The sequence below is a fragment of the Haemorhous mexicanus genome, chromosome 2 (genome assembly GCF_027477595.1).
Source record: "Haemorhous mexicanus isolate bHaeMex1 chromosome 2, bHaeMex1.pri, whole genome shotgun sequence".
Classification (NCBI taxonomy): domain Eukaryota; kingdom Metazoa; phylum Chordata; class Aves; order Passeriformes; family Fringillidae; genus Haemorhous; species Haemorhous mexicanus.
The window spans coordinates 42491179-42634506 of record NC_082342.1 but is presented as its reverse complement, the minus strand read 5'-3'; the positions used below and the strand labels follow the sequence as shown (position 1 = coordinate 42634506).

Genomic DNA, 143328 nt, shown 5'->3' with positions numbered 1-143328 from the left:
TTTAAACAGCATTCATGCACTCCTTTGCTCTGCTTACAAGTTCTAGTAGTGATAAGCTTGCAGCAGCCTGGAAACTGCTGCTGGAAACTACTGCTGGAAACTGCTGCTTTCTAATGGACCTGGGCATTAATCTTCTTCAGTAAACTGGCTCAAACATCCCAGGGTAATTGCCCATGGTGAGGGCCCTGCTCGCTGGCTTGGTACCTCCTGTACTCCCAAAACAAATGCTTTGGCAACCCCAGCATTTCGCTGAGGAATCTTGTGATTTGGTGTGTTGTTTAAAGGTTTGTTCCTGGAACCAAATGATTAACTGAGACTCTTGGCTTTTACTTAAAAGCAATCCATTTCTAGCCTGAGAGAGAAAATGGAAGCGAGTGCAGCCACATGTGTGAAAGGCTCCGAAGTGAGTAGATCACCACTGCTATGTGGCAGCTCTTGTTGTTGCTAATCTGATGGACTCTCTGCCAGTCTGGTGGTATTTGGAGTCGCATCTCCTCGGTTTGAAACCTGTGGGAATGGCAGCACTAGTCCATTCAAATCCCAAGTCCCCAGCACTAGTCCATTCAAATCCCAAGTCCCTGCTGAGTGAGCCCCAGGAGGACAGCAGCCTTTCAGGCGAGCCTGGGAGGGAGGGCTGTGCTGGGAGCTTCCAGCAAAGCTACCAGAGGGAGCGATTAGGAAACTCTTGCATAAGGGAGTAACAGTAGGGAAACTGTTCCCTTTTTCTGGGAATAGCTTTGCTCAGATCAGGGAAGAAGAGCAAAAAGCTAAATAAAATCACACAGGCTGGAGAAACTTGGTTGTATTTGGAGTATTTTATTTCTCTATACTTTTCCCCACAGTGCCATGCCATGGCAAGAAACCCCCAAGAAAGGAGCAGGTGAATTGGGTAGGGAAGCTGTTTCTCCGAATTGCTGTAGCCTGGGGTGCCCAGCTGCTGTACACAGTACTTCTGGGGAAGGCATTTCTTCCCATCTGGAAGAAATAAGAATGGAAAATACTTGCGTTAAAAATAAAAGCACAAAAATAGCAAAACAAAGAAAGAGGAAGCTTTGTCTTTTGGCAACAAGTACAACCCCTTCCCAAACACTTGTGTTCTTTCAAAAGTGTAGCATTTGCAGGAGCAGTGTGGTGGTAGCCCTGAGGTCTGCTCAACAGCTGGCAGGGTCACCCCAGGAGGGGCTTCGTCCCAGTGGCAATGAAGCGACTCTACAAACTTGTAGCTCAGCTGGAGGGAGAGAACCATCTAGAGAACCATCTCTTGAAATGACACTGAATTCTGTACCATTCCTCCTCTTTAATATGGGCTCACAAGAGCAAAAATCAGGGACCCATCCCTATCATCCCTGCAAAAGAAAAATCACAGAATCACAAAAAGGTTTGGGGTGGAAGGGACTTTAAAGATCATCTAGCTCCAAACCTTCTGCCATGGGCAGGGACACCTGTCACTAGACCAGGTTAGTCAGAGCCCCATCCAACCTGGCCTTGCATGCTTTCAGGGTTGGGACATTCACAACTCTTTCACTAGTCCAGTGTTTCACCACCCCTGAGTAAATTTCTTCCTTATGTCTAATCTAAACCTATCCTGTCTCAATTTAAAATCATTCCCCCTTGTCCTGTCACTGCATATCCTTGTAAAAAGTCCCCTTTCCCTCTTGTAGCCACCTTCAGGTACTGGAAAGTACTAGATCACCTCAGAGCCTTCTCTTCTCCCACTTTAACAACCCCAACTCTCTCAGCCTGTCTTCATAGGAGATGTTACAGTAGTTCCAAAAATGCACAACCCACCAGCAAAGCCAAAGATGGGGCTAATCATGTGGTTGCCAGCTGAGCACTGATTGTGGGAATATGATTGTGCCTGTTGGGCTAAAACCAGGTGGATTCCTCATACCATATCCTGCCCCAGGGGCTGCCCAGCTCAGGGACTGAATTTAGGTGCTTAAGTTAGGACAACACAATTCTTAGGATAATTAGATCCTCTACAGTCCCACTTGGAGGCTGTTTGTGGAACAGGCTGCCTTCCAGGCTAGGGGGAGCTTCTTAATTTAGGTATCTATGTTTATATTGATTTGAAACAAGCCCCCTGGTTGTGGAGTCACACTCAGCGTTAGTAATGATTTGGGAAGAGTTATTTTTTAAGTCCTTAAGGAAAAAAATGGATCCTTTACATCCATTACTAAATGGAAATAGCGTATGTATAAAAATAATGCAGAAAAAGCAGAAATATACAATTTTTTCTTTGGTTCCAGACTGTGGGAGCTGAACATCATTATGGTGAAATTTCAACAGGAACAGTATATTAAATAGCTGTTGCTAAACATAGACTTTTTAAATATGTATGCCCATGATTTGTCTAAAAGAGTTTTAAAAGAGCTGGCTGAATTTGGTTCTCCAAATTCTTAGTGTCACCTTTTATTTAGTCTTGAAACACCAAGGGAGACTGCTAATGCCATGATAAAAATTAAATTACTAAGTAGGTGCTTGCAGCCCTAGTAGCCTAATGCAGAGCTCAGCAAAACTACTAAGGGGCAGATACAGCCCAAATACTAAAGAATTTAGGAAGGGGAAGATGTAGTTAATTTCAAGCAACATGGGCTGATGTTAGAGGAATCTTTCCAAGCTTGCATGGTATCTCTTTCAATGAAACCACAACTTAAAGGCAATAGTTGTTCAGGTTATGTCCCTTAAAGCATCTGACTTCTTACTGCCTGTTTTGGTTAAGAAACGTGAGTGGCACAAAATTAACATAGCTCAAAGGAAATGGCTGACAGGTCTCCAGATACCACTGTGAGCAGGCCGTGTGGTTGAAACTGGATAGGCAAACATTGTCCGAGATGATGATGAACTGGAAAAATAGAGCTTACTTTACATCCACATTGGAGATGTGCAAAAGTTATTGCTGTGACCAGCTATGATGCACAGCTCCGAAATCAACATCAAAAACTGTCAAGTTCTGAAAGGACCTCCAAAGGACCAAAGGACTGGAAAACATGCCCCACACTGAGACTGAAGTATTTGGAGAATGCTGCAAGCATGACACAGTCTTGAAGCGCTGTGTAGTAGGAAGGAATTTATGATGGACCAACTAATAAAATTAGTCACACAGACCAATATATAATAAGATTTGGTGATGAAGCTGAAGTTAGTCAAATCCCATCTGGTTTTGCCATATGTACGAAGGATCAAACCAAGGCAATGTCTCATGCCCAAAAATTGCTATTAGTTGCACCTGATGAAATAGCAAATCTCCTTGTTCCTCCTCTGGGAAAGGCTCAGAGAATTCCTGAAATGCAGTGGTACCTTGGTAGCAAGCTCATCTGACAGCTTTTCTCACACTTTGGGGGCCATCCAAAGAGGTGTGAGAATTTATCTTGTACTGTGCCATGTGGCACAGATTTCCTCAGCTGACCCACACATTGTGTGAAGAAACATCTCCTTTCATTTGCCTTGAACCTGATTTCTTTGAGCTGTGCTTTTTGTAGGGTTTGTACTGGAAGCAACAGTAGCAAAGGGAATTACAACGTGGAGCAGCTGATTGTGCACAGAAAGGGTTCTCCACAGTGCCATCTACACTGGCTGAGTTTAAAAAGTGGTTGGTCTTTTTCAACCAGTCTCTCAGGGATTAATTCAATCTTGCACTGGATAAGCACTCAGCCTCCATGGTATAAATGACCTGCTGTGGCCTCAAACTATGGCAATGTAGCCAAAGAAGTGAGCTTGTGCCAAGCTTTGGTGACTGAAGGCAAAAAAATCCTCTCTTCTTGTCAGCCATTGGCAGGTATTAAGTACAGGAAAATCCCCCATTGGGCAGAATCAGCCAGGAGTGATAAATTCCTGCCAACTCCTAACTTGTAGTTTTCTGATGCACAAAAGGGGATGTTCAGGTGCAGCAAGCACTGGCACATCATGTGTGGCTCCCTCACTGGCAAGTCTGTTTCTGCAGGGGCAAATAGCCATAGCCCAGCTGGGAAGAGAGTTTAGAAAGGGCATGTGTGGGGCTCTCCAGGCACAGCACCGGGTCATGTCCCCATGCCTGCTCTGCCACCACGTGGGAGGACAGGCACGTCACAGACTGGACTGAGTTCCTGTGCCAGCATATGGCTGCAAATGTGTGAGATGAAGTCTTGGCTCCTGCTGTCATCTGGGACAGACATTCCCCAACAAAGGATGAATACTGCTGCTGTGGGTGTCTAAGAAAGGTGGAAAAGAAGCCTGATGAAAGTGCCTCTGGCTCCCCATTGTCTCTAGAGGGAGCCAGGATAACCATGCCCTTTAAGGAAAAGTTCTTGATCTCTGATCGCTTGGAGAGGCCTTGTCCTTTCTGACGTGTCTAGTGCTTCTGTAAAGGAAGGCAGGAACGTCTTCTCTGCTGCCCAGCGGTTCTGTCTGTCCTTCCCTGCTCCAATATTTCTCTTACATTAAGCATCAGTTTTGGCTCATGTGCTCTCCTCTGAAGGGGTGAAAAAACCACAGGTGGCTTAGTATAGACCAAACAACCCTTTGTATGATAGGCATCTTCAAGGCCTTGAGCAAGTTCATCTAAGTCCTCTTAAGAGCAAAGTGTCTTCTTCAAGAAACTCTGCTCATAGGAAACTGGATTTTTGAGCTGTCGGTATTTGAATGACACCACATATTGATGCACCCACGCTTGTTGTAACACTTCTGTTTTCTTCTTTCCAGGTGGTTCACCAGCTGTGAGCATGAGCTCCAACAACATGTCCTTATCCAACCCAATTTCAACTCACAGCATCATGCCCCAGAGCTCCAGCCTCATGTCCACCCCTGCTGGAACCCGAATGCCTTCTGTTCCTGCTGCTCGGAGTTTGGGCTGCTACGGGAACCTTCCTTGCAACCAACCAAGCACATACAATGTGACTTCAGGAATGAACCAAATGCAGCCACACAGAAACCAAAATCAAGTTCTGCCCGGTCAGAATAACCCCATGGTGTCCCGACAGCAAACCATGACACAGGGGAACAACGGGGCAGCTTTTGGGACGGGGTCAGTGGTCAGCTCTCAGCAAATAAGGCCAGGCTTGACCCATGGAGCGACAGGTATCCCTGCTCAACGGCCGGCCAATGTGATGATCACGGCTACTGCCAATGCCCAGAACTGGGCCCCACAAGAGGCTGCAGTGAAGCAGCAGGATGCACTGAAACCTGCAGGAGTCCGTTTCCCCACCGGCACTCCATATCCCAACCAGTCTTTGCAGCGCAACGTAGGCAACCAGCATTTTCCTCAGCGTGCATTGGCACCTCCTAACCAGTTAACGGCGGGAGTCCAGATGAGGCCCCCTCTAAACCAAATGCACCAGACTCTGAATGGACAATCTGCTGGCTCACTGCGAGGGCTCAGCATAAGACCCAATCAGCTGAGAGGACAGACTGTGCCTGCCTTGAATCAGCCAGGAACAAGTATGACACCGCCGTCATCTCTGCCATCAACCGGTTTCACAACTACCAACCAAACCTCCCGGGCTTACCAAGGAAGTGACCATGGTAGTGACCTAGCGTTTGACTTTCTGAACCAGCAAGGGGACAGTATAGGACCTGCGCTCAACAGTGACTCGGATTTTATAGATTCTTTACTGAAAACAGAACCTGGCAATGATGACTGGATGAAAGACATCAACCTCGATGAAATTTTAGGGAACCACTCGTAAGTGACCGTACCAAGAGGGAACCAGATGAAGAGGCAGCAAGGACATTAGCTTTCTCTTTAGATGCCAACTTTAGATGCTTCATTAATTTACACTCCAGTGACTGGGCTGTCCTTTAAAATACAACATAGAGCAACTGCCCTGTTTGAAGAGTAGCTCTAGGAACAAAACTGAAGTGAAAGTGTAAGTGATATTCCTGCCTGCCACAAAGGAGTGAAAACGTGAAGGGTCTGTTCCCCAGACCTGTGCCCAGCCCATTGCAAACTCATTGGTTCTTCTCAGAGGGGCTCCAGGAAAAAAACGCATTCAGCTTCCCACACATGGAAGCACCAGACAGTGGTATGGGCTGTGGAACATCATTTCTCTGAGGCAAGTAGACCCCAAGTGGTCCACAGCTCTTCAGTCATCTTGTTCACAGCCCTTTACTTCTTTGGGACTGCTTGGCCCAGGCAGCATCAAGCCCTGTGTAAATCTCATGGCATTACAAAAACTGTTTACTTCTGCACAGTACAAACTTTCGTTTGCTTTCCCAATGATTTTGTTATAAACCTGTACCTTTTGTAGCACACAGCAGGGTAAGTGGTCTCATCCAAGGGAAGAAGGAAACAGATCATCCAGCATGTTATTCGGTGTGCTCTAGCATTTGTGTTCTCCCTTTCATCAGTGTTTGCAGTGAGTATTAGAGGATGCTGCTGTTCTGCCAGCAGCACAGTCATTCTGGGCATTGAGGGAAACATGAGATGAACTACTTCCAAAGCTCAGGATCCTCACTCTGCCACCTTGCCCTTCCCCAGGGACTACAGTGACTTAATAGAAACTTGAGTGAGAAGGGTGCTCATGATTTGTCCCTGACTATTCTCCCAGTCCAGTCCAGCTTAGAGGAGGGCAAATACCTAAAGTGGCTCAGCTAAGCCACTGTCCTTGTTTTCATCTCAAATCATGGCGAGTATCAATCAGGTGGTTCAGCCTGATCTTCTTCTCTCAAACAGGTTTAGCCCAGACAAAATGCCATCATCTACCAGCCTGGGAGGAAGCTGCCATTTCGGTTGCACAGCATTTTGGTTCCATCCTGTTTTCTCCTTTGCCATATGGGGGGAGTTGAAAGAGTTCTGGTGTTGGCCCAGGTCTCCACAGCCTCTGTCTGGAGTACAAGAGGCTCTGCCCCTGAAACTAGCATGCACATCAATTATAACTCACAGCAGGAGGCTCCATCAGCCACATCTGTGCTTGTACATGAAACAGTTCTGGGGATTATTTCTGGGCACTGGATTCAATCATGTGTTCTGAGTTTGGGGATGGACCAGCTAATTTTGTCCTGAGCAGTTTCTGTGCATAGAAAGTAGATATACTGGGGGGCAAGGGCCATTCCCATGAGCAGTTTGCAGCCACCTTGCCTGGAAGGCTAACAGAGCAGAGCAGTAAGGATACAGGCTGTCCCACACCTGCCAGGGAATAGTCTTGACTTTACTAAATTCTTTGCTATAGACTTGGTCAGTAATGGCATCAGAAGGATATGCTATGTCACTACAAAGCCGCTGCACAGGGATTCAGACAGGATTCAGGGATGGGAACAGATCTTGCAATTCAAATGAAAGTGCTGTTCTTTCGAATGCTGCGGTGCAATGTGTTTCACAGCCTCCTCTGAATTAGCTAAAACTAGATGTGGCAAAGGAATACAATGCCTACGTTCCCATGCCTTGGTGCCAAGAGGCATTGCTCAGCCCATGCAAGTGCTTTATTCATCCTTGTTAGTGGCAGTGGGATGAGTAGACTATTTGACAATAGCCTCTGCACTTATCTGACCTACTTCTCCTGAGAGGTTTTAATAAGGCTTTTCCAGTTATTTCACCCTGTCATTTCAAATGGCACAATTTTTCAGGATGTTTCAAGAAGCATCATCCCACAAATGAGCACCTGCACCTCCACAAAAGGTGCAACATTGGCATTTAGTTAGATATGCCAGTTGAGGCTGTTCATTCCCAGAGAAATAAGAGGGACAAGAAAGCTGAAGAGTCCTTCTGCCAGCCCAGCGAGTGATCATTGCACACCTCTGCCTTGTGTAACGTGGTGACTCAGCTGCCCAGAGAGCTCCCTCTTCTCCCCAGTTTGGTCGGGGTGCATGGGTCCCTCTGATATGTCAGTACAAGTTTTTCCAAGTCTTTGAAGAGCTTTTCAGCTCAGGCCACTGGGATCCCACCTAACCTTGGAGAGATACAGATGCAAGATAACAAGTGTGTCCCATATAAATCGTGCAAAACTAGACTGAAGTAGCAGCTGCACGAGTTTGAAGTGAAAGAAAGATTGGCTTCTCTGCCTCACACACTGCCTGTCCACGAGCAGGTCAGCAGTGACTGCCAGCACACTGCTAGGGACAGACAGCTGCCATGGATGCCACTGAGGCCAGGCTGAGTTAGTATCACCATGGGCAATGGGCACTGTACTCTGGTAACTTCAACTACCCTCACATGCCATTGAAAAAGCCACCACTGGTTTCTTTATTAGGGCCAGACTGATTTCAAGGTCCTCAAATGATGTAAAAAAAAAATTGTTCCGCTGAGGAGCTGGTCCCAAGGAGTCAGGAGTTGGGCCCAATGATTCTCATGGGTCCCTTCCAACTCAGGATATTCTATGATTCCCTGGTTCTATGATGTCATGCAGTGGTGGACTCAATGCTGAGTGTTGTCCTCTTGGCCTCAGCCTGGAGTGAAAAAGACACTGGGCTGTGAGTGCCATCCCTGGGAGCAAAATTACATCCTGTCTTAAGTAAATTCAAAAAAGGTAGAGGCCATTTCCAGTCCTGTATATATATGCCTGATGCATTTGAAATGGGAGCTTGTGAAAGACTCTTGCAACCAAAACTTGAATCCAGTATAATTTCTTCAGAACACTTGCATCAGAATGGAGCTAGTGTCTTTTTTTTCCTTTCTTTGCAATGGCTAAGTGCACTACCCTTAAAATCTATTTTTCATCATTGCCTGGGCACTCTTCACAGTATTGGGTTGTAAATATAAAGAATTATTTGTTTTGTAAACTTTTGTAAAAACAACAACAAAAAGTAATAATATTTTGGTAGGAATAATAAAAATCATATTATTTGGGTTATATTTATACATATGTGAAATAAATATACTATCAAAAAGTTGTATTTTATACAAAAAGTCAACTGTTACCTTTTGTATTCTATATACAAAGTTTTGTATGATATGATTGTTTATTTTTATCTGCAGATTTCAACTTTGGGTTTTGGGGGAGGGCAGAACGGGATCATGGTTAAATAGCTGGGTCTGACCCCAAGCTCACTGAAACCAGTGGAGTTTTTCCATTGCCTTCACAGGGCTTTGAATCAAGCCTTTAAATCACCTTCAGATATGTTTCACATCTGAAGCTCTCTGGAAACCTCAACATGAAAACATTCCAGGTTTCAAAATTTTTCCCCGAAAAAGGCTTTTATTATTATAATTATTGTTATTATTGTTATTTCAGCTGTTGGGAGGCAGGTGGGACCTATGTAACTGTCATGTCCTTGTTGCATGTGTGTCTGCTTTATATTTTCCCCATATTATAAACCAGTGTTTCTCTATACAGACTGAAAAGAAACGTTGCTGTACAGAAATGTTTGTGTTTATGCATTTTTACATGTGGCTGTATATACCTCCTAGTACTATGCAGTGACACTTATTTGACTCCATTTATTTTTCACCTAAACATGAATAGTATGTTTTTCAGTAGCTATCAAAACTCTGCCAAGTAAATCAATCAAAATTATCCCAAGTGTCTCTTTTCTTACTATGAATTTTATATTGAATGTCTGTTTAGTCAACTGCTCATTCATCTGAGAAAATTAAAATTTTGATATTTTAGGAGGGGGATGAGAAAAATGAACATCTGGCAGCTTCCAGGAGCTCAGTGTGCCTCTTTGCCAGAGAGCTGTGATGTTTTCCTACTGACTAAACACATGGTTTCACTACCAGAAAGGGTTAACAAATAATGGTTAACAAAAATGCTATTTTAGCTTCTGGTGAATGGGTTGATAGAATCTTGCAGCAGAGCAATTTGCCCTGGGATTCTGCAAAAATTGAAGCTCAGAACTGTGTACCCCCAAGAGTCAGTTACCCCAGGAGGGCTGGCTAGGTCCCCAAGCCCGTGCCCTGCCCTGGATCATTCTCTGGAGATATTTGCCCCACTCCCCTCACTATCAGAGACCACTAATGCTAGAAGCCAGAAATCAGACAACTGGCTTCTCCTTTCCTCTTTGCCTCCTTCACATTACACCTCGTTCTAGCCTAAAGAGATTCCAGCCTACAGAGATTCCAGCATGTACAACATCACATTGGGTTGCAGGCTGTTTCACACAAGCATTCATCCCTACCAGGCTATTTTTAGAAGGTCAGCCCTGAGGAAGTGTCCCGTTCCTCGAGAGGCTTTCCGGGCTCCATCTCCAAGTGGGCGTCTCTTCCTGCCCCATGAACTGAGCAGAAGGGGTGGTGGAGGGGATGTTTCCAAGGGACAAATGTCAGCACATCACTGCCTGTGCTCAAAGGCTGCCTTGTGCTATTTTGAGATGTAGGGAGAAAAAAAAAAGGGCTCCCCACATCTTAACTGCTTCACTGCTGGTGGTTCATGATGAGGGACTGCCATGCAGCACATCCACCCTTTTAGTCCCTGTCTGCTCACCTTCCTACACCTACAGGATAAGTGGGAAGGCACCTCTCTTGGCTGCCCCTCACAACACCAGCTCTACTGGCTGCTGCCCTCTCAGGTTTTTTGCTTATGTTTCTCAGTCCCTTGATTGTATCTGACTCCTACCCACAAATGGCTCCTTTGTCCTGCCCTGAAACCTGGTGCTTTCACAGAAGGGATGGGGGAGGATGCTGGCAGATGCCCAGTGTCCCACTGCAGAGGCTGTGCCCATACTCCTGATCCTGAGTGGACATGCTGAAGTGAGGACATGCCCAGGAGGTGTGTGGCTCTCTCCTCACTTCAGCATTTCCAGTACGGGTGATAGAAAGTGCTTCCCTTGCATTCAAGTGGGAAAATAAGGCACAGACCCACTCACCCAAAGGTAAATCCAAAATAAATCAAGAAACTCATGTCCTAAAAGTGTGTCTTTTCTATCTCAGCTGTAAAGGTAAAAGGCAAGGCAGGCAGGAGGTGGGAGCATCAGGCAGGGCTGCTGCCCACCAGCAGAAGGTGCATCTTTGTCAGTGAGCTAAAAACAGCCTGGGACCCCTGCCTGCCCCTGGAGTGTGGTTGTCTGTGCCACCAGGCTCTGAGGCCCTGGTAGTGCCTGGGGGCCACGACCACCCTCCTACAGGTCTCACAATCAAAAGCCATTCCCACTGTGGGTGTGGGACAAGAGGGATAAGACAGTATAAAATACAAGTCACTCTGCGCCACACGGTTTCCGTGCCAGAAAATGTCCCTAGACCTGTCTCCTGTGACCAGGGAGATGTAGCCAGTGAGGCCACATGGAGGGGGTGTGAGACATGAGTGGCAGTGAATATTTTCCCTGCCTGGCCAGATGCAGCACAGCAGGAATTGCACCAGGCCCAGGCAAGGGCTGACCTTTCCCACTGCATCCAAATCACTTGGTGGGAACCACTACCAGCTCGGGCAGCGCAGCCAAGAGCGCTGCTCCCTCCCACGGCAGCATGGAGGTCTGGCAGCTGCAGGGACAGGGATGACATGGACAGGATTCCTCCCGCCACAATGAAAGTTTCAACCATGGTAAAAGTTTACTTCATTCTAATTTTTAAATTAGGCATTCTGGGTGCAGAAAAGGTCAGGCAAGCTGAAAAAAGCAGGTTGATTAGGACTTAGAAATTTTGTCTTTAAAAATCAAAAGCAAAGCCAAACAAGATGGAACAAAAACAAACAAACAAAACAAACACAAAAACCTACCAAAACAAAAGAAAGCAAAGCAAAACAAAACAAGTCAAAACCAAAAACAAAACGCAACATGAAGTAACATTTGGCGAGCTGGCATTTTCCTTACAAGAAGCTCCTTTAAAAGAGCTGGAGCTTAGATGATTGTTTTTCCTGTAATGACCCAGCCTCCTGTGTGCTGAGGAGGGAGCACCCAGCAAGCAATGGCCCTTTTGGGTGGACACACGTGTTGCTGGTGTGCCTGGGTACCTAGGCTGCATGAGCTGCTCCAGCAGCCTCAGGACAAGCTGTGGCAGAGGCAGCCTGAGCCTCCCAGAGCAGCTGGGATAATAAAGCCCCACTTGGCTGCGCTGCCGTGTGCCGGGGGAGCAGCTCGCTCTCCCCAGACTTGTCCTGCATTCCTCTATGTGCCTTCAGACGCTCTATCTACGGTTATTCTGGACAGCTGCCTGACATGTTTTCACTCTGGTTGACTGGTCTGCCTTGTTTGACTGGACATAGGAGCTTTGTTTTATCCTTCTTGTCCAGGAACATGGGGAAAACCCTGTGGTGCTGTTCAGTGTTTGGGTGAAATGCTGAGTATAGTTGCATCCATACACTCCTCTTGAAGTTAGCAGATCTGATGGCAAAACCTATCCATCAATATCAATCTGAGATGAAAGGTAAAGTTCCTGGTTGTTGTGAAGTTCTATGAACATCAGGTAAGGGCAGGGTTTGTCCTTGATACCATTATATTGGAGTGTCATGGTGAAAATAAAACCAGGGAATGTATTCAAATTGCCTTTTGTGCTTACCTGGCCTCTAAGTACAACAGGTAAGTTCCAGTCTAGAGGCCTAAATTTTTTTTTTTTAAATTAAATTAGTTTCTGAGGAGGTCCTAGAGTACCAAGTATTTCTGCTGAGAAATATTTATTAGAAATTATTGTGGTATTGTTTAAGGATCTGATATGGAAAGCTCCTCCTCGTAGATGTGGCCTATGGGGTTAGTTCCATAAGCTGATTTCATTAACAGGTGGGCACACATAACAGTCAGGTTAATATATAATTTGTATACCAATGAAATTTCCATCACTGAAAGACATCTAACTTTTTCAAGGAAAAATGTATGGGGAACTCCTCAGTTTGGCTGCATCTCTTCAAACTTATTTGAGAAGGAAGCTGATGAGTTTTCCCACAGTGCAGTTTTTAAAAAGAGAAATGTGTCAGAACCCACATAACATATTATTTGATTCCCCAAATTTAGCATTGTCTTTTAGGTAAATACTGAAGAGTGTCTAAAAATACATGCATTGGGCAATATAGCCCTTTGTGAATCTACACAACGGCTTTGCCAATGAATGTTTATTCTGTTTTTGAGTTTCTTCTTCTCTTAAGGATTGTGGGTTTCTTCCATGTTACTTGTCCTTCAGCAAGACTTCTAGCTAGCATACTGTTATTCATAGTACCTCTATGAATAACCTAACTCAAAGGCAAATTAAAATTGGTGTAAAGAAACCCGTTGTACTCTCGCTGATTTCCTTAGTGTGAACGTGTTAGCCTTGGCCTGTTGGATACCCAGGCTCAGAGGATGTGTACAGCAGAGGCAGGAACCCCATGTGTGTTTCCAAAAGGCTGATCAATGCTGCAGGGCTATGTGGTGTCCCCACTCACATGTGAGCCACCAGTTAACTGCGTTAGTACAGCTAAAATCAGGATTTTATGCATAACACATCCTGAAAGCCAACTTTTCCCTTCATTTAAGCAGAAAATCCACTAACCAAAGATTTTGCCCAAAGTTACATGGCATCTTTATGTTATTATAGCCACACTGGTCTTGATTAATTGTGTGGATCTTACTAGAGTAAAGCCATCACACGATAATCTTATTCATTAACTTTCCCTCCAATGCCAAAGACTTAATCTAGTGTGTTTTACCATATAAACTGCTAGCTTCTGACATACAAATACCAACAGACCATCTGTTTATACTGGGGAGTTTAAAATCTTCTCACATAAAATATATGGAGTGCTTTAGAAGGTTGCAAAGAGAAGCTTTCAACAGATAACAAGATAGTGCTGTTTAAAGAAGTAAACCATTAAAAAAATGTAATTAAAAAAGCCCTTCCTGAAGAACATTTCATTAGTTTCTCAACATTGAATATAGTCTTTTTATAAGTGACTCAAGAGCACAAATCAGCACAAAATCTCAGAAATACTCTTTTGTTGCATCTGTCTTTTTAACCCTCAGCAGTGGCCTAGTTTGGCTTCCCCTTTTGGTTTTCTTTTACAAAAAAATTTAGAATTGAGTCTTTTTTATACACTTTACTGTGCCTCCAAAGCCTCCTGCTATTAGATCGGTTTTAGCTTTCAGCAAGTGAGAGTGTGCAATAAAGAAAAATTTCCCAATGGCCACCAACACCGCGGCACAGCGTTGCTGTGCACTTGGATGACAGATTAGCTCCAGAAATGCTACTTTTTATTAAATTATCTGAGCTTTCATCAGAGAATGCTTTCACCAGGCTTTTACAGCCTTTGATAAAAGGGAAGATTTTCGATAAGAAGCCCAAAGCCCAGCTCCCATGCCTACATTGATCTAAATGATGATGTCTGGCCCTCAGGTTTTAGCTTGTAGAATAGTGCCACCCTGGGAATATGATGTAGTCCAGGCAGAAATAAGCAATGCAAATGAACAGAAATCTAGAAAATATATAGAGTAGAATGAAGGTTCTGTAGCCTGAAGAAGAGGAGATTTGAGTGGGAATAGGAAAGAGTCTTTGAATGGATAGATCGATAGATCATTGCTGCCAGGGTAAAAGATTGGGTATTTTCCATAATGATCTCTACAGGCCAAGAAACCATGGCTTCAGGTTAGATGCCAGGTGGAATTTTTGTGACAGGAAGGACAGCATGAGGATGGACTGTCTGAGGAGGGTATGGGGTCTGAAGCTCCTCAGGACCTGCTTTAGGCAACTGTCAGAAATTATATTGGTGTGGTTATCTGTCTTCAGCCAGTAGAACAGACTAAATGCCTTTGTGGGTCCTCACAGAAAGGCAGCAAAAATATTGAAAACAAGTGAAAAGTTTTCATGTTGAGGAAGGAAAGAGGGAAAAAAATGTTATTTGGGGCTTAAGTCAATGAATACTTACCAATTCATATGAACAGCAATGCATCGCAGCCCACTTCCCATCCTGTAAGGCAACTATTCAAATCCCACTCTGCTTCCACACCATAAAAAACCAGCAGGAGTCTTGAGAGAGATGGGTTTGTCCCAGCTGTCATGTCTGCTCCTTCAGATGTTTTCCTGGGGAGTGAAGTTAAAGAAATTTCTTATTTCAGCTCCCTTTCCTGAAGAAAAAGATTTTGATCCTGTGCTTGCACTTTTGTATAAAAGTTACCAGGTGAGGCTGGCTAATCACAGGAATGATCAGAAGCTCTCAGAGGTACCCGAATCCAGCCCGGAGCATGTCTAAGTTGATGTCTTTGTTCACTTCACAAAACTAAACAGGAGTACCTTGTGAGAGGATTAGGTATCTGCAATTCAATCCAGATGATTGCTTTATTATGGAAAACCATCCCTCTGCATACCACCCAGAAGGACAGCCACCACAGGATGCCGGGGTGCCACGGGCTCCTGTTCCACCCCAGCTGAAGCTGCAGGCTTTAGAGGCAGAGTTAAAAGAAGATGTACCGCTGCTGCAGGAGAGGGGCTTAACAGCGTGTGAACGCCCTGTGCTTGTAGAGGTATTTAAAGGATTAGGGGAGAATTAAATGTTTGTCTGTCTTTGTTGCTCAGCTCAGCTCCAAAGCTGGAAGACGATAGATATTAAGGAAGATATTTCCCCGTCTTTAAACACCGGAAGGAGACTCCTAAAACAATAGCAGGGAAATGCAGGCATGACCTAACAGATTTATACACAAAGATGCTGCACGATTCTTACCGGATGGGTGAAGAGCATGCTATCCTGCAGTATAAAACCGTGATATGAAGTTCAAAATTTTGAACAATGCAGAGTCTTTCTCAGAAAGGCTATGACATTAAATCAGATTTTTATTGAACTGAGAAATTTGCAGCTCCACAAATAGGGCTAAAGGGGTCTTAAGACACCTTGGCATGCTCCTGATACCGAGCTATTCTGCACAGCTTAACCAGCTTTGGGGACACGGGCTAAACTGTGGCTCACAGCCTGCAGTACTGCCCTCGGGCACCAGAGCTCTGCCCGGAGCAGCCACTCTGCTCTGCACTGTGGCTGTGGCTGCACTCTGCCTCCAGGCCCTTCTGTCTCCAGCATCATCCTCTCAAAATACCAGGCCCAGTGCTTCTGAAAGCATCTTTAGGAGGCAGACCGATGGCTGTTTTCTGCATGAGGGAACATCTCTTCCAACTGCACTTGGGAGTTTTATGGATTATTCTTCTTCACTACTCATTCTTATTTGATTCATTACAGAAAGGGCAGAGCAAAGGCGAAAACCTCACTCATTATATATTTCTCTTCTCCCATTCCAGCCTATTTCTCTGAAAGATGTCATCACTGAAACAGTTAATTAGGACTAGTAGCAATTTATATCATCCTTAGAGAATAAAGGAAAATTCTTTGTAACAGCAAACCTCATTCTGAGCAAACACAGCTCTGACCTCCTAGGCTGCCCATCACCTAAAACAGCTGCATTATTTGTGACTTCAGAAGCCCCACAGTGAAGAAAATAACTTTATTCATCTTCACTGTCATCATAGTATAAATTTGAAATGTATTTGGGTTTGTGTTATGTTTAATGAGAGTGGGAATGTGCTCCCTAGAATATTGTACTTTTACAATGTGCACTGTGTTAACAGATATTCAGGTTGTTGAGCAACATGTTCATACAGCCAAAGGCTTTATATCTTGTCCATGAAGAATGCTGGAGCAGAACAAGGACATTTCTCTCCTTTCCTTCTTTTCCTTTTTCAAAGTGAATTAATATCTCGTTACTGGGGACACTGGTCTATCCCACATAGAGTTACTTAACCCTTGCCTTTGCAATGGATCCTTGTGATCCTTTTCTGTGAAGGAATCAGACCTCCATTCTTTTGGAAGCACATATTCATACTCTGCACCCTGTCTTTGGGGTAAAAAAGTATCTTTGACTTGGAAATTCCTCTCTGCTTTGGTTGAGACATTGAATGTTAAACCTCTGTTATTTCACTTCTCGGTTTCTTTAGGTTGGAAAGCATGTTGGCAACACTCCAGCATGACTGAAGCATTGAGGGAGCTATGAGGCACATGCTGATGGTTCAAGTCAGGGCTCATTCTGAATTCCTGCTGACATCAGGCACTGCCAACTCCAAAAAGCACCTCTGGTCTCTGCAGTTGCTTTTGTAGCAGAGTTGGCCAAAGCAAACATGTCCCAGCCAAAGCATCAGCCTCCAAACTGTCTCTGCTCCTGAACCACCTGAGCTTGTCTGTCAGCATGCTGAGGATGGGCTGAACCTGTTGGCAGAGCTGCAGCAGATATTACACAGAGACACAGCTGAGCTGCCAGAGTGGTTGCACCTGGGAGATGGTGGAGGACTGTGCATCATGTCACCATCCTGTCACACCATCCTGGAGGCCCCATGAAAGACTGAGGGATGCCACTCCTGAGCAGGATGGCATCCCTCAAAAGGAAAATAAAGAACAGTTGCCTTAGGCTTCTTTGTTCTCCCTGCACAGCAGCACCAACATATCCAGCACTAAAACTCACTTCTCATCCTTCTCCTTCCTTGTTAGGGTCAGAAATTCCCCAGCTAAGAAATGAGAGCTAGCATCTCTCTTCATACACTCACCACCAGCAGTGTATGTCCCTCTTAATCTCCCAAACTGCAGGGACCTGAGGCCCCTGTCCTTCAAGGGCAGGAAAGAGGATACAGGATTGTGCTCCTTCTCCTTACCTTTTGAGCCAAACACATGAGACAGCAATCCTTTTCAAACATCCCAGACCCAAATCATACAGATGTGCACAAGCAGAATGAGGGTATTAAGATTATCAGAGTCTCTGAGTTATGGCATTGAAGGTTCAGAGGTGACTCACTGTAGATAACATCAAGGTGACTTACTACATTCGTGTAAGATAATTTATGCTTAATTTTGGCCTTCAAAAACCGCAGAAGCTTGTGTTTCAGCACAGGGTAAAAGCAGTTGATATCCAAATGCTGAACTATGACCAGAAGTGGCATATTTGGAGTTGCTTGTGAAGCTTGCACTTATGTGCTGGTATAAAACTTCTAATTGCACAGATCCTTTATGCTTTTTGTCCTGAACTTTCCCTGCATCCAGCGCTGAGATGGAATGTCTCAGTGAGATCCCTTTAGGTTATACTGGAAATTTGAGAACCAGGCATTTCCTAACTTTTGGTACATGTGGCATTGCATCCTAAATATTTCTTTCATACATTACTTTGGTGAATACAACACAGACTGATGTATCCATCAATCAAACAAGTGGCAGAATGGATAAAAGCTGTCTGCTCCTTTCATGAGCTAAAGCCAGCTTCAAGAGGAGGGCAGTGTGCTGTTCATGCCTAGGAGAACAGGAACAGCAACTAGTGCTTCCAGTTCATGTTAAAATTAGAGTCTGAGACCACTTGTAGGACACTGCAGGCTCCTGCAGTTGGGTACTTCCCTGACTAGTCACTCGCTACAACCTTCCTGGGAGAAGCACACACTCCTTTCCAGCTGTCTGGTGCTCTGAGAAACATTGCCCAGCATCCTCATACTGGGTGTGTGATGGTCCTGGAGTCAATGAGAAACAATTCTAAGGGTAGGTCCACATTGCTAAAATAAAAAGTGGTGAGGGAGATACTGGCCATGGAGCCAGGTGGAGCAAATTGGCTTCTACTCACACTAGAACCAGTTCCTTCTGGAGCAGTCTTGCCTCATCCCTGCAATACTCAGCCTGGTTCTCCTCCAGCCCCATTAAAGCCCTGTAATCTGCCTTTTCCAAACTTTAGTTCCATTGGAAATGGCAATAAGCTTCTTCCCTAATTGTATCCATGGGCTAAATGTGTCTTCAGTAGCTTCCTGAAAATTTTCTACAGCTCATACACTGCAGACAGGTAACTTACACAGAGCAGACAATCAAACACTCTCAAAAACTTCATTTTTATTGCACTCACTGTTAAGCTTGCAACTCCCCAGCCCTTTCATCACTAGAGCATAACACCCTGTTGCTTTTAAAAGAAAGTATGAGTCTTTCACATGGAAATTTGAGCCATCAAGGTAAATAAAACAGAAACCAAAAGGAATTAATTTCTACTGTGTTTTATTTTCCAGAAGTGTTCTTCTCATTTTAATATAATCTCCAGATCTTACCATCAAAATTTTATTGTGTTTCATTAAAGCACTACCACAAATGTGCATCCTCCTTAACAGAAAAGGAAGTATAAATGCAATAAAATCAAGTATTCTTAACCATTTCCCTAATTGTAGATATTAAACATAGCAGCTGCAGATTAAAATCTCACTTTGAGTCTGTGTGCATATAAGCAATATAGACAGTACTATTTCAGACAATGTAGATATAAAATTACTAAATTTTAAATGAATGTTTGCTTGAAAATTGGTGTATAAATCAGGACTGTAAAACACAAATTTGAAATCTAAGAGGTACAGAGACTTTTCTCCTCCATATGAACACCTTTTCCCATCTCAGAGACTGCAAGTGCTGAGACTTTAGACACCTTCCTAATGTCTCACAGTACCAAACCAATTCTTACCCCCACATAATTCCTTCCTGCCTGATCACCCTACAGCTGCTGGAGATGCATTTATTTCCACCAGTAGTGGTTTAACAAGCGTCAGAATTTTCAAATTTAACTCCTGTGAGTAATTCTTTGTTTCTTCATGTTTGCCAGATTGAAGACCATTACACAGATGCCAAGGAGCTGCTGGAGTGCAACAGCCCAAACAGCCAGACAGCTGCTGGGATGTATTTAGTCCTTCAGGAGAAAAGATGTTTTATTTGAATTGACACACAAAATTGATCTGTGTGTTCTGCAGCATGCAGTGGAAATCCTGCCCCTAGAGCCCGAGGCCTGAAGCTCTCCAGGTGCCCACAGCCCTCAGGCTCCCTGTCTGCTCAGCACTACAGTCCATGCCTTGGACTGTGCCGGTGCCATCACGCAGCTCTAAGCAAACACAGGCTACAGAGCACTGCAATAATGCACAGGCAATGGAGAATTAAAAGCATCAGGCAATTAAAAGCCAGGTGAATTGCATGGTGACTCCAGTGGACAATGACACTGAGCACACACGGATGGAACCTGATGTACTCATTAGCCTGTGGCATATTTCATGCCTGAATGTTCTGTGGGCAGCCATGAGTTGGTGCTGGGAGTGAGGACAAGAAAGCAGTACACAGACAGAGCAGCAGGAAGAACAAAACAGTGTCCCCATCAAAAGTGCTTCAAAAACAGGTAACAAGCTATAGTGTACAGGATTAGGTCCAGGTTGAGTCCAGAGCCCCACGTTTGTAGCACCTTGCATTAATACGTGCATGACTGCATAAAAAAACCAAAACAAGCAAAAAAAAACAAGTGACCAAAAAAAGATGTCAAAGGGTGATTGATCATTAGCTTCTATTTCTGTCAAACACAGAGGGGGTGCAAGGCAAAAACACTGTCAGGGTGCCATCATAGCCAGTCCAGAAGCACACTGTGGGTGAGCTGAGGTGACCACTCTGATCAGGTTAACCAGAAGTATAGTTAACTTTGGAGGCACAGTGACAATTTCAGTGTAGCTGTTAGTCCTAAGTCCCTCTCTTTGTTTTGACTAGTTTCCAACTTCAACAACACAAGCATTATGCATCAGCAGGACCAAATCTGTGCATGTACCCTATGACCATCTTGTAACAGATGTTCTTGCAACCACAAGCAGCTCCAGCTCCAAATCACAGCCACAGTGAGTTGTTCTTCATCAACCTCTCTGCCTGTGCCAAAGCTCTTGCTGTTTCTGACCTCATACTTTATCAGCTGATGAGGCTTGACAAAAGGAACACATGCCACCTCCAGTGTGATTTGATGATCATACATCACAGTGGGATCTCACCAGTGACAATCTGCCCTTCCCAAGGCACTGAGAATCTTTTATCGCCTGCCCACTGCCCTGAAGCTGTAGATCAAGAAGACAAGAAAATGTAATAAATCTCAGAACCATTTTAGTGAATCAAAGGAGAGACATGGGTGTCTCTGGCTGTGTGGTTTTCAGAACAATTATGGGACTGAGTCATGCTGCAAATATTTTGGACTCATTGATGGGGACTAGACTAGAGAAGGCACAGTGTGTGAAGCTGACTTTGCAATGAACCATTTGACTGCTGTCTAAGAGGGCACAGGAACATATGAGTACAGTGGCAAAAATATGGGAGATCCATAGAGCTGCAGGAAAGAGAGCTAGCTTTAGGATGATAAGATTTTATTGTTGGGATTGGAGCAAAAGGGAAAGGTGATCATTTTCAGGAGGGATTAGGACTCTGACTCCGTTATTGTTCATAAGTCTTTCAACCATGGGATGAGCTGTGTGATGGGAAGAGGGGGAGGGAGGGGAATGATGAGCTGAACCATGCAAGGACAGGTTATGACAAAGACTGCAGCAGGGGACCAAGTTTTCTCAGAGTGGACCATTTGAGTACACGATCCTGCTTCATGGTCTACCCTTTGACCACTGTAGCAACACGATTCCCCCTCTGTTCCAGGGACATTTAGTCAAGCAGCCACAGACCGTGGCCAAACTTCCTCACGAGACCCCTGAAAGAGGTTGTGCCAGGATGTCCGGGCTGTGTGACTGTCCCTAGCTTTGGTGAGCCCCGTGCTCAAAGTGTGAGACACAACAGACCTGTGTTTGGCTGTGCAGCAGCAAAGCTGAGGAGCTAATGCAGGAATGAGAACATCTGGATTCACATCATCTGGCAACATTGATATAGCAGATGTATGGACCACACATACCTACAGAGCTAGAAAGCCCTTAATTCAACAGACACATAGTTTAAATACAATGGATACAAAACAGAATCTCACTTTCACCCAGGATGAAGCAGAAGTCTTACTTCCCCTCACTTAATCATGTTTTACATGTACATAGTATTATTCTCTTTGTGCTGTGTTCACCACAGCTTTGACAGCCTCTAAACACCTAGGAAAGCCTGGGGCTATGTATTTTTCACTTTGTATATGCTACAACCACATATAATTTCAGGAAGTATTGGGGCATGCCTGTTTGTCTTTTACTTGGAATTAATCTTTTACACCTTTGATTCAAGGAAGCTCCTTGTCATTCTCTCTTTCAGATATCACTCAGCTGTGTCAGCCACATGGCATTAAAGATGAACACAGATAATTCTATTACTTATCCATGATGTTAATTTTATTTTACTGTTTCCTGTGTCGAAATCACAAAATGACAGAACAGCCCCTCATTAAAAAAAAAAAAAACAAAAAACAAAACAAACAAAAAAAACCCCCACCCAAATCCAAATGATAATACTTGTAAGATAATGGTAGGGGATGTGGCAAGCAAAAGTAGGTTAACAGACTGAAGGACACTTATTTTGCATCAGTTATACAACAGTCTTGTGAATTGTCCTTAATTGGTTTTGGTTATGTCAGGCCTTTATTTAATTCTCCATCACTTTTAAGCGCCCTGAGGAAACACACTTCACAGAGAGAATATTCTGACTGACTTTGAAAATGTGGTATTGTTGAGCAGAAAGACTCACTGAGCAGACAGCTAGTTTCTTTCAGCAGCAGGAGAGATGCAGGAGGTGATTAGCTTTGTTCTCATTTACAAAGCACCAGTGGGAATTTCTAAAGGGTTTCACAGGCCCTGGGGATAAGGCCAAGAACAAAACAGGGCAGTGAAAAGCAAATAGAGCACTTCATCAATAAACTACTTAGAGATGCCACATCAATAGCAAATTAGGAAGAAAGGAAGGCATTCTAATACTTCCACATAGCAATGGAGGCTTATATATTGTTTTTATTCCTACTTGACTTTTTTAAACAACTGCACCTTTATCAGACTAAGCTTAGCAGAGGGACAGAAGTAGTACCAACTCACCACAAGGCAATTTGATAAGATTTGAATGGGAGACACTGTTTTGTGCTGGTTCTACAGCGCTGACCTCTCCCAAGGGTTACTACCGCCAGGAACTCCATCCCCGGAAGGGCTGGGAAGGGAGCACACCAGTGGGAAAAGGCTACCAGGAACTGCCTGACTGCTCAGCAAAGATGCTGAAGGACCACTGCCACAGCACCCCCTGCCTGCATGTCCCCACAGAGGACACCATCTGCTCGCCGGACACAGGTGTGGATGGAAAGCTAAACAGAAGAGGCAGAGAGACAGTTTGCCATTCATACCTCGGTTTTTATTAATAAATGGTGCTTCTAAAATGTTCATTGCCCCTAACCAGAGAGGAGGAAAAAAGATGAACATTTAAAATAATTTTATAACTGGTACAAAATCAGCACAGCCTATGGATTTTTCAACTGAAATGATTTTCAATTGTAATGTCGAGCCATTTTGTTTGGATTTTAACACTGCAATAAACCACTAGCAATTAGCTTATTTTTTGAACAAGGATCTCACTGTTAACCATAAAATAGAGTTTTCATTTTAGAAAAGCCTCCAGGAACTCAATTTTCTAGGCTGAAACCTACCCTCCCCCAAAACTTATTTGCCAATTTGGTAACGTTTTGCTCAGAGGATCAAATGAAAAATACAAAAATAAACCCTGCTTCAACTAAACTGCATTTTCAAGTTTAAACCTGCTTCAAAACCATCCCACATCAACCTTGCTCAACAGCAGCTGATAGAGACTAAAGGAAAGAGCAACAGAGGCAGTTTCACAGCTGGATCATGCAGTCTCAGGTGGGGATGCTACAAGCCTGCTTCAGCATCCTGCATGACTTCTGACAGCAGGAACAAAATGGGAAACAAGAGAGAGAAACACATCAGCTAATTTACTTCTTGGAGCATGAAGTGGGATGGTATTTCGGTAACCATTCTACAGCCACAAGTATACAAATGTTTAGAAGACACAGGGTTTATCCTATTTTGAGGTAGTATTTAAACAGGAAGGTCCATCTGAACGGATGCTCCTGACATCAGGTGCTGCTTGCCAACATGCAAGTCTTTCTGGAAACCCACCAGCCTCCTAACCCAGTGGTTCATTCTTTTTGCCTCATGAGATTCTTGCCCAAACAGCTAAACATTTGAAAGACATCTGCATCACTGATATGAGAAGCTTAAGATGCAGTCCCTCAGTCTTTGTAAGCAATGCCAAGGGCTTTTCTCCCGCTCTTTGATAGCTTCAAGGAACTGGGCATACCATGGCCCTTCCTGCGGAACACTTGATACCGAACTGTGCCTGCAAAGCCTTCGGGACACAGATCGCCATGGATGCATTCGAGCTGTCCGTCGGGTGACTTCGCAGAGGATCCGTGCCAGCGGCCCGCAGCCGCGCCTGCTGTGATTGTGACCTTCCACAGCCCCTGCTGCACCCACTCCAGGGATAGACTCCGTGAGGGTTCTCCAGCAGACAGGGCAATTACAAATGTGAGCAGCACAATTGTTTTAACTGTGGGTACACAACTCAACTGGAAAGCCTAACGCAGGTGAGCTGACTTCAAGAGCGATGCCTGAGAGAGACCACTTCTTTGCCCTTAGGAACGACCACCGTGCTCCGGAGATGGAACCCGGGAGCTGACACCTTCCCTCGGTTCTCAAGAGGACACAAAGAGGCATCGCGGCCCACTCCGCACCCTGGCGACCCAAGCCCCGCGCCCACCCGCGGGCGGGCCCCGCTCCCGCAGCCCGCGGCGGCTCGGCCCCCTCAGCGCCCCGCCTCGGCCCGCCCCCCGCGCGGCACGCCGGGCCAGCATGGCCGCTTCCCGCCCCGCCGGGCGCCGGCCGCGGGGCTGAGGGACGCGGGGACACCGCCCGCCGCGGGGCCGCCCGGCATGGAGGGGAGCTCCAGCTGCGAGAGCCTGGGCGCCGGGCGGGCGGCGGCGGCGCGGCCGCCCAGCGGCGACTCCCTGTCCAGGTACCGCCCGCCGCAGAGCCATCGCCCCCGCCTGCGGGGCTCGGCGGCCGGGGAGCACCGCGGGGCGTGGGGACAGAGGGAGGGAGCGGGGAGGGGCCGTCAGGGGAAAGGAAAGCGGAGGGATGGAGCTGGTGCTGCTTGCTCCCTTCGTGGGCGGGAGCCTCCTGCGCTTCCCCGCGGTCGGGTCTCTCCTGCTGGGGTGTACCTGCGCTGGGGGTGGCTGTGGGGTGACGGAGCAGGAAGGCAGGCGTGGACTCTGCTCGGCTGCGGCACAGCTGCTCTCTCTTTCAGGCCTTTAAGCAGGGCAGGAGATGCTACCTCCACCAGGCTCTTGGTAAATCCCTGCATGGGCAGAGCAGTGCCCCTGCCCTTGGTACCTGCGGTGGAGGGATTTGGGAGATGGGCAGCACAGGTGAGCGGTGCTGGAAGGGCGGGCGCGGCACCCCCTCGGGAGCTGCCTTTCGGCACGCTGCCGGGCCCACGCCAGGCCTTGTCCTCTTCAGGAGCACATTTTCTGTGGCGTGTTGAGCCTCTGTGGTTTTGCCACCATGGTTTTTTTCTGAGAGCCTTACTTTGTGGTCTGAATGGCTTGTAGTGCCATGTGGGTAATATTCAAGGTCCTTAAGCCACGGAAGCCAAAAGGAGACTTGTATTCTTCCCACCGTCCATGAGCTACCAGTGAAATTTGAATTTAGTGACTGAAAGCACATCCTGCTTGGGCCTCGTGTTTGATGGAGAAGGTTGCAGTAGGGTAGCAAGGGCAGGCACTGAGAGACTGATAGGGTTGGTGGTGTGGGAAGCCCTGGTGTTGTGGTAGAGCCTGGGAGCAGGATATCCTGATGGCTGCTGAAAGTTGTGTTGTCCCATTCTGGCTGCCCTTGCCATGCCCAACTTGTAGGATCACTGAATAACTCAGGGTGAAGAGATCTCAGCATCCCTGACTCCAGCCTCCCACTCCCATACCAGAGACAGCTTTAAGATCAGATTTTTTACCCAATTTGGTCTTGAAAACCTACAAAGATGAAGTGCTCACAGACTGGACAGCCCACTGGTATTTCCTGTGTATTCTCCACTGGCACTGGTGGCACTGGGGCTGCTTTTTTGGTCCCCCTAAAGCAGTCTCTCCCCAGTCTTTCCACACAGGCAGGGTGCTCCAGCCCTGCTATCCCAGTAGTGCTTCCCTCTACTCCCTCTAGCTCCCTTGTGACTTTCCTGCACTGTGAGGCTAATACCTGGATGAAGTATTCCAGAAATGCTGTACTGAAAGCTGAGAAGAGGGGGATCCTTCCCTGGATCTTCTGGCTCTGCCTCTGTTCTTAGAACCCAAGATCCCGGTGGCCACTTTGTTGGCAGAAATCTCAAAACTGCCATGCTTGGCTGTTACCCAGCTGCTGGACAGGCAGCGCCCAGTTTGCACTTGGGTTTCTTCATGCTTGAGTCCTTCATGGCTCCTGACCCTCATTTCACCCTTCCTCATCAAATTCTTCTGTTCCCTGCTCTCTGTACTGGTTTCCTTGCGCAGTTCTACCAGTGCCCTGCCAGAACCTGCAGGCTTCTTTCCGCCTTACCTAACTGAGCCAGTATATTCTTCTTTTTATCTCTGCATCAGCTCAGGCAACTTGGACCCATCTGGAGGTCATTCACTGTAAGAGGCCTGTGGACACTAAAAAGAGCTTAACTCAGAAGAGCCAGTGGCTACAAGGAAGCTCCTGTTGAGCCTCTCAGCAGCATGTCCTGCACAGATGGAACCGTGGGGAAATTGAGATGATAAATCTGTTGCTGTTGAGCATGCACAAGGCTGTGTCCTCCGAGCCCTGGAAAGGCCCAGACTCTTAACAGATTTGTTGGGATGAAAAAAAGGCTTATTCAAAAGCTTTCAGAATCTCAAGTCTCTGCTTGAACATCTAGAGCCTGTAGAAGAAAGCTAGCCAGTTGGGAGGGTTTAATGTACTCCAGACAAAATATGGGTCTTTGAAATAGATTAATGTTTTTCATCAGTAATTATTAATAAAAATACCCTAAGCTTGAGTTGGTGTGTGCTGTGAAACTTTTTAGTTGAAATGGTTCAAGGTTAGGGCAAAATTGCAAGAAAATAAAACTAAGGTCTTGTAATGAGAGATGGCTGGTGACCTTCAGAATGTTTATTATCAGCTTCCCTTGCCAATTCAGTGATGCATATGCACAAATAAATGTTTGTCTATGAATTGGACAGTAGACTGATTATCATCAGGCTTTTTTTTTCTTTAAAGCTGTATTGCAATTTGATTTTGTACATCAGAATAATTCTCTGAAGGTAATTGGACTATTTGTATGCATTGAAATATTTTAATCTCTGTGATTGTGATCTAACAGCTAGACTGGCTTCAAATTGTAACCTATGACACATTTTCACCAAATGATTTTGTTTAAAAAGAAGTTAACTTTGGGGGTGATGTGAGGAACACAATGAATCATGAGGATGCTGTCATCAGTTTTGATAATTCATTTTATTTAAAAGGAACAAAAATGAAAATATGACTCAAAGGTCACTCATCCCAGAATCACCATTACCTAGCCATGTGAAGCCTTATTGAGTTGTAGTTACTGAATTGTTTTATGCAAGATTTAGAAGACTTGGAAAGATGTTAATATGAAATACATACAGCAGTGCATTCTTTAGATTTTCTCAGCTCCTGGTTGGAAGTGTTATTATTATTTCTAGAGTTACTTAAGATCTAGCTCCTCAAGGAGACATGCTTGATAGAGTTTACTTATACATAAGGCTGCTCACATTTGAATAAGTGTCTTGAAGAACATTATAGGTTTGTCTTTTAATAAAGCATGTGAGATATGGCAATAAGGAATTTGACAGTGAAAGTTGCTTTGATATTTTAGTAGACCCTAGTAATGTGCACTACCTGTGGTCCTTGAGGAAGATGCAGGAATAATTAAACAAATGTTACCTACTTTCTGTCCCAACTAGAAAAACATTTGAAAAACTAATGAGACTTACAGTGTAGTTGCTTGTACAGGGTAAAAAATTGCCAACTCTCTGTGAAAATACCGAGTTAGTTTCAGATGAGCAGGTCACAGCTAATCAGCTGCCCTCATGGTTATGCTGAAACAGCTGTTCTGCTTTTCAAGTCTCAGCCGTCTCACCCAGTGCTGGCTTTGTGTGGCACAGCACCGCATTCTGCAGCTCTCTGTGGTTTCCAGAGGTCAGTACTTAGGGTGGACATTCCCCTTCCATCCTGTTCTCATGGAAGACACATGACCATGAGCCAGTTACTCATAAAGAGCTGTGGTGGTATTTGACTAGCAGCTTGCAAGGAGTGCTTGTGTGTCTGCATTGTCTGTCCAGGAACAATCCGTGAGACAGAAGAAGGAGTGAGGTAAAACACTGATTCAGACATTTGATGAGCTACAGTATGGTTATGTCCAGAAGAGCGAGCTTTTCTCAATGTTATGGACTGCTTTTATATCCGTAGAATGGCCTGAGCATCCTAGGTGAGTGAGTGATAAACACAGTTCAGCTGTGCTCGTTATTCAGATTTCTTCCAAGACCATTCTTAAAATGAATTTGTGGGTGGTTTGTTGTATTGTTGTTTTTGCAGATTTGAGGTTGCATACGGACTGTCTGACCTCTGGAATTCAAAGGGACAGCCAACAAAATTCTACCACGATCTTTCCCTTCTGTGAAGGGAAAGCCAGATAGAGTTGTGTATGACTTCAGCAGAACACATGACTTTAGGGAAAAAAGTAGTAGCAAACTTATTATATTTACTTTCCATGAGAAGTGTTTAGGCATTTTGTTCATGCAGCCTACGTGGTTATGTTCTGTAGTTTCTGAATGAGCATACAACTCTCTGTATTCCTCAGAAAAAGCATATCACAGTTCAGTCTGAACAATGGTCCAATAAGATAGCTAAGAGGCTTTCTGTTAGGTCTGCTGAAGATAAATTTGTGTTGCCTGTGCAGAAGTGTGGAGGTGATTGTACTGTAAAAAAACTGCTATAGGAGATTTCAGTGATATTTCAACATCAGTATAAAATTAGAGAAAGATAAGGCAGTGGGTAAATGTTTCCCAGCAGCATGACTGTAGCAGTGCTTGATGTTACGGCTTTCTTGGTTGCTTGTTATCACCTTTGTTCTGGTGTTTATCATCCACAGAGGTCTGCAGACACGGTGGATCTGATGCACTGCACTTTTACTGAAGCATATGAGAGCAATCATGCTCCTTGTCTTTGTGTTTGCAGGGATAAGTCTGAAAACATAAACTCGGTGTAAATCAGTGCAGCGAGGTCTGTTGAACCAGTAACTCCATGAGATATGGAACTCCCCCCTTGACTCAAATAAGGCTCTGTCAGTACCTGGTCTGATTTAAGGCTGTGTTGAAGGAATTCTTTCCCCGTGGGTGAGAGTGATGCTGGAAGGAGTTGGGTCTGTGAGCTGTTGGCTGAGGAGGGCTTTAGCTGTAGCACCACATTGCTACCAGATGTGTGAGCTTTGCTGATTGAGTTGTTTTGTGATGAGTCATTGAAGTTAGAGTTTGAAAGGGAAGATTTTTGCCAGTTCTGGTGTTTGGTGAAATGCGAGTAGCTGTCTTTTTCCTCATGGGCTTTGAGAGCATTTCTTGCATTTGATTTCTTGTAAGTGCAAAGCAAGGTTGTTACATTAAAGACAAGTACATTGCTGGCTGAGTGTTGATAATGAACTGGTTTTGCATCTCAGGAACTTGACACTAAGCCTACAACCAATTAGCGACTCCAGATGGGCTCATTATCATTGATTTTAATAAATGAGTGATAATTTCTAACCCTTACTTGCAACTGAAGTCCATTCTGAGACTGGGGTGTTTTTTTCTGGTGTACTGTGTATTGTGAAGTTAAATAGCAGTTCTGCCTGCATATAGATCTGTAAAATGAGGGGAATCTTTTTAATAATCTCAGGGTTTGGGGCAGAAAATAATGAAAATAACATTTAGTGAAAAGGAATTTAGAGCTTTTAATTTATAGCAGTGAAGAGAAACCATTGTCTCTAAAGAATTCACAAATTATTTTTGCTAGCAATCTTTGCCATGCACATTTCTGCTTCTGCATTCAGCAGAAACCATTTCTACTGGTCCCAGAGTGCGAGACCTTCAGCTTAAAAGTTTTCCTCTGTCTGGCACATGCACATCTCTTGGTCCCAGTTCTGACCATTCAATAAAATGCTTTTTATTGATGGCAAAAATATTTGGGTTTAAGCATATTTTCCATTTGAGAATATAAAACATGATTGACACTCACCTGTTCATTGTGTTGTAATTAAGGTTACACTGGTGTTTAAAAGCCTCACAGGAATTTGCAGTATTGTAGTTCTAGCTGCTCTACAGATGGTGATGCTTTCTGTGTTGACGAGATGGGGACCAGCTATTTAATTGTGCCTAAGCCAGGACTACTCTATTTTTAATAATGCCTGGTGGTTAATTTTACTAAGTTCTTGGAAGTGCAGTTGAGTACTGAGACTCCTTGCTAAGAGATTGGGCACAGCATGAGAAAGTCTAAGGATGGGATGAGAAGCTGCAGTTCAGGCATGAGGCAAGATCTGCAACTGGCGAGGAGTGAAGCTGGGCTCAGAACACGACTCTCCTGGGTCCCATCAAGCACTGCCTTCTCTGAAGAGAGATGGTAATGCTGTGTTGACTAGCAGTCTCTTTGCTAGACAGCGCTGAGTTGTACACGTAGTTCCTTAACTACAGGCTATTTACAGCATGGCTGCAATCACAGAACCTGAACTTGAAGATTGTGGGTGACCTGACAGTGTCAAATTACACAATTCCTGTCAGTTCCTATTGTGCTCCTGATAGGTTAACACCTGTCTTGAACATATTTTGTTACCTATTTCTGATGTTTTGTTATCTCCCTTTGCTAATTCTTTTATACCTCATGTCTACAGGCAAGAACTGCATTTGGAAAGGTCATAATACCTCTTTAATGGCTCAGCAGATCAATTGTCCATATCTTCTTTTTCATTAATCTTTTCCTGATTACCTGCTTTGCTGGTTTACTGGTTTTTCAGTTCTGAGGGTATCAGCAGTGTAAAAAGATACGTGATCCATAAAGGGCTTTTGTTGACTCAGGAGCTGGACTTGATCCTTGTGGGTCCCTTCCAGTTCAGGATATTCTGTGTTACCAGAAAGCTTAGTCAAGGAAAACAAACAACAGGCCTTCCTAAGAAATGAAGGAAACAGTCCAGAGGTCACCTTGATATATGGGTGTTATGTATAAGTGTAGTTATAATACACCTCATGAAAAAGTCTTTTTAATTGTCTGTGGGAAGCCCGTTCCACCAGGAGGGAAGAGTGTGACAGGAAGGGAATTAAGTGGTTGGTTTCTGGAGATGACTGGGATAACCCAGGGAAGTGAGCATACAGGAGAGACATTGTCACAGTAATTACCCCATCTTCATTTTTAACTGAAATAGCATCTTGCTTTTTTATTGCCCCAGTACTGGGAGCTAATTGAAGAAAAAAAATCAGTGAAAGACAGCAACAAAAAAAATCAGTGGAACTTTTCAAGTATTTGCTTTTCCCTTTCCTACCGTCTGTAGTTACTTTTGCCAGAGAATGTTCTCACTCAGTAATTTTCCAGTGATTTCAAGGTAGCTCTTTTTTTTGTTTCTCTCTTGCTTCTCTGCTACGTGAATTCTTTGCCATTGCTTTCTAAACCCTTATATATTTGATGAAGAGAAAGTGTTAGCAGTTTTTGAGTCCATAACCCCTTCAAGGTGATTTTCTAGTAATTTTGTTAGCTCCTTAAAAATGCTCCCACTTTACAGATCTGGCTTCTGTAGTGTTCTGGCCATGGCTTCAGAACCATTATTGCTAGGTCACCCAATGATTCAAATCTGGTCTGGGTCAGGTATGGGTGCGTGATCATATTTCTGCTGAACTGTTTGGAAAAACAGTAGTTTATGGGGTTTTTATTTCTTTTTTCTGGGAAGACTGGCAACACCTGTTTAGAATGAAACAAAATTTTTATCTGGAGTTATTTACTGTGATGTGAAGACTGCATGTCCAGACAAAGTGTTACACTCAAAACCTTGTTCACTGCCAAAAAGGCAGTGTGTTTTTATATAGCAAAGAATTTATTCTTAGTGTAACTGAATTTTTGGAAGTCTAATCACAAGTAATCCAAATGCAATTATTACAGAAAAATAAAGAATAATAATGCAGTTAAAACTGTTGTACCTTTAGTTGTTGGTTTCTATCCCTCTTCCTGGTGTTAGGTTCACCTCTCTTCTACTCCTCTGGGTTCCAAGGTTGCTGATTTATTCTGGTAGTAGTGGGTGTTGGAGCAAACTGTCAGCATCTGGAATACTTTCTTGGGAAAGGTATGAGATTCATCATGTTGCTTTCTCTCCTTTCTCTCCTTTATTTTCTCTCTTTCTTTCTTTCTCTTTTTCTCTCTTTCCTGTAGGATCCACCTGGGGTCATTTTAGTATGTTTGGTGAAACAACTTTGCACCTGTCTTTTTTCTTCATTGGGCTGCAGTTCCACATTGCATCTGAGTTTTTTGCTATACGTTGTTGCTTTTATGGGTATTAGACACCATTTCTTTGTTCTCTTTGTTATTTCTGAAGCCAGTTTTGTCGAGCTCCAGGTCTGCATTTCTTTGGTTGACCGTTGGTGATTTGTTTATGGCCGTGGTCTCAGATGCCAAGCCTGTGCCCCGTTTCTCATCCAGTGCCTCTACTCTTCCATGCCACATCCTGTGTCTCCACTTCTCAAGTCCTCTGCTGTGGTACCAGACTGTTGTATTTCTTTTTACAAAGTTACATTAGTGGTAAATATTCTGTATAGAAAAAATAGCTGCTTTTTACTGTTGTCTGTGCAAAGCTGTGGTTGTACCACACACAAACAGGAATAAAACAGAGGGGATATACATGCCTGACCAGTTACAGAAATTGTAGTCACACCTAAATCAGTTAAACCAAAGCTACAAGCAGGCCGAGAAAAGGCAAAGCAAAAGTGACGCATCCCAAGGCCTTGAAAATTCACTACAAAGCTTATGGCCTATGAGGAACAATGGCAGTACTGAATGGCAGGGCTAAAGGTTAACCCATAGGTTAATATACCTGTGATCATTGCTTTATGTTTTGTGATCAAAGTGTTTGTTGTGTTTTTACCCCGGTACAAAATGAACTGATAAATGAATTACTGAGCTGAACCACAGCCTCATTTTTACCTTCTGCCTTGAGTGAAAATAAAGCATTTGTGCTGTTTTTATTGCTGTTTTAATAAATCCTGTTGTTGACTTCAATTGATATCGCTGCTCAGTGGTCTACTCAAAGAGAAAGATTGCACACATTGGCAGCAGGATTGCCTTCATGAACAGATTCTGCTAAATCTGCCCAGGAAAGGGCTGGAGGCTGGGAATGAGTTCGGTGCAGTTGTGAGTTTGAAGGGCCTGCCTGCTGTGGAGAGCAGATGCTGAAGGTAAGTGCAGGTCACTGGAACCTGTGGTACCAGAGATGAACTGCTGAAGGATGACTGTCCAAATCAGTTGATTTAACAGCAGATGGATACCTTTTAACAAATCAAAACTGATCAGCATCTCACTTATAAGTAGAACTTCTCTGAAAAGAAATGAAAAATGTGGGCTCTTCTGTTCATATTCTACCCAAGCTGACTTTTGAGTATACTGTTCTTGAAAATTAAGGCTGTGTCTTCCAGTCTTAGAATTGATATCTCACTCCCACACAGCAAATGAACCCCCACACCTTATGAGGGAGTACTTCCCGAGTCTTTTTCCTCAAAGGTGAAGCAACATGCTAACAAAGTAGTCCTTAAACACTGGGGTGTGAGAAGGAGGATGTGGGGGGACTATTATGGATGTGTTCAGAGTTTGTGCCAGCAGAGCAGTCTTGGGTTTTCAGTATTCCCACCTGTTTGGGTACAGCTTGTGCTGATCACTGCTGTCTCCAGCACCACAGAAAGACAGAGTTCACCTTTTTTTGTTAAAACATACTCTGATTCTAGATTACACATTCAGAATCCACTTTCTGCTTCCACCTTTCATACAGAAAAATACAGGCATCCTGCATGAGATTTTTCTCATCTGATTGGGTCAACATAGAGTTCTGGTAGTCTCTGGATTGGTGGTTTTTCTTTTTTTTTTTTAATTTTTTTATTTTTTAAGACAATGAGAAAGAATCAATTTTGTAGACAATGAGTCATCTCAGTTTCTCCACAGTGACTCTAAGTAGAGCCTACAGTGAGTAATTCAGATGTGACCACCTACACAGAACTCCCTCCCCATCATTGTGGTAAGGGCAAAGAGAGCATTGAATTTGGGTTGTTCTCAACTCCAAAAGAGGAAGGAGCTATTTCTTAACTCACAGCATCCCTCTTTTTTACATGTTAACTAAATATATTCGTAACTGAGAAGAGAGCAGAGATTTGTAGTCTGGTTTCCTCAGCCCCGTTTCTCCATGTATATGTATATATTTGTCTAGTTTGTCCACTGATAATTTTTCTAACATTTAGACAGTTTTAGCCTTGTGTTGCAGAGGAGTGAAAATAGTAACTTGTGACAAGTTTTGCATTTAAGCAAAAATGGATATAGGAAGGGAGGGCACAGCAGTTTTTCCTTTACAAAAAAAGTTTATTTGATTTGCAGCAGAAGGGAATACCTAGATGAGAAGGATATAATGAATATGTGCAGATTGTTTTGGACAAGGCTTCTCTCAAGTAGGAGAAATACATTATATTCTGTTATTTTTGCATTTACTTCTTCCCCTTTACTTTCTCATACAAACTACTCTTTCACAAGACACTGATCTTCAGGAAACCAGGGTAGGAGCTGGTTCAGATTGCTGTATCTCCATGGGAAGTAGGTATCTAAAACCTCTCTACCCTCAGCAGAATCAATAAACTCCACAAGTAATTCAGTAGAGCAAAGAAAAGGATCCAGTCCAGGAAGGCTGAATAGCTGTCTAAACTCCACTGCCTGGGGTCCCCTTGGCTTAGTAGAAGCAATCACACCCATGTTATCCATGAGCCGGAGGCAAACTATTCTGACCTCATTGATCCTACTCCTTTTTGAGTTACTTGGTTTTTCACATACACTGATTTCTGCTTAAGGAAGCAGAAGTGGCAGGAGGAAGTGGCTATGGGTGATCTTAGTTTAGCCCTCATTTCAGATGAGTGAGAACTGATGAACAGAAAATCCTCAGATGAGCTTGCATAGTTTGTATTCCTCATTTCACTGCAAGGCAGAAGAGTTCGAAAGACCTTTGTTTTCAACATGTACTCTTGAAGTTCTTCTTCATGTTAAGATGGAACTTCTTGTATTTTAGTTTGTGGGCCTTGCTTCTCATCCTGTTGCTCGGCACTACCAGGGGAGTGTGGTGCCATCCTCTTGGCACCCACCTGGGAGATACTGCTGAAATCCCTTCTCAGTCTTCACTTCTCACACAAGTGCTCTGTGTTTCTGGAAACATCTTGTGTTGGCCTAGGTGGAATTTCAGGAAATAAAGCTGCTGAATTATTGAGTACTTGTCTGACTTGAACCTTTAGATTTTGTTAGGGACTGATTTCATGCAGGGGCTGAACTGTCAACAGAATAAAGGTGTTCCCAGTCTTTTTTTCTGAGCTGAATGTGGCAGAGCACATGGCTGCGTAGTGTCTGTGAAAGCTTAGCAAGGTGTTGCAGTTTTGCTAGGTGATACAAGGCTCTCCACATTGGCTATATTTATACATCCTTTCCTCCTTCTTTTGATTTTTCCCAGGATGGAACAAGTAATGTCATTGATTAGTAAATCACTGGTATTTTTAATTCCTGTGGGTGTTAGGTTTATTGGGGTGAGGGGGTTGTGTGGTATGTGTTTTAAAGAAAATCAGAAAGTTTAACAATATGTGTTACGTTCTAACTAAGGTGTTTCTTAAATAGGGACATAGGAAGGAAGCTAAAGAAAAAACTGAGACAGCACATGAACTGTGAGAAGTACACGTATATTTGGTTAATCTAAACACAACTGGTTCTTAGTACATAGCTAGAAATTGAGGTGCTGCCAGAATACAAATTGTAAAAGAGAAGTTACATCTGTCTTTTTATTGAGTTCTTGTTTCTGTCCTAAGGTAAGTACTCATTAATACAATTCTTGTTTCTCTTTCTTTCCTTTAACAAGTTAATAGACTTTTCCTAAAAAATAAAAATTGACAAGAAAATGAAAGATTTGTTGTTCTGTGTTTCCATTTTTTTTTCTTTCTCCTTGCTCTCTGGTTCTGGACTAATTTTGCAAATTGCCATGGGAATGTCTGAATTTGCATCAAAATCCTGATAGTTTTTTACTTGTATGTCTATCTCTGGCTTGATAAGTTTTTAGAGGAAGGATGTCAGTGTTTATAAGGTAGATATAAATATTGATTAACTGCAAGGGTGATTTTGAATTGTATGTAGGATTTCCATCATGGCTTTTGTCTTTATTCAAAGTACTTGTGGAGACAGTTGGATGTTGCCAGCTCTCTTTTTCCTGTGGGAGGCAGTGGGAAATCCAAGTTTTCTCTGATATAGGAGATAGCAGCACCACCCAGGTGTCTTAGTTCTCTGCCACAGGACATCCTGAGCTCTGGAATCAGCATTTTCCACAGGCAGGGCTAGCAGACAATGGGTGTTCTTGTACCACCAGGGGCCACCTGAGGTTGGAGTAGTGAGTTCCCGTTTTGCCAGAGCAGTCATGCAGCATGGAGATTCCCTTGGCTGAGGCAGCTGCCTGGGCTGTCTGAGGGAGAAAGCTGCAGGTCAGGACATGTGCTGGTTCATTGCAGCCCAGGAGATCTCTTGCCAGACGTCTTGTCAATCAGCGATCTCCCTGATGGCATTCTGTCTGTCCCTGTGCAGCACTGCTTCAGCCATCTGAAGCCTGAGGTGCTGGAATGTCTCCACCTCAGCCATATTTTTTTGACCTAGAAATAGTTTTCTCAGCGCAGGCAAGATCTTCATTTCTAGTTTAGTCCTGCCCTCTGTAGCATTTGATATTTGAAAACAAAGGCTCTAGCTTCTTCTGAACAATACCAGAGATGCCAAAAAGAAGCATAGCAATAACCCAGCGTGTAGGAAGCCACAGAGAAGAGCAGGTGAGAGTGCTGTTCTCTAGACAGCCTTGTTTATGTTGGCAGTAAACAGGGTTGTGTTTTGAACCTCTCTTCATTTTATAGGCTAGATTCATCGTCAGTGCTAAGGGCTTGTGCTGGTGGTTGTAAACCCATAAGCTTTGGAGCACAGACCCAGATGTGTGCACCATCTCTAGGAGGTCTGTCAGACCTTCCTCCCAAGGCCTAGGGCAGAGCCAGATGGACAGGGCTGCCTTTCCATTGTGTGTCACCTGGGGAACGTGGGATGCCTGCCTTGCCTGCAACTCCCTGCCCAAACTCATAATGCTGCGAGCAAAAGTGCTTGTGCTGGGCTGGATTTTGCAATCCAAACATTTCCATTAGGAACTGGAATGAGACCAAAATACTGCATTATCAGCCTGCTTTCAGAAGGTAGGAACTAACTTTGCACTCTCTGGATATGGGCTGAAATTAAATTGGTAGAGCAGAGTCAAAATGTCAGTTCCCTGCGGAAGTCTAGCAATTTCTTGAATTTTTTTTTTCTTCTTTTCTCTTGTAGCTGAGGATCATCCCATACCAGCTGGGAGCTTGTTAGAAACTGAACTTCCCTTTTGTTCCTCTCATGAATACGGATCATTTTGTAGTTATCTTTCTTGTGCTGATCAGAGAGTATTGATTCAGGGGTCTCATAGCTCTTGTCCTTCCTGGTTTTTACCTTCTGGATTGTTGACTCATGAGAGCATGGTACTGTGGGCTCCTTGCTGTTATTAATTATATGATGCATATTGGTTTGTCTTTGGGCGTTGGTCTTTATTCTTGGAATCTTGCAAATATTTTAAACAATCAGCCTATTGTTTTGCAAGTACTCTACACACACTGTAGGCCTTTTGTGAATTTCAGTTAAAAAAAAAAATAAAAGAATGACTAATGGAGCACGAACGGTGCTTGTGACACTGTAGTCCATTGTGTAACTATTGAGAGCAAAATTTGCATTCCTAGAAAAGCTTGTTCACAGTCAAAATATAGGGCATTTTCTTTATGGCTCATGGGAAAAGATGTACTGTATATTCAGCTCAGGATGCTACTTGGAAGGATCAACTTTTAAAAAATGTCATTTTCCTCCATTGGAACATTGAAGTCAGACTGAGACCCGGCTTTGCTTGGCAACAGAAGTGACTTTTTCATTCAGGCAAGTGGCATGGGGGGCTATTTTAGGTCTGTCACATACATGCACCATGATTTGTTTGCTAAAATGGCTTCTCTTTTAGATGATGGTTAACTTTGACATTGATGGCCCTTTTAAATAGTGAGAGTACAATATTAAGTGATATAAATGTATGCCTTCTCTGAATGCCGGAGGCAGCCTGGCAGTCTGTGCTTTTTTTTCCTTCAAAAGCATATTTTTTTATGGCTTTTGGTTCTTCCTCTCTGAGGTTGTCACAGGTCAAGCAGTGGTTGAACTGGGATCTTTAAATGTTTAGAAGAATTGTGAGTTCCAGTCAACTCACCTGAAACTACTAGCTGTCTGTCCTGCATGTGCCTAAAAAGATGGTACTGGGTGCTCAGAGGGGTAAGGCTGCATCTTACATATGCTATAGGTAGTTTCCTGTGGCATTTGTTGTCTAGGTAGAATTAGTCTGTTTTGACTTTGTATTTCACTGTGAAGAATTAAGATCACTGAAGATACCACTTCTTTGTTGGTCAGTGAAATCTCTTTGGGAAAGGCATAGCCTTTTATAATGGGCACATGTGGTGCCCATCACTGTGGGATTCCTGTTTTGGGAGGGATGGTGTTAAAATGCTAAAACTTAATTTACAGCAGTAGAGCCTGTTCGTGGCAGGCTGGAAGCCAGCACAGAGTACCCAGCTCCTGCTGCAAGGCCCTGATTGCATCCGGCAAGATGCCAACAGAGCTTTCAAGTGCTTGCCTGGAGAGGGGTGTATGAGGGACTTCTGAGGACCCTTAGGAGTATGTGTGTATACACAGATAAGGACTATGGGGACCACTTAGCCTTCGCACAGATCCACGGAGAGCTGCTGCAAATGGGAGAGTCTGATGTGGGCAACAGCTGGGTGTCCCAGGCCAGTTCAGCCAGTACTGGCTAGGACAGAGTCATATTCATGGGGAACAAGCACTGGTTTGTCTCCCTCTGCTCTGATGTGACCCAGGAGATTTTTCAGTATTAGCTTTTTCTTCTCCTGAAGAAACAGGAGTGTTGGAAGTATTGGGGAGGGAGTGTTGTCGGTCTGAGTTTGGGAAGTGAGCGGGGAGCCCTCAATACCTCTGGAGCCTTATACTTGTAAGAGAACTGCCCAAGTGCTACAAGTGCTTCTATTCAATGGCCCTGCTGTAAATTCAAATCAATTGGACCCAGCTCTCTTGGCATCTGAGACTTTAAATTAAATTGTATTTGCCACTCGTCATCATTAATTTGCAGTTTTCACCTTGATTAATTTTTAGGAATGTACATAATGAGAAACTTTTAAAAAAACAGGAAGAGAGGAAATGGAAATTTGCCCTCTACAGTGTTTTTCTCATTTATGACCTCTGTGTCTGAAACTGTATTGCTCAGTGGTACATTTTGTCACCTGTTTTCTTTGTCAGTTCAGTGACTATTGAAACAAAATATTCTGTTTGATACAGAAGAAATGGTGTGAGCAGCTCATGCCAGTTGGTGTCTGAGTAATTGGCACATCTTTGTGAGCAATGAAGCAGCTGCTTGTTGTGCTGACAGAGATAGAATATTCATAAAGAAGGTGCTAGAAAGGTGGCTTTTTCATCACTGACTACTGATTTTGGTTGTGTTATTTATAGGAGTGAGCCAGGTTAATTTTTAAGACATTGGTACAAAAAATAGGTGTTCTCAAGCCCTGTGCATGTACTGCAACTCAAAGTGGGCATATTTTACAGAGATGTGTTTCCCTTCTGTTCCATTAATTTTTTTGGAGAGTTCTGGGTAATAAAGTCATATACATATTTCCACTCCTGGATTTAGGAAGGGAGCTTTAGGGATCAGAACTTAAACTTATCTTCTTTCTTTTTATGTTCTCTAGTTTTGGTGGGGGTTTTTTTGTTTATTTTGTTTTGGTTTTTTTTTTTTTTTTTGGACAGTATCTTAACAATTTGAAGCAAGACAAAAGTCTCTTTTTAACTTTTCAGTCTGAACAAGTGTCATAGAACCATAGAATGGTTTGGGCTAAAAGGGACCTTAAAATCATCTATTAACACCCCCTCTACCATGGGCAGAGACATCTTCCACTAGACCAGGTTGCTCAAAGCCCCATCCAGCCTGGCCTTGCACACTTCCAGGAATGGGACATCCACAATTTCTCTGGGCAGCCTGTGCCAGTGTCTCACCACCCTCAACATATCTGGTCCCTTTCTGCACAGGATTTACTTGTCTTTGGGAAGGTGTATATGATTTATGTTCTTGCTGATCAGAAGTATAGTATACTATACTATATGTATTCTTTGTGTTTTTGCTGAACAGAATGAGGCACGCTTTTAAGAGCTTGCTCAGAAATGACCATTCTTAGTAATTACAGGCTGAGATGGTTTAGCCAGATCACACCTCATCTTCATTTTGTGACTTCTGTCTAACATTTTGCCAGAAGTTGTTGTTTGGTTTAAAGTGATACATGAAATTGGTTGTGTGACTTTTCTTCTTGAGTCACACGATATAAGAAAAGAGTTTGTATGGAGTGGTCATGCTTAGGTCTGATGTTCACAGAAAGCTCTTCACAGAGATCACAGAGCAGGAGTTTTTCTTTCCTCTGGAGTGTGAACACAGCAAAGTAAAATGTCCTGGCTTTGGAATATGAAGAATGTTGTATTAAGTTCCCAACAACAGGGGTAAGGATAGAAGAGCTCAGTCCATCAGAAATGGTGCATTGGTCTGCATCAAGTTAAAGCTTCAGGGTTTCATGGTTTGATTCTGGCAGTTTCTTTGCATCTTTGTTCTTATATTCTACCTGACTTGGATTCACTGCCATGCTCGGATCCTCACAAGGTCAAAGCACCCCCTTCAGAAGCTTGTACTTGTTCTTTCTACTTTCAAGGAAAACTATGGCTTCTCTGCGCTAGGAAAGAAAGAACTTCATATTCAAACTCCTAGTGTAACAATTGCCAGAGCAAATGGCACCTATGAATTTTGTTTCTATTCCTGGGCTTTCTTATACATCACTTTTTTTACATTGCAGGGAGATTACCTTGTATCATTAATGGCAAATGCCATTTCATGATACTTTTTGAAATGGCTTAAGACTTTATCACGGGTTTCCCCCAAAATACATCCCCTGCATGTTCATAGTTTAACAGGTCAGATTTGTGCATCACAGACACTTCTGTTTGCAGCTTCTTTCCATCTTTGTTGACACTTTAAGCTCAGCATGCTGGCATACCTTCAATTCTGCTACGGGTGCAGTAATAGCTTTCAATTGCCTGAACAGGAACCACCGGAGGGCATCTGTCTGAGTCTGAATTATGTTTGAAAACCACCTGGCATGTTGTGGAATAGTCCTAATAATAACAATGAACACTTTATCAGGAGTTGAGTCACTGTGCTTAGTTTCCAGTGTAATACTCCTACTAGTTGCATGTATATATTCCTTATAGCCAAAGGGTTACTACTGCGTGCAGACATTGTATAAGACAGCTCGCATTTGGACCATTTATCATTCAAAATCTGGCTATAAAGAAAAACATTTAAATAATAAAAATAATTACCAAGATGAAAGACAGATCAGCGTTAGTTACACCCTAAACCCGTTTCCTGCTTCTGCATGGCGGAGGAATGAGGAGAGGAGTAAGTAGAGATGGCAGTCACAGGAGTAAGGTGCTTTCCCTGAAGGTGCTTTTGACCTGTTGAAGGGGTCTCTTTTCATACTTAACACAGACATCCATCAACAAGGACAAGGTAGAGCTGTCTGGTCCTGGAGCCTGGGGAAGAGAAAAGCTCAAGGAGGTCCTTGGTCATCCCTGGTTCCTCACAGGAGCTCACTTATTTTTCTATAGGCAGACTCAAAGTATTTTGTGAATCTGAATATATTGTTTTCCAGAACCTTGATGAGGTTCAGAACCAATACCATACTTTTGCATGTTTAAGTGGTATTGCAGCTAGCAGTGACTGGCACAGCTCAAGTGATTTCTAACCCTGACTGAGATCTGTCCAAACCTACCTGTGTTCTCAGATGTTAGTCAGGTGCCCCCCAACCCAGCACTTTAATGTGTCCATCATGCCCATCCCTCAGGTCTGCTCTGTGTTGCCTTACTGGTGAAATGCAGCTGTTGAGGGTTTGTCCCTGTGAGAACAGAATGTCCTCAGCGGGGTCTTCAGCACATTAAACTGATGCCAGACATACCCGTCAGGCTGCCAAAAGTACTGCACGAGACAGCTTTAACTTCACATTGGCAAAAGCTGGGATAATGTGCAGAAGCCATGACAGAAGCATGAGTAAATTATTTACTTGAGATGATGCAGAGGGGATGGTGGCAAAGCATGGAGGGAGCTCTGGTGTCCTCATTCTGAGTTTGTGTGCCGGTCCCAGGATGCTCTCCTGTTCTCCCCCACCCAAAGGCATATGAAACTCTGTGGTTGGAGAATCTTTGCTGTTGTATTGGCAGCAAAGGGGAGCTAAGATTGACTAAACCACTGAAACTAATAAACTTCTCATGTGCATGCAGGGACATCAGATTAATTAGTTTGCTAAGCAGTGGAGCTGGAGCTGTGCAGCTGCCTGACAACGATAAGAGGAGGGAGCCACAAACCAGCGGCCTTTCTGCTGTCTGCTCCTTCCTTCCATCTCAGCTCCCTGGAAATGGCAGATGAGAACAGAGGTAGTGAGCCAAACATATGCAACCTATGCATACTGTGCTGAGCTGCATAATCCAGGGGTATTGTTCGCTGTCTGCAGGCATCTCTTCCCAAAAGCTCCCACTGCTGTCACTGGAGGGAGGCTTCACTGGTGGTTTCTGCAGGAGCACAGGGACATTGGTGTGGGGAGCTTTTGAAAATCCACTCCTAAAATGCAAATGCTTTCCTTCTTTAACAGTCACTTGAAGCCATGTGTGATCAATAAACACAAAACACTTTCACAGCTCAGACATGCTGTGGATTATGGTTCTCCCCTTTTTCCTTTTCTTTTTCTTTTTCCCCTGCATAATGCTGTTTGCCCCTTACTTTGAAAGTGAAATTAAGAATTTCATAAAAATTTTTGGTTTACAATAATTAGATAATCACTGCTTGTGTATTAAGCAGTCACTGGGAATGTATCTGGGCAGATAAGTTGTGTCAGCAGGAAAACTGGTGAAATTTTGATCCTTTTGTTAGCACTTTCCCTCCCTGGGAGCCGTTCAGAGCAAGTTAGACAGCTCTTGGGAACTGTTTGGGTCTAGCTTGTTCTTGCTTTGGGGCAGAGACTAGCACGCTCCACTAAACCTGTCCAGTCTTTCCAGCTCCCCTTTCTGTCTCTAAAGGACCTTAAATTTTTGATGGAAATGCTTCTGCCAATAGGTTACTGTGATTTTGCTGTGGTTGTCTAGTTGAGTAAGCTGTCCTGCATGGGGTACAGGGCTAGGTCAGCTGCTGGTGTGCCCTGGCTTAGGTACTTACACCTGTGCTAAAGGATTTGTAAACTCAGCAGAGCTGCTGACCTTTAAAATGCATTTAAATACACAAAAGAGTGGGCCCTGAAAAGGGAGGGAGCTAGAAGGCTTCTGGAGGTTTACCCTGACCCTCTGGCTCCCCCGGCTGGAGCTGGTGTGGGAGAAGGTGCAGTGGGGACCAGGGACAAGAGTCAGGCTTGCCACCCAACGATAATGCCATCTACAGTATCTGCTTGCACTTCATTGATGGCTTTTGAGTACCTTAAAGTACACTCTAAGTACCATCTCCTTATAGGTTGCTGTACAGGAAATGGGTGCTGCTCTGTGGAATGATTAAATTAAGTGTTTATTTTTTTTTTTGTTTACCATGCTTTTAAAAATCAAATACAATAAATGGGTGCAAAGACGAAGGTGAAGACTGACCATGCAGAAGCCAGGCTGAAAGAAGTTTCAAGGGAACACATAAGGGGTCTGAGCTCATTTAAGGAGAGTAATGTAAAAATGTGGTTTAGTGCTAAGCCTAATTTAGCATGCCTGCAGGCTGCTGTGCGCAAAGTGTTCTCAGCCTTCCTCATCATCTCCAGATACAGATTCCTTCCCTCTCTGTGTGCTGCATCTGATGATTTATATAGCCATGTAATGAATCCAGTCAGCCTTGTTACCCAACAGAAGACTCTCTTCCTGTTTATTAATAGTTTACTGCTCCATCAGATCTGCAGATTGAGCCGTGCATCCCATGATGCCTGTCCAGCACAATGGAGATGGCAGCAATGTGCAGTCTGGGTCCAGAGGAGAGAGGAATGTGAGCAGCAACATTATATCTGTTTTGTTGTAATGTGAAACTATACCCAGTTACAGTGCTTATATGAGGCCTTTTCATTCACAAGGATGGGAGGTTTTACAGATTTGGTTCTTGCTGTTTTAGTGTAAGATGATTTTCTGCCTGAACAGAGACTGTAGGGTGGCTGGGGCATGAGTTGTATGCACAAGTCACTCTGACCATCCGGAATTATGTGAGTTTACCTGGCAACACCACAGGAGCTGAGCACGTTGGAAAGCTGAGTGATTGGCTCTTGAACCTTGTACAACAAGTGCATTCAGTGGAATTGTGCTAATCAACTGGCACACCAGTAATTTATTTTAAATAACTTTTTACTGTTCCTGAAGGTTCCATTTTGAAGTTTCTACTTCATAGGATGAAAGAGGTGCCAGTGCTCTTTAGTTCTTGAACAGACAGGACTAACTCCCAGCAAGAGTCCAATTTTTCTGTGGTCCTTTTTGTTTTTAACACTCCCTGTGCAATACTTTGCCAAACTCCAAAGAACAGAAATAAAAATGGAACATTGTGGCCTTTTGGTGGCTGTTTATCAGCAGCAAAACAATTTTCAGACAATTACCAAATCTCCAGGCCCTTTGGAAGCTCAGATACAGCTATTTCTAGGTTGTCACATGTCTAATTAATATAAGTAGTAACAGTAATACTCCTACTGGTATTCTGCTTCGGCCAAGGCTAGACTTCCAATTCTGATAGCTGATCCTTAAGAGTATCTTTACAGACAGCTAATACCTTTGTGGGGTTGGTAAGAGTGTGGGAATTAATTGGCACAGGTAGTATTTATCACTGTACAGTGACTTCAGGGAGGAACGTTGTACCTCATAGGATCTTTCTTTGCAGTCAGCTGGGGTTTTAAAAGCCTTAGTATCAAATGCTAATTTTAAGCAATTAGGGTTCTAGGAGAGGTTGCAGCATAAAAATGCTGTAAAATATAAGCGTATTTTAATTGTTTACAGCTATGTTAGGAAAACTGTATAGAAAAGGAAAATTTTTGTTTTGCATATGTCTCACCAGAGATGTGTGCTGGGAGAGTCTTTTTATTCTCCTCAGCTTTGTGAGTATCCTTGAAGAAGAAAAGTTGTGTGCGATGAAAAGAGTTTTAATGCTGAATTTCTTCCACCGCTGTACAGCTGCGGTCGGGGCTGTGCTGGCGCGCGTTCAGGAGTCTGTCTGTTTTCATCCCCTTGCAGCGCGCTAATATCTCCCATCTGAAGGGCTGAAATGGAGGCCCTTAGTTTCTGTAATTTAGGATTTGATCCAGTGCTAAGGAAACTTCTCCATCCAACCATCCAGGAGCCAGTCTGACAGTCTCTCTCTCCGCACCTGAGCTGGGAGAAAAGCCCCTTTGCAGCTACGCTCCCCACACTCACAGACAGACCCCGGGTTTCCCACAGCAGGGTCTCAGATGACTCGATCCTTAAAACAACTTAATCTTGGTGCAGTAACTAGATAACAAAATAGCAGCTGGTGCCTCTGAGGAGGGACCCCTGGGCTTTTATACCCTGCCAGTCCAAATGCAGGAAGGTCTGCGGTCATTGGCTCCTGCCATGTCTCTGAGTGTCCGGTCACCTGGCCGGGTCACAGGTCCCCAGGCCCTTCACTGTGCAATGGGTTGGTAGTTCTGGCCTCTTGGCTCAGGCTCTCATCACACACAGCTCAACCTGCAGCTCCACTGAGGCTGCTCACCTGGCTTCGGGCACTGAGTGTGTTCCTGTGCTCAAGCTGGTGGTTGTGTTAATGTTGGCTCAGTCGGAGCTGAGTTTGAGCAATGAGTTGTAAACGCTTTGGTAATCTCTGGTAATGGCAAGTAGAACAGGTTCTCCTAAAGCACTGCTGAGGGCTGAATAACTGAGTGAAAAGGATAGGAACAGTGAGAAATGCCTGATATGACTGTAAGCAAGTGGCTGGACTTGTCAGCTTTTGAACTTTCTTGAGCACAGTTTTGATACACTCTGCTGTTTCTCTTTATAGCGCTTCCACGTCGCAGTCGGACCATTCCACTCACACCAAATCTGCTTCTGCTTTGTCGTCTGACTCCATCTCCACCTCAGCAGACAACTTCTCTCCAGATTTAAGGGTATGTTTTGTCTTAAAAAATAAAAAAATACCAAAATGTGACCTCCTTCAGAGAACATCTTGCTTCTGTGAGTTTGCTATGGTAAAATAATGTCAGCTTTCAGTAATGCCAAAATATATTTAGCCAAATTACTGAAAGGACCTGAAGTCAAACAGGTGAAATTGAAGTTTAATCTCTACCATATGATGTCCTTCTTTATAAAGTTGTTTAATTTTGAAAAAGCTGACTCTGCAATCCTCACTTGGAGATGAATTTTCAAAGCCACTCCACTTTCTTTTAGGTGCTTTAAGTGAAATCCTCAACCAGTCAGTTGTATATACTTTTTCTTCCTTATGTCTGTATGTTATGTGTATGTGTATATACATGAGGTGTTCAGTCCTGAGAGCTTCTGCCTGTTTGTAAACACTGAGTCCTTGGAAGTACCTTCTTTCAGAGAAAGATCGCAATCTCCAAACTGATAAAAATAATCTTCTGTCACAATGAATTGCTCTGACATAAAAAAGGTCCAGAGTTCTTTTAAGTCTGCTATTAGATTAGTTAATTATAAATTCAGAGTTCTATTTCAGTGTAACAGGAGTTTCGATGTTCCTCTTATGAAACCAAGGGGTTTGTTGATATATCTTAGCTCTAAAAAAAAAAGTCCCTGGGTATAAAACTGTTGGTACTGGTACATTATATTAACAACTTCAGCATTTCTCAGCTGTGGTTAAGAACCTTTGTAAAATGTAAACACAGTAAAATTGCTTAAAAATCTCTGAGTACAAAGCTAATTCCTTTGACAACCATGATGATTTTTCATCCCGTGAGTGCTGTCTCAGTCATCCATAATTAATAACAGAGTCCACCTGTTCGTAAGTGACAAGTATATGAATGTTTCTTTCTAAAAGGCAGCTTATTACCCAATTTTAAGCTAAGATTTGGAAATTAATCAGTAGTTTGTGTGCATTCTATGATAGTTTGCACCTTTTGCCTATGGATACAAATAGTTATCTTCTTAACATGCCTAGGTATGGAAATTTGTGATGCGTCTGAAGTTTTCCCTCTGTGAAGTTAGGCTATTCAGTCACTCTAACATACAGAAAATATCATTTTTAGACTGAGGCTAAGTGGCTTGTTGATATGAATAAGATTGCAAATTCTGCTACAGCTGTAACTGTATAATACTATGTTATATATATATATCATATTATAAAAAAATTAAACTTACTTTCATGTTTTTTTTTCTTCTGAAGTTTGCATATGTGGAATTCTTTTTTCAGTTTTGATGTGCAGCTTGTCTTCTCACTTGAGGGCTACCTTTAGAGGTAGAGGCCCAGGCAATATTTCCTTTTTAGAACTGAAGTTGTCTTTCCCTTCTAGTGGTTAAGATGGCTCAACCTGTTTTCTTTGCAATCCCGATTGTGTCTTGTGACTCTTTCCTCCCTTTTGTCACCTTATCTGTGTGAACTGTAAGCTGTCTGGGCAGGGATTCCAGCTCTCCTCAGCTTGTCTGGTTTCCCATTCAGCAGAGCCTCTGTACTCACTAGCAATCAAAAACAGTGTCCACAGAGGAATGTTCACTTAGCTGCATGTGAGATTTGTTTGAGCAGAAGATGCCTATGTGTTCCTGGAGGCCATTAGGAGCCCATAATTTCATGCTGTGCCCCAGTTCCTATAATATGCAGGAGTGATTTCTTCACAGCCTGCCTGCTTTTTTTTTTTTTTTTTTTTTTTTTTTTTTTTTTTTTTTTTAATTTCTAAGTAATCTAAAATTCCGCCTTGGTTGGAACAAATGCAGCTCCTCTTTCATTTTAGAGTAGTGTTTCAGGAGAGATGGTAAGCAGAGGATTACTTATTTACAATAGTGTCACTGCAGGCTAAGAGTGAGCACCTGCTTCTGCTGGCTTCTTGTCTTCACCTGCATCAACTCTGTGTGAACACAATTTGGCATGTCTTCTGTGCTTCACCTAAAGCTTACTCTTGCAGAGGTGGTGTGAGTGGCTGCAGTGCAGCTGTGTGTAGGTGTAAAGCTGGGTCATTCCTTTACACTCCAGTGGCTGCTTGTAGGTCGGCAGACCTGGAGAAAATGCATTCCCATGCTTCTATTTGTATTAGAATTTAGGGGAAAGAGACAGTTTCGACTGCTACAGATAGACTTAATTCTCCTCAAGGAATTCATGCATTCATCATTTCACTCCTCATTCTGAGAGTGTCTTATGCTGGAGAGCAGTTCTTGGGGGTCAGATGATCTGTTCTGTACCTGTGTACAGCCTGTGTTGGTATTGCCAGTGCAACTGCAGACCCACCATCTGTCCTCTAATCATCGCTGTTGGTGCTGGTGTGCTGCTGTTTGCTCCCTCTTGCAGCCTGGTGCCAGCTCCCAAAGGGAACAGTTGTTATGAGTGATGGCCAGCTAATGCTGATTTCTTTCAGGTCTTAAGTCGAGGACAATGGACATTCTTTCCCAGGGCTTGTCATTCTTTGTCTGGGTTTCTTCGAATTGGCATCTCTGCCATGTGGCTGCTCCATGAATTTTGAAAGTCAGTTCTGTGAGAGATTTTTTAAGGTCCTGATTGTTTTTGCTGTTTTCTTTGAACTTTCTGAGATGTGGCCTTGCCTTGGATATTGCAGATGAGGCAGTACCATGAACTGATACAGTGGCACTAGCATGTTCTCTACTCCAGCTCTTTCCTTACTCGCCTGAGCATCTTGTGCAGCTTTCATTGGCACAAGACAGCATGAACTCCCAAGAGTTACTTGGATTTGAGTACTGAGGTACTGAGATTTGAGCTAAGCATCTCACTACTGTGGGACAAAAAGAGGTCCCATGTTGTTCCTGAAAGAATGTAAGAGAACATGCCCTGAAGAGAGAACTGATGACTTTTGTGGTGACTCTGTGGTATGGGTGGCAAGTGCCTGGGCTATGCAATGTTCTCACAGGAAGGTGTTGCATCAGTTAGCTTTAAGAGGCTGAAAATAAGCTTTTTAAAATTTTGATGTGGATATGCCAGTTATGGGATTATTCTCTTGTTGTGTGTTTAAATTTTTCCTGCTAGAGTGAATTGCTCTGTGGATTCATCATCACTCCTACCTCTATTTGGTCTCTGCCTCTGCGTGTGCATTGGCTCAAATTTAGGAATTAAATTTCTCTGACGATGGAAAAACACTTTGTGATAGCTACAATTAGCACTCTCTTTTTCTGTAGGGAATTTTTAGAAGAATAGTAGGCGTCCATTGGGAGGAGAGAACCAGAGCAAGGACCCACCTAATTTCTTGCAGTCTGTGCCTGCAGTTTTCTTTTGGAGTGCAATTAACACCCTGTGTGTGCACGCACATGTGTGTAATGAGGTAAATGAGGCAGCCACTAGGGATTCCTACTGAATGCATGTGCAGTGTTTTTCCTAAATCTTTCTCCAAAGTATTTAATAATAACCTTTATGAAGGTTTGTTGTTGTTTAGTTTTTTTGTTAATGTATATTGAGCGTGTCGGTATCTGGAACTGAGATTAAATTGCCTTTCCAGTAGAAAGTTTACAGAATTTTCACTTCATAAACTAACTCTAAATAACGTTTGGCTGCTTCAGTTAGTTTCATAGGGAAAAAAAAAAAAGAAAAAATCAGCAAAGCAAAACCTAACAGAAAAGCAACAAGGCACTCTTAGGTTCTCCTTCCACCCCTTTCCTCATCTTAAATCCAAAGCTGTTTAGAATTGATTTAGGGTATATATATCTTGGAGGGATTTTTTAGCATATACCCTGCCATATGTTTTAACATAAGTTATAGGTCAGGCAAGAACAGAATTGAAGTAGTTGGAAGTGAAAATGGAGTAGGAAATCCACTTTGTAATTTGGGTTGAGATGTTAAAAACACCTTAAAGCCAACTTTGCCAAAGGGATCAAAGTGTATAAATAGCTGTTACAGATCTGGGAAGTTGGTGGTTAATAAAATACGGTGAGTTTCTTGCTCCTAAGTTCTGTAGGCAGTATTTTCTCCTGTGCATGTGAGGAGATGTGTCTGTGCATTTTGTAGTACTTAAGTCTTCTTGCTGATGCTCTATCTTTTATCAGTAGGGATTTTCATTTTTAGGTAGCTGTTGCTTTATAGGATAATGGCTGAAGCTTAGCATGTTCAAAGTTTTGGAGTGGCCCTTATAAAAGGGTTGGATGCTGTTCATTTGCAGTTGAGAAGCAGTGGATATAGGCCTAGAGCCTGCTACCACTTGCCTTAAGAGCAGTACCTTTGCCTGATAATTTGTTAAGGCCTATTGTGTTTGCTTTTGGATTACATGCAGCAAAAGCTTAAACCAAAGGATGGAAACTCATATGTTGTTTTCTTTATATTGCTTCTTGCAGCTAGAAAGAAGGAAACTACAGCAGATCCGTGTCACCTGCCTTGTTGTGCAGCCTTCAGAAAAAGTAGTTTAAATCTTTGTTGTTAGCATTGCTGTTGCAACCACTAAACCATTCTCCCCTTTAGGGGCTACAATGATACTGATACTCCTCTGAATCCAGACAAAATACTGCAAGCATATGACCATTCATGACTGTTTGTTCCCTACATAATGATTTTCTTTTGCAATATACGAGGGATTGGTGGATTTACAGTAAGTAGGTTAATGCATGAGGTGCAAGAACATTATTGTAGCATTCCCAGGACTTGAAGGTTAGAAATGGGAAGAAACCGAGCGATTTGTAACTTTATTTGTTCTCTATTATGTGTATGGTTAGAAACTGTAGACAAGCCCATGTGGTATTTTGTAAGATACATAACTGGTGCATGACAAAAGGTATATGAAGGAGTATTTCCTTCCAAGACAGTAAATGGATACTGTTGCTGTCTCCTTAGGTTTCCTGGATTAAGTCTGTTTGGGCAAGTCTGCATTCAAGCTAGCCAACCACAATTCCTTTGCGCTCAGTAGAAGGACATAGATCATTTATGATCTGATCTAGCTCAGCTTTAAGGACATGCCCATGTTAGGTGAGAATGTAGTGGAGTTGAGCTAGAGAAGTCCTTGGGGCAGATGTTGGGAACATACTTTGAAGGGCAGCAAGTGATTTCTGTGGATCCCAGCTTTAACCTGGCTCAAGTAAAGGTGCAGTTCTGTCTGTTTTGAGAACCTAATGTGTTTCTTTTCTTACTGTGGAGAGAATGCAGAGTAATATCTCCAGATATAGACTTCTACAGTTGAGGTAAATCTTGTCCCTCAGATGATATTGGGCAGGATTGACTGAAATGCCAGACACTGTCTTTGCCACCTTTGCTTTACTCTAGCTTTAGTACAAAGTAGCTTAGACTAGCTTTTTGTAGGACATGTATATTGTTAGTAGAAAAACATATTGAAGAAAGATGTGATTTCCCCCCCGCTCCATCCTTTGCTGTAAATCACTAAAACTAGCCTCAGTGAGCTTTTCCATTACTATCTCCCTGCCAATGCAGGAAGTGTGTCAGGCTTTGGTTATGTGTAACACATGTTCAACAAGAGCTGGGTTTAGAGAGTGACATAACGTTTTAAACTCTAAGCACTCATTTAAGCAATGTTTTTCAGTTTTGATTTTAAGGGACTTTTCAGTCAGTGAGTGATGCTAGCTTGGAAGCACTAAATCATGACAAAATCTCTGCCTAAGCTCCTCCATGGTATTTGAAGACCTTTGGCCCTGCCAGTCAGCTCCGTGATAATATATGGAGATAAATATTCCTGTTTCAGACTAGCCCATGACTCTTTGCATATGAGGCTGCCTGTAAGCAGCAGTTGTTCATAGCAAATGCAAAGATGTCTCCCATGCTGTGAGCTTTCCTTCCCGGTGCACTGGACTGTGACTGCTATTAAGTTACAGACTGTATTGCACAAGCCACCAGATGGTGAAGATAATTGACCTGTGGTCACAAAACACTTGGCTAGATGTGAGCTGGTGATGCAGCAGTGAAATTGAATAAACTGTTCATCTTTTTACTGTCACTGTATGAAGACTTGGCCGTGTATTTCTCTGCATCATCGCTTGGTTCTGTTCTCACATGGAGGTGCATTTCACGTTTTCATGTGTCTCTACAGGAGTAGAAGCTGTGCAGGTAGAAGTGGCCTTCACCTGACCTGCCAGTTGTAATTCCATAGGTCCCTTTGTACACAGGGACAAAGTCCAAGGGCCAAATCCAAGAACAGGCAGTGCTTTATGTTATCAAAGGTGTCAAACAGAGGGACTTAAAGAGCAGCGGAAGAGAAGTAAGGAAGTCTTACAGGGAAGCATATTCTAACTATCTCAAAATTCTGATTTTGACCATACGAATTGCATTTGTGTGCCTGGGGAAAATGGGCTTGCTTTCTTTCTTTGGAGCATTAAGCTGTTGATGAACAAAAGCACAAAGGACTGGCTCTGGAGAATGAATGATGCTCTTGTCCATAAGCATGGTCATACCAGGACAGCCCTGTCAGTGACTGGAATTTAGCCCCTGCCACATTTTTCAAGGACTCCAGTTTATAGTAAGTGCTGCATATTTCATAAGAATTACAGTAATTTTCATTTTAAAATATCCCAAGAGATGGAAAATCTTGGTTCCCTCCTTGCACCTCTCCCCAGTAAGTCCTTTTCTCTACCTCCCCCTTTCAAGGAAACAAAACCTACAGAGTAGCCAACCTCTGGGTTGAAAAATATTGATTTCATGCAAATTAGATAGGGAGAAAAGCCAGATGCAGTCAGTTTTCTGTCTCCTTTACATGGAAATAATACTCCCTAAGTGCTCATCTAGTTAGAAAAGAGCAAAGACAGCAAACATTGCTAATTTTTCCTATATAGAGGTACCTAAAGGCTTGAATGTGGAGTAATGTACAGTGAAAGAAATCTCTGGAAGCATTTATGATTGCCATCTATTAGGAATGGAAAGCTAAGGAGAGTGAGCAAATGGCCTTCATATGTTCTCCAAAATATTTTCATCTCTTCCTAATTGACTGCCATATTTCTCCTAGCTACAAAGTTCAAGAATTTTCTTTTTGTTGAGTAAAACCAGGTAAGAGGTGGCTTCCCCCCCTGCCCCCTGTTAGTTATAGTTTTGTAAACTGAAGGACAGATCAGGCAGGAATGAACAAGCATGGTATTTAAAGGGAGTACATGGATTTGTGATTGCATGCAGTGCCTGCCAAGATTTGATTTTCTGTAGATGTTTTTGCACGGAATGAAACATCTTTGTTCCCTTCTGTATGATTGTTTGCTCATTATAAATATATATTTATCTGTAACAAACTCAAAAGTGAAATTCTTAATAACGGAGGCAGTATTCTGTGACTTATTTTAGTTGGTAGAATTTATAACTCTGGTTTTGGTCAGAGTTTTGTCTGGTTTTTCTGTCACTTAAGACTGTTGATACGAAAGTCACTGAACTAGCTTAATGATTTCCTTGAAACTTTTAATCTTCTTTTTGCATGTAAGTTGTTTGCTAAACAAAATTAAGTAAAAATAAAGGATAGTGTCAAGCTAATGTGCTGTCCAAAGTTTTTGAACAGCCCATGGAGAGCAGAGGCATTGTGGTTTGAGACGTATGTGGAACCCTTGGCAGTGAAGAAGGTTCTGTATTAAAAAATGTTGGACTTGTCTGAATAGATAATATCTGCAACCTTCTGTGCCAGGGAGCGTTGCTGAGTTGAGTCAATGACGACTTTCTGTCAGAGCCTAATGAGAGAATTGTCTTGAGGCACCAAGCCATACAAACTTGAAGAGACAAGCCAGCCGTGGTTGAATGAGTGGCCCTCAACAATGTGTTCCTTTGAGCTTCTAAGCTTTGCCTTGTAGCTGTGCAGCGAGGGCCCAGGAGATTCACCAGCCCAGGGAACCCAGAGATGCTGTTCTTTGTCACTGGACATTCGAGTCTGAGTGGAGAAGAACATCGTGGAAAAAACAAAGGAGAAAACCCCAGGGAAACACTGCATGGTGGCTGCTTCCTCCTGCAGAAGAGTCTCTTTATATTACTTTAGGGATTGTATTTCCTTTTTTTAAATACAATAACCTTCAGCTTCTTTTTAAAGATTTTCAAGACAGTGGTAAGTAAGTAAGTGATTTCTCAAGCACTTTTATGCTTTCTCAAAACATGTAATGTAGGTAGAGATCACAGTTTGTGATTTGTTTTTTTTTAGTTGTGTCAGGAAGGAGTAGTTAAAAGGCAGTTGCAGTGTACTTTGTATGTTATTACTGTCTTTAGAGTAGTGCAATACGTGATCTGTTGTCAGAACATTTTTGATAACTTAAGTACTTCTTGTGTTTTGGTTTTTTTTTAACTAAGCTAGGAGGCAGCCTTTGGCCAAGTGCTCTCTTAGGAGCTGAATGGGCTTGATGTGATCTTTGGATGGTATATTTGATTCTTTGTGTACTCTTCTGAAATGATCCGTGCGTCCATGGTGTTTTGTCTTTTACTCTTTGAACTTTTAATATCCCAGAAGAATAAGACATAAAGCATTTTCCTGCAATTAATATCCTGCAGCTCTGAATGTCTCTAACATAGTTTTTCAAGCCATCTGGTCATAATCCTCAGAAAAGTCCCTGTGCTTCAGTCAGGCAGAGATATTTCTGTTCTTTCCCATAGTCTTTCTCCTGTGGTATTCCTAATGATTCAAAAATAATCAACAAAGTCCATTTACTTGCTTGATTTATGTTTTATTGCGTTTCCAGTAGGATTCTTAGCACACAAATCTTCTCCAAGTACACTTGAAATAGCCATACATGGCAGCTGAAATTCTCCTCAGTGTAGTGCAGTGTTTGCAGTCAAGTAAGCATGGCTTCTGTTCTGTGGTCCTGATGGTTGAGCACTGAGAGGACAGAAGCACCTTAGCAGTGAAATGCTGGGAAAAGTGTGTCCTTTTTCCTGTTTTGGGAAATGTTTCATTTAGAGAAGAAACCTATCCACCTGTGAAAAACTGTCCTAAAGAATCTCCTTGTTTCTGCACAGATCTGTATCAGTTCTGCGTCTTCGGTCAGTGTCAGCTGGACAGAATTAGACCGCTGTGGGGATTTTTTTCTGACGTGAATGGAAAGAGCTTCTCTATCTGTTTTCAGACATTTTTACACCATCATTGGAATAATGATGAATCTTGATGCACCTGCCATAGTGGCACTGTGCAATCCTTCATTGATTGACTGATGGAAACAGCCATGAAAGAGGAAAGGGATGAATTGGTAGGGCAATTCAGGGGAAGGAATAGGTGAACATGGTTTGAGACCCCCCAAAGGCATTTAAAGCAGAGAAGCATATGTAAGTGTATATGTTTTGCAAAGCAAAGTTAATTAATTAATCAAATATGTAAAAGTAATCCTATGGCTAAGTCTTTGCAGGAAGGCTGACTTCCCTTATGTGCTTCTTTGTGACAGCAGACAAGAGCCAGCTCTGACACAAAATCTGTCTCTTGAACCTCAGCTAAGACAGCCTATCTTACAAGCTCTAGAGTCATGCCTTTTTAAATTAAATCCATGCAGTATTTGTATTTGACCTGGGTCATTCTCTGCTGCCTCTCTGCACACAGCACGTTTGTACGTCTCTGAAAAGTGTAGGATATGACTGCTCAGTTGTTTGGGGATGTCCAGGAGATTGGGTTTTGCTATGCTGACCACAAGGAGGGACCAGAATTGGGATTTGCCCTTCCAGATCTGCCCTGACACTCCTTTACCCTAGTTCTTAGCCTTCAGTGGGAGGAAGGGTACTTATCCTAAAGGTGCAGCTCCTGCTAAAGGTATCCTGCTTTCCACCAAATGCTACAGAGTGCTTGGGGGGACCAGCCCAAGTGTAGATCTCCAGTTTCAGGTGAAATGGGTATTCCTGCAGCTTACTGACTATGCTGCCTGCAAAGTGGCAAAAATGGTGATTAAGGAGGGCATTTAATCACTTTCCATTTCTTGAGACAAAGACATTTAAAAAAAAGGGAGCAAAGGAAAGTTTAGATATGTTAAGTACAACGAGAATATTCCCAGGTTGTCCTTTAAATGTGAAGTATCAGAGAGATATTTTCCTGTAGGAGATTAAACCTCTCACTTGGCTTTTGACTTTCAATTCCATATTTGAAAAGTTAGATTTTTTTAAACACTACTCATTGTCTCTGTATGTTTTTGTACACATACAATATGTGCATTCTTGTCCCTGCAGCATATCTTTCAGCTGTTGCTGCTGACCAGTGCATGCTCACAAGGTAGACAGAGACAGGCCAAATCTGAGTTCAGGGGCTGCAGAAGCAAGGGGCCTTGGTGTGTCTATAATATTTGTCTGTACAGGCAGGTTCTATATGTTTATGTCAAGAGACCAGTTCAGTGACTGCCTTCCTGCTGTAGGAAACAAAACAGGACTGTGTAGCTGGAACAAAAGCAGCTCCCAGATTGGAGAGCTTGTCTTCTCAGAATATGGAGCAGACATGGTTTTGGAGAAAGGAGTAATACAGAAGCAAGGTGTTCATGCTGTCGGATTGAACGTGTCGAACCAGTGCTGTGGCTTTATGCACAACAACTCTGTTCAAAATGTGCAAAGTGACTTGGAGTGTGTAGGAGGTTACCAAGGAGAGATTAAATCAGAGGAAAGGAAAAAAATTACAAAAAAGGGTGCATTTTAATATTGTCTAAGCCAAAAAAGATTCCTTTTGCTCATTTTTATTGTGATTCAGGATAGAAGAATCTTTGTGGACTTGTGAAAACTGTTACACAACAATTTGGTAACACAAACCTCTCTCCCCTTAAGTTGTGTGAAGCCAAGCAATCTGACCCTTGTGGGTTTCAGGACTCAAACATTAAGGAGAAAGTTACAAAAGAATACCTGGTAGATGACTAGAAGAGACCTCAGGTGTTCTCCTCATGCATATTTGTTTATCAGGAGGTTTATGCAGCGTCCAGGGATAAAATGACTCTCTCCCTGGTTGGTTCAAGCTGCTCCCTCTCTCCTGCCTGGGTTTTGCTTGCCTTCACTCCTGCAGTCACACTCTGTGCTAGTCCTGGCAAAATGATCCAGGTTATGGAAAAACTTCCATTATAAAAGTCATAAAGAGGACCCCGGGCATCTTGGCTGGGCTAGACACTGAAGCAGTGACAGCACTGGCAGGGAGGGTAGGAGGAGGCAGTCCTGGCTTGGCCTCAGCCAGCGCAGGACAGGACGGGGGTTGTCAGCCCGGCTGTGCAGCATCGCTGGTAGGCAAGCGCCTCGCCAGGCAGTACAACAGGAAAGCACATCAGCTGTTTTCTTCATGGTCAAAAAGCAAACCCTGAATTTAGAGTGTCGTGTACCCTCTCGGGTCTTTCTAGAACAGTGTTCAGTTGTGCTCAGACCTCTAAGACCTGTGCATAGAGTGTGCTTGCAGTTCAAACTCTGTAGCACCGCTGTTGGCTGCAGCTGCTCAGGATGAGCTGTGTGCACAAATTGTGCAGGAACATCATCCAGGAGAGGGATTTTTGTAGCAGCATGCTATTTTTTGTAGCGAGGCTGCTGTGTTAGGAGGCAGTGTGAACATGTGGTTGGAGAGACTTGCCAGAACTGCAGTACCCTGAATTGCAGCAGTCTTACCTTTTTAGCAGGTCCTAAATATCTTTCCCTGACCCCATACATGCAAACAAAGGAGATCATGATTTTGTTGCTTAGATCTGGAGGTTGTCTCAACAAAACTGCAGTTTCCCTGTCTTGGTGGCAGTAGTTGGGAGGGCATGAAAGAGCTCTGCACCTTCAGCTGGGGCTGACTGTGCTGGAGCTTACACAAGGTGGGATCCTGGAGTAGAGAAGTGGTAGTTGAATGTAGCAGTGTGGGTTTGTTCTGCCAAGTCGCTGCTTGAGCAGCGGACAAAGGTAGGTGGTGGCACAAAGTCCTCACACCCTCTGAGCTGAGCCAGGACGTGTGTTTATGTTCTAAGGTACTCCCATTCTCAGACTCTTAGAGAGCTGTTTCATCTAGAGGGAGAACTGCTGACAGGTGGGATGGGTACATGATGTTACTTGGTAAAAGAAGACAGAAATAAAGGCTGTTCTGGTGTGTAACAGGACTTCATTCCTCCAGAGATTCAGTTACCAAGCTTAACATTTTTGTTGGGAAAAGATAATGAAGACATGGTTCTTAGAGGCAAGGCAGAGTATTCCACTGGTTTTTGGTCATTGTATCTGTTTCTTACAGAAACCATCTTAGTGATGATTGTGACAGAAAGAGCCATGTGTAACTCTAAGTCATTGTGGTCCTATTCCATAATGATTCGCCTGCCTCTGGGTGGGCTCTTCATTGCAGATCTCTAAGAATTCTTTGGTTTTATTATTTATTTATTGTCCCACTGAACAATTTCAAAGGCTGAGGCACACGGAGGTGGCACATTTCAGCTGCAGGCATGTGTGGTACCTGCCTCAGTAGCATTTATGTATCAGCAGCCGCTGTCCCCCCGCTGCAGCCAGGCTGCCGCAGTCATGTCCCTGGCTCCATTCCCTGCTTCCTCGCCTTACTGGTGCTCTTAATTTAATTTTGTAAGGTTTGCAGAGGGCTAAATTTGGGCCCAAGAGTGTTATTTTTAGAGTCTTGAAAATAGGCTAATGTACAAAAAAAGATTTTTCTCACAGTTTAATGAATCGTTTTTGGATTTTGAGGGGGAGAGGAGGATTGGCAGCAAGATGGAAGGGCTTTTCATGTCATCTCCTTAGTCATATAAGGCGCAAAGGGCCCATTTATGACACTGACGTCATCTCAGAGCTTCATGTGCTTTGTCCCATACCATTCTTTCTCCTTGATCTGTTTCCAAAACTCCTCTTCTCTTATCCACCCACTTTTCTTACCTGCTGGTGGCCCCTGTCCTTGGCTGGTGCTGCAGATATCTTCTCCTGTCTGCTGCCTGCATTTTCAGTCCTACACAGATTGTATTTCTCTGAATCAATTTTTATCAATTTTTAAATTTCATTGATGGAAGTGGGTTTCAGGAAAATGCCTACCATTCATTTCTTGGTTTGTGCCAGGTTGGGTTTCAAGTGCCAGTGGTCCAACTAGAGGCTCATTCAAAATCTACTACAGAGCAGGCAGTACATAGACTGGCACAACAGAGAGTAGTGTTTGTCCTGGGCTTTCTGACCATGTCTGTCTCAGCCTCGTGGAAAGGATGGCGGTTTTCCAGGGGTTATGTGCTTGCACCTTTGAAATCACCATGGAGTCAGTGCTTTGTTACCTGAGATAGGTACTGTGCTGAAGTCACTTGAGGGGTGGTGAAAATTAATTTAGTCCTCAAGACTGTAGCAAAAAAACCCCAAAATAATAGGAGGGGAGACAAGGAGGCCAACCTTGAAGTGCTGTGCTTCCAGGAAGCCAGCCATCTGCTGCCCTGGGTTGAAGTGAGCACAGGTTTGGATTGCTAACCCTTTCCTCTGATCCTGGGGACATTTCAGAGAAGTTTGAGTGAGCAGATGGATTTTATTAGACCTAGAAGAGACACTTTTTAAATTGGAAAGGCTTTCAACCTTGTCTACAGAGAATGATGTTGACATGGAGGTCCCATGCTTGCCTATTCCCTCCCCCACTTGCAGGACAGGGTTTAAAACCCACCTGAGCACTACCCACCTCTGCCACCTCAGCAGATGTTTGTCATACCGAGTGCTTTCTATGTGTCTTACCTCATATTTGCTTTGGCTTGAGATACAACCCAGTCTCCCAAATGTTTACTGCTGGACGTGCTCCCGCTGACATCTGCAGGAGAGCAGTGAGTCCAGCTGTTGACCGAAATGATCCTGGCAGCAGCTGCTGCCCGTGTGGGGTATGGACCTTCTCAAAGAAGCTGTGATCATGTTCTGAAGGCAGAGTGTATTTTCACTCATGTCCTTCCAAGATAAAAGGCCAAAAGATGACCACCACTTAAGGGCTAATTAGCCAGAAGCTTCCATCTCATTTATCATAATCCAGATGTTACCCTGCTAATTTCAGGGCTGTTACTCAAGCACAGAATTGGATGCACAGGAGTTGAGAGTGGGTCTACATCACAGGCTTTTGTCAGGGAGGCCCTCAGTCAGGGCTTTGATGGGGTGTGTGATCTTTGGCCAACACAGCTGTGCTGACAAGAAGTCCTCAACATCGATTTCTGCTCCTTATAGCGGCAAAACCTTATTTTTACTGATGTTGATGATGTGGGGGAAGAGAAGCTTCCTGGCAAGTTGCTGCCAGTGTGAGTTCTGTCACTGGTGACCTCTCCTTACTCATCCTGTGGACCCCAGCCCAGCTGCTCTGACAGCCTCCCTGGTAAGACCTGATCTAAGTGGGTGCAGTTGGGAGGTTTCTGTTAGGAAGCCAGGACTGTACTTGCTTTTATTATTAATTTTTTTTCTAAGAGTCTGTTGAATGCATTTTTTAAAATGTACATCTTGTTCTCAAGAAGGCTTTGATCTTGTTAATCTTTTCATCTATGCATCAATCTGTTGTGTGAAAATGCTGGAATGTGCTCTTATTGTGGCAAGGGCTTTCTTTGGGTTTGTTTCCAATTTTTTTTTGCATAGTTTAGGGAATTTTTCTTCCCTGAGGCTCTCCCTCTGGCTTGATCCTACATGAAAGTTGACCACAGACGTGTCAGGTTCTAGAATGCCACTCTAGGCTATGTCTTTGAATTTTCTTTGCAGGGATTTCCTGATACCAATTTGAAGCAATTTTTTTCCCTTTCCTTATGGTAGAAAAAACCGTTTTGGGCAAGCCTGCACATTCAGCTGTGAGCAGCAATGAGCTCCCTCTGCCTGTCTTCACCAGGTGGGACACTTGCCAACCCTGAACTCAAAGTTTTGTAGTTGCTATAGCATGAAGCAGAGTCTGGACTAACTTACCTGCTCTCTGTCTAAGAGGTTGAGCAAATTGTACTGCTGAGGTTGTGGTCATTTGTCCAGTTTGAGGCAGGGACAACGTGATTAAATCCATCTACATTTGGCCACATAGACTTAGCCTTAACCTCGATCACTTATATTTGCATTTCTCTCCTAGTTCTTATAGATTTAGACCTCAGGTTATGCTTTCCTAGTTACAGCCATGCTTTCCTAAAATGTCCATCTGCCCATGACAGCAGCTGTTCTTGTGAAAGCCTTTGTGTAACTGCTGTCAGAGGTCTGAGAAGTCATGCTCTGTGGTATAACGTGAACCCAGAGGAAAGTGACGGAGGGGTCATTTGGCAGCCAAAAAAAAAAAAATCAAAACTGTACCTCCTATATATACCTGTCAAAATACCTTTGTAACTGAGTCAAGCCAGGACTTCTGCAGTTGTGGGACCCTCACTGAGCACAGTGGAGTGACCAAGGTGTCCTTTTCAGTTTTCCTCAGTGTAAACTAGAAATTGCTCTGCTGGATATTGATGTCGTTGTGGTAATCACTGAGCACTTCAACTGGGAAAGGAACCGATTCCTTTGGCTCTGTCCATAACTGTGCGGGAATTTGACTTGTGAAGGTGGCCTGGGCAAGAGAAGGTTGGAGCATGAAAGGACACCTTGAAAGTGTGCTGCCAAAGTACAGAACCTGGTGTTGGCCTCTGAAGAGACCCTAGGCAGTACTTCAAGATCTTTGAATATTTGTTGTCCTTGATACTGTTGACCTGTATGTGTAAACTTCTTGGTTTATAAAAACATAATGAATTTCTGTTTGTACTTGTATCTTTTGCCTAGGTCCTGAGGGAGGCTAATAAATTGGCTGAAATGGAAGAGCCACCTTTGCTGCCAGGGGAGACCATTAAAGACATGGGTACGTGAAGAGGAAATTCCTTATTGTTTGCTGACAAACAGTAGAATATCCATAGAGCAAAATATCTTGGCGGTCACTGACCAACAACAGCGCAGTGCAGATATTTTGGGAGCCATGATCAGATTGTTTCATTAATTGAGCAATTGCACAGCACATGGGCCAAGGTAACTGTGTCTTCTTTTAGCACGTAGCAAGTACAAAGCAATTCAACGTTCTTGCCGTGAGTGATGGGGTGTGAGTTGTACAGCTCTGCATTTGCCGCCTCCTGAGAGGACATGGATCAACTGTTTCAGTTTGTCCTTGCCACAGGGTAACTTCCTAGGCTGACACAGCACAATTATGTGTCAAATCTCTGTCATGGGCTTTAGGAAAGGATAGGCTGCTTTTGCAGGGAATTTACTGTGATGGGGGATGGGGTTTTTCTTTTTTCATCTGGACGTGCTGACACGCATCAGATTTGCTGATGCTCTCCATTCTGAAGGCTTGAGTAAGCCTCTTGATTAATTTTCTGTGAAAGATGTTGCATTTGCTTTTTTACCATGTTGCCATCCCCTAAAAACGGTAAGGAAGAGTGCAACTTCAGTCCTAAACATAAAAAAATCAAAAAATGAAAACTGAAAATACTTCACAAAAAATATGTGCCTGTCAACAGCAATATAAAAACAAGCAAGAAAACCTCCAAACAACCACCTCCATAATTAATCTTTTTCTCAGCCTCTTTCCTCAGAGTCCTAAGGACTTTGAACTCGTACTCTAACCATACACTGCAGACTGATATCTAACTCACTCCACAGATGCTATTAGCTCTGACAGTGAGGAGCTTTTGAAGGGTTCCTAGGGAATGGTTTAAGAAGTCAGAGTTACCCATGTTTTATCTGTTGGCAAATGGTGTGATGAGCCACGTAAACGTATAAGACTGGGTGGCTTTTGGAGTAGCCCAGACAGCAGCTGCCTGTTCCAGCAAGAAGCTAAAGGCAGCAAAAAGGAAATCTTTGTTATTCATCAGCAATAATTGTTTCCTGTTAAAAGTGTGAAGAAAGGCAAATGTAATTCTCCTTGTATTTTACAGGGAAGGGAAGAAAAATATTTTCAGCCTACCCAATAATCTAGGGTAAGATTGGCCTGTAAAAGACAGGAATTCCACAAGCAGGGGAATTAATAAATCTGGTTTCCAGTTTCTTTCTCCCATATGTATTCTCTTATACATACCAAAGGCTGAGCTCATTAGGCTTTCCCGTGGTGATAGCACCACTACAACCTCTCTATTATACCTGGCATTCGTTCTCACAAGCAGTGAAGCACTTTAATGCCTTGGAGATCCCTGTTTATCAAGTAGAGACTGCTGAAATCATACAGCTGTGGCAGTTAAGGTCAGACAAGCCATGTGTGTAGGTACATTTGTACATGCACAGTGTAATTAAGTAAAATTGTTTCCTTAGGAAACCAGGCTAATAAAATGCAAATGTGAAAGGTGGTGTGGCTTACACGCTGGCAAGGCCAGTGTTTGAGATCGTGCCTGGGGTTCCTTACCTGGAAAACATTTTTCTAGCACCTTTCCTCTTTACCCAGAAATCCTGCTCCTTTTTAGATGTAAATGCATGCTTTTCTTATTAGTGGATTTTGCTGGGGTTTTTTTAAGCATTCAAAATTACCTTTTGAATAATGGGAACTCCAGTGGAAAAAACTAGGCAGGCTGCCCTCACCCTTGTTATGCTTCCTGAGTCTGCTTTCAAACCTCTGTCAAACTAGTCTTTGAAAAGAAGTGATTAATAATCAGACACTAATGAAACACTTGGTTTAATTAGAAATGGCTATAAGCATTTTGTGTTTAATTGTCCTTCAAACAAATACATGTAAATTTATATAAATAAATAAATAATGGAATTACTAGCATGTTTTTTATAGATATGTATATTTTATTTCTTTTTAACCAGATATTGTGTGCTACATATTTTGCTCCAAATTAGTCACTTCTGATGTTTTAAGGATCTTTCTTCACATCCAGATCTTGGGAGTCAATGAAGACAATGCAGAAGCAGAGCTGACTTGAGGATGATTTAGTTATATGAGTTGCCAGTGCCCTGGAATAAGGCAGACTTCTTCTCTGTCCCCCTCTGGGCTAAATCTCATGGGATAAAGGTGGAAGAAATTTATGTTCCCATTCTGACACCCCAGTAGCCTCACACCTCATGCTCATGGTTGCTGTCTCCTTGGTGGGAGGCAAGCCATCCTCCTGACACAGCCCTTGCAAAATGGGTCCCCTAGGGCTTGGAGGCTTGAGGTTATTCAGATGATCCATGGAATTTTTTCATGGATCTGGCAGCTCAGTGGGTCTCCTCTCTGTTTTTAAGGCGTGTCCTTACTTGTTGGTGATAGTGTAAACCATTGCCACAGTGCAGCCAGACAACTGCTTCAGTGGCAGGAGAAGTGATAGGCAGCAGAGGTGAGGAGGCAACAACTTAAATCTTGACATTTTGAAGTGATATAAAACAGAAGGGCAGTTAGAGGTGTTTGCTGTGGAAAGCCAGCAGCACCTCTTTCCCTTTGCTGGAACAAGTGAGAAATGTTTGAGGCCATTTAAGAAGGGGACTGTTTTGAGTCACCGTCACTCAGGTTCAAAAATAATTGAATTGTGCAGAGTAACTTGATCACTGACTTCAGACCTAAGATCAGCAGCAGCTGGCTGTTACACAGATTCATGGCTCCTGCAAATCACTGTAAATCTGCTGGCTTTTAGCATGAGGGCCTTCATCCCAGGGCTTACTCCACGTGCAAAGGTGTACAGAAGGACCCAAGTATCCAAAAAACCACATGGATGAGAACTGCCTTCTCCTGCCCCTGGTGGCACAAACCATCTTGGGCACAATCCTTAGCTTTAATGCAGATTGTTGTCAGCTTCAAATGTGTGCATCCAGGCATGAGTGGTCTCCTCTTTTCATGCATGATGTTCTCAGCTACTGGCAGTAAGAGCAAACAGTTTGCACCGAACACTGGCCTGTTGACAGGGGTAGCAGTTTTGTGCAGATGTAGGATTCTGGGTGACGGTGCTGTCTCTACCCAAACTCTTACCTTCTCCACAGAACTGAAACTTGCAAGTTAGCTCTAGGCTAGAAACACAGATTAAGCTTGTTTTAATTTCATAATCTGTAAAGTAGAGCCCACAAATATTGTTGCTGGCATAATTTTTCTCCCATAAATTAACTGTGAAATTAACAACTTCTTCTTTACTTTTTTTTTTTCCCCTCCTTAAGCTAAGGATGTTACTTACATCTGCCCCTTCACTGGAGCAATCAGAGGAACCCTTACTGTTACCAATTATAGACTGTATTTTAAAAGCATGGAACGGGTAAGCTTTTGAAATAATCTGCTTTTGCTACCTTTTCAATCTTTAGACCTGGGTTTGTTTGAGAGTATTTCTGTGTGAAATGTGGCTATATGTTTGGGAATATAGACATAAGGGAGCAGGAGCTGGGGATTTTTCCCCCTCCCCTTTTTAAACTCACAAATTTCAACTGTCTACAGGACCCTCCTTTTGTCCTAGATGCATCTTTAGGTGTAATCAACAGAGTGGAGAAGATTGGAGGTGCTTCCAGTCGTGGTGAAAATTCATATGGGCTGGAGATTGTGTGCAAGGTAAACTTTTATCTGTGTTTTACAATAGGGGAAGGGGAACATATATTTTTAAAGGTTGTCTCTGTAGTACCATAGGAAGTTCTGCAAAATGTTTCAGTCAGTATGACTTCACAGATGTCAAAAAACACGATTTTAAAAGTGGTTTTCGGTATTCTCCAGCTCCACTCATTTGAGAAGAGATCCAAACCTTTTTTCAGGCTTTGTGCTTTTCTTCATCATGGAAGTGTAGGCCTGCATCCTTATTTCTCTGGGCTGCCTACCAGACTTATTCTAGGTAGACTCCAGTTACTGTGGAATTCAGTAGGCTTTTCATTCATTTGCATTTCAAGAGCAAGAAAGGGGCATGTTTCCCCCCTAAATCATTAGCTCATGTCCACCTACTGCAGTGCTTTACCATGAGGGTCTGGTGAGTAGCCTTCAGTCCTCCTCAGGGCTGTTCTTTCATTTCTTTCAAGGCAGTACATATTTCACCTGTGCCTCTCCAGAACCCTTGGAATAACTGAAAATGCAAACTGCAATATAAATTAACAGTTTGCCTCTTCCTGTCTGCTTACTGTAGACCCACAAAGTAGATAAAGCCACCATCTCCCCTCCTGAATCCATAACTCTGGATTGCATGACCCTTCTGCTTCCCTCAGTGAGCACATAGGAAGAGCTGGATTCAGAACCTTGTAGGTCTTGGGCTTCCCTCAGTGAGCACATAGGAAGAGCTGGATTCAGAACCTTGTAGGTCTTGGGCTGCTTAGAGCTTGTCAGAGCCCCTCAATGCTAAAAGGATGCTGGATAAGAGCAGAGGGAGGAATGAATAGGAATCCCAAAGTGCTCTGGTCACTGCTGTGGTTTTGAGGCACCAGGAAGGTAAGCAGACTGTCAGGCTGTGGGTGTGCTGAGTCAAGACCAGTTACTGCAATCTGTACCAAATAATCCAGCTGCTCCCTTGTCCTATAAGAGTCTCAATCCACCCTGGCTAACATAGGGTGGGGTGCTTGTGCTGGCAAGCTAATTTGTTCCCTGTTTTGATCTGGATTCCTAGTCCTCAGCTCTTTTGTCTATAAGCCCACTTGGTCAGGTTTGGAGTGAACTGTATCATTTCCCTGTCAGGCACACACTATAGGATGGGTGTTTTGGCCCTTTATAGCATATTTATATATGTCAGCCTGCTTCACCAGGATATGCACAGCAGCTTAGTGCAATAACAGAGTGGTACAGATACATCTTATACATCCTGAAAAGTTCTCTGTCTGAGATCAGTCATGTAGTCCCTGTGAGGAAGCAAAGTCTTCAGCTGTTTATCTCATTCTCTGACTTGCTCTACCATCTTCATGTACTTGAACTTGATAGCTCATTTCCTGTTGATGAGTTTAGACTCTTTACTGCATGCATCTTAGTTGCAGGCTTGGCTGGAAAAACTTAGAGATGTTTTATTTGCTTTCCAAATTTGATTTTGTGGATGACTATGGAAAGGAGGTCCTGAATGACCACTTTTTGTCTCAACTGTGCTGCTGCTCAAAGTGGAGGAGTTCTTGGTTTCAAGACATCCTCTTGAGTGCTCTGAGAGGTGGAAGCTTTAAAGGGAGATGACATTGGATGCTTTGCACCAGCTGGCTGTTCTTGGGGCCCCTACATGCAGTAACTCTGTGGAGGAACTTTGTTAGGCCATCCCCTCCAGTGGTCTTACAGCCCTGCTTGACGTGAGAGCTCAGTGACAGCCAAGGATGTCTGTCTCACAAAGTCCTGCCAGTCAAACATTGCTTTTTCCTGAGCAGGGCTCTCACAAAGATTTTCAGCAGGTGGAGAGCTTCATGTGAAGGCAAAATGCTGTGGTCAGGCACAGCTGTGCCCTCCCTCAGCTGCTCTGCTGTTTTTGGAGGCTGTAGACAACCCCCTCAACCAAACCCAACGTTGCAACACAACATTGTTCAAAGTATTAAATCAGTGCTAGAAGGAGCATTGTCATGTGACCCCACTTTGAATTCTGGCTTTTGGATTTTCCTTGGATTTTGAAGTGGTTCAGAAATTTGCAATTTGATTTCCCTCTTTCTTCCCCTAGGATATTCGAAACTTGCGGTTTGCTCATAAGCCTGAAGGGAGAACTAGACGATCCATATTTGAGAACCTAATGAAATATGCTTTTCCAGTTTCAAATAATCTGGTAAGTGTTTTCTTTTCAGCTGTTGCCAAAAGACACAGAGTAGCAGTAAATTGTTTTGTTCTGTCCCATCTACTTAATACAGCATTCACCTGGGGTGCATTTTCTTGGGGGATGAGAAGTGCTGGTTTTCAAATCTGTTTTAAACTTCTGTAAGAGTTTAGATCATATAGGAAACAGGAAAAATCTCTTACAGTGCCTTCTTTCAAGTATGGGAAACGACTTACTGATAAAGCCTTGTAACAGAGGGAAAGTACTCAAATAGCAGTGACATCCATCAGAGGTTCACAGCTAATGGTGACTGCACTGCCCCAAATCTGGAATGCAGCTCCCGTGTTCTCTAATGTTATGACACTGCCATTGTTTCAAATGGTTGTTGAAAGGCTCTGGTTGTTAATCTGTAAGAGCATCCTTGCCTAAGTAGTTTTATCTTCTCTCCTTAATAACAAACTTCTTTTGTCTGTGAAGTAGTAGGTAATAGCCAAGCAAGATCAGGGACATATTGGAAAGTATATTGTTGTACTAATTACCTGCTACAGTGAGAGTGTTAATCTTTTTTATAAAACCCTGAAATCAAAGTGATGGTGGGGAAAAAGAAGAGTCAGTCATGAATTACTATTTGAGATATCAAACATCATATAAATGGGCTCTGAGTGGGCTCTTAAAGGTAAATTTTCTTTCTTTCAGCCACTTTTTGCCTTTGAGTACAAAGAGGTTTTCCCAGAAAATGGATGGAAAGTATATGACCCAACTTGGGAGTACAGAAGACAGGTGGGTATTGTGCCACATCCTTCCTTATCCTCTACTCTTCAGAAACAAGGGTCTGTGCAGTGATAAAATTACAGGTTACATGGAGCAGAGAATGAAAAATGCTGTGCAGGCTTGGTTAGGATGTTGTTTTTCACACTGCAGTATTTGTTGAGAGCAGTACAGCTTTAGAGATAGAGGCATCCACTGATGGACATCAGCTCAGGTGGCAGAGAGCTGACTTTAGGTTCTGCTAGAAAAAACTAATGCTCTGGCTTGGTGATCAGGTTCTGCTGGCAGTGGGGAATGGAGGGTGCATGTTCCAGGTACACGCATCCCATTGTTGAGTTTCACACCTCAGTGCTTGCTTGTATTGGTTTTAATTCTTTCCAGATTTTCCTTTCTGAAACAGCAACTTGGGAGGAAAAAATTTAGTGTAGAATGCCTTTACTATCTTAGGCATGGTTTCTCAGCATAGGGATCAGCCCAGAATGTACTGTTATTTACAGTTGTGGTGTGTCCAGAGTAGACTGATCAAAGGTATTAATGATTTTGCAGTGATTAGGCTGTTGATTAGGAATACTGTGGTAAAATCTTGAGTAGTCCTCTTTGGAGCAAAAGATGGGAGAATTTTGATGTTTATAATGAAATCACGCCTGTTGTAAAATTCTCAAGTAGAAAAAGGAGCATGGTTTGGTCCCATGTTTGCCCTGGACACAATAAGCTTCTGTCTCCTCCAGATCCATCAGAATAAAACCAATTTTCTATTGTAAAATTAAGAAATTTTAAATCATGCAATTTAAAGATTTATTTGGGTCTTTCTCATGAAATCAAACAAAACCAGACCACTCTCCCAGCCTAGTTGTTCATCTGATTCCTGGAATCCAAAACCTAAGGATTCATTTTTCTAGCTCTATCCTTCTAAAAGCTGGGCATGCCTTCTAAATTGGTTATCTAGGCCTGTCATTAACAGATGGGAGAGAGTGCTTCACTGTTGGGGGTGATTTGTTCTCTCCTAAAATAGCTGCCTAAGATAGATTGCTGGCTTCTAGACTGCTAATGGGAAGCGAGATGTATCTTACTGTATCTTACTGTGTGCTGCCTTCAGTGCAAAGAAGTGCATTTTGCAACGAGGTGCCACAATCTAAAATCCTCGTCGAGACAAACTCCAATTGTTTGTGGTCATTTTGTGTCTAAAGCCAACTTGAGCATAAGATCAGATAATGCAGTGATTACTGCTTTGTTTAGGCTTTACCTCTTTCTTGGTAGTTATTTTATGGGGAAGATCTGCTTGTAGAGAAGGATTTGCAGCCCAAGTTATTTGAGCAAGATGCTTCTTTGTAGGGCTGAAAATTTTGGAGTAACAACTAAAAGATTACCTGTGCTATCAAAATAATCTTCCCTGGAAGGCACAGCATTGACTCAGCCAAGCATCAGTCAAAACAGGTGAAGTACAAAAGACATTTTCACAACCCCTGGAAAGAAGAAAGGTGACCTTAGATAATTTCAGTGTGGATTATTCCACTTTCTAAATCCTGGCATGTTGGTTTTTATGATAGAAGCTTTTCTGTCCATATTAGTTTTTAGACTGTGATTTGGTGCACCTTAAATTTGTCAGGAATTTGGTGACATGGTGAAAGGATACATGTATTTGCACACCTGTGATTTGCAGCTCTTCATGGCCTTTCTGTAAAGAAAATGGGTGTAAGATGTGACACAGCTGAGGCATTGCTGCAGTGTGTACCTGTGCTGTGGCCTGCCTCTTTGTTAATTTTTTGTGAGTGGGAAGGACAAACTTGCCTGACTGCTTCTATGTCAAGAAACCAATGTCCATGTGCTGAAGCTCATGGTGATTTCCTTACACTGGTAACTGCAAAAGCAAATCCAAAGCAGGATTTTTTGCAGCCACAGCCTTTCTGCGTTTCACCCGTGATGGGCCACGGTCACTACCATTCCAGATCACACAATCCATCTGCTCCAGTTCCTTATCTCCAAAAGTAACCAACACCAGCTGCTGAAGAAGAAGCAAGCCATACTGCAGTAGATGTTTATGTTCTGATCTGGCCAGGAGGAGAATTTCATCCCTTTTGTTAGATTGATTTAGGTCCTGCAGCATGATGCTTTGTGTCCCCTCCAAAACTTTTAGGCATTTTGGTCTGTTTATTTAATTCCAACATTTGTAACTATGGATGTTCAATTTATCTGTGTGAGTGTTGTAGCCTTTTTTCTTAATCCAACCAGGTTCTGCTAAAGCAATAACAAATACTACAGTAAATCAAGATTATGTCTTGAAATGGCAGCAGGGATTCGTTAACAGTGAAACAAAACTGGCATCATCAAATCAGATAATGGGATTACCTGTCTCTGACTCTATGAGTTGTGATCAGAAATAGAAAAGCAGGACATATGCACTGTCAGCAGGACCTTCTGGAATTGGTTTAGAAACTGTTAGAGAAGGGCTGGCCTAGGGCATCAGCAGCCCAGCAGGATGGCCAGGCATTCACTTGCTATATCTTAGGCCAGGTCAGTCTTTTCCCTATGGGAGCAGGGGCACTTGGGGAGGGGAGTGGAGCAAAAGTAAACAACAACTATCAGGCATCCAGAAAAGACTTTTAGACCAGGATCCATGGTAATTTCTATGTCCACACTGGTAGACATGGCAAGTTTGAGTGTGCTAATTTATTACAATTTTTATTAAGATTAATAGAAATATGTTGAGATGATAGCAATTGTAGCAATTAGGAAAGATAGTCAGTAAACCCCTAACTTCCCCGTTAGCATTCTTGGGAAGGATGGAAATATGTAACTTGTTAAAAATCTGTGATTGTGTAAAACTATGGGGAGTAATAAACAACCTGTAGAGAACAAAAGGAACTCAGAGAGGTTTGAGATTTAGTTGGTAAATGGAATCACATGTGGCAAATGAAATTTAAAACTGAAATTGCTCCCTGATTTTTATTACACATGGGCTGGCAGAATATAAAACAGAACTGCAAAGTGAATAAGACTCACTTGAAACCAAAAGTCCTTAAGATGTCTTTGGAGTAACTTAAAGCTTTATTTTCCTTAATAAGGTGGGGAGCATTTGGAAAATATTACAAGAGGTTGTGAAGTTGTGTGATGTTTCCCTACAAAAGTCATTCATGTCTAATATCCTTTGCTCTGGTCATATCTACTGGGGAGCCACAGTGTAGGGCTGTGGTTGCTGCTTTTAGGGAAAACACGTAGAAATTAATGACTCAGAAGAACTGACCTGTTTTGAGGATTAAAAAAGTGTCCAGCATTAGTATACAAGCAGAGTGGGAAAGGTAGAGCTTGGTAACATCATCCTCCAGAGGATTGCTGGATGTAACTTAAGGGAGCAAAGTGAGTATTGAATGTTTTATGTCCCGTGGTTTAACTGAGGTCCTGCTTGTGCTGTGTATGTCTCTACTGCAGAACAGCTCACAGCTCTCTGGTGCTGAGTGGACACAGCCTGGGCTCAGTAAATGGCAGAGGGACCAGCTTGGCTCTGCAGCTGTATCCTGTGCTCCCTGCTGCAGATGAAGGTGCACTTACATATGTAAGCTCAGAGTGGAGCTGCTTGATCCCACAGAGAGGGGTGACTGCTTGTAACTACAGCAAGGAATTTTCTTTTTTCCTGTCAGTGAAGGATCCTCTTGTGCTTAACCTTAACCATGTGCTTTGCAAGGTGGTGATGTCAGTGCTGTGCTGGTATGGCTTCAGCAGTTTTTCCCTGCAAAAAACTCTACCTCCTGCAACATCAAGTGTAAATCAAGTGATAACCAAACTCAAGGCATTACAGTATGGCATGAATGTCTTATCTAGAGGGAAACCAAGTCTAGTTTGTGTGTGGAGAGGACACAAAGGCTGTGTCTCTATGGTTAGATGATACAGTTGTAAGGAGTGTTCCCAAGCACAGGGGCTAGTCTCAGGCATAGCTACAGACCAGGCTGTTACCATCCATCTTTTGAGTGAGTGTGTTTGAGCATCTTTAGCCATGCACAAAGGTCCTGTGATGCACGTCAAGGATCACCAGTGGCATTTTGGACAAAATATCCTGTTTGGAGGATAAATGGGTTTGTTAGTACAGATGTGAGGTGTGTTGATTCAGCTGGGCTCAGTGGGAATGGCCAGGGGTATATTTAATTTATTACTGTACATGTGGCTTTGCTCCCTTCCTCAGTTTGCCCTTTGGCATCCACCAGACATGAATTCCCCTAGAATCAGGGGCTGCTAGCAGCATTGATCTTTGTCTGAAGAAGACAGACCTGTGCAGAAGTCTCTGGTCACTAATGTGGACATGCCATGTGCCTTGGCAGCTGCAGGATGATCACAGCCTGCTTTTAGGGAGGCATGCCTGAGTTCCTCCTGCAGGTGCACAGGCAGGCAGCGCCCAGAGCCACTCCTTACCCTGCCGAGGCCTATTGAGTTACATCTGTAACAGTTTTGTTTCATAGTAGGCTTTTGGGCGCTTACAACTTACCGGGAAGCAGTGAAATGCATCTTAGATGAGGAAATACCAGTGTGCTTTATATCATGTTTAGCTTTTTCTATTGATTCCAGCTGGAGAAAGGGCAAATCTGAAGGAGCACGAATAAATGCAGAAGCTACACTGCATTATGGCAAACGTCCAAGGAAGATGCAAATTCAGCTTCTCTTCTAGCCCACTTGGCTTATTTCTGTTTGCCTCCAGTCCTTAGAGAAAGTCACGATCCGAATCCAAAGCGTTCTGGGTGGTGCTGTGATTCAAGGCTCCTGGGCCAGGGAAAAGCAGACATTCCCCACAAGTCAAAAGAAATTTGAATGCTGACACACAGCATCTTTTTCTTTCTTTGGGGGCTCATCATGGATTTTTCTGGTCTGGGCCCTTGCAGAGGAAAGATTTCCTTCAAATTTGTCAGTGTGGCAGTTGAAAGACTTAGACCTTTGGAGAGCTTTAGAGCTCAGTTCTGGCCCAAGCAGTGAGTTCTGAAGCCACACTATCCAGCACTGTGAAGGGGGTGCTTTCCAGTGCTTGCTCCTTGATCTTCTCTGTGAGCATTGGTAGAGTTGCTGGGTAAAATGAAAAGGAGCCTTTCTTTCATGTAGCTGCTGGTTAGCTCCCATTTTTCTTGCCAAGACTGTGCTGACAGCATAATTTTCATTCAGATTTGGGGGAGATCAAATTTTTAGGAATTGCTTATGGATTCATTGCATGTGCTTTCTAGGACAGGACTGAGAACTAATTAGCCATTAGCCCACTTCCAGGTAGTAAACAGATTGGTGACTGGCAAGAGTCTAGCTATTCCCTGGCTGGCAGCAGAGCTGGTGGGCCCAGCAGATTCCATCTTTGCTGTGTACAGCAGGTAGACCTCTGAGCATCCTTTACCCAGCAGTAAGCTTGAACTGTGTATACACACTGCTTGATGTCTGGTTCTGCCAATTCTTCAGCTTCAGACTGGGCCAAAAATAGCTTTCCTTCAGGCTTTTGGGGTGATCCTTGTAGTAACATTGCCTTCCCAGGGGGGGCCAAGGGACAGCAGTGGTTCACAAAGCAGAGTGTGTGATGCTAGACAGAAGGTCTGGCTCCCCTCGGATTTCTAACCATGACCTCTTTTGGCAGCGTGACTCGCCACTGGGATGGGAGACTGGCCGCAGTCTGTGTGGGTCGGCCGTAATTATCGCAGCTCGTCTGACCCGTGTTAGATGTGCTGTTTATTCCCTGTGGGAGCTGTGACAGTGGTGATCAGTGTCCTACCACCCTGCTTTAAAATGGAGTAGTGTTTATTAGAACAGAGGCATGTATTGTGTAAGGAGTTGATGTTCCCCTAAAACACACTCGGTGCTTCACAGGCTGGCCATGTTTGCTGCAGCAGATGTGTCTTCCCCACAGAGATGCTTTGTGCCACTGCTCACCCCTGCTGCAGTAGGGGTTTGTTTAAATCTCCCCTTGCAGGCAGCTGCACCAGCCACTCCCCGTTGGTCTGTTCCCTCCCAGCACCAGCCAAACCACATCTGCAGGTTGTCAGGGTCGTCCCCATTGTGCTTCAGGTGTTACTTGGAGATTGTTGTCTGGGAATCTTTGAGTGGCTTCTCCATCACGGCATGCTGAGCTCTATGATGTGTGTGTGGAGATTCCCTGCTCTCCCAGCCCAAGTCCTCAGTTCAACCAGAGAGCTTAGTGTGATGGAAACATGGGAGTTGCACATCACATACAGTCATGCAAAGAGAGACATACAATTGTTAAGTTTTTGGTGTTTTTAGAGGTTTGCACAGTTGTGCCACAAACACTGCACTAAACCCAAATCAGGCTAATTTTTTGAGGTGTTTTACTGCCTGTTCTCCCTTTTCCTCCTCCCCTCCATCCTGTCTGGTAACTCCACTTTGTATCCTCAGTTTTCACCCAACACATTTGAACTAAGTGCCATGAGGGGAGGGGACTGAGTTGGTCACCCATTCTATCCTGCTCCTGGCTCTGCTGTAAGCCCGTAATGAGACCAGGAGGTATCTTAAAGTTGGGCTCAAGGGGACCACCTGTGTTGCTACATTTGTAGCCTCCACAGTCCCTTTGCCATTGGTGACCCTGCCTGAAGCTCAGTTTCCTTGCTCTTCAGTGACTTGAGCAAAACATCCACCTCTCTGGGGAGAGACATGAAATACAAGTTACCAAGATAATGCATTCTCAGGTGCCAGCCCTGAATGACCTTCATTAACAAAAGCTGCCTTGAATTTCAGGTCTGGGGATTTGTCTGTGCTGAGGTCTCAGAGCAGCTCATTTGCTAACCTGCAGTTTCCTCTTTAGGGAATTCCCAATGAAAGCTGGAGGCTGACCAAGATTAATGAGCGCTACGAGCTGTGTGATACGTACCCTGCCATTCTAGCTGTGCCTGTAAACATTCCCGACGAGGAGTTAAAGAGAGTGGCATCCTTCAGATCCAGAGGACGCATACCAGTGAGTGGGACAGAAAAAGCCACTTTGATGTGGTTTTGTTACACATACCTTTGGGCAATATGTAATACCAAGATCAGGCTGAGTAGATTCCAGGGAGCAAATAAATGGTCAGAAGATAATAAAAGTGACAGCAACGTGTTTGAGGACATAGAAAACAACAGTATCTGCTGAAACTACTGTTGTGAAAGAGATGTAGACTAAACCAAAACTAGAAGATAAGATAATTTAGCACAGCTCAGACCAAATCTCAGGTCAGTTCCTGGGAAACACAAGGCAGCCCTGTTTGGCTGTTTACAATTGTCTGGCCTACTCCGACTTTCAGGACAGAGACATATGTAGTGATAGTCTTGATGAGAGAATTTATTTAATGAAATTAAGACAAAGCACATTGTTGTTATGATTATTTCAGAGGTAACTGAAAAGGTACTGGTTTACTTCTCAAATCTGTAGGAAATTCAGTCTGTTCCTAAAGTGCTTAGCTTTTACATGGTGTAACATAAAGTAAGGCATAGCCCACATACTGACTCACACAACAGCCAGAAAAAACAGTCTGCATCATGTTTAAAAGTCAGACTCACAATTTGATCACCTTTTGTTTGTTCAAACTTTGGGAATGCCACCAGAATGAATAAAGACAGAAGAGTTCTTTCTTTCATTCACTTGTGATGTAATAGAATCCAGCTTTCTGGAATCCCCTGATAGAGAATCCCAGAGGAAGCCATTACAGGTAATTCACTTCGTTGGTTTTATGAATCCCATTTTTACTTTGTTTATTTCCCATTTGTTTCTGAAGGTCTTGTCATGGATTCACCCAGAAAGTCAAGCAACGATCACGCGCTGTAGCCAGCCCATGGTGGGCGTGAGTGGCAAGCGGAGCAAGGAAGATGAAAAGTACCTTCAAGCCATCATGGATTCTAATGCCCAGTCCCATAAAATCTTCATATTTGATGCAAGGCCTAGTGTGAATGCTGTAGCCAATAAGGTTGGGTACTTTTTCCTCTGTCTAAAACTGGGAATGTAATAATTTAGAGCACATTTCCCACCACCATTTCATATTATTCTTAAGGATCACAAGGGTTTTCCACTGCAGAAGAAGTCTGAATGCAACGATCTGATTCTCTAGACAGACTTTTATACCTTCACTGGTATCTGTAAGATATCAGTGTGACTGCTGATGATCCATTCTATTGATTTACAATGGGAAATGACATTGGAAAGGAAAAAGAAAATTAAAGTAGTACTGAGGTCAGACTCTAGCACCCTAGACCTCGTGTTTCACCATTTTTCAATTCACACGGTTGAAAGACTGCTTCTTCTAACAGGGCTCAGAGCCCTGTCCAATCTGACCTTGAACGTTTCCAGGAATGAGGCATCTACCACTGTTCTGGAAAACCTGCTCCAGTATTTTACCACCCTTATTGTGAAAAAATTCTTCTTTATGTCTAGTCTGAATCTACCCTCTATTACTTTCAAACCATTACCCCTTGTCCTGTCACAACAGACCCAACTAAAACATCTGTCCCCATCTTTCTTATAAGCCTTCTTTAAGGCTGCTATAAGGTCTCTCTCCAGGGCCTTCCCTTCTCAGCCTTTCCTCCTCTCAGCACCTCCCAGAAGAGGTGCTGCAGGCCTCTGATCATCTTTGTGGCTTTGAGCCACCAGGACCCTGTCTTTCTTGTGCTGGTTCCCCAGAGCTGGATGCAGCACTCCAGCTGGGGTCTGAGCAGAGCAGAGGGGCAGAATCCCCTCCCTGGCCCTGCTGCCCACGCTGCTTTGGATGCGGCCCAGGACAGGATTGGCTTCCTAGGCTCTGAGTGCCCGTGGCTGGGTCTTGTCCAGCCTCTCATTCAGCAGCACTCCCATGTCCTGGGCAGGGCTGCTCTGATCTGTTCGTCCCCCAGCCTGTGCTGGTGCAAGGGATTGCCCCAACCCAAGTGCAGCACTTTGCTCTTGGTCTTGTTAACTTCATGGGGTTCCCATGGACCCACTTCCTGAGCTTGTCCAGATCCCTCTGGATGGCACCCTTTCCTTCAGGAGTGTCAGCTGTGCCACTCAGCTTGGTGTCATCTGCACATCTGGTGAGGGTGCGCTTGATCCTTCTGTTTGTGTCACTGTTGAAGATATTAAACAGCACTAATCCCCATACAGACTCCTCAGGGTCGCCACTTGTCACTACCTGGACATTGAGCAATTGGCCCCTACCCTCTGGCTGTGACTGTCCAATTTCTCATCCCTCAAACTGTCTGCCCATCATCTCCAGTGTAGAGAGAAGGATGTTGTGGGGAACTGTGTCAAAGGCTTTACAGAAGTCCAGGTAAATGACACCCTGCAGCCCTTCCCTTGTCCTCTGCTGTAGTCTCTCCATCATAGAAGGCCACTGGGCTGCTCAGGCAGGATTTGGCTTGGTGAAGCCATGCTGGCTATCCTGAATCACCTTCCTGTCCTCCACATGCCCAAGCATATCTTCTAGAAGGATCTGTTCCATGATCCACCACACCTAACAAAGGTGAGGCTGTCAGGTCAATAGTTCCCAGGGTCCATCATTCTACCCTTCTAAAAATTGTGTTATTGTGTTCCATGCCATCACTTTAAGCTTTGTTTTAATGGTGGAGCTGCTTTGTTGCAGTAAAGATCTTTTATTTTTTTTTTATTTATTTTTTTTTTTTAATCTGCCTTTCCCACTACTTAGGGAAGGCAATTAGTGTGTGGGTTATCCTCCTCTATAATAGTATGGTAAATTTTTAAATGATAGATTAGCGAATGTAATGAGTTAACAGCTTGAATGGGGATAAATTATAATTACAGAGGAAAAGAAGGCTTGTAATGTGATATTCTTTGGTAAAAATTACAGCATTCATTAGGTATGGCAGAAGAGAGACACAAAGTGTGTGCCTGTACATGTTTGCTCCCAGCTGTAAGATAAAGCCAATGGTTTTTGCCTGCTTTAGATAGCCCAGCCACTGTGGTATTTTGTTAGCTGCTGTTTGCTCAGGACAAATGACTGGGATAAAGTACAAAATATGGTTTTGCTTAATTATTTGTATGTGAATTTTGTTCTTCAGGCTAAAGGAGGGGGCTATGAGAGCGAGGATGCTTATCAGAATGCAGAATTAGTGTTCCTGGATATTCACAACATTCATGTTATGAGAGAGTCGCTGAGAAAACTGAAAGAAATTGTGTATCCCAATATCGAGGAGACTCATTGGCTGTCTAATTTAGAGTCAACTCACTGGCTAGAGCATATCAAGGTACGCATATCTGCATCCTCTGCATGTGGCTGAGCAACCACAGGTCCTTAGCAGTCTGGGAAAGATATCCAGAGCCAACTCCAGGATTTTCAATTCCTTGTAAATTTAAAGACTTAGAATTTGTTTTCCATTTATAAGCATTTAAAACCATAGTTCTTGAAGTGAGGAATCTTAAAAAATGAGAAGAGGGACAAGAGAGGAGGCTGAAATACTGAAAGATGGTGTTTTGGAAGTTAAGGATGTTCCTGGATGACGTGTAACTGTGAAAGATCTGCTTAGAACTCAGGTGTCACAGAGTTTCCAAGTTCTTGGCTCGGCTCCTTGACATCCTGGCATTATTGCCTGGCCCAGACAAGCAAATGCTGGGAGTTTGGGCCCTCTCAGCCTTTCAGGAATCCAAGCGAGTCAGAATAAGGAGGCAAAATGTTTTGCCTTCTCCAGATACTGCTTTTCAAATAATGTTCTTTTCTAAAATTGTCCAGCTTATGTTGTTGCTGTGCTGATGCAGGCAGGGCAGATGTGCTCCTGGGGCAGCTGCAAGGTGTTGGCCATTCCTATCAGACACAATATACTCCTGCATTTAAATCTTGGCTTGTCCAAGGACTGAGTTTTATGCAAAGGCTCTTCTAGAGTTGTGCCTACACTACAGTTTAGATGTGTCGTCATCTTGCTGGAGCAGAAAATGTGTTCACCAGTTTGCTGTCCTAGTTATAAAGTAGTTGGAACTGATTTACCATTCTCCTTGAGGCAAGCAGAGCCCTTGGTTCGTCCTGTGCTGTCACTAGCCATTTTTCATTTATAGTTTCTGTTCCAAAGAGATTTTGTAATTTGTTTCTTCTCTTGTCCTAGCTCATTCTTGCTGGAGCCCTTCGGATTGCTGACAAAGTGGAGTCGGGGAAGACATCTGTGGTGGTACACTGCAGCGACGGCTGGGACCGCACAGCCCAGCTGACCTCGCTGGCCCTGCTCATGCTGGATGGCTACTACCGCACCATCAGGGGCTTTGAGGTGCTCGTGGAGAAGGAGTGGCTGAGCTTCGGCCACAGATTCCAGCTGGTGAGTCCCTAGCCCATGGAGGGCACTGACCAGAATGTTGGTGTCCCTCTTGAAGGATTTTAGAGGAGAGGAGTTTAACATTTCCTGTGAGAAGTTTCCTGGCTGAACTCACAGAGGAGAGGTGAATGCTGATGTTATTGTTTTCTACCTATAATTCCATTCACCTCTTAACCTCCTTGGGACTGCATTGGTTAGATACAGGGATGGTGGTATGTAAATGTCTCAGGTGTCTGATAGTGTCATGTTCCCATGCTTAGGCTTAAACTAGCAGTGTGCTTTGGGTTCAGTGCTGGCATTTCGGCTGGGAGCTGGCAGAGACCACTGGGCATTTTTTGTCTTTCTTTCCAGTTCAGTCCATTTTCTCAGACTGCTTGGGCACCCTCATCTAAGAAATGCTTTGGTATTGAAGAGGTTTGGGAATTTGTTTATAGCATTGACCTCACATTTCTTCAGGCACACTTTATTTTTGGAGAGGCTTCTAATTATTTAGGTGAAAGAGCTGCAGTTTGAGCCTGGACCAAGAGCAGTTTGTGGTTGTGCCCTAGCAGTTGGCAGAGAGGCAGCTTTGTGGGCTTGTGACACAGCAGTTTGTTATGTTTTGCACTGATGGGAATTGAGAGAGCCTTTCAGTACTATCCTTTCAGTCTTTGTTCCCATCATGTTTTGCTTGTAGCTGTTCTCTAGTGGTTGTTAATTTTGCAAGGGCTAGAACAAAGGCCTGTGTGCAGCACTTGCAGTGGTGGGTTGCACTGTCAAATGCTCTGAGGAAGGTGGGGAAACTGAGGCACTAAAGCGACTGAGGTTCTGCTGCAGCAAAACTTGTTATCTGGTATTTGAGCAACGAGTGTTTTAGCTTTTTCACTGTCTAGGCAAGGAAGATACCAACAGTGATTTCCTTTGGTGAGGGGAGAACAGTTTTAGGGATCTCTGTTACTTACGTGTTCTTGTTCTATCTTTGCTCAGTACTTGGGGCTCCCAGGTAATATATAATCATTAACGATGTACTGTGCTAGTTCTTAGGAGTCGTGCCTCACATGTGCTGGCCACACAGCACGGTCAGGGTTGGAGGCTGCCTCTGGGAATACTGTCATTGCTGCCTCTCTGGAGGTGGCAGGAGATGGGCTGGGCTGGTGTTTGTACAGCTCTTGGAAGCGGCGAGGTGTTGCGTGACGGTTATCGCCGCATGCCGTGCCTGTAGGTAGTGTTTGCATCCAGCACCCTTCTACTACTGAAGTAGCCAGGACAACAGCTGCAACTGAAGCAAAAAGCATTCTCATTTTTCTTCCCTCTGAACTTTAGCTATTAACTGAAATCAGTGCCAGCATAGCATCTGGAGCCTCTACTCAAACAACTCTTGTTTTAACTTAGCATGAAAATATCCCCATAAAGAATTTTCACTTCAAAGACAACGAGAGTAGCTGTCCTTTACTCCTTTATCCACTGATATGGACAAAGCAATATCAGGACTCATTTGAAGTTTTTTAAAGCCTTTGGTAAAGGTTTAGGTGACCGAGAGCAGACCCCACGAAGCCCTGTGTGACTCGTGTTCTTTGTCCTGCTCTTTCAGAGAGTCGGCCACGGGGACAAGAACCACGCGGATGCAGATCGCTCTCCCGTCTTCCTGCAGTTCATCGACTGCGTCTGGCAAATGACGAGACAGGTAAACTGCTGCGTGGCACCCTGTCCACAGAGCCATGCACAGTGCACCAAGACATTGCACGATTGCACGGTGTCTGGACACAGGAATGGTTTCCAAGCTGACCTGTGCAGGCTCTCCTTCCTGGGCTTGTACTGTTGCTTTGATTCTGGCAGCAGGCTTTTTGGGAGTCTGTTTAGCACAGAGCCTGAAAGCACTTGCTAATGTAAGTCTCTAGCACGGTGGGTACAACAGATCCCTGTTGCCCCTGCTCAAGCTGATCCTGTAACATGTTCCATTTTAACTTCATCTGAAGGCAAATGTACTGCTCCCAATTCATAATGTGAGGTACAGAGCTGAGTGCTTCACTTCAGACCTGGCATGGCAAAGGTACAGTCCAGGAGGCATCCCCTGTGTCTGGGAGATTTTTCCCCAGGAACATGGAACCTGGAAGGTTTTTTTGGATCTTCTGTGACACAAAAGTTAGCTATGGTCACTGAAAAAAAGCTAGGCTCACCCTGGGTTAAACCAGGAGGAGTGGAGGAGAAGGATGGCACTATATATGGAAGAAAAGTATACCACTACATATGACACTATACCACATTCATCCAGAGAGAAGAGGAGGCTTTACCATCATCAAAAGACACTTTCATTATGGTCTCTTTGGATTGCTTCTACAGCTAGGCATCCTGACCTGCAGCTGATGAGGTCAGGATGCAACAACCGGGGCAGCCTGGGAAGAGGAGGGTGGTTGTGAGGGAGGAAGGCCTCCCGATCTCCTCTCCATCACCCCTGCAGGACTTTGCAGTTCACTGCATTTATTCTTATCAACCCTTTGTGGAGCTTCAGTTGTCCCTGTCTCAGGTCAGATTGATTCTGCACAGAACTCAGCAACAAACAGGGCCTGTGCCCATATACCTTCTGCTCCTGCTGACCTCTGTCACAAGGTGCCTCCCTGCTGTTCCCTCTGGGAAGTGCTGTGTTAGGCACCCTGGTTATTTCCATTTGGCCCTGGGAAATTTCCACTTTTTGAATGTATTTATTTCACATGTGCCTTTTGTTCAGAGTCTGGCTGCATGGCTTGTCTTGAGGGACAGGCATAGCACAGCAAGCTTCAATTTGAAGCAGCACTGAGTGTACATAAACACAGTGCACTAACCCCTCAGACCTCTGGCTTTTGCTCAAAATTCCTCTCTGAACATGCAAAGCAGCTTTCCAAGAGGGAAACTTTTGCTCCTGGAAGGAGCAAATATGACCCAGAATATCCAGCCAGGCAGGGAACAGGGACAGATCCTATTCTAGAAATCAAGAGGCCAACTCCTTACCAAGACCACAGCCTGGGAGAAAGTTTATTTTCCTGTTTTAAATCCTAACCTAATTTTCTATTTCTGCCTAAAGTTTCCTACAGCATTTGAGTTCAACGAGTACTTCCTGATCACCATCCTGGATCACCTGTACAGCTGTTTGTTTGGGACCTTCCTGTGCAGCAGTGAGCAGCAGAGAGTGAAGGAGGTAAGACAGCTTCTCTCTGCAGTAAAAGCCTGTTCCTGATCGCTTTAGCTGGCCAGATATTGCCACAGAAGCTGGTTCTTCACTCGGAGGTAGTTGTAGATGTGAGTCTGGGAAATGCCAAGCCCCCTTCTCAACAGCTGGGACTTGGGGGGGTTTTCCTCTTTGCATAAGCTGCTGTCTGTTGGAGGCTTCATGTTTCAGAGCAGCACCATCTCCTTTCTGGACATGCTGTCTACTTCCAGTTAGTCACTAGTGGTTGAATAGCTCCTGGTGTCTCCCAGGTAGTGGAAATGCAGTTTTGCTTTGAACTTCAGTTTACTATAACCATCTCTGTGGAAACTGGTACTTTTTTGTCATGCCTTGTCTTTGAAGTGATCCCTTTAGGGTGCTTTTAACTACCTAGTGCATGCTGTCATTCTGCACACAGAGGTTACAGTAAGGAACTGGTCTTTATGTGTGTTCTTGCTGTACTTGCATCTTCCTGGGAGAGGATAACTCCCCTACTATTATTAAGGACGTGCCTCTCTGTCCTGCCACAAGCCAGCTCTGCCCTGCTGTCTGGCCAAGGTTTGTTTGCCCAGGGAGGAGCGTAGAGATGTGTACATCCAGACCAGTCTGGAATTAGGAGGAAAACAGTGGCCCTCACTCTGTCTCACCTACCTAAAGATGAAGAATTCTGTCACCAAAGGCTGCAGCCTAACAGCACAGAGGTACACGAGGGCAGTGCTGTGTGGACCTGATGCGATTACATGTGATAGAACATCAGTTAAAAATAATCAGAAAAACTAGCTGGAAAATGAAAGTGATGGCGTTTTACTGTAGTGAAATCAGTGTCCCTGTTTCTCAGGATTCCACAGTGATTGAGTAATTGTCATTTCCAGGGAAGAAAATCTGCATGCTGTTTGCACATGGGTTTGGTTTTTTTTTTAAGGCCTCAGCCCAGTGAAGTACTTAATCTAGAAAGTACTTCAGCACTGGTTTAGTGGGAGTATTCACAGGCGTAATTATTCCACTAGATCAGGGCCTAAGTCAAATGTTTTCTTTTTTTCCTTTGCAATTAAATATTCCAGCAAGTCCTCCAGGAGCACTTCAGAGAAGTGAAGTTTAACTAAAGCACCGGCAGTTCACATGCCAGTGTCCCCTTGCTGTAGCAGTGGTGATTCCTGCTCTGTCTTGACAGCTGGGTGGGTCAGAGGGGTTGTTCCGTGCCAGGGCATGTGTGCCTGCCTGCATCCATGTGCTTTGAGTACGATAACCACATCAAAAGAACAGTTTTGGGGGGTTTCTTTAAGCTACAAAAAACAACCAGCTCCATATTAATGACAGGCATATGTCTATCCTGCTGCAGTTTGTAGATAGCTGGGATTCGTATGGCAAATAAAGCCTCCTCCACCCCCTTCCCTTACAGAGCCTTCCAAAAAAGACTGTATCACTTTGGTCTTACATCAACAGCCAACTGGAAGACTTTACTAACCCCTTGTACGTGAGCTACTCCAACCACGTCCTGTATCCTGTGGCCAGCATGCGCCACCTCGAGCTGTGGGTCGGCTACTACATCCGCTGGAACCCCAGGATGAAGCCTCAGGTACGCCTCTTCCCACTCCTGCTTCACTCTCTGCCAGTACCAACACTGTTCCTTTGGAGGTCAAGAGCTTTAGGTAACGTGCAGATTTGTGCTACCACTGCTTAAATCTGAAAACAAACACCTAAATTCAAGTGCCAGCAAGAGCAAGCACCACCTAGAGCTGCCTAATGCAGGTGCCCAGCTGGGCATCACCACCTTGTGAAATTGGCAGGAGCTGAAGATTCTCAGCGATCTGGGAAATTTGTCACTTAGAATGTGGGAAAAATTATCTGAGTTCTCTTTACAAAAGATCTTAAAACCCCTAAGACTTCTCTGGATGTGGGGTTTATATAGGAATTTTAGGGCTGTATTTAAATTACTGCTGATGGGAACCTGCTGCTTGCTCTGGCTGCCTGAGGGACAGGGGTCTGACCCCAGCCAGCAGGAAAGCTGGCTTGCCCAGGGCAGGCACCTCAGACTAGCAGTCTGAGCATGACCCTGACATCACTTTTTAGTAGAAAGGGACAAAAATTCCCAGTTGTTTCAGTGCCCTTCAGTGTCTGCAGGCAGCAGTTTTGCAGATCTGCAGCGTTAGAGACAGGAACCCAGCAAACATTTTGCAGTACTGACTGTTCAACAGTCAGAACTGTGTGAAAATATTTAGAAGAACCTGGCTGGGGTTTTTTCCTCCCAAGCCCCTGAAATTATGTCCAGGCTGAGATGCCATGGCCAGTGTCCCCCAGAAATGCCAGAGATCAGAGTTTGGCAACTGTCACCTTTCAAAATACGTACAGACTGTTTAGTTTAGCCACCATTCTGTGCATGTTGGATCCAAATGAGCAGCCAAGAGCCAGAGCAATCACTCAGGTACCTGCAGGCTGGAGACCGATGACACTCATCTGCCTCCTTCCCTCATAGCTGTAAGGCCAGCAGCAGCTTTGTGCTTCAGGCTCCCTCTTCCACGCTGATCTCCCAGTGCTCAGCCACACATTTCCTTGCAGGAACCGGTTCACAATCGCTACAAGGAGCTTCTGGCCAAGCGGGCTGAACTGCAGAAGAAAGTGGAGGAACTGCAGAGAGAGATCACCAACCGTTCCACCTCATCCTCGGAGCGTGCCGGCTCTCCCGCACAGTGCGTTGCTCCCGTACAGACAGTTGTATAATACAGACTTTTTTTTGCTGACTACTTTCCCAGGACCATGGGGGGCAGCTTTTCTGAAACCTCCTGGATTTCCAGCATGGTGCCTGGGAGATGCCAACTTATTTATTTATTTCTCTCCAGGGTAATTTATTAGTACTGTAGCACTAGAGAAAGCTTAAAGCAAAAACCAACACAGACAAGACCCCCTATGCAATTACCCTTCTCAGTGGCTAGCTTATAATACAAGCCAATTGCACTTGTCACCTGTAAGAAGCCTGGAGCTTGCTCTTTGTTCACTGATGTGCTGGAAATCACGTGGCTTGAAAGAGTCTGTGCATGAGCATGAAGTACTGTGGAGGAAAAACGTCTGCTCAGAAGTTTGAAAGGCCAAACCTGACTTTGTGTTGGAGCCTCAGATGCAGCTGTGCCATCACACACCCTCCTGCACAGCAGAGTCAATGAGGGCATTTGCCAGCACACCTGGAAACAAGCAACAGCAGTGTGTGAAACAAGTCATTCCCTTCACCTCAACCTAGATCATAGGAAGCCATGTAAATGATGCCTTATTTAAAGAATTGGCAGCTTCTCCCAATCAAACACTGCGGTAGAGGAGCAACAATACAGGACATGATTTTGTAGGACAACGTTTACTTCCATCTCTGCAACTTTAGAATCTCACTTATGGTTTACAGTGGGTGTGCCAGGATGCAGCTTAAGCACCTTTATTTCAGAGGGGGAGCAGAGTGGGCTCCCCTGGCTTTCCACAGCTCCTCTGGCCTCTAGTGCCTCACAGTCATCAGGGGAAAAGGTAGTGGAATACCAAGGGGCACGTGTGAACTGCTGGGATCAGCCATTACATTTTGCTTGGGTAAGCATAATTAGCAATTTTAATGCTTCTGTGCAGGGTTATTGTGGTGTACTTATGGTATTTCAGCTTTCTGCTAACTAATGGAAGCAACTGTGCATCAACCAAAGACGCCTTTCTGCCTGCATTGCAACTGCTGCTTTAGGTTTTTCTGGCAGACTGAACAGCTTAGCCATTTTCTAAACCCTACCTTTTTCCTCATAGTCTGCTTCAAGAATTGGTGTCACTCAACTAAGCTCAAGCTGAAATTGAATTTTAATACAAAAATTTACTGTAGGGGATACAACACATACTTGGTGAAACCATGACTGCCCCCTTGCTCTTCCAAACAGGTAAGCACAGGGTTGCAGAGGAGGGGTCTTAGAGCAAAGGCAGTTAAGTATGTGCAAGGCTGCTTCTCTCTCCCCCTCTCTACTGAGGAGAAGGGGTACTGCTTGCTGTGGGTTCCTGTGTTGCTCTTTTAGGACTGGATCCCAGACTGTTGTCACCTGTTTAATATACCTGTCAGCTGCTTCACTCAGCTGCTATTCCACTCGAGAAGGATTTTTGGAGGGAGCATAAGAGCAGACCTATTCCCACTTAAGAAATGGCCTTTCCAAAGCCACATTCCTTCCAAGGCAGTTAGCAGTCATTTCCTCCTACAGTCTCCACTCTGCCTGCTCTACTGCTGCAATCACCACTCCATGCCTACAGAGAAATCCACAGCCACCTTCCAACAGGATGAGTAACAGGCTGCACAGCATCACCACGCTTGCTGTGGGGTGGCCTGTCACAGTATGGTTCAAAAGTGCAAAGAATCCACACAAAATACTTCCTAAGGACTCAGATTTGCTTTGAGGTTAAAGGGCAGGTCTGCTCTTACCTACAATCACTATATGAGATGGTTTAAAGCATTATTCTGTATTAGCAAATTGACTATGTGTGTATATTTTGTTTCTTGATGAAGGCTGTTTGGTTTCCTTAATGCTAATAAAAACAGATAAATTGATAGGGCTCCTATGCTCTTATTTTCAACTATGTGATTTTCCAAAGGACTTGCAGGACATGCAGACATTAAATAAATAGCACTGCAAGTTCAGTGTGTGAAATCCAAACCTCTCTCATTCTTCTGCAGAGGGTCTTGCAAGTTGCTAATGTTAAAACTCTATAGTCTAGATTGACAGAAAACCAAGATTCATCTTTGGACAAGTTTCATTTATCCCATACAGACCAGCACTTAGCTGCTTGGTATTATAAAAACAGAATCACAGAATGGTTTGAGTTGGAAGGGACCTTCAAAGATCATCCAGCTCCAACTCCCCTGATTGGCAGAGACACCTTCCACTAGACCAGGTTGCTCAAAGCCCCATCAAACCTGGCCTTGAATACTTTCAGGGACAGGACTATCTCCAGAGGTCCTTCCCAAGCAAACTGACCAAGAGTAAGTTTCAGCTACCAATTTTTTAGGACTCCTGGCATGAACTGCTCTTTAAGTAGTAAAGTATGCTAACTTTACTGTAAGTATAGTAGTAAGGTATAGTAACCATTACACCTGGTTAGCAGCATCTAACACCTTATATGCAAGGAGACAAGCTGGGTGGATCACCTACAGACAACAAACTCAACTCCCTTCTGCCTGTGTTGACCCTGCAGAGTCCACTGCCTGTTCAGCTACAGGCAAGGGTGCACTACTCTCACTCTAACCTTACCTGCAGCTCTCATCCATCCCCCTGACCAGGGAGAAATCACCTTGCCATAAAAAGCCCACTTGCTGTGGCACAGTGCTGCAGCAAACACCCAGCTAATACAGAGGAAGTGCAGCTTTCCCACAATTTATTCAACAGGCAAGCTAGCTTTATTATTTTTCAGCTGTATATACAGGTAATCTGGGTCTTCTATACATTCCATTAACAGGAAATTCTTTACATTATTAACATAATAAATAACATTTCATCAGCTGTGCAAGTCAGAGCACAAACTTAATTGCACTACTACCAAAGCTGATAGCTCATCAAAGCACATACTTAAGTTAAAAGCAAGATGCCAGGACCAAATGGCAACAACTGAGGCACTTGCAGTTTAAAACACCTGTGTGGTTTCTCTCACTCCTTTACCACCCAAAGCTGTCAGCTAGAGACAGGGTATTACCCCCTACCCTACAGCATTTTCCTAAGGCAGAATTTCTGTAGAAAAATTTCACTTGATCATTATGCAATGTAATTCATAAGCGACTTTGCTCCTTTTCTAAGCCCTCAAACATCCACCCCCACTGATGCTGACTAATGCAGTGTAGCAGATCAAGAACCAGGGATGCCTTTTGAAGAGAGCCCCACAGAACACCTTTGAAGGGGTTTTACCTGTTCTCCTCAGACACTCCCAGAGATGCAGCTGCACACAGAACAGAACTGACAAAAGCCCTCAGCACCCAGGACTGCAGCACTGTTTTCACACGAGATGCATCCCGAGAGGCCTCCCGGATCAACAGCATGAAATGGCATTGGCACATCACACACACACACCGACCCACATACATGTGCAGTGCTTGGTGTGCTGGAACAAAACAGAAGGACTGCTGGAACCATAACACAGGGAACTGGGGGAACCCTACTGTTGAGGTTCACTGGCCGTGTACCTTGAAAACAGAATCTGATTTAAGCTAGACCATAATATATACAATCAAATGCAGGGATGGAGAGCCTGTAAGCCTGTATTTCAAAAGTGTGCTTAGCATACAGTAGTCTCTTCCACACAGCAAGAAAGGCAGGTGCTTTAGATCCAATTGTAAGTTTGGCCAGGGCGCTTCAAGAACAACTCCTGCAGAAGAGTCAGTAGTCCCAGCTGACATCATCTTTCTGTAGAGAAGTCTGTAAGGTCTGCATGTCTCTCAGCAACTGAAGATTTTTCCGACTCTTTTCTCCAGGCTTCACTTTGATGGGACCTGCATTCTTTCCTTTTGTGGTTACTGTAGTTGTTACTTTAACCTCACTGACTGGGAACCTGCTGTCTTTTATTTGTTTAGCAGAAGTCTTTCTGGACTTGCATTCTCTCTTAAGTCTCTCTAGCTGAAAGAGAAACCCAAAGAAAAACATTAAGAAGTGATCTTGTTTCAATTTTATGTTCAGCAATTCTTCCAATCAGCTGAAATATCCCACCACTTATCTCACCCAGGTAAGCAAATGGTTGTTTCCAAGTCACACTGAACAATAAATACTTTCTTTTCCTTACAAAGCATTGTTATAGTTGCATCCTTAGAGCTGTGTTTAGCTTACAGTGATTACCTCCTCTCTAAAAACTGTTCATTATGGGGGAACATTGCCATCAGGAATGTAACATAAAAAGATGCAGATGAAGAAAGTTGATTTATCACAGTTATCATCCAGTGATTAAAAAAGAAAGCAAGGGTTTTTTACATACATACTAGTAATTTTAATAGCTAGTCACTGTCAGAGATGCAGCTTTGAAATACCAGAGCTCTGCTGGGGTGAAAAGGTGGTATCCACACACAGCTCTGTAACATCACAGCATGTGAGTCAGTCTCAGTACGCCTCAACAACGACTGAATGGGGAACAGGACAGTCTGAGGTTCAGACACATTCATACACCCAAACCACAACATGGGTGGCTTCTGTAGCTCCCCTCTCTGCAGGTAGTGGTGCCCTTTCCTTCTAGCTGACAGCATGTAAGACTTTTCCTAAACCCCAGCTCCTTTTGCCAGCAGCATATGCAGCATCATCACTGCTGGGAACTACAGCACATCTGCTTCCCTGCAGCAGTTCCTCTGAGGATCATAAGATATCAAAAGTGACTAATGCTTCTAACAGCAAGCATTTCACAGGTCCATTCTTGGATATCAGGTCCCAGCATGTGTTTTGTGTATAAGTTACATCAGCTGAGGGTGAATAGTGGTTTGTATGAACTGAACATATTAAATACATGGGGTTAAACTCTTTGGAAGAAATTCACTAAAATTAATGAAGACAAAAGAAAACAGGGAATCAGTATGTTTTATAGCTTTGAATGAAAAGGCTACACTATCTAAAACATTCTGAAAGTTATAAAATAAGAAAAACAGGTATTTTGAGTCTTAAAAAATGCAAATTAAAACATAAATAGGTAATTTACTCCAAGTAAAGGAAAACTGTTCAACAATGTTCAAGGGACAAGAGCAGTGTAAAATGTAATGTGAGAGCAGATGCAAAAGCCCTGTCCAGGACAGGGTGAAGAATGGGCACAACGGTGACAGAAAGGATGTTTCTGCAAAAATACTGGGATGGATGGAGGTATGCAGACTAACTTGGGGACATCAAAGGTAGAATGAGACAGTGCTACTCTAGTTACTTCTGCTTTATGCAATTGCTGCTAGATTAGGATATAACATAGAAACCCCTGCTTACGTCAGCAACTCCACATAAGTATGACCACAGGCAAAAGAAACTCACCTGCAAACGATGCTTCCGAACTTTGCTGATCTGGTCTGCCTTTGCTTCCATCCTTCCCACCAGTGCATCAAGTTCCTTCTCCAGCTCTTCCCTCACTGTAGCACTCGGGGCCTCCAGGATGAGCTTTGACAGCTGCTGGTGATCACTAGCACACAATTCAGACAGAACAAGGCTTGCATCAGGTTCCATTGGCTTCTACATCTTGTACCCAGTTCAGAAATAACACTTCTAGGAAATCAGCAGCCAGACACGTGCAACACACCATAACAGACCAGTAAGAACAGTTTTGCTGGTTTGCAGCATTATTACAGTAGCACATCGTGGCAACAGGCTGCTGCAACACTGAGTCTCAACAATTTAAGTACCTTCCAACTACAAGATGCATATTCAAAATGACCAAATAACCCTTTGAGAAGTTGATCTCAGCACTCACTCAGTTAATATTTTGTGTATCTGCAGCTGTGCAGTACAGTAACAATTCACGTTCTGTTAACCAGGACAAGCAAAACACCCAGCAAAGCTATCCTCTAATGGACTATTTGTCCAGATCCTGCTTTTGGCTAGGATAGAGTTTTCATTTTTAGTAGCTGTTACATTGCTGCGTTTTGGATTCAGTACAAAAATAATGTTGATAACACTGATGTTTTCATTGTTGCTCAGCAGTACTTACCCTAAGCCAAGGGCTTTTCAGTGTCTCCTGCTATGCCAGTGAGCAGGGGCACAAGAAGCTGAGACAGGGAGATATCTGGGACAGCTGATTCAAACTGGCCAAAGGGCTATTCCATACCACAGAATGCCATGCCCAGTATTATACACCGGGGGGAGTTAGCCATGAGGGGACAATTGCTGCTGGGGACGAGCATCGATCAGCAGGTGGTGAACAACTGTACTATGCATCACATGATTTTTTACCTTGCATTTTATCTATCTCCCTTTTTCATTATGTTTTACTTTATTTCAGTTACTAACCTGTCCTTGTTTCAGCCCATGGGTTTTTCCTTTTCCCAATTTCCCCCCCATCCCACCAGAGGAGCAGAGGGGCAGGGAAGCAGCTGCGTGGTGCTTAGCCACCAGCTGGGGTTAAACCAAGACAGTATTTTCTGGCACCCAACACGTGTGAAGACTAATCCTTTCTAGGCATCCTTGTATCGGTTTAGTAGTGGGGGTCGCAATGCTGCTTTAGTGCCACGGAATCCCTGGCCGTGGCATTCCCAGGGCAATGGGTGCCCTCCGCACGCCGCGGGAGCCGTCCGCTGGGGAATCCCTGTAACTACACCTTGCTCCTTCCCTGCTCGGCAGCCGAGCCTGCACAGGAGACGCGGTCCCACAACTTCCCTTCTGCTCCTGGCTAATTACAGCAGCCTTGGAGAACTCGCAACATCCCGCGGGAGTTCAAACCAGCGTGGTCCCAGTGCTAGGATCAGCATGGTGCTGAAGGGGGGTCAGATCAGGGGAGGATTTGTGTCTGGGGGCAGTGAGTGGGCAGCTGAGTGGGACTGAGTTGCTGGTCTAACCACAGCAGAGAAAGCCACCTTCTACACTAAAGACAGGATAGTGAGGGTACACACCACAGGGAATCCCGAGTTTCACCTCTGGGTCCACAGGGAGAATATCAAGTGGGATGGAAAACCTATGCATCAACACTAGAGGCACAGGTATGTGAATTGCAGGAAAAAAACACACAATAGGAAGCACAAATAGGAATTCTTCCAGGAAAATTGCTGCTTAAGTCTTCCGTGGGCAGCTCCCAGACAGAGTGGCAGGGCTGATGTTACTCTGATCCTACGGAAAGGAATTCTAATTCTTTTTTACAGGAAATGGAGAATCCCAGGACCAGTATTAGAGGAGCCCTGTCTCCAGCCAGGTGCAGGAGAGGGACAACCAGGTTACTGGACTGTGTGGCTCAGATGGCCTGGGCACATCAGCCCCATGAGAGTACAAGGCTTTAGCAGAGCCTGGTGCAGTGTACCCTAATGCCATCAAGCTGTACTGGGGCAGAACCCACTTGTATTTCTGGAGTGACAGGGGCATCCCAGCAGCTGTTGGTCTGGGAGGCTGAAACCAGCCTGACAAAATGACAAATGACTGGCAGAATCATCCCACTGTGACTGGCCCAGAGGCTCTGGGCACCCTTGGCAGACTGTCTTGGGCTGGGGCATTTTAAGGACTCAAAAGGGGGCATCTCCACATAGATGCTTCATTTCGTTTGTCTCCAAGGCAGCTGTCTATCCTGCCTTGTCTCTCAGAGGACCCTTCTGATGTGGTGCTGCTGAAGGTCAAAGAACAAGAGGTGATAGAATGATTTGGGTTGGAAGGAACCTTAAAAATCATTGAGTTCCAAACTCCCTAGCATAGGCAGGGCCATTTTCAACTAGAACAGGCTGCCCAGAGCCTCATCCAACCTGATCTTTATGTTTCCAAGAATGGGCATCCACACTGTCTCTGGACAACCTGTTCCAGTGCCTCACCATCCTCACAGTAAGGAATTTCTTCCTAATATCTCACCTAGGTCTGCCCTCTTTCGGTTTAAAACCATTACCCCTCATGCAAACACTATACACCCTTGTAAAAAGTCCTTCTCCAGCTCTCTTGTAGCCTCCTTTGGGCCCTGAAAAGACCCAGTGAGGTCTCTCTGAAGCCTTCTCTTCTCCAGGCTGAACAAGCCCAGTTCTCAGCCTGTCTTCAAAGGAGAGGTGCTCTCTGTTTGTCAGCCCTCTGATTGTCTTTGTTGGCCTCCTCCAGACTCACTCAAGGAGGCCCACATCCTTCTTGTGCTGGTGGTTCCAGAGCTGATGCAGCACTGCAGGTGGGGTCTCTCCAGAGCAGAGCAGAGGGGCAGAATCCCCTCCCTGGCCCTGCTGCCCCCACTGCTTTGGATGCAGCCCAGGACACGTGTGGCTTTCTGGGCTTTGAGTGCCCATGGCTGGGTCATGGCCAGCTTCACACCCACCAACATCCCCAAGTCACTTCTGCCATTAGCTACCCACCCACCACCTTTTCCTGCCCTGAAAGACTGTTATGACAGCTGAGCCCAAAGTCATGGACTAAGTTATCTCTATGGACCAGTAAAGGGAAGTCCATAGACTACAGAATGGTATCTGTGTGTACCGACATCAAACAACTGGAAAGGTGATGGTGGTTAACTGGGACATATTGGAAAGGGTAGGGCTTGGGCAGGACGTATCTGGTACAGTATAAGGGGTGAATACTGCCCATCCCAACACAGGGGAGGGATGGGTGAGGGGGTTTGTGAGTGGCAGCAGGGTTCTCTGCTGGCTGGGTCCACACCACAACAATCCACTGCACTGGGGCCATGACCACACTTCTCCCTTACCTCTTCTGAAATTAATACTGCTGCACATAAGCACAGGGCTGGTGCTCAGACTGTTTAGCAGAGACTAACTGCAAGGACAATTGACAGCCTCTGCAGCCAGCAAGACAAAGATTACATTCTAGAGATTTCCTAAACTAAGAACTCTCTCAGGCAAAACCTTCCAAGTTCAAAGCAACAAGGCAAAAGTATGGAACATCCACATTCATAATCATCTGCAGAAGAAAATCTGCCATACTCACAAACTCATCTGTCCAAATTCATCTTGTAAAGTCAGCAACACTTCTGAGAGCTCTTCCTGAGATGAGGATGAGTCCATTGTCAGGGATGGCCTTCTGCTTTTGCAGGCAGGATGACCAGTGCTGGTGGGTTTTGCTGGAGTATCGTTCACCACATGTCTGTTACACAAAGCTTTCGTGTGATGTTTCATCAGGTGCAGCACGTGCTGGACGTTGGCAGTAACCGAATGACTGGGACCTGTAGACTAAAAGGAAAAGAGATTTCTTTTAAATAGCATTATCAACAACTTGATAATACTGGAGAGCATTCAAAAACAGTGCCACTTTTGTTTTGCTGACAAGAATTAATTTTTGTTTGAATTAATATGCACTAACAAGAACATCTTGTCAAGCAGCATAGTGCAGGCCTATTTTTGGAAATACCAGCTCAGCTAGTTGTCAATATCCAACAAGTATTTCAAAGACAATCTGTATGAAAAGTGTCAAAGAAAATTAAGTGATCTGACCACTGGGTGTCAGAAGTGCACCAATCCAAAGTCCCTTAAGGAGCTGCAGCTACTGGGCTCTAAGCTTTGGAATTAAACAGCTCACCTTCCCAGCCACAAAGGGAACATCACCCAGACACAACCTGTAATGGGGCTGCACAGTGGAATGTCTGACAGAGCATTTCTGGAAAGAAAGAAGAGACAAGTATTTAGCAAAAATTACACTACACCAAGCCCACTTTCCCTTTCCTTTGTAGTAAAAGAGGCAATCTGCTCCCTGATCACATGCACACAACCTTATTTAACTCCTCAGTAATTGCCCTTCTCTTCCCCATATCTTACCTTCTCTGGCTGCTTAGCTTTTTTCCTGGGTTGTCTTACTTTTGGAGAAAGCAGTGGTGATGCTGCTTGAATCAGCAGTCTGTTGGTTTCCAGGCCTGTCTGAAGCTACAATTGAGGGAATAAGGGGAGTCACTGAAATTATATTAATAAATAATCAGAGACAGTGCAAGCAGAGAACCACAAGAATTTTTAAAACATAGGCTCTCCAGAAGCAAGGGCTGCAAATTTTTAGGGTATTTTTGCAGTCAAAGGCCAACTTAAACATTAAATACTTCCTCTGTTAGCACTACTCATCAGTAATCCTAGTAAATTAGAGAATTAGCCTTACTCCATTAGTCCCATACAGGAAAGTGCCAAAACATCAGCTGTGCTTTACTCTTGGCAAGAAATTGAGGAGCTCAAGCCACCCAACCATGATCAATTGATCCCATGACATATAGTTACTAGGCAACTACTCCTTCTGGTCTATTAAATTTGACAGTAAAAAAACCTTCAAACAAACAAACAAACAAACAAAAACCCCCAATAAACAAACTAACTACCAAACGAGCTGTTGAAAGAGTTAAGGTTAGAACTTCCTGTCAACAGTGAGAATCCTAAGTGTTCAATCCTAATCTTCACTGTTCAAGAGGAAGATACTGCAAGGCTCTAGGAATCATGTCCTGAAGAAGCATTCACAGCACAATTTTTCATTATTAACTTGAGGTACCCCTTTCCCCATCACACCAAACTTATGGCAAAGGTTAATGTTAGAGCCTAACACATTATGTCCATAATTCTCCAGCATCCAATGAATGCTTAATGAACACCACACTTTCAGATTAGAAGACCACCCAGCATCCTTAAGATCTCATAATCAAGAGTATGTTGCCTCTTTCTTACTTCCTTCTATAATATTTTAATTACAGTTATGAACAAGGGAGTCCATTTGTCAACTTTAATATATTGAAAGATTGCCTATGGATTAGTCCGAATTTCTACTCCTCTTCTCCAACTTTTAGTAAAGAAATCAAAGTTTCAGTGCACATGTGGTGATAGGTTTCCAAAAAGCTCAGAGAACGTCAGAACATTTAATACCTCAGACAGAATGGAAAAACAAAAAAAGAAGGAAAAAAAAAAAAGACTAAAACCAGGACTTCACAATTCTTTGAGGCATATGGGAGGCACTTTCAGTAATCTTAGCTGAAAAGTTGATAAAAAGGAAAAGAGCTAATTACAGTGCATACCAGTACAAAAGAAATTTCCTGTTGGTTACCTCAGCTGCTTTTTCCTGAACAAGCTTCCTTGCATGTTCTTCCTCATAAAGCTTCTGTTCCAGCTCTTTCATTTTTTTCTAGTCAAAGTTAAATCAAAATAATAGTGTTACTATTGAAACCATTATTTTTTCTTCCTGAAGCCTACAATATTAAGAGCTTGCACAAAACTGTGACTTCATCTTATGACTTAAGGATAAATGGAGATTTGAGCATTAGAATGATTGCTAATGTTTTGCCTGTATATGTATAAATACAGCAGTCAAAAGCTCATGCCTAACATTTAAATTTATTTATTTTTATTCATTTTTCTACTCTTACTTTCACAATTGGTATCTCAAGATAGGTCACAGCCAAATACACATAGAGCAATAGACAAGGCCCTTTCTCTTCAATTGTAAAAACACCCTAGACAGTGGGTTGCTTTGTGTACATGATCCTCCAAGACTCTCTACTACAAAAGAGCTAACAAAGGCATGTCATTATAAGGCAAGAGAAGACTGGCTTTATTTAGACCATTAATGTTATTTTTGCTAAAATCTGTAACTTACACTCTTACAAGAAAAGAATTTTTGAACATCTAGCCACCTTCCTGAAAAAGAAGAGGGAGGAAAGGTTGTATGATGCCCCTGAGATACTTTTAAATAAAACTGAAGTAATTTCATCTTTTCATCACAAAAGCTTTAAGACCTCTTTTGAAACTCTTTTTCAAAGGAAAAGGTTAACAGGGAAAGCGCACATTTCTTTGTAAACCTCCAACAAGATGAAAACACTGTTTAAAAAAGATACACTGAAATTTCCAATGTGAAAGTTATCAAATAACTTTCTGGCTTTATACAGCAGTGAAAAAACAACCCAGAGCTCCAGTCCACAAAATAATTTCCCTTCTCTTCCTCCAAAGACTGATAAGTTTGATTAGTGGCTCTGTGAATTAAGGCATGTTATACAGAGTGACAGCTGTATTTGCACACTTGTTTGTTTATAAACCCACTACATAGAGGTATTAAATATTTCAGTTCTGCTTTACTTAAGCGTTAACTGCAAGAAAAATGTAATGAGCTGTAACAAAGGTGTTAAAAGGCAAAAGCCTGGATAAACATTGAGGACAAAAGCACTACATATAGGAACCAATGTTTTCTTTTGAATGAAAGAATTATTCTGATGATTTTTTTTTCATTCAAAACAAAGGTATTCCATGTAACTTAAAATCATCTTCTGCCCTTTACAATTATTGGCACAACTCTTTGTATCTATGTGGTCAGTCTCAAAGACCTTTTATTAACCTCTTACGCCTGACAGAATTTTTAGTATGAAAACACTGAGGAAAACATTCTGTTTAAAGTAAAGATTGACATGAAGCTGGGCCAAGTCTTTTATTCTGAAATGAATGCCCTCAGCTACCTGTTCAGCTGCAGGATGCAGCTCAAACTACACAGCAAGAATGTATCTTACAGTATCATCTGTGACAGACCCTGTTAGAAACTATATATGCAACTTTGACTCCTTAAATATTTTTTTTTCTTGTTTATAGAAGAAGGTATTATGAGAGAGGCCACAGAGCCAAGTAAACTGACCCTGCCCAGTGGTGCTGCCCATGGTGTAAGACAGCATTGCAAGGGGCAGCAAGCGGACTGTGGGTCAGTACAGCGGTGCCACTCAATCACCAGGAGCCACTGCAAAAAACTTTAATGACAAAATAGAAATAAAATATTTCAATGTCTATTTTTGACCTGTTTTCTAACAGAAAATGAATTTCATGCAACCACCTACTTAAAGAACCCCAGAATCATAGGATGGTTTAGGCTGGGGTTGAAAGGGACCTTTAAAGATCACTTAAGCCCAAGGGACACTTTCCACTACACCAGGTGGTTGCTCAGAGCCTTCTCCAAACTCATCTTGAATGTTTCCAGGAACAGGGCATCTGCCACCTCTGCAGACAATCTGTTCCAGTGTTTTGCCCAATCCACAGAATTGGGGGGAAGTGGTTTTAAGTCTCACTGTCAGCATTAAGATCAATTACTATAAACTACAGTTGTTGAAAATGTCATCCACGCACACATTCAAATTCTGGCCATCTGGATACAAACAAGACCACAGCCCAAACTGCACTTTTAGGGAACAGCCGTTTCATACTCTATCTTGAGACACAGACATGTTCAGATCTTCTCAGTCAACTGTCCAGAGAGTGCACTGCAGGACTACAGTTCAAATAAAGGTGCCTCAAAAGCATTTCCAGGCTAAGGACTCAACATAAAAAGCAATCTCAGCATTTCTTTTTCACAGCCACTACTGACATTAGTGAATTACAAAGACAATACTTATAGGGCCAGGTAGTGTCTCTGGGGAGATTAAATGCTCTCAGTAAGACCTCCACATAACCTGTGCCTGGCAGTGTCTGAACTCAGAGGCAGATACATCACTGCTCACTCATGAGCCATCACCTCACCATTTTTCATCCATTTCAGCACACCATGTACGAAACAGACTCTTATTTTTTGCTTCAAATTCAACTTGTAAATGTTCCTACAGTCTTGCCACAACTACAGCAGAGATCAAAGAGGGAACAGATGTAATGCTTCTGAGAAGAGAGTGCAGTCACTCTTTGAAGATATTCAGGTAATACCTATCACATTGATACTCACATGCGAATACAGCCTATAACCACAGAGGCAGGCAGACCTGGCAACCAGAAAATGGCTCATAACTACATAATGATGACAAGAAAAATGAATTCACCTTACAGTTAAATCCAGATTTATTTCAGGTCCTAGAATTGCTTCAAGATTGTTTGAATTCAACACTCAAACCCTGTAAAACATATTTAATTGTGGCAGCTACTAATTCCTAAAGATAAAGACTCAAAGACCTCTGGTTTGATCCAGAAAAGAATACAAAAAGAGCCATAAGGCTGAAATTATTTTCACTAGCCAAGCACAAAAAGACAAACAACCCAGTCTCACCAAACTTCAGCTACTACCAATCAAAAACTTAGTAAAAGCCTTTTAGAGGGAATGCCAGTTGCTGAACATGTTATTTCAACTCTAACCCTGGAGGAAATCACTGCTACTTTCAGAGTACAAGACCCAGGAGACTCCTATTTCTCTTTGCAAGTGTTTGGCCTAAGTAAACAATGCAACCGCTTGTACTCTACAACTGCAGCTCACCACAACAGGGGGTCAAGATCTTAAAAAGCTTGTTGCAGCTGCTTTGGCTCAGGGACTTCCAAGAAGAGTTGCAGCATGTGAATGTCCTGCAGCAAGGCAAGCAGCTAAAGATTTACTACCAAACATCTTCTTATGTACTTCTGGAGAAACACCATCTATTTCACCACCTGAGGTAAGGACTGGTTTGCAGGATGGCCAGCTTATGATTTTGACAGAATCCAGAACTGCCATCCAAAATATCGCAACCTAATTATATGCTATCTACTCCTTTTTGGGGGAACAGGGAAGAAATTTGCAGAAGGAAGCCTCTCCCTAGTTAAGCTCTCTGTAGTTTCCAGGCATGGGACACTTGCGGTGTCTCTTAGAGCAGCAGAAAGAGGTATGAGCATCATTTGGATGGAGCATCAGAGGCCAACATGGCAGAGGGTGTACAGAGATATATGGGGTTTGTGGGGTAAGGCATTGGTAGCCATGGGGCTACAGGGGAGGCTTCTCTGAGGAGTTGTCACAAACCTCCCCATGTCAACAGAACCAATGCCAACAGAGCCAATGCCAGCTGGCTCCAAGACTGACCCACCACTGGCCAAGGCTGAGCCCAACAGCAATGGCAGTAGCACCTCTGGGATTACAGACAGGGAGAGGGAAAAAAACTGCTGGGAACTGCAGCCAGAAGCAAGGAGTGAGAGTGTTTGAAAGCAGAAGCCTTGCAGACCCTCAGGTCAACAAGGGAGGGGGAGAAGGTACTCCAGGTGCCAGAGCAGAGATTCCCCTGTAGCCCATGATGAGATTATTTCTCATCATAAAATTATAAAAATTATAAAAATTCAAGGGTGAACCCAGCACAACAGAATATGACCAAACACAGTCACATTGAGTTGGTGGAAGCTACTGATTCAAACAGAGTTCTGAAAAGGCAGACTGACTCAAACCCACAGGGAGTCACCCAGTACTAGAGGCCTTGCAACATGAGGCCACAGAAGTCTGCACACAAAATCACTAGTAATAATTGTGTTTCTTAAAAAGGAGGGCTAAGAGGAAAAAAACCCATCAAATTCATACAAGTCAGGGTGAATCTTGATAATAACAGAAAATAACTATTAGTATTCAGTAGCATGGAAAGCAAGATCTTAGGAATGGCTGCAATCTTACAATGCCCAGGCATCAACTAAGCACAAAAGACTGTTAAGGCATAATAAAACTCCAGCTCATGAAGTGCAGTGCAGTGCCCCAAAGCCTCCCTGGACATGTACACTTGCAGCAATAATTTCAAGTTTTCACAACCCCTCAGTTTAAAATAAAGTTTAGTTCCTGTCTTACCCTAAAGCACTAAGTGCTCAGCTCTGCTATTGCCATAAACTAAGTAGAGATTACAATAAACAAGATAAATCTGATACAGTATCCAAGACAAATGACAGACCTCTGCTGTGGACTGCATGGTAGTTAGTCTGCTGTACTCTTTTTCCAGTATATCCAGCTTTTCCAATTTAGACCGAACATGCGATTGGTCAAGAAGATGATTTCTCTCCAAGGAGCCCTTGAAGGGAGAAGTGAAAAGACAAACAATTCTAAGCACAAAAAAAGACCAGCTATAGTAAGCATCTTTGTAACATCTTTGTGTCTGGAGCACAAAGGAGGTCAATAAACAATCCAAAGGAACTACTAATTCCTCTGTGCAATTTTAGATGGTGCCACAATCAGGGAACAAACTGCACCACTGGTCCACCAGTGTTGGGGAGCCAAAATTTAACCACATCTGAGAGAGGATTATGCAGTCTCTCCTTCCTCCCAACTCAAAGCATTACAAAAAAATTATGCAGAAATTAGAAACAGCTTTCTTGATTTTTTTGTTCTTCTGTTTAACAGACTGAATAGAATAGCCACAGAGACCAATGAACAGATAGCTCTAGGTGACCCACACACCTATAAAACAAAATTCAAGTTCATTTTAGATATAGGCAAAATCGTAATCACTGATGATTGGGAATGATTGGGTGATGATGTGAAATAGAAATTTTACTGCTATTTCTACAGAATCAGTATTTCAGCCCCAGCTTAGCAAGAGCAGTGCTAGTAAAAAAAAATCCCTGAAGGCCCGAAGACTGCAAACACAAAAGGGAGGTTTGTCTCCCAGTGGCACACAGGTATAACACTGGAGGATAAGGATGAGCTACTGCAGTAAGCCAATCATGCAGAAGCAAACAATTCATATTAATGCCAGAGGCTGCTACTGCCTTAGAAAGAGGTGCACAAAGAAAATACCAGGGTCATGAGAAGACTGAGAAATTTAAGTAGGGAAGCTATCCATACCTAAGAATATGAAGGCTGGCTGAAGTAGACATCCACAATTAAAGGTATAAAAATTACAGCAACTATGAAAAATCATGACATTAATTATTGACTTTTATGATTTAACCCTGAGATAGTTTTGGGAACAAACCTGTTTCTCCAAGAGATGTGACTTCTCATTTTCTGCATGCTGGATCATGCTTCTCATGTAGTCCAGCTGTTTCTCTAGAAGTCTGCATCGAGACTCAGCAGCTGCCAGCTGAGAAGTCAGTTCTGAAGATAACAGAAGGCAGAAAGTAGAAATCATGCATCGCTTGTTTCTGGGATTTTTTTTTGTTGTTGTTTTCAGGACAGTTTCAAAACAAACAAGAAAAGGACCATCTAAGAAACTTACATATTGTGCCAAATGAACTTTTGTATAAAAACCCCTAAAATGAAGACTGCCTTAAAACTCTTTTTAACTCCCCATGTCACCGCAAATTAAAAGATGCTGAACAAAGTAAATTAGAATTGGTTTATGCATTTATAGGAATCAAGCCTCATCCACATCAATGCTCTACAGTATTTATATACACTTCGCAAACAACCTTGATTTTTCTTTGACACTTCAGTCCTGTCCCGTTCTTTGTCTTGCATTTGTTCACTCAGTAATTTTTTGAAGTTTGCTGTTTCCCTGCTGAGGTGTTTCACATTCTCCTCTGCCTCAAATCGTTCCAACTCCAGGTGATGAATTTTTTCCTGGAGATTCTTCAGAGCAGAAAATATTGCTACAATTGAACAAGTACCTTTTGTTAGACACCATTAAATCATCACTTCAAGACAACATTAAACTTGAAATGTTATTATAAAATCATGTTGTGTAAGAAGGTCAGAGTGTTCCTTACCAGCATCCAAGAGTCCTCCCAGGAATTAAGACTTGTTTCCCTTTAAACCATAACTGATTCTAAAACTAGTCTCAAACAAACAGATGCCATTAGTGCATACCCTTCACCTGACACATCTGGGAAAGATACAACTATCTCCCAGAACAAGGCATATAAATATTGTGTCAATTGCGAAGAAACAGAGTATCCTCTGACCCTCTATCAAAAGGAAATGAAAAGTCACAACTAGATAGTGAAAACAGCAGCAATTCTCCATATTAATATTATTCCTACCACAACAAATACATGAACAGTGTTCCCATGAATGGCCACACAGCATAGTAAAGGTTAACAGTGAGAAGGGCCATAAAAGTGCTTATTTTTAAGTGGACTTCTTTTTTAATTCTTCCGGTTTTTGTGTTCCCCCCCTCCATCTAAAAACATACATCTCCTTAGTGCAGAACCATTTTGCCTTTCTGCTGCACTCCCAGCTTCTGTAAACAAAGCCTTTCTATATTCTTCACCACAAAAGGAAAAGCAGCTGTAATAGAACACACATCACCTTGCAATTAGACCATCTGCTGGTAATCTGATGTATTACCTGTCTCTTAGTTAGGCTGTTTAATTCTGTGAAGGGAACCATAACCACAAACCCTTTCCCCTATACAGTGCTGCTGAAGTTGAACATAAGAACATCTGTACACACAGCTCAAATAGCAGACTAATCTGCAAGGTCACATTAGCCCATTCCTTTGTGCTTAGATCCACTCCAGAGAAAGAATGTACCTGTAATAAAGCATGCTTGAGCACTAGAAGAGTTGGGACTGCATAATGGTTTGTCCATCAGATAACACAAAACAAAATCATTTAGAAATATTATCAAATCTTGAAATGAATAACAGTACATGAGAGTATCACATCAATGCAAGCCTGTTAAGTACATAAGAAGTAGCAGGAGCAGGCACAGTTAAGGGGAAGTTACTGATAATTTGGCCCTATTTGCAATACCACAACCACCAACTGCACCCTCGTCTGTATTTACTGTTCCTAGGATTCACTCGAAATGGGCATAGCTGAAACAATGAACAGGTTTGTTACTATTATTGATAAAAGCAACATTGAAATCTCTGTATATACACAATAATGACTAACAAAACACAACAATGAAGCAACTCAAGCAGTGAATAGATAAAGGTGAAACCCAACAGGCTAAGTATTATTCAGTCATTCCTGTAAAGAGTATTAAAGCCAACTGTGCATGCTGACACAAACATACAACACAAAGACATTAAACCCACAATAAACAGAATTAAATATACTCAATTTCAGGATTTTTCAACAAGATTTATTTAATATGGGGAATGGGAGGAGCAAGAACAATCAAATCAATTTTGCCATTTTAAATTAATTCCCACATCCTTAAATTTACTAAAATATACACTGCAGAACATTTCTGCGTTTTTAAAAGCTATGCAAAAAGAGAAACCTACTGGATATTCCATGTGTTGGATTAAATTTTCAGTACATACTCACATTGACTTGCACTTCATTTAAACATTTTTTGAAAATAAAAAAATTGCTAGTTTCTAAAACGGGATATAATTTATCCGATTGTCTTGCACTACCCATCCTTATTTCAGAGTTGGCAGAGTCACCATTAGAAAGAAAATGCCAAGTGAAAACTTGGAAGTCAAAACTTTATTGCTAATGCAACATGCAGCACACTCTACAAAAATACACCTGCATCAGTAATTCATAAGGAAGCTCTTTCCTGCACATTCAATTTTTCATCTGTAAAGACTGTTTTAGTTTTGTGTCAACAGCACTCTCAAAACGGATGGCCTTGAGAGTACATACTGCATTTTAAATAATGCTGCAAGAACTGAGATTTCATCTTTAAGGTCATTAACACACAAGTCTCTAGTAACTCAGACATGAATTGTGTTATTGGAACGGGAACTTGAGGCTATCATTCTGATTTTTTACTTAGTTTGGGTAATATTAGGATTTACCTTGCACATTTCTCACTTTTCTCCATAAGGAAAAAATATCAAGCAGTTCATACCTTTAAGCCTCCATAACACTCCAGTCTTAAAGGAAGCATTTCTGCAATGACCCTCAGCCAAACAGCTCTTAAAAGGATCAGTCCTGCTCTGTCTCCCAACTCCTCATGATGCACCCTGTAGGTACCCCAAGGCAGCTCTGGAGTAAGTCTCACTACATGACAAGCTAATCACTAAAACAACAGAAAACTAACCACAAATAATTTTTTTGTTCATGTCCAGCATGGGAAAGGAGGGAGAAGGAATAGCCTAGAAACAAGACGAATAAATGGGAGTAAAATTGCCTCTCTTTTTGGTGCTGTGAGCTCTCAGTTCAGCACTTTGCTGAAGCCTTCTCTGTTATCCTTCAAGTCTTCACTGATACGATAAATATTCACAACACATCCTTTGTCCATGACAAGCCTTTCAATTTTAACAGGACCAAACCTCTTCCTTTGCTCCAAGCCAATCTGGGGACTAAAATCTCCTTATTTCTAACTCAGCTAGGAACTCAGGAGAGGAAAAGTTGAAGGAGAAGAAGACTGAAGAAGGGACAAAAAGACCTCAGCAGTTAATGAATTTGTACCAACAGACAATTTTACAAATCTCTACAACCAAAGAGGAGCGTATTGCTCCATTTGTAAGATGACCTTTATCATCAGGTGCTCTTTGGAAAGAGAAGTGCCAAGGACCTACAAAACAAGTGACCTGGACATCAATGGGAATTGATAAAAGACATACAGTATTCTAACACAATCTGTAAACATGCAGGAAAACAACTTTGCTGAACCATTACCTCTGCTGTGGCTTTCAGGATATGGGACTACTGGTTTCCATTGGGAACGCTGCAAATCTGAATTAATAAATGGCTTGTGCTTTGGATATTCTATAAATGAAGCTGAAGAGAGCCCATCTGTGGCTGATGTAGAGTTCTGAGTGTTGCACAGATCATTCTGAAAAGAAAAGAAAGCTGTTATTCAGCACATTTGTTTCTTTGTCACAACAATAAAAATGAAGAAAAGTAAGATTCTATCAGATGATGTGCAGAAGGACTGCTACAGGAGACTCATATCTCAAAAGCTGCACTTCCTTCTTTATAGCCTTAGGATGTGTCATCCAACTCCCCCCAACTAAAAACTCCAACTCCCCCTCCACTAAAACCAGTATCAAACAAAAGAACATCTGTCCCATACTAGTTTCTGATTTACACTTTTTTTTCCATTTACTTGTACTGTCTACTACTTCTTAGGAGAAGGCAACCCACAATCAGTTGGAAAACAACAGCCTTCTAAATTACTGGTCCATTTACTGCACGAGATACTGCACTAAGGTGGCCAAACCTGATAAGGCACAGCCCAGACTGTGGTCCTGCCCCCCTGATCTAACCCAAGAGCTCACTCTGCACACGTGGGGCACAGGACACTCTGCAGCTGGGAAGGTGAGCCGAGAGTCCCAATCCCTCCAAGTCCGCTCACTTCCATTCATTTTCCTTATCTTTCCATTAGCAGGTGGAACTTCACAAGACACATCCAGATGACTTTATGCTACAGCTGATTAGTGGTATCAGCACAAGAAAACCAGCAGAAGCACAAGAAAACCAGCAGATCACAGCCAGGAAAGTACTCCTACTTCTAAGCACTAATGGACTCTTAAATCAACTTCAGACTGTTCTGAAAAATGTGGCTGTAGAGATCATGGATTTCCCAGCAGTCTGCACCACTTTTGCAAACACCTGCTGTGCTTTGGATGTTGCAATGACCTGAAAGGACCACCTAGCTGGGAGGATGCCCTTCTAAATAGAGGAGACACGGCAGAATTGTGTGTCTATGGTTTTGACTCAAAAGCTGTCTACCTAGCCTAAGCCTTATAATCTGTATATACAAATTAAATTAAATGCTTATTTTTAACTTCTCTCAACTGCATCCACCACTAAACATTTCAGTGATAGAACTGGAAAGCACCCTAAGAGAGGTGGGCTGCAGGCAGATGTAAAGCTCCTACATGAGTAAGTAAAAGGAGCAATTGCAGATCTTGGCAGGGTGTTTTTATGCTTTTGCATTGGGAGCATATCATGACCTAAATTAAAATACAGAGAGTATTAAGTATCTCATAGCAAATTACACAACAGCCCAAAATGCATTACAAGGAGCCAAATAAGGGGGAAAAAATTAGGAAAATTTATAAGTTATTTAAAGCCCATACACAGCTGATTTTCTCTTATAAACACAGTGATTCATTGTGAGCAAGAAAATTAGGATCCTAACTACTCTGAGTGTATCAATTGGTGTTTCTAAGCACAGTTTCACGACTGTTTTGCAGTTTGTGTTTATAACATTTTCCTCCACAACATAATGGCTTTTCTCAAAATAACCGCATCTGCACATGAATTTTCTACCACAGAAAGTGAATTGAAACACTAAGCCCTAATTAAGAATATTTTAATAAAACTATTTTTTAACAGGTGTTTTTTACATAAACACACTGTTTCACACTCAGCAGCCTCACAAGTCTAACCAGAGCACATGAATCCATCTATCAAAAGCCTGTTAGGTGCTAACATCAAAAATGCCATCAGCACTACAGGATATGGCATTGATGAGCACAGAATACTAAGGCCAAATGATGGAGTAAAAATGAACCAAGCAAAACACAGCATTTCTGCAGCAGGCAGTACAGGAACAGCTGCAACATAAGCCTCAGCAACCCAAAGAGCAACTATCAATTCAAATATCAATATCCTGTCTGCTATTGATTCAAACCGAAGGTACCCCATCACACAGTCAAAACAAAAAGGGGAATCAGCTTAAAGCCAACGTAGGGCTGACAGCATCACAATCCTTCTAGATGTCACTGTCATCTTTTATGTCTTTACCTGTAAAGTCTTGTCTGAAAATTAAATCCAAAATTAAATCCAACTGCATAAAAACACCGAAGTGAAGGAATTCTTTTGTTTGTTTTTGCTGCCATTAGTAACATTTTTCTAGCCAACAGCAGACTAGCTGAAAGAAAAGGCTGGTGTACTCAAAGCCCAGGAGCACTTAAGTAACACAAAGCAAAGCAAATTGAGGCTTTTGATTAGTTACAGGTCTTCTAAATTCCACCTGTATGCAGGCAATAGGCACTAATTTGAACAGTTAGTAATAATAATTTGAATAGTGTAGTAGTCAGTACAGATATCTGCTTCAAACAGCTACTCAAAAAATTTGTGCTGGAATATCATCTATTACATAGGCAATCCTTCTTTTTTCAGTTTAAATAATAATTTGCTACCACATATATTTTTCTTACTCATTTTTAAGCAAAAGAGTGGCTTATATTCAGTTTCATAAATAGTGACTTTAAAGAATTTGACTGGATACTTTGGGAAAGTTCATGAAACAGCATCAAGGAACTTTCTCACAAAGCTTAAACATCACAGCAATTCTCTGCTCTTCTCCCCTATCTCTTAAGTCATTAAAAATCATTTAATTGTTCCTGCTCTTGGAAAGTCTCACAGGGAGTATCATGCTCTGATGCCCAGGAAAATTGTGAAAAATAAAAAAAAATCAGGAAACTCTATATATTTGTTCTGAATCTCAGCTAGGTCATGTTTGCTAACTACATCTCCTCTCTTCAGGGTATTCCTCACAGTCTTCTTTAAGCCACACTAAAGCCTCAGAGTAGTAAATGAAGAGGCTTAACAGTCCCACAAGGAGCCAAGTGCACCCCATTACATAACAGTGAGCTGAGCACGCTTTATCTCCACAGGTCAGAGAACACTGCCTTCCAAACCTCATGGCTTTCAGCACTGCACATCAGCTGCCTACTCAAGCAGAAAGAAGGGAATATTAAAAACACAGACCAGAGATAACTTAACACATCACCAGCACAGGGACCTCCCGAAGCTCTCAAAGGCTAAACACAGGGGAGACACAAACTCGTTCAAAAAGTTTTTAAATCAGGGATTAAATGAGAATGGGTGCTATTGAAAGTTCTCATCTGGGTGCTCACAACCAAAAAAAAAAAAAAACCAAACAAACAAAAAAAACAAAAACAAGAGGAACAAAAGATTAATACCTGGCAATGCTATAAGTGACACACAGTAGTCTTTGCACATGGTTTAAAAAAAAAAAAGCAAACCTGGGACAACTATGTAGGGAATGAGAAAAAAAACCCCAAAATAATGAGACAGTGAATGTAGTGATTATAAAACATGTGAGTACCCAGTTATTCAAACTTTCATAGTCATTTTGGAGGGACAGTCTCAATTTGCAGCCTACCTACCATCCCTCATTAGTACACTAGGAAAGTGGGGAAGGAAGGACAGCCCCTATCACCCACAGGCCAAATTAAGTGCTGGCTGTGCCTCCTTGATATAGACTGAGTCAGGAGCACTCTACATTTCAATAACATCTCTAGTTAAAAGCAGACATAAAAAAAGTTATCTTAGTTAAGCAACCACATCAAATGGGGAGGAAAAAATGTCTGCCATAGAGCGCCAGACATATTAAAAGCAACTACTTTCAAAGTTCAGAAAAATATAAAGTTAGGGTTTGTTTCTTTTTTTGAACACATACAGAAAGTCTACAGTGGGCAACTTTTATCCCAAAAAGGTGGGTTTTTTTGCTAACTAAATTGATTAAACAGGCTACATTTACCTACTGAAGACTAAAAATGAGTCTTCTGACATCGTTTTCCAGGCATGCTAGAAAAAATTTTAGTCAGAAAAGAGACATGAGTTCTCAAATTCCTCTTGCTGGCCCAGGTGCAAGTAGGGGAGCACAGTGCTGGGCAGGAGGCACACAAGAGAGAACCCCACGATGGATGCTCACCACCCAGCCAGTGAGACCCCAGACCATGAACCCCCACAAGAGTGACCTCGCACTCCATGCAGCCCATCCCACCGCAGCCTTTTCCCCACCTCTGCTCCTCCAAAGCACGTGTAAGACACAGTTTCTCCCGCGAAAAAAAGCCAAACCAAGGAAAAGCCACTAAAAACGCAACTTATTCCAGAAAGCTGCAAACATCACGCCAAAACTTCAAACAAGAACCGCAACTGGGAATCTGTGCGGTGAAAACCTGGTGGGCATTGGGAGCATACCATGACCCGAGCACAGGCTCCCTCCTCGTGTGTCACCTGCCACCAGGTGAGCCACGTGTCCCGCTGCTCCTGCACACCCAGCGCCTTGCCTGGGAGCAATGCGGGCACGGGAATTCTGCTCCCCGGCGTGAATGTCGCTGGTTACCTGTCCCAATCCGCCAGGAGCTGCCTAAGGGCACAGGCATCGACTAAAGCTAAAGCTCAGCTTAAGGCAGCGCTTCCAGCCAACAAAGAGAACACCGAGAGGCGCAGTCCCCGCCAGCCCTGCCCCGGGAGCTCCGGGCTGGCCCGGCACAGCACGGCCACAGCTGTGCCCATAGCCACCACCAAAGCCGGGGCATGCCCGGGGACAAACCAAAGCCAGCATTTTATTCCCATTCACTTACAAACAGGAGCTCCAGACGCTGGTGTGGGGACATCGAGATGCCCAATAGCAGAGTATCTTTTTTTCTGTCTCTTTAGAAAACACGTGCGCATGCATCATAGGTCTACACATACATATATTAGATATAGATATATACACACACATATAATCATGTGTACATACACACACAGACATACATGCGTGTGTATATGCACACACAGATACGTACACACGCACATATAAACACCTATATACACGTGTAGATACACATACATACATACATACATATATATGCACATCATTTAACAGACGAGCCAGCTTCCACAGCCTGTGCACGGCTCCCGGCACGCAAGCCGCCGGCCCCGCACTGCCGAGCCGCCACCCCTCGGATTTCACAAGCCGCCCGCCCGTCCTGCTCCTCACCGCGGGGACGCCCTCCGAGCCTCACCGTGAGCGGATAGCCGCCCCTAGCTGCCGCCATGTCGGCCAAGAGGGAACCCGCTCAGCCCATGTCACTTTAAGGCTCGGCACCCGCGCGGCGGCTCGCTGGCTCGCTTGACTGCTATCCCAGCCTGCCAATGAGAAGGGAGGACCGGCTGTAAGTCCCGCCCTGTCTTCTTCTCAGGATTGAGTGACACGGCAATTGCCCAATAAAGAAAGAGCGAGGGCGCCGTTCAGCCAATCGAGAGGGACAGGTGGTGGGCGGGCCCCTGAAGCCGGCGGCGCGGGCGGGGGGGCGGCGCGTGGGCACGCGCGGAGGGAGGATGGCGGAAGAGGCCGGCCTTTGTCAGAGGGAGCCCCCGCGCCTCGGCCAATCGCAGCGCAGCGGCGCCGCCGCCGCCCGGCGCAGGGCAGGGCGCCCGCGGCGGGATTGGCGGCGGCGGGGCCGGCGGGGGCGGCGATTGGGCGGCGGCGTTCGAAGGCAGGTTTGGCGCGGGGCGGCGATTGGCTGCGCGGGCGCAGCGCGAGCCCGGGCCCGGGGCGGAGGGAGGGAGGGAGGGAAGGGCGGGGGGCGCGCGCGGGGTGACGCCGCTGCCGCCGACACAAGGGGGACGCGGGCGGGCGGCGCGCGGGGCCCAGGGCGGCACCGGCGGGAGCGGCTCCGGGACGGGGGCGGCGGCGGCGGCGGCTCCTCCTCGGCGGCCCCGGCGGCCGCTCCGTCCCTCGCCCCGGCGGCACCTCCCCATTCCCCTCCCTCGGCCCGCCCGTGTCCGCCCCGCCGGATGGCGGCGGCGGGCGCGGCGGCCGCCCCGGCGCTTTATGCCTGCACCAAGTGCAACCAGCGGTACCCGTTCGAGGAGCTCTCGCAGGGCCAGCAGCTGTGCAAGGTGCGGCGGCGGCGGGGCGGCCCCGGCCGGGGCTGTTGGCGGGGCGGCGGGCGGGGGCGGAGCGCGGGCCGGGGCTCGGCCGGGCAGTAACGCGGCGCTTCCCCCGCAGGAGTGCCGCATCGCCCACCCCATCGTGAAGTGCACCTACTGCCGCTCCGAGTTCCAGCAGGAGAGGTACGGAGAGCGTCTGCTCGGGGCAGCGCGGCTGCAGGAGCTGGGCCTGGCTGGTCCGGGGAAGTGCGGGCTGAGAGGGGATCTCATCAATGCGTATCAATATCTCCGAGGCGGGTGCCAAGGGGGTGGTGCCAGGCTCTTTTAGCGGTGGTGCCCAGCGACAGGATGAGGAGTCGTGGCCATAAACTAAAACAGGAGAAGTTTCACCTCCCCATGAGAAAGAACTTATTTACACTGAGGGTGGCAGAGCACTGGATCAGGCTGCCCAGGGGGGTGATGGGGTCTCCCTCTCTGGAGACACTCAGGATTCGCCTGTTCCTGTGTCTAGGTGACTCTGCCTTGGCGGGGGGTTTGGACCGCAGGTCCCTTCCAACCCTACTCTTCTCTGATTCTGTCTGCCAGTAATTGCATGGGGAAGAATATCAAAGTGCATGTTTATCACCCATTTCAATATTGTGCCATTTTATCTCATCTCTTTAGCAAAACCAACACAATATGCAAGAAATGTGCCCAAAACGTGAAGCAGTTTGGAACGGTGAGTTGTTACTTGGTTCTTTATGCTGAAGTTGAGCTTGTTTGTGCTTCAAACCAAAAACAAAGTTCTCTTGCAACTAATCTTCTTATTTTCTTTTGAGAAAAAAAAACCCAAAACCAAATCCACACTATAGATTGCCATCCAGAAAGTGATAGAAAAGCCTGACATCTCTTGATTTCCTCCGTGGGTTACCGTTTCTTTTCCCAAATTGAAATCCCTTTGGGTTATATATCACTTAACAGTTAAGAATGATTTCAATATAGCTATTTGTAACAAAGCAGTGTTATATCATGCCACGCAGGTTGAGTTATTCCCTGCATATTCTCATAAGCACATGCTTCATGGCAGGAAGACCATTAGCTCTCATTCTTAATGAGTGGCAAATGTGAAAATCTAGTAATACCACATACTTCATATTATGTAAGTCTTAAAAAATGCATGTTAATCATGTTGGGCTAATAAGTACAAAAGATTTTGAGTATTATCTGCATTCATGTTGCTTTGCATTTTCTCATACTTAATTTTAGCTTCAGTTTTGTTGGAAAAATGAATTTTTCTATTCTGTGAATGCACACATTGTATCTGAGCTGCCCTGCAGATAGGAGTTTTGGGGGGTATCAAGATAATCTTGTTGTGAAACAAAAAGGCATAACTTTACTATACTTGACATAAATCATATTAGTTGAAATTCAACTTACTTGAGAAACATAATAGCTGTTGGTATGTAGTCAGGCACTTTGTGAATGTGTATGTAAACTGAACAAAGAAATGCTTTCAAAAGCTTAAAATGCAGCAAAATGAATTGCAGAACAGACCCATCAATGATTTTATCACTAGTTCATCAAAAAACAGAACTGCGCTGAAGCTAATCAGCCACTTCTAACCTATGAAAACCGACATCAGTTTTCTGTTTCAGCACTCTATTAGTCTAGTTGAGTGTATGATATAAAATTTGATAACCTGACCTGATAGTTCAGATAAAATAGACTGAACTTGGCTTTTGTTTGGTGGTGGGGCTTTTTTGGTTTGTTTTAGGTTTCCTGCAGAATTGCAGGGATTAGGTTACTAATCTTGGAACTGTAGAGTTACTGAATCCCTGAGCTGTGCAAAGGAGAGGGATGCCATCAGAAACTTCCAGTCTAAAATAAAAATCACTTGGTTACTCTTCTTTTAAAGTTCTGTAAGTAATTTCTTAAGTAGTGTAGTAAAACTGAGAGAAAATGACAACATATTAAAAAAAAATAAAAAGCAGTAGGTGTGGAGGTAAATAACCAGATAGATGTGTATGTTTCTTTTATTGTGTTTGGGTTTTCATGGAAAGTCCAGGCTGGTTTTAACCCTTGAAGAAGCGTCATTTTGGAGGAAAGTTTTGGTACTGAAGATAAAAATGGTAGGAAAAAGGTTCTTTAGGGTTATCTGAAGCCCTTCCAGTTTTGAAGCATCATTGTGCAAATTGAAATGCCAGTGTTCATTACTGCAAATACAAATGTATTGACTTCAGTTCAAACTTTTTTTCAGCCCAAGCCTTGTCAGTATTGTAACATTATTGCAGCATTTATTGGCACAAAATGCCAGCGTTGCACCAACTCAGAGAAGAAGTATGGCCCGCCCCAGACCTGTGAGCAGTGCAAACAGCAATGTGCTTTTGATCGAAAAGAGGAGGGAAGAAGGAAGGTAGGCTTTGTTCCACATCTCTCATGGCTTAGGCTGACAGTAGTGTTCCTCTCTCAGAAGAGAAAGATTAACAGGAATGTATCTTAAGTTCTCTGGTGCTGGATTAAAGTAACTGATCTGTGCTTTTCAATATTTGAATTAAATTTTGTAACTTGCAGTTGTTATTTTATCTACTGAGCTAACTTTTAATTAAATCACTCTTTCTAAAAATAGGCATAAGTGTTAGCAGACAATTGTAGCTGGGGAACAAAAGTTAACCAGCTCAACAGTTTCTCATGTTTTGATATTTATTTTACTTTTATTTTCCTATCCTTTGGATCTCATGTATGTTCATAACTTGAATCTGTCACTTTACCTCTTCTTATTTGCCTGCCTTGCTTACCAGAGAGGTAGACTGCTCTGAGCAGCCCTTTGTGTTCTGTTTTGTTAAATAGCTTTGGTGAGTGCCACTTTCTCATTCCTGAAGGTGCTGAGAAAATGACCTCAAAAGCCTCTTGACTGAACCCAAGAATAATGCCGTTTTTACAGAAGAATTTACTTGGTACAAGTAACACGTTGTAAAAAAGACTCGTCCTTTTAAAAAGTTATTGTTTTTTCTGCAATGTAGAGCAGGTCCAAAAATCGCTAGGACACTCTGTAGCATAACTTTAAATGACAAGTGGAATAAGATTCACTTTACTAAAAGAAACTTACGTATATTGGAGATACAGTAGTGATGCTTCATACCAAAGATGTCTGTTTTTCCAAAGATAATGGATGAAGTGAAACAAAATCTCTTTGCAAATATTGCGTGCATCTCTCTAGTGCAATATACTTGGAAATAAAACCTGAATTATTTCTCAAAAGGTTGATGGAAAGTTATTGTGTTGGCTCTGCACGCTGTCCTACAAGAGAGTGCTACAGAAGACAAAAGAACAGAGGAAGAGCCTGGGATCTTCACATTCTAACTCCTCATCCTCCTCTCTTACTGAGAAAGACCAGCATCATTCAAAACACCACCACCATCACCACCATCATCATCGTCACAGCAGCAGTCATCATAAGTAAGTATTTCAAAAATTGAAATAGTTGTTGGTTGCTCTTCGTCTTCTGTGTTCTGTTTGTACTGAGATAGTGAGAAAAACTACTTAAAACATGGTCTCAAAAGCAGTAGCAGAACATTGTTCTTCATGGTCTTTCAAAATCCTTGGATTCTTAGAGTTTGAATGAAGGTGGTTCATTAAAAAAAAGGAATTCCTGATGATTGTTAAACTGGTTGACATTAGAATCGGTAACAGGTTTAGGAAAAGGGCTCATGGAATGGCTACAGAAACGAGTTACTTGAGGGCAAACTTTTATTTGGGTTTCTATGCAGCAACTGCTGTGTGGTACCTGCATTTGCCAGAGTTGTGTATTAGCAGTGAGAATCCTCATCCTGACTTGCTTCACCCTGACTTATTTGTGTACAAAAACTCAAAATCAAGAGGAGAAGCAGAAACAACAGTGTAGGATTGCCTTCAGTCTAGGACCAGTTTGTACTTCTTTCCTAGCTTTTATAACCAAGTCTTGCTGGAGTGGGCAGTTTGGGAGTGGCTGTGATACAGACATAGGGACATAAGACTGTCGCTTCAGTTACTGTCACTCTAATAACATTTCACATAGTTTTGTCCCATTTTCTGCAGCTTTTCTCAACACATCATCTCTGGCCATGGCATAAACCAACCTTAATGTACATAACAAATTTATTTAGTCATAAACTCCAGAATTCATTTTGGATTTTGTGCTGCTATAATAGTAGTCATGAGTTTTATTTTCATTGATAGATTTGTGGCAGCATAACTTAAGAACTACTTACTTTTTGTGTTTGATAGTAAATACAATGTCTGCAATGGTAATGACCCTGATCCCAGACACATAGACACTTTCCTTCTAAGCTTCACAAGTCTAGTGAAGCTTAGAAGGAAAGCTTATAATTTTTCATCTTGTCTGAAACTTGCCTATGTAAGTGTGACTTAAAGATAGAAGCAAAATAAGATGAAATTATATTGGTAATGAGTAAAAGAGAAAGGCCCATACTTTCACTTTAAAAAATCAAAAATATTTGGCATTTTAGGAATTTGAAGAAAAAAATTTTTCTCGTCTATGCATTGAGTTACTGTACTGTTCCTTTTCTTTCAAATCTCTGCTGAAAATTGAATTACAGAAAGTTAAATCTAATTTAATGCATTTGGCACAGGTACAGTAGGGATTAAATAAAAAAAATAAACTCTTTACTACAGGACAGAGCTTCTGATATACTCAAGAGTTACAGCAGTACTCATATCAATACACATGACAATGCTCCTGGTTTCCCACCTTTTTTCTGTCGACTGCCACAGGTCCATTGCTTCTGGTCCAATTAATATGACTCCTTTTCCCTGTCCATTTCAGTTATTGTTAAGATTAGACAATAGAGACAATGAGGTAGAAATACAGATTATTGGAGCTATTTCACTCAGTGCAATCTTCTTCATTCTACCATTGTTATATCAGTGTTCATTATTAGTTCCTTTTGAAACTATTGAAAGCAATCAGTGACACCTGAGAAGCAGTTATTTTCAGGGATCCAGAACTTAACTTTACTCTTCTGGCACCAAATGAGCACCATTTCAGGCAGTATTCATATGGCAGTATGGGAATCCCAGAAGAACTGCTTTAGACCAGCTTGCTGAGTACAAGATTAGCAAGACAAAATTCACAAAAATTGGGAGGTATCAGCAAAAACATTTAGCCATCAGTCTTGAGGTCTACCCCTTGTGACTTGTAATAGTGTAGATATTTAGCCAAGAAGAAACTTTATAGCATCCTGACCTACTAAAGCATAGTCAGGAACTCCAGTGTCCAACTGAAAATTCATAAATGCTCACCATATTAGGAAGAAAGAAGGGGGGAAGGATTTTTCTCAAGTACAGATACCATTCACATAAACTTACAAATAATGGCGTCTTTGATCAGTTACCAAGTACATTTCACATATTTCAGAATCAGCAATCTGAGTCCAGAACAAGATCAGGGACTATGGAAACAGAGGTAAATATGATATTATGTATTAATTTTCTTTTCATTTGTCTTGCAGTTTTCATTTAAAGAATTTCTTTTTTCTTACATTTCTGGCTAGTCTCTAGCATTCCACCTAGGAGCATGAGTTAGTTTTTTTACATGTACCAAATGGTGATACTAGAGAGTTGCATAGTATGAGGCTTTAGGTTTACATTTTGTTTGATTTCAGCCATAAATCCTCTGCAGCTATTCAGAATGAAACTCCAAAGAAAAAACCCAAACTGGAATCCAAGCCATCAAATGGAGATAGGTAAAGTTACATTTTTGTAAAGCTGAGCCATTTCAACCAAAGAGAGCACTGATTTGTGGCCAGTTGCCTTTCTTTGTGTGTCTGAAGAATGAGGGTGTGAAACTTGTGTCCTGCCAGATGGATTATTGGGTGGCATCTGAGTGCTGTCAGTCAATTAAGTTACTTTATTAGCAGAAAACTAGCAGTTATTTTCCTGCTTTTAAGCTGTTTGGGGCAAAATTAAACAAAGATTATGCACAAGGTAACAGTTATCAACCCAATGGTGTTCCCTCACATTGGGAAACTGTTCTGTCAGTTAGATGCAGGGTAGAACCTGCTGCTTTAAGCTGACCCAGTATCTAGAGAATTCTTTTGAACCTTAATGTGGGAGACTGAATCTTTATTCTGTCTCTGGCCAGATGGTCAGAATAAAAGTTAAAAGTGGCTGCTTCAGTCAAAAGGTATTTGTCCCCCTCAAAGCTAATACTGAATTATATTTCTGCAGGTGTATGTAATGTGTGCCATTAGTAAGGTAATTTGCCAGTTGCATCCATTTCTGTCAGGTACATACTTTTTTTGCATTAGTCCTTAAGGATGTTTATGGAATTATTAATTATCAAATTTGAAAGTTTTTAAAAAGTGTTTTTCTTTTTTCTTTTGATGCTGTAAGTAACTATTGGTTTTCACTTTTAGTAGCTCTATAAATCAGTCTGCAGACAGTGGAGGAACTGACAACTTTGTCCTCATAAGTCAGCTGAAAGAAGAAGTAATGTCACTTAAACGTCTTCTGCAGCAAAGAGACCAGACTATTTTAGAGAAAGATAAAAAGGTAAAAAATTACACCTGCTTAATAAGAACTTTATAATTTTGTTTTCTGCTTTGTCGTCTCCTAGAAATGTCAAAACAATAAGATACAACAACAGTCAGATACAACTGTTTTGTATAGCAGCTAATCAGATCTTAACATCTAAAGGAAAACTTTTGCATTCTTGTATCATGAATATATTTTGTCTCCTAAGTCAAAGAATAATTAATCTTACCTCACTTCAGCCATGAAGAAGTTAGCCTGTTACTCAGGCTTTGTGCCACAGGTCATGGATAAAGTGCCAGACAGTTTGAGCATGTTTAATATGCTCTAAACTGAGTCATGGCAAAGAGTAGGAACCATTCTGAGTTTAGCATAGTTTTTACTTACTTCTAAACTAAAGCAACACTAGCCATATTGAGTTGATGTCCAAATTTCCATTTGCAGTGTATGAAAATTAAGTGGTTTGTTTTTATAGTATTGATAAGTATGTGTACTATGAGTTGTCAAGTCTTTGTGGGTAGTCAGAGACTAGAAGTAAAGCTTGGATTCAGTGGCTGTCAGTCAACAAAAGTTAATTGGAATCAACAGGCCCAAGTGGCTGCGGCAAAACTCTTATAGAAGATTCACTCTTCAGACAAACTAATGACTAACAAGAAAAGGGAAATAACAACAAATACACACTTTGATTTGCATTTGCTTTATTTCTCTGCCATCTGAATAACTAGATGCTTTTAGGACACTGTAACAGTGGCTCTAGAATGTCTGTTCAGGATTGAGTAGGTTAAGGAATTGTATTCCAAACAAATGTATTATATTTTCAAGTAAAATTTTGATTGTGAATGCATGGTGGCTTACCAAACATTGATGGTTAAGAAAGACTCATTCATACTGAAAGGAAAATGCTTACACTTTTAAACCATAGATCAGTATCTTCATTTCTACACATAGTTGTGTTTTGTAAAGGATATTGAGCCTATTTTTGTTTATGTCACTGTTAAAATATACCTGGTGTTGGAAGTGCTTGCTATTTCAAGCCTTTAAGTGTTTAATGTGAAAGTCTGTCATGGATTCTCTTTAGGTATTTTCTTCAAAGGACAGACATTAGGCCCTCTTATAAAGCTAGGAGAAGATCATGAGTTAGTGGGAAATTCACTTATCTCTTTTTATTCTCAATCTACTGGGCAAAGCTAACAAAAGTGGTAGGTAAGAAAATGTCACCTACTTCTGCATAACCACTGCAGTGACTCGTGTTGTGCTGTTTCCATAGGGAGAGCATCTATTGAATTTAATATCCCCACTGCTAAAACTATTTGACTTGAGTTCTTCGAACTTGGTCTCCTTCAGGCATGAAGTCCTCACTTTCAGAATGTCACTTACTTTTTCAGCTGCTGCAGGGAGGACAAAAGACAGTGTTTGCATTGCTGAAAAATTACAACAAATGAACATACTGCAGATTTTTTTTTCACTGTGAGATGTACTGGGTGAAAAGCCTGAGCCATACTGAGATTGCTGTTAAGGTTGTGTCTCAAGATTTGTGAAGGGACAGCATTTGAACAGTTTTGAATGCTCCAAAAGTAAAACCTCTGAATTTAGCATGGCAACAAAAACAGCTCAGTACACCAGCTTTACAGATAATACTTATTCATCACTTTCTGATATGAGTCAAGGTATCAGCCGTGTCATTATCAATGCTTATTGTTTGCATTTTTTTCTTATTGTTAGCCTTGTTTGTCTTTCTGCACAAAAAGGTAATGAGAAACCACAACATTACCATGGGGCCCTGAGACTTCATTATTAGGGCAGGACCACAGTTTGCTGAATGTTCACAGGTAGTTTGCTCACCTAGTTGCATACTTCACTGTGTTTACCACTAGTTTTCTTTATATTTAGTGTGAGCTATGTGAGTTTGCACCGGATGCTCTGTAGGCTACCACAGCCATAAGTGCATGCCTTGAGCAGCAGTGTGTGTTCAGGGAGTTATGTACCATCATAGCAACATACCTGCACTTGGCCATTTGATTGACTGTTCTTTTGAACAATATCTGTTTCACTACGTGTGATTTAACACATACTAAGGTTGGCAATAGCAGTCTTGGTAGTCACTTAGGAGAGTATGCTTTGGTTTGTTTTGGCAGGCATCTTTGCTAGCAAAGAGGCTTCATTTCTTAATAAATCTAGAATGTATATATTGTATATATTTTTCCTTCTGCTTAGGACAAAATGTAGCACACAAGGACACAAAAACATCCTTTTTATTGTCTTTGTAGGAAAGATTTTTTGGGTGTTACCACACTATATAACTGAGAGATGTAACTGAAGATTGTGGTAAGCTTCTCACAGCTGAAAGAAGAGCAAACTGTAAATTACCAGTCTTGTATTTGAATGTTTTTTTGTTGAGGTTTAGCCTATTTTATGCAAAATTCTGTGCCAATAGTATGGTTATATGACTACAGTTGCTTTCTGCATATAAAAGAGGTATACAGATTTTTTGAACTGCTTCTCAAGTGCTGAGCTGTCAGTACTACAAGAGTAAATAAATACAGCATTTCCTGAGATTCCTGAGCCTTCACTAAAGATTTCATATATTGACTAGAAGATGTATCCTGTAGCAGTTCAGGGAATTTTCATAGGTTCTGTGTTTTTCAGTTGACAGAATTGAAGGCTGATTTCCAGTACCAAGAGTCTAACTTGAGGACAAAGATGAACAGTATGGAGAAAGCTCACAAGGAAACTGTGGAACAGTTGCAGGTGCGTAATTGCTTATCAGTGCTTGGGAAATACTTCAGATGGAATCAATATATTCAGGCTGTTCAGCATGTTCACTCAGGATTGTTCGCTCCAATACAGTAGCACCAAGTTCATGAGTGGTCATTGCTGTGCTTAACTTTGGTTGCATTGTACAGCAGGTCTGGAGTCAACAGTCTCCATATGAGTTAAACTCACACTTTGAACTTTCAAAGGTAAAGCCTTACCTCACGTGCTTTCTCAAAGTTTATTTTTTGTGTCTGTTCTCTGACAATTTATCAGTTATCATTGGGCTATGGATCTGATTTAAGCCCTCAGCATTAACACATTGGCAGCTAGATGTCTCTTATTAAAGTATGCTTTATCAGGAGGAAAGCCTGAATTAGTTGCCTTACAAATCACAGACTGAGCAAACACTCAATGCAATAGTGGATATACTAAATATTGCAATATGGGGACTGTGATTACTTTCTTGGTTGAAGAGAAAATATGCATATCAAGAAACATACACAGTTCTTTGAAAAGTGATCATTACCTTCTCTGAATGTTCTTACCATGTGCATTTTGATAAATTGTTCATAAATGCAAAGTGCATGACACTACTATTTCAGTAACTCATACTCTTTTAATCTGTGTTGCAGGCCAAAAACAGAGAACTGCTCAAACAGGTCGCAGCATTGTCAAAGGGTAAAAAGTTTGATAAAAGTGGGAGTATCCTCACATCTCCTTGAGGAACTGGTTCTTTGTGGGGTTTGCTACTCAATGTACATTTGAGTAATTCTGTGAAGCCCTTAAAATCCTGTGTAGTGGAAAAAATATTTTTGCACACCAGATTAGTTGGCATGTTTCCTACATGTTTTTATAATTAATATGCAGCATTTTTTAGTTACTGTTCAGATGAAATACTTCAACTGGCTTGAAGAATGTTTTTATTTTTTTGATATTGGAAACCTTTTGCCAGCAATAGTATTAAACAATTGCATAGAGAACATAGCAGTGCTCTCTCTGAAAGGACAACATGCAATAACAAACTAGGTGTACTTTTTACAAAGTAACAACCGAGTCTTTTAAACTACAATGATGTCAGCCAAACGTTCCTGGATCTGCAGTGACACTGAACACTGGTTTCTGGCAACTGTTCTTTTACTTTGTATGAGAATATAAATTTGGAATGGAAATCATGGTGCTCTCAAGTGGAACTAAAAAGAGGCATATATGTATGTGTAAATACGACTGTAACGGTTATATTCTTAGTTATAACAAGTAATTAGTGTTTTACATTCTTGTGATAGGGACTGACTGAAAGATTATCTATTGTACAGTAACAGAGGCAGTGTGGTTTTTGTAAGATTTACTGTAGACTTTTCTTGCAAGTGCCTTTCTCCAACTGTTTATTTATAGGAATGTTGGTATTTTGTACATAAGGTTTTTATGTTTTAAAAATCATGTTTAATAAATGTTTTATGTAAATATAAATGTGTGTACAGAGGAATCTGAAACAAAGATCAAAGTGGCTAGTGCAGTGCTCGAGGCAGCATTAAGAGCTGGCTAGCTGATTGATGGACAGTGAGTATTGGCTTTAGATAACCCTTGTAGCTTGTGTCTGTGAGGTGTAGAATTTTATTAGTGCTGCTTATGCCAAACACTGCCTGAACAAAACACAAAATTTTTTTTGCCACACCGGAGTTTCGTGGTTTGTTTATACATTTTTCCCATTTGGCACAGCACTAATTTTAATTCCATAGCAGACATTGTATTCCAATGTTACATCCTTAGCTAGCGATACACAGTCAAAGTTTAATTGCATTCATTCCCCATTGTCTGAGTTAACGTACTTGGTTGTAACTTATGGTGATTCTTCTTAATGAATCGCAAGATTCACATCCCCCACTGAAGATGCACACTGAGAAAAGAGTATCCAAAACTAATGGTCTTGAAATTATTAAGGGAATGGATGTGGTGTCATAGGGTGGGTTTTAATGTTTTGAATGGATTTTCATTCTAAATTACATCAGTTTAAGGTTAGCTCTGCTCCTAATGGACATGAGTCATATTCAGAAATTTCTTTTAAACAATCTTTTAGTATACCCCAAGGTATCTGTTCAGGAAGGTAAGTTATGAATCAGCATAAAAGGAAGTAGACTTACATGGGTAAAGGTTTAAGTCAGCTCTGTATACTGACTGGTAACAGGGTAGCTGTTGATATTTCTGCAAGCTTAATTGTGTAGAAACAGCTACACATTTTTAATTGAAGAACAAAAGTCTATAGACCCTTGGCTGTTCAACCAGGTGCTGAACTATGAACACTTTCTCAATAGTTCAAATAAATTCCAGCAGCAACAGACTACTGAAAAATACAAAAAATTTAAGCTATCTTGCTTCATATAGTATATGTGTATTTTTATACCCTAAAACCAACTTTGTAAATTTATGAAAGCTCCTCTTTAAACATATTAAACTAGGGTAGAGAATGCTGCTATCTTTGGGGTTGTTATTAATTTTTTTAGTATACAAATTTATGACTTTTATTAATTCAGAATTAATATTTAGGTCATTTTTTCCCATTTTGATGGTGACCCATACTCAGTGAAATGAGTTTTAAAATACAGAAATGCATAGCAAAATTAAATGTTTGAATTAAGATTACTTAATGATATTGGTTCAAGCTGCAGTTGGGACATTTTAAAGAGACAAGCAGAAGTTCTGTATTAGAAGTAATTGACTTCATAAATCCCAGTCAGAAGAATTTTTAGAGGTTTCAGAGTGTTTAGTTCTAATTAGTTCTAATTAAATACCCTGTGGGTTTTCTTACATGATCTGATTTTTAACATTAATTTCTTAACTAGCCAACTGAATGCCAGTCCTGAGAATCGTGTTCTGGAGCTGTAGATTATTGACATAATAAACTGATGTTCTTTAAACGTGGATCTGCCAGGAGATTGTTGTACTGTATTGTGCTGTTTAGCCTGTTTCCAGATGTTGATTAGCATTGACCAGTAATGGCCATTTTGGCTCAAGGTATTTATGTATTTTAAGCCTGTGAATATTGCAGCCCCCTTTTAGATAGTTTGTCCAAATCCACGTTCTGCAGTGAAGCTGTTCAGCTGTCCACATGTATAGAGAATTGAAATCCTGTACTGGCACACATCTGACCGTTGACATTTTGTACCTTTTCTAAATCCAATGTTTCACAATAAAATCTTGTCAAAACATTCATCTGTCCTTTAAAAATTATTCAAAAATCCATATTTTGTGTTAATCTTTCGTGCTACATCACTCACTAAAAGTCTGTGGCCAGAAAATGGGCAGAATTTAATATTTCAGTTTCTGTTAAGATTAGACCCCTTGGGCTGTCTGCAGATTGTAACAAACTAGAGCTACAGATTACTTTGTGTCATGAAAATATTTTTGTTTTCTACCACAAAATTATAATAAATAGAAATATTTTTCTGTCGAGAAGAAAAACACACAAAGTGACATGGATAATATCTTTGTTCCCTTTCTTGTGTCAGGAGGAGTTAGGTGCCCACAGCAGCATCCTGCTGGCTGCCAGTCTCAGTGGCTCCTTGTGTTTAGAGCCCTGGGGCTGCAGATTGTAAATCTCATTTTTTATTTTTCTCAGCAATCAATCTTCGTCCTTCTCCTATCTAGAAGAATACTTCTCATTCAAGAATTAAAGTTCAAAACCAAACCAAAACAACAAAAGCCAAAAAAGAACCCCCCAAAAAACCGAAGTCCAACAAGAGAGTAAGATTCTCAATCTGTCTGGTCAAGGCAATTACTGAGAAGGGGAGAATCTTTGAGTTTCAGGGCATCTCAAAACTGTTGATACTTTGTGTCAGGTATATTAATGAACAATATGCTATTCTAATGCTGAATTGCTCTTAGACTCATTCTAATGCAAACTTGCAACAGCAGCTTTGATGCCATTTATTTTTAAAGCTGAGAGCTAGTCAAAATTAGGTGTGTACTTACTTTAGATGTGGCTTCCATGTGACATGAAAAATGTGTGTAACTGGCCATGTAACCAATTGACTCCTGAAAAGATATTTGCATCATTTGAAGCAAATTTCCTTAAAGAAGATTTAAACTGATATAACCTGTGTATAGGCATTCAGGCAGTTCTTTATGGTCTTTAGTCCCTTCAAAAGTTGAGGATCCACACTGATTTTTATGAAAACACTGATATTTATGATTATAAACTATAGCTTTTGAAATGGAGTAAAAACTTTTCATGTCATTTTTATTCATTCCAATGATTACTAAAATATTGGTACTACAATAGAATATACATTTTTGGATATATTATGTGCAATTGCTTTAGCTTTCCTAGTGGAAGAGTCACTGATACTACTGAGGTACAGAAATTACTTCTGTTGAATCTCACAGAAGAAGTAGGGGATATTGGACAGGGGAATTATTGAGGTGAAAAGAAAGGTTTGTGGTGCTCCTGGATAAAGGAGGAGAGTAATAGAGGTGTCAGGGCTAATGGGGAAGGGAGACCTCTGAGATACCATGTTACTTGTTTATGGAATGTAGTGAATCACACAGCTGGGTTTTTTTAAGAGATACATATTTTCTCTATCTGTGAAATGCAGCATTGCTTATGGGACATTTTTGGTTTTGTTGGGGTTTGTTTTTAGCAATACTAGAGCCCTGGTTTTAGAAATGAACAGAATGAACCACTTGATTAAATTGAAATACGAAGATGTAACATCCACCACTTAAGCAGTTAGTCATCACTGTGTAAGTTGAAAAAACCAGGTAAAACTGCAACAGACCACTGCATACCATAACCCTGCTGGGTAATGGTGCAAGTTTCACTCTACAAGTGACTGTCTCTCTATTCTTACACATCAGACAGAAATTGTCCTTGAAGGTATGCCACTCAGCAGCACATGAATCATTGACATTTTCCCTTGCTTTAACCTAAACTGAAAACAAGTCTGGATTTGTCTGTTTGCCTTTGGAAATGTTCATTGTAGTACACTGGCACTGTTCTAACTGACCTTGTTGCTCCTGGCAATTTCTCTTCAGTATATCTCCTCATGGGAAAAGGTAATTTTGCATTTTGACTGGAGGAGGTTTAAGTGCCATGGATGCTGATGTGCTAGACAAGCCAGGGGACAGTAGATATTTGTTTGTGAAGTATCCATTTTCCTTCTGCTAAGGGTTTCTAACTTTGGAGTACTTGGTAAGTACATTCATTTTTAATTATCAGTTGTAAAACTGGCCTTCCAGCTTCTGTGAAATACTGAAGGTTAAAGTTAAACCCGCATCACCTGTGCATACAAAAGGTCAGTACTGGAGGTGGAAGCAGAAGACTGCTTTTATAAGGGTCTTCTTTTGACTGCAGAAGGCTTGTGGGCAAACAAAAATAGATTGGACTAACAAATAGGTGAGAGTTTAGACCCAGGCAATCTTACTACAGGTTGGGTCAGAGGAATGTGATGTATTCCTCCTATGGCTTCTGTGGGTATCAGAATTTGCAAATTGATTTTTCCCAAATTGATTTTTACCTCCTGTTGTAAAGCCTCTCCCACTGTTTCAGTACCTTAGAGCAATGTGTTTTGAATTGGGTGTTGAAAAGTTGTAAGATGTTTTCCTTTATTTGAATCAACAGATAAGTGTGTTTTGCTTTATTTCAGTAAAAGGTGTAGCACACTCACAATTTGTCCTTTATCAGGTGCATCAACTCAAGTCTTTAGCTTTATTTATAGATGTTCCTTGGGAAACCTTTTACAACCTTCCAAAAAGGGGAAGAGCTGTATAGCTGTATTTGCTGGAATAACTTAAACCATTGCTGAATGGCAAACAATTAATTCAAGCTGACTCCCCTGAAGCAGTCTAGTAATGCTCATACAACCTGTTGCAGTGCTGTAGTTGCAGTGCATGTTACAAAACGCAACCAGGAACAGTAATTTCAATAATTCCTTCAAGATCTACGAGGATTTGCTTGCTGGTCACATACCTGACAGGATGCAGCTTTCAATAAAGTTACTCTAGGCAAAGAGCCTTTATCACATAATAATGAAGTTTAGGTTACAAAAGATCATGGAGATCCAGCCATTAACCCAGCCAAGTCCACTCCAATCCATGTCCCTAAGTACAAAATCTACACATTTTCTGAACACTTTCAGGGATGGTGATTCCACCATTTGCCTGGGTAGTCTATTCCAATGCTTGACAACCATTTCCATGAGGAAATGTTTCTTAATAACCAATATAAACCTCCCCAGTGGAATTGAAGGCTATTTTCTTTTGTCCTATCACTTTTTATCTGGGAGAAGAGACTGACTCTCACCTCACTATAACCTCCTTTAAGGCGGTTCTAGAGAGCAGTATTTCCCTGCAAGTCCTCCTCTCCAGGCTAAACACCCCCAGCCTTCTACAGCCAGCCCTCATCAGCTTTGTGCTCCAGACCCTTCCCCAGCTCCATTTCCCTTCTCTGGACACACTCCAGCCCCTCAATGTTATTGCAGTGAAGGACACAGGATTCAAGGTGGGGCCTCACCAGTGCTGAGTACAGGGAGACAGTCACTGCCCTGCTCCTGCTGGCCACACCAGTGCTGATCCAGGCCAGGATGTCATTGGCCTTCTTGGCCACCTGGGCACTGCTGGCTCATGTTCATCTGCTGTTGTCCAGCACTCCCAGGTTTTTTCAGCTGTGATCCAAGTGCAGGACCCAGCACCTGGCCTTGCTGAACCTTTTATAATTGGCCTCAACCCATCAATCCACTCTGTTCAGCTCCCTCTGCGAACTCTTTCTGCCCTCCAGCAGATCAACAGTCACACTCAGTGTCACCTGCAAGCTGGCTAAGGGCACTCAATCCCTTTCCCCAAATCACTGATAAAGACAGGAGTGTGGAATTTGAATTCAACAGCAGTGGCCCCAGTACTGATCCCTGGGGAGCCCCCCTAGTGACCGGCTGCCAGCTGGATGTAACTGTGTTCATCACCTCTCTCTGAACTTGGCCATCCAGCTGGTTTTTTATCCAGTGAGCAGCACCTGTCCAAGCCATGAGCAAGCAGCTTGTCCAGGAGAATGCTGTGGGAAATGGTGTCAAAGGCTTTACTAAAGTCCAGACAGACAATATCCACAGCCTTTCCCTTATCCACTGAGTGGGTCAGAATATACGGAGATCAGGTTGGTCAAGCAGGGCCTGCCTTTCCTAAATCCATGCTTGTTGGGCCTGATCCCCTGGTTTCCTGCATGTGCCACATGATGCACACATGGTGATCTGCTCCATGACCTTCCCCATCCCTGAGGTACGTTTCATGATCACTGTGCACAAGATCATGTGCACAGGGCCTCCAAGTATCTTATCTGCAGAAGTGGAGCGAGCACTTGATATCTCCTCTTACTGGAATGGCATGGTGCTCTTTTGCATAGAAAATAAAGTGCTTTGCAAGATGCATTTGAAAATTATTTCTTCATTCCTTGACTGAAGATACTTCAGTCTTTCTCCAGTGATAAATATGCTCCAGTTTTTAAGGTGTGATTAGCACAGTGGGTTTTTTTTCTTTTAGTTGGCTCTAAAGGTAGTGATATGTAAAGATTTTCTTAAAGCAAGCACAGTTTTGGATCATCTTTATCAAAACTGATGGAATGCATCTCTCCCCTTACTTCCTGATGTTAAATATATTAAGGGAAAGTAGAGCTAAATAGGATGGCTGCCTACCTAAGATTAGCCACTAGGTGCTGCTTGAACCCCACAGTGTATGGTTGTGCTTTCTGTGCAGCAGCAGCCCCCACTGTGGGTAGCTGTTCCTGTTCAAATACAACACCGGGGCTAAAATGAGACTATCCTAAATGCTGAGATGTTGTACTTTGGAATGCTTTTTCTATGTGTGGATGACTGTGCAGTGGAACAAGTTCCCTAGCTGCTGGTAAAGTCTCCATCCATGGTGATACTCAAAAGCTACCCAGTCACAATCCTGGGCAACTGGCTCCAGGTGTCCCTGCTTGGGCAACAGTGTTGGACCAGATGACCTCCAGAGGATACTCCCAACCTTAACTGTCCTGTGACTCTGAAACCTAAACAGACCAATAATTCTTTTCCTTCATCTGTTAAAATACAGTAATTTTAAATGAAAAAAAATGTAAGCAACATTTTGATGTGTTCAGTTTTTCCCTTGCAGTATTCAGTTCATTTGAATAGAACAGAAAAAAACCCCCAACATTTTTTGTAATAGCCATTCACCTGCTAGGCAGTGCTGCACTAGGGAAACATATCAAATTATATGTATGACTGTTACATAACCATCGAGATAGTTTGCTGACCTTGTAAAAGAAATAGCTTTGCATGAAGAAACATTTCTAAAAGTTATTTTTGGTAGCAAATTTCAAGTAAACAGAGCAAGGAGAAGTAACTTCCCATCTACTTCTTTCCTGTTAGTCTGTTGCCAACATGATATAATTCTCATACTATGCAAAGTCAGAAACAAGTCTGTTTGAAAATAGCAAAGTTCCCAAGAGTACTTATCTTGCTGGCCAGATCTCTAAAGTCCTTTTGCTTTGTTTTGTTTTATGTTTAGAGACAGCATTCTAAGTTTGGTGTGGAGCATGTAGGACCTCAAGAGCATGTGTGGTGCTCCTTTCCCTTACCCACAGATACCTCCTGCCTTTGTCAAGTGCCTGTGGCTGAAGTGCAGTTGTCGACCACATTCAGTCTGCATCCCCTCTTGTCAGCCAAATCCCAAGCGCTGCACTTCTAAAACAACTTCTGTTTTCTTAAAACTGGGTTTGACTATGTATCAAAATCCTAAGTCAAGAGTCAGAAAAGCAGTATTTTGGAACTTTTGGGGTTTATATTTTATTTTGGCACAATATTTATATTATTATATATTTTTACTTTGTTAATTCAGTTGAAAAAGCAAACTCACCGTACAGAGTAGCTCTTCACATCTTTCTTTGTGTCAGAAGAATAGCCCTCCACTTGAATAAGGAATGTAGCTTTCTTTTTGACTTGCTATCATGAGAACATTTGCATCTGTTTTCCTGAAAAGTATCCTTGCAACAACTCACTGAATATTGTTCCTGAGGCATACAGAAACCATAGCAAAAATGAGATACCATCTTAATCCATTCATAATTCTGTCATAGTTAACATTTTAAGTTGAGTAAGCTAGGTGATAGTGTGGGAAAAAAAACATAAGCTATTGAGGTAATTTTAAAAAGCAGTAAATATGAATTTTATAGTGATTCAGAATGCACTCATAAGTTTGATTCTGCTGTCAAGATTGCTATCAGGCTGATAAACATGCTTGATCTTATAAAGACAAAAATGAGTATGCTTTAGAAAACAGAACAAAAACATGCTTTTCATTCTTCGACTATAGTTAGCAACACAGATATTGATATATTATTTACTAAAATAGAATTGAGCTTATAAAAACAGTAATTTATGTAGTCTAAAAATATCTCTGCTTCTTCAGTAGAACATGAAAGAATTTTTTTGGTAGTTGACAGAAAATCATTTCTTGAGATATAAATTTTCTGTTTAAACCCGCTGGAAGTTTCCTCTAGCCTAACTTCTGTTTCTTAAATCTCACTAGCATTGTAACTGTAGTTGCATTTTCTGGCCAAAAAGTCCATAAATCAATCAATTTTATCTCCATTTCTGCGATGGTTTTTCTTCGTTAATACATTCACTGGCTTAGGATTTAAAGACTGTGGCTCTGCCCTCAAGGATCAGTTTATTCAAAGATTCTCCTAGTACTTTCATTCAATTATACCACTTTGTTGCTAATTAGCACCATTGACTTTTCCTCTTTGCAGGAGGATTTGTTCTTCCAGGAGTCAATAAGTTAGTCACCATATGTCTGGGGGGGGGGAAAGGGCCATCAGCTCCTTAATGTAAAATACATTTCCAGCTGTTTTTCTAGTGCTATTTTTTACCAACAGTAAAGATGCCCAGTTTTTGGGTGCTGGCAGTAGTGAAAGAGCTGTTCTGGCCCACCCTGGAGTGACTCTGTTCTCCAATTCATCCCACGCCCTGGGATGGCTGAGGTCCAGCCCATGTCCACCTATGCCATGCTCCAAGAGGCTGGCAGAGGTTGTTCCCATCAAGCCACCACAAGTTACCTCGCAGTGGAGCGTTGGTCTGCGTGACTGACAGCACTGCACACCCCAGGAAGCTTCAGCACACCTTGCTGCAGCAAGGGCTCTGTTCTCTTAGTCAGAATTGCGGGGTGCTCATCCTGCTGGGGATTCTCTCTCTCAGTCCCTCTGAAGGGGTGTTAGAAGCTGTGCTGCCAGCCCCACTACAGCCATCACTGATGGCCACTCAGAAGATGGGAGAGGGAAAAGGCAGTGCAGATCATGGGCCCCTGAGGGGCAGATCGCAACTTGCTCGGAGTACAGCTTTGTTAGCTTGTTTAAGATCAAGCTGAGATGTTTTCAGTGACCAGTTCCACCAGAATAACCATCTCTGGCACTTTGGGCCATTCATGCTGCCCACCAGGGGGAAAGTCAGTCTGTGCTTCCCATCAAGTCACCAGAGAGCAATTTAGAGCAAAAAAATGAGTTTTCGTTTTTGTCCTCTGGATGAGCCTATTTTACATCATTGTATACGGGTCTTAATTCCCTAACAGAGGAAGTGTGAATGCTCTTAATGTAACTTTCCCTGAAGAGGCCTCTGTTTGACTTATTTTTTAGGGTTTTGCTGCACATGCAAATTCTGGCCGGAGTATGCTAATGTATATTGCCTCCTATATCCAAGTGGGAAATGCTTGCTTCTTTTCATTTTCCCAGACTTTCAAGATGCAATTGCACTCATTGATGCAATTTTGAGGTTTAAAGGCAGAATTCTATGCCCTGCTGACCCTACAATAATGTTGCTAAATAGACCTTAGAGGGGAAAATAAAGAAGTGAGTAGCTCTAATTTATATAAATTATATATATCATTTATATAAAACATAATTATGTATAATATGCCATAATATTATACAATACAATGTATTGTATTATACATAATGTATCGTAAAATATTTTTTATTTAGAATATAAATATATTTTCATATCTCTATAAAATGCCTTGTTGTCTTTTCTCTTGCCTAATGCGAAGCTGATGGGATCAGTAGCGTGGGTCCTAGTCATGCCTTCTATCCTTTTATGGACTTATTTTCTCTTAAAAGCAGGGCGTCTCTTTCCATTCAGCCCACCTTGGATTAGTTGGTAGACATCAGTAGGATTGCTCTTTGGTTTGAAACATAAATGGGTGGAATAGGGAGTGGTTTGTGGTTTGGTTTTGAAGTTGTTGTTTTGGGTTTATTTTGTAAATACCTCTTTTCCAAAAACAAACCTGTCATCCAATGCCAGGTCTCTGTTCCTTCGCATGGGTGGGAAGGGACTGCAACTTGTTTATTTCCCTGACCTCTCCAACAAACCTCACTTTTATGACAGCTCCCACTCAGCACTTCCAAAGCAATCCCTTGATAAGCTTCTCCAGGACACCTCCCTCTCCAGTTAGGGTGAAAATTGGCAAATACTGTGAGGGCTGATATCTCAATGCACCAGCAACTGCTTAGGTAAAGTGGCAAATACACACGTGTAGTTTACCTAAGAGAATGAACGCTCCTCAAATTAACATTTTACAGTCAGCAGCAGCCCAAACCAATCTCAGAACTGCAGTATGGTAAAAAATCCATAAGGCAACCCCAAAATGGAGGAGAGAATGCAGGCTAACCACTCTGGCACATGTAGTAAAGAAATTTAATTTCCTAAGTGCTCTAAGCATGGCTGTGTCACAATTCATACCTTTGTTTTTCATGGGGCTTTTACTGGATGTGTCACACTGTTTCCCACTTTGTGTGTTCTCCTTACCTCTCCATACTTTCCATGATTGCATTAACTTGTTTTCAATTTAGGAAGCAGAAGTGAGCAACTTTTTGTTGCTGGTGTGCAGCTGCTGAGTGTGATGCCATGGCCCTAAATAACACAAATTCAGAATCATGGTATTAGCTAGTAGCCAAGCTTGGTACTTTGGAGCATTTCTGCTTTCTGCTCTGCGATGCAAAACATCATATGTGTTCTGCAGTAGTAGCATATTTCCAGCCATCTGTAATTGCCTCCTACTTGCATATGCTTAGTCACTGCATACAAACACACACCTTCTGCTGAACTTCAGTAAAACTCATTATGTTTTTAGCCATATGGTACTCTACAAAGGCTCTTTTTCACAATACTAGAACCCAGTGATCCTAAATTACCTCCAAGGAGGCCAGAGGAGATAATTTAAGCAAATCATTATTGCTTGTATTCACTTTTTCATGTTATCCAGTAAGTTTTTGACAGAACTTTTGTTGTCATCACTTTTGCCAAGTAAATGGAAACATATTAGTATGAAAAACAAATAACAAATTTATTACTGTTAGAGCTGAAATAACATCACAGGAATACTCTAAACCAACACAACTGAATAACTCTTTTATTCCCCAGTGTTTTTAATATGCCTTAAATGACCCTTCATGCTATTGGTAAGTTAATACTTATCAAAACCGAGGAGTACTCAGAGGTGTAATTAACCCTTCCCTCGTATCACCAGCTGGAACCCAAATTGGTTATCTGTTGTAATCTTGTCTCTGAGTCTGGGATGGAGCTAAATGGCAGGTTGGTGTACTTTGGGAAACCTATGTCTCCTGAACAGATGGCTTCCTGGGATTCCAATCAGCACTTAGAAGTGGGCAATCTTATCCTGAAGCAGGCATGAAATGGGGATGATGCTAGTCTTCTAACAAAAATTAGTTGTATTTGGGGAGGGACAACATGTCTTGGAAGGTTGTCTTACTTCCTGCCAAGATAGGATCCCAGAAGAGCAACCAGGTACTGATAGCCAAGGTATTTTTTTCCTTAATCACAACGATCTGGAAATCCAAGAGCAGTGAAAACTATCAGGCTGCAGGCCATCATAAGGATTTAAGGATCTTTTCTCTCTCAGAGTTTGATAGCATGAAGCCTTTTAAAAGAACTTCCTTTCACCCTAAATTACTTTTTTGTAATTTCTATATATTTTCCAGCCTATGCCATTTTATAACAGCTGAACTATTCCTGACATTTCAATCTGTGTTGCTGATAAGCTCTTCCAGTCCCATTCCTATAGGGCTGAGATTGCAGAGGGCTGTAGTGCCAGCTACACAATCACAACTGCAGTCCTGGGGTATCCTGAGAGGACACCATGAGATCCCTGCTGTGTAATCTTGCTCCTCTTTCCTCCTTCTGGCAATAGAATAAATAGTCAAGTCCACAACTGGTTCTGTCAAAGAGTGAAAAGAGGTTTAGTAACCTGATTAAGAATTTATAGTACCTGTTCATGACAAAGAGGAGATCTATTGCTGCTAGCTGTTCCTGTTTGAGAAAGATCCAGCTTGTTGCCAATATCCAAAATGAATTGGCAGACTTCTCCAGGAGAGCACCATGCATCCTTCTAGAAGAAGAATTTTATTGCGTGCCACATCTTGCAGGCTGAACTAAATTCTATAGAAAAAAATGAATCCCTGTCAAATGACAACCACTTCACAAGACAGAATTTTAGAAGCTGAAAGATCATCTAGTTCGAAATCCCTGTCATGGGCAGGGAGGGACACCTTTGAGTAGATCAGACTGCTCAAAGCCCCATCCATGCTTTATGCAATAAAAGGATTTATCAGGTAGAAACGTGTGGCCCTGACACCCGGGGAAAAGCAGCTGTAATTCAGTGACTGCTGAGCCTGGCTGGCTGCACTGGGTTGGAGCTGGTGCTGGCACAAGAAACCTGGGAGCATCCTGGGCTGGCTGTGTGGGGAGACAAGCTCAACCCCCATCAGTAGTGCAAATCTGGATCTGTTTGTTCTTTTGATGAACTCTCCCACTTTGCTTCAGTTCTCTATCCAGGAAAATAGCTCTGCCCTATGAAAATACCTTAAGCAACATTAGATGGTCAAACACAAAAGTATTGGGAAACACTGAAGCACTTAACTGGATAAATGGAGAATATTCTAGTTAAGATCTAAATTTTAGGTTGGTGTTTATATAAAACACTGCAATTATGTTGTGAATTGATTAAAATACAAGCCCTTCAGGAAGAACAAGAGCAAAACATCTTGTCTCTACACTGAGGCCATAAAAATAATTCTTAAGATGAAAAATAATAAATGCCTTTTATAAAGCAACAATATAATCAGTTGGACAAAATAATGAGCTGTTTTGAGAAATTATCAATGGACAAACCAATCCTAAGGGAAAAGAGGCATTAATTAACAGAGAAATGAATGCCATGCATGACAGCAGAGGGAGTTTCTGCTTATCCCTCTCTAGGTTTGTATTCACGGATTGCACCTCAATTTGGCTGTGGATATTAATTTTGTATTTGCTTTCACATAGTGAGACTAGAAAAGCACAAGGATAAGACAAAGAGAACAGACAATATTGGAAAAAAGCCTCAGTAACTCCAGGTATTTTAGTAAAATACAGGTCCTTATACTTGATAGCTACATGGACTGAGAAATACAGAAAGGAAAATTATTAGATCTCAGTAAATATCTGACATTAGATGTAGGAAATCTGATAAAAGAAGGAAATTAGAAAAGCTTTAAAAACATGGCTGAACCACCTGCTGAATGCTGGTTCTAAGACACATACTTAATTTCTTTGTCTAAAATCTTAACTATTGCAAATAAGATTTAAGCTCGACACTGCATCACTTTTAGGAGAGATGGATTGCCATTCTGGTTCCTCCACCAGCCTTCTTGGGACCTCACCTCTGCTTTTAGTTTCCCATTTACAGATGGAATTCACATTACTTTTTCCCATGCTCTTTTTGTCTTCCTTGATCATTTAGACTAGAGATGTTCAGACTTTTTCATTTTCTCCTTTCCCTTTTGGTTTTCTCCTGTTCATTGTGGAGAGTAAGAGCAGGATGCTTATCCCCTCCTCTCCCAGGGTGGGGTGTGGAGGAAACATTTCCAAACAGCCTCTAGGAGCAGGATAATAGATGCAGGCTTAAGGGTCCTATGGAGGCAGGATTATGGCTGTGGGAAGGAGCAATGGTTACAAAGGAGCTGGCGTAGAAGGAAGAGAAGCAGCAGAAGGAATCTTTGTGCTTTCCAGCATGTGTGAGTGCCCAATCTCACTTCTGCCCTTCCCAGTGCCTCCCACCCTGGTTTGGTTGACCTGAATGGCCGAGAGACTGGGTTTGATTTTCCTAAAAGGCATATTTGGCCCACCTTTGCCTGCTTGTCTAATTATAGCCCTGAATGATTAGAGTTTACTGCAGGGATGACTAACATCATGCCCTGGAGTCTATGACAGAGGTAAGATTTGCATATATAGAAAACCTTTCCTGTCCTAATGATCTCTGCGTGTGCAAATGTTAATCTTGTACGAAATGGTGGTGGTGTAGTAAGAGCAGTTCTGGGATCTGCTTCATGTCCCACTGGGTAAGGGCATGCTACCTTCATTCCAAATGAAATGCACTTTCTTTGGGCTAGTCTTTTGTGGTCTTCTTGAATTAGCTGGTGTCTATCCTTCCCTTGCCTGTGAGCATTGCACAACAGATCTGCTATCATCCTTGATTTTCTGATTCCAAAGCACTGGCATCATTTAAGTTAACACACTGATGTATTATAAGGGATAAGCTGTGCACATAAGCTGTGTGCATAAGAGGTGTATATCTCTAGAAGTAGGTCAACAAGACCAGAAGAAAATGGAGGCACCAAAACAACTTTTCTCTTCCTTAAAGTGTTTATCATCTGCTTTTCTCTATTTCATCATATTTTACCATTCTTTGCAAAGCAGTTATTTGGCATTTCGTTGTACTTACAAGTGTGCAGTGTTAATTGTGCTTGGGTATTAATGTTTTGAGTCTGTGCTGCCAGTTTACATTACATGTATCTATGCCAATACCACTAATGGCTCATGGTTTCCAGCATTTCAGTGACTGCTCTCAGGACACTTTTTTTCCCAGACAGGCCAAGGATTTGCATGTTTCTATGCCTTCTGGGCACTTGAAGCTGTTATGTACAGTCTAGAAAACTGGAGATTATTTTCCTTTCTGAGACTGAGATAAAAAGGAAAATACTTCAAACTTACCAAAATGTTCATGAAGCCTAGAATCGTAGAATACCCAGAGTTGGAAAGGGCCCACAAGGATCATCAAGTCCAATACCAGCCACTAGCCCAGAAGCTTATTTGAAAAATGGTTCTAAATTAGCTCAGCATGCTTTTTCTTGCCCCAAGTATTCAATTTCTGCTTCTAGTCGTTCGGGTAGGCGCAGGAGGCTAAATTTAGTCCATTGAGAGAAGCCACTAGAAGGCTTTTCCATTATTTCTGTCCGACTCGAGTCTTCAAAACAAACTGGCCTTTTCTTCAGAGGCAGATTTTACCCAGCAAGAGTCACTGTCTGGTCCCACTGTGCAACCACGTGTTGCTCACACAGCCAGGTCCCTGTAACAATATTTATAAGCTCCTCCACCTCTAACATAAGAGTTTGCTCTCCATGTTTTCCTGCGATGCTGTGCCCCTACTCCTTTATCTGTACGCTGCTGAGTAAGTTGCCTCATTCCAGTGCCTGAGACCCTTGGCACACCTGGCAGTTCTGATGGATGGCTTTGGAAGATGCTGGGCCTCCGAGCCTTGTCCAGATGTTGCTGTTCTGCCTGGTCAGTGTTACTGCTGCAGCCTCCTAGGCATCTGCTGCTCAGTTTTGGCAAAGCGAGGTACATGCTTCTTTGTCCTTTTCATTTTCAATTGCTCTCTGAAACTTTTTAATTCCATTTGATACAGAGCTCGGCTTTCCCACATATCATGTAATTGTTTGTAATCATGTTAATGTGTATGGAGTTACAGCTGTTTCTATTGCAGGACTTTGAGTCATGCATGTGTTTTCCAGTATTTGGTTTATTATTCTTTTTTGTTTCCTGCTTTTCTTAAACTTGAAATCTGATCTTAAATCTCCCAAAATCTTTTCATCTCCAAGATAATAGATTTTGCAATTAGTCATTAAATTACCAACATAATGCACTTACTGGAACTGCATGGAAATGATGTTTTGCTACTTGAACGTTTTCCTTGCAGGTGTCTGAAAGGTATGCTGATCTCGTTTATACTTGTCTAAATTGCTTAAATACAGAAAGACTATGCTGAAGGCAGAGGAGACACTCTCCTCTTAAATTCATGTGTTTAGGATAAGAATCAGAGCCCACCTTGTTTTAACTTTAGTCTTTTTTTGGAGTGGAAGAAGTCACTTCCCTGTACAGTGATGATTAATAATTCACACATCCCAAAACAGAAAATACATTTGAACAAAAGCAGTCCTCACTCTTGCTGTTATGTTTTTTTGAGGTGATAATTTGTTTCAAATTTATTTCTTTCTCATAATGCATGCCTGCCATGGGAGCCATTATAGAAAGAACTTTGTTACTGCAAAATAGCATGATTAGATGCTGATATTTACTGAGTATTTTGTTTGCAAATTAAAAACAAAGTTGACTTCCACTACAAACCTGCACTCCCTGAACTTTGCGTGGAAAATGATGTTTGTTTTCTTGGAAAATTACGTTGTCATTAAAGCCATTTTAGAGCTAATTTCTGTCTTCCTGACACTCCTATCAGAAAGTGCAGAAGAATCTTCCAATCAGTGCCTTATCTCTTTGTTATCTTGAGACTTCAGGTTTCATGGAACAACAGTCCTTTAAGTGTTTTTAAAAGTCTGTGCCTGTCCTTTATTTGGAAAAACACTTCAAACACTCTTGTGATAATAGCATCACAGGCCAGGCTCATAGGCTAAAGAATCAGTTTTGAGCAATAGATAGAAGCACAGAATTTAAAAGTATCCCTGGATAAGGAAACGGAGCAAAATGCCTCTTTGTACATGTTCACAAATGGTGTGGAGATGATTATGTAGATCAGGTGAGCTGTGGAAGAGGATGCAGGCACAGTGCCCTCAATCACTGCTAGTATAACAGCCCATTTATGTCAAGCCATGCTTATAACAAGTCAAATCAGAAGGGTTGCAAGAAGTTAATTGTTCATAGGTCTTTACTCTTCCAATCTCTGTTGCTTAAAGCTTCTCCTTCTACCAGAATTGTACTTCTGTTTCATCCATGCCTCTCATCTTCTTACAGCAACCATCCTTTATGGTTTGCCAGTGGCATCGGCCTTGACGTGTCATTTGTCCTCATCTCCCAGAAATCACCTTTGCCTGCCCCTACCCTCTTTCTGTGGCCTCTGCCTGTTTTTCATGGATGTCCTTCCACGGTTATGGGCTGACTACAAGGCTGTGGATAGGTCTTGACTAGTAAAATAATTTTTTTTAAATTTAAATTTGTGCTTCATTACATCACTAAGACTGTATATTTTCTGGAGCAGAGGTAGTTATCATATAATTTCAAGTTTGCCTTTCCTTTTGTCAATCCTACACCTCCTTGTCTGTGGGCCAGACCTCTGGAAGCAGTCACTGTGTAATAGAGAGCTCTCAGTTCAGCAAAGTACTTGGCCATATGATTAACTTAAAGCATCTACTTAAGACATATGCTTATGTGCTTTGATGATTGCTTTGCCAATTCCTCTGTCTTGCTGGGAAAAGTTACAACAATAATGTGCCAAGAACCTGACTATTAGGCAGTCCTTAATGAATATACCAACCTGGAACATTTGCTTTTCCAAATAAACTTTTGCTATACCTTCTCTTTTCTGCATGGAATTTCATAACAAGGAAATTTAAGTGATTATTAACTGCTTAACTTAGTTATGCCACCTAGTAATCATGTGACAGATCTCTATATAATTGCAAAGGAATAAACTGCAGAGAAAGACAGTCAAGGATGGAGAAATAATAAAGTGAGATGACTTTTCCACTTTGATTGACATCACTCCAGCATAGCCAGTGCCAAACCTGTGTAACCGAGGAGAATCCAAATAACATTATGTAGAATTTTGGAGTCCAAGCTGAACAAATGTGCAGATTTTGTTCCAGCAAAGACTTACAGAATGCAAGTATTTCAGTCAGAAGATACTGCAAGGAAAAGAAAGAAATTAACTTTATCCGCTTGCTTACAGAGAGAAAGAAAGTGAGATTAAATTTCAATTTTTTTTCTTTACATGGGTTACCTGTGGGGCTAAGTTGGTGGGAGTGTTGTGCTTTTGATGAAAGGCTGGATCCTCACTTGAGCCCTGCTCCTGCTAAATTCACATCCACTGGAAAATACTGATGATGCTTCCCCCCTTTTTCCCATGAACCAGCCCACAGAACAAAGGAATGATAAAGAGCAGGTCCCTAACATTTTTCAGTCCAGACTGGCTGCTACTTGTCACTGTTGTGGGACAAGGGAGAAGTCAGAGTCAGCTGGGCCCTGTGAAGAGCCTCGTGCCACAGCTGTTTCTGGGATCATTCCTCTAGCTCAGACCACGAGTTCCAGTGCCCTGCAGAGGAAAATGGTTATTTTTGTATTTCTCTGATCTTTGCTCCAACAACCAATGCTCTAAATGAACAGCACAAGTCAAATGCTCATCTTAAGATTATGTTCTCCCCAGTGCATGGGAAAGAAATCAGCAACAGGAAAGTAGTGCAGTGTCAGTTAGAATATTATCCTCCCCAGAATATCCGATGGAAAACAGAATCCCCTGACATACAAACTCAGTCAAGCAAGGGCAAACATCAAATGCAGGAGGAAAAAAGGAATTATGTTATCAAGACAGACCTGGATACTAGCAGGTACTCTTCCATGGTGGTGATTGCCCAGAGCAATATGTGGTGGTGTGACAGGAGTGTTGGAAGTACTGGGAGCACATTTAAGGAAGGCAGTGAAACGAGTCTTGGTGTTATAAGTGCCTGCAGACCCTACAAGGAATCTGTGGACAAGGAATAAACCACTGGATGCCTAGATTTTATTACCTAGGAAGCATCAGTTTTCTCTAAGGTCTTTAAATTTTATTTTTGTAGAAAATGTGAGGAAATTAGGTGCAAAAGGTCTTGCAACAGAGGTGACTAAGCAGCTTTCAGTCTCAGAAATGGTGAAAAAGGTGTTCAAGAGAAGATTAAATTGTAAAATTCAGCAAAGGTACAGAATTTGGCATTAAATCTAGGAAAATGTATGTTTTTTAAAATTCTCTGGCACAAGAGTGCTAATTCTGAGAGGTCCTCTGAGGTGACATTCAACCTCCTCCATACTGTGTACAGATTTAGGAGTGCTGGGGAGGTCTGTATCAGAAATTGGCGTGGTGATTCACTCGAGTTGCAAAACTGCATTATTTTCTTTAGGATGCACAGAGCACCTCACTGCTACAGTCTCTCTCCAGAGCATTGACCCAACACAGACCTTCCCAAAGGCACGATGTAGTTCAGTTTCCCAGGGTGGATCAGAAAAAAATCCGAAAAGTCTGAAAAACTGAGTATGATAAGGAGTTGGGTCCAAGGTAAGCTAACCAGTCTGCATCCCCTGATTGAGCTGGTTTGACTCGGGACATCTGAAGGTTCCTTTCCAGGTGCTGCCAGTTATGGAGAAGACTTGCCCTCATGTACAGCAAGCCCTCCAGGGAACGTCTTAGTTTCCAATACGGCTTTGAGCACTTTCTGGAAGGCCTGGTCAGGGCACCTGCTAATGCAAAGGGCAAGACCTAGGAAATACTACAAGGTGCTCCTCATTGAGGAGTGGAAAGCTGGAAAGCCCTCTTCCATTCAGGGTGTTTGAGACCTTGACATTTCTGCCTTGCAAGCATCTGGCACATAGCAGGTGCTTTGGGATATCACGTTTCTTGCAGGGGGCCTGCAAGGCTTGAATCCAAGATGTGAACCCTAAAACCTAACCTAGGTTTCTCAGATGCTGGCTCAATAAATGAGAGAGAAATCAGAATAGCAGGATGAATGCTGGCAGAAACATGGCTGGGCTGCCTGAAAAGCAGACTGGCCAGGAGGTCGAGGGAGAGGATTCCCTTCCTCTGCTCTAGTGACACCCCACCTGGAATGGTGTGCTCAGATCTGGGGCCCCCAGCACAAGAGGGATGTGGACCTGTTGCAGTGAATCCAGAGGAGGTCTCAGAGTTGATCAGAGGGCTGGAGCACCTCTCCAGTGAGGACAGGATGAGAGAGTTTCGTTTTCTCGGTCTGGAGAATGGAAGGCTGCAAAGAGGGTCAAATTGGGCCCTTTCAGTACTTAGGGGTGGCCAGTAAGAAAATGGGGGTCAAGGAGAATATTTTCACTCTCTAAGTACAAGACTTGTCTGCAGGAAGAGTAGGGAGCAGGGTTTCCTTCCCTGGAGATTGGTGATACTTTGGTGCCGTGTTTCAGTGCGGGTATTTCGCTGTATCTCAGAACCCTGGGTTTGCTCATTCACCTTATTCTCCTATATTATGATTTGGGATGAGAAATTTGCTTTCACTTCAGATTGTCAATGACTCGGGGGAGAAGAGCTGCCTTCCTCTCTAGTATGAGGAATTGCTTGCTTAGAAGACCTGGCCTGATTTTTGTGTAACATACCCCTGCCTTTGAAGGGACACACCATTCGCTTCTCCTGCTACCTCACTGTGGCCAACAGGACCTGGCCTTTCACTAGGACTAAAATTTCATGGCAATGGCTTGCTCCATGGCTTGCAGTGTGGCTTGCAGCGTGGGAGCACACAGCATCTGTGCTGTGTGGGTCAGGGTGGCGTGGGTGTGCTTACACCCATGCAAGAGCCATCACAGGCAGCTGAGCTCCAGAACAGGCTGCAGGACTGATCCATTCACAGGCTACACAAGAAATCTGGGCTGCTGCCACTTCTCCCTGAACATCCCAAAGCTGCTTCTTGCCCAGGAAGACAGCAGTCTGTCTCTCTATAGCACAAAGCTCACATTGGAAACCTGAGTGAACAAAATAATATTTCCTAGGAAAGAGATTTCTCAGGAAGGTTTCTGACAGAGAAATATGAAGGTAAAAGCCTGGAACCATGCCTTTACTGACAAATAATCTTGACTGCTGATAGTAGCTGCATAAACCTACTTAAATCAGAGAACAGTGAAGCATCTTTACTTTTCTCTCTTTAATAACAGAACATTTAGCCCCCCCATAATTTCCAAGTGAGTCACTGAAAGAGAGCAGCTTTCAAAGGAACCACCATGAAGTTTGTAGCAAGTGAAAGCAGCCAAAACATGAGATAAGGGTGAGGCATTTCGTGCTCATAACACAGTCAAGCACCTCAGTCCAGTCAGCTTGTGTTCATGTTGTGTTCATGTGGGAGACTATAAAACAGTGTGGTTTTATGGACTGAATGAAACAGGAGGCTTTAGAACTATACATGGGCTCTAAGCCTCTTAGCTCATAACTTTATTTACTTCAAAAATATTTCTTCTTAAAAATACACAGCTATTAGCTGGCTTTGTCAAAACATACATTACTAGTCTGCAGAAATTTAAGAAGAAGACATTGATAATTTTTTACAGTTTGAGTAAATAACTAAACGTGAATAAGTGTGACAAATACTTAATCCTTGTACTTTTTGTATCAAAATTGTACATCTCCTTAAAACAAATTATCTAATAACTCCAATGAAGATTTATACCACAATGTATAATAAAAAAAATAAATAGAGCCATTTGCCATGTTTTAGCCTGCAGCTTAGATTTTACAGTT

General features: G+C 42.7%; 4 protein-coding genes across 14 annotated transcripts in view; 3 read left to right on the top strand and 1 right to left on the bottom strand.

Moving 5' to 3' along the window:
* The window catches only part of MAML2 (mastermind like transcriptional coactivator 2), a 217845-nt gene extending 208420 nt beyond the window's left edge, over positions 1-9425 (top strand). Inside the window, exon 5 of the mRNA XM_059838595.1 lies at positions 4681-9425. Within this exon, the coding sequence (XP_059694578.1) occupies positions 4681-5663 (983 nt within the window). The 3' untranslated portion in view covers positions 5664-9425. The remainder of the gene's footprint in view (positions 1-4680) is intronic.
* Positions 9426-24402: 14977 nt separating this feature from the next.
* MTMR2 (myotubularin related protein 2) lies at positions 24403-87291 on the top strand. 3 transcript variants are annotated; one of them, XM_059838589.1, is made up of 15 exons: positions 24403-24575; positions 46062-46167; positions 61743-61818; positions 65070-65164; positions 65341-65451; positions 67502-67603; positions 68288-68371; positions 75132-75281; positions 76075-76263; positions 78344-78529; positions 79379-79585; positions 81153-81245; positions 82620-82733; positions 84142-84318; positions 85299-87291. In XM_059838589.1, exons 1-15 carry the CDS (start codon positions 24493-24495, stop codon positions 85458-85460), a joined length of 1935 nt encoding a protein of 644 aa, XP_059694572.1. In that variant the 5' UTR covers positions 24403-24492; the 3' UTR covers positions 85461-87291. The 3 variants fall into 3 exon arrangements, with proteins under 3 accessions (XP_059694572.1, XP_059694573.1, XP_059694574.1); XM_059838590.1 differs by lacking the exon at positions 24403-24575 and adding an exon at positions 60201-60345 and having other exon boundaries at positions 46060-46167; XM_059838591.1 differs by lacking the exons at positions 24403-24575; positions 46062-46167 and adding an exon at positions 53968-54171.
* Positions 87292-88114: 823 nt separating this feature from the next.
* On the bottom strand, positions 88115-110765 carry CEP57 (centrosomal protein 57). 3 transcript variants are annotated; one of them, XM_059838592.1, is made up of 11 exons: positions 110619-110765; positions 105523-105679; positions 102409-102588; positions 101973-102094; positions 100953-101069; positions 96374-96451; positions 95119-95223; positions 94883-94960; positions 94295-94536; positions 90722-90866; positions 88115-89344 (listed from the first exon to the last, which is right to left on the bottom strand). In XM_059838592.1, the coding sequence occupies exons 1-11, from the start codon at positions 110649-110651 to the stop codon at positions 89108-89110; spliced, it is 1494 nt and encodes a 497-aa protein (XP_059694575.1). In that variant the 5' UTR covers positions 110652-110765; the 3' UTR covers positions 88115-89107. The 3 variants fall into 3 exon arrangements, with proteins under 3 accessions (XP_059694575.1, XP_059694576.1, XP_059694577.1); XM_059838593.1 differs by lacking the exon at positions 96374-96451; XM_059838594.1 differs by lacking the exon at positions 102409-102588.
* Positions 110766-111271: 506 nt separating this feature from the next.
* On the top strand, positions 111272-123953 carry FAM76B (family with sequence similarity 76 member B). Of its 7 annotated transcripts, none has more exons than XM_059838582.1 (10): positions 111272-111498; positions 111608-111672; positions 112153-112207; positions 113726-113881; positions 114728-114924; positions 116882-116929; positions 117129-117209; positions 117885-118017; positions 120643-120744; positions 121383-123953. In XM_059838582.1, the coding sequence occupies exons 1-10, from the start codon at positions 111394-111396 to the stop codon at positions 121470-121472; spliced, it is 1032 nt and encodes a 343-aa protein (XP_059694565.1). In that variant the 5' UTR covers positions 111272-111393; the 3' UTR covers positions 121473-123953. The 7 variants fall into 7 exon arrangements, with proteins under 7 accessions (XP_059694565.1, XP_059694567.1, XP_059694566.1 ...); XM_059838581.1 differs by having other exon boundaries at positions 111323-111498; positions 117882-118017; XM_059838584.1 differs by lacking the exon at positions 116882-116929.
* Positions 123954-143328: the final 19375 nt, after the last annotated feature.

Bases quoted from the DNA above. Each gene is read 5' to 3' on its own strand.
- CEP57 (XM_059838592.1), bottom strand. From the start codon at position 110,651: ATGGCGGCAGCTAGGGGCGGCTATCCGCTCACG. The intron at 102,589-105,522 runs GTAATGGTTCAG...GTTCAATTGTAG, and splicing joins TCCTGAAAGCCACAGCAGAG to CAATATTTTCTGCTCTGAAG. The intron at 102,095-102,408 runs GTTGTTTGCGAA...TGTTATCTTCAG, and splicing joins AGTGTCAAAGAAAAATCAAG to AACTGACTTCTCAGCTGGCA.
- FAM76B (XM_059838581.1), top strand. From the start codon at position 111,394: ATGGCGGCGGCGGGCGCGGCGGCCGCCCCGGCGCTTTATGCCTGCACC. The intron at 111,499-111,607 runs GTGCGGCGGCGG...CTTCCCCCGCAG, and splicing joins AGGGCCAGCAGCTGTGCAAG to GAGTGCCGCATCGCCCACCC. The intron at 116,930-117,128 runs GTAAATATGATA...GTTTGATTTCAG, and splicing joins CAGGGACTATGGAAACAGAG to CCATAAATCCTCTGCAGCTA.
- MTMR2 (XM_059838589.1), top strand. From the start codon at position 24,493: ATGGAGGGGAGCTCCAGCTGCGAGAGCCTGGGCGCCGGGCGGGCGGCG. The intron at 65,165-65,340 runs GTAAGCTTTTGA...AACTGTCTACAG, and splicing joins ATTTTAAAAGCATGGAACGG to GACCCTCCTTTTGTCCTAGA. The intron at 81,246-82,619 runs GTAAACTGCTGC...TTCTGCCTAAAG, and splicing joins TCTGGCAAATGACGAGACAG to TTTCCTACAGCATTTGAGTT.